Genomic DNA, 144,179 nt, shown 5'->3' with positions numbered 1-144,179 from the left:
CTCAGAGCTAGGTATACAGAAAGATTAAAACAACTCAAATGTTTTTAGAATCGTTTGTTAATATGTGGCTTAAGTGTCCCTACCAATGGGAGATCCTTCAAAATGTTACGATTTGTTTAACTAATAAAATGCAATCGTTATTCTATGTGAGAATGCAGTGGATGCAGGACCTTAATAGGTCATGTGGTGCGGTCACATGACGATACCATGTGACCGCCACCAATAGGAGACCGCAGGCGTCTATGGAGGAGGGAGCAGCTACTGAATGCAGGGGGCGGTTACTTGAGGGAGCCGCCGATTGTGTGTAGGATGACGTCACGCTCCGTCTCCTAGTAACTGGACGCTGAGGCTACGTCAGGGAAGGGAAATGTCGGGCCGGACTGACTTGGAGTGCGATGTGTTCGTACTGCACCGGCTAGATGCTAAGGGACTTGGCAGTACATTCATATTGCACTGGCTTACCGCATTGGGACCTATTAAGAGGACGTAATTTCAGACTGAGGCAATATAAATGTAAAATGTAAAATGAAAAATGTGAAATGAATAAAATTATATATCGGATGATTCAGATGATGTTAAGATATAATAAGATATAATAAAAAAAGATTTTATTATATCTTAACATCATCTGAATCATCCGATATATAATTTTATTCATTTCACATTTTTCATTTTACATTTTACATTTATATTGCCTCAGTCTGAAATTACGTCCTCTTAATAGGTCCCAATGCGGTAAGCCAGTGCAATATGAATGTACTGCCAAGTCCCTTAGCATCTAGCCGGTGCAGTACGAACACATCGCACTCCAAGTCAGTCCGGCCCGACATTTCCCTTCCCTGACGTAGCCTCAGCGTCCAGTTACTAGGAGACGGAGCGTGACGTCATCCTACACACAATCGGCGGCTCCCTCAAGTAACCGCCCCCTGCATTCAGTAGCTGCTCCCTCCTCCATAGACGCCTGCGGTCTCCTATTGGTGGCGGTCACATGGTATCGTCATGTGACCGCACCACATGACCTATTAAGGTCCTGCATCCACTGCATTCTCACATAGAATAACGATTGCATTTTATTAGTTAAACAAATCGTAACATTTTGAAGGATCTCCCATTGGTAGGGACACTTAAGCCACATATTAACAAACGATTCTAAAAACATTTGAGTTGTTTTAATCTTTCTGTATACCTAGCTCTGAGAGCCTATTCAGCACCGCCTATTGACCCGCCTTTACCCCGCCCCCTGTGTGTTTTTTGGCGGTTTTTTATTGTATTTAAATATATGCATTTTTATTTATATGTATGCAAGACATTCTGTACCTGAGGAAGGGGTTAAACCCCGAAACGCGTTGTACTACTTTGCCTGAATAAACGAGCATCGATATTACTCCAACCTTTGGGTGATTTTGCGCCGTGGGATTCTTTTATCTCTTTTATTTGAAACATGTTCCGTATGGCTGCTGTTGCTTGCCTGCATCCAGAAGAAAAAAAACTGCAGTCTGGCTTAAAGTTGTTTGGGAACAGCACCTATACAAGCAGACAAAAAAAACCTCAAGTTTGTGAGCGTTTCAAATGTGTGTTTGTATTAAGTGTTTGACTTAAGATTCTGTGACTTTAGATTCAGGGACTTTAGGAGGGGACTACACTAAGTCAGTTGCTTATCACTGCACTTTATTATTGTATCTTTTCTTTCTCTTTTCTTGTGTAATCCCCATTAGTATGTGATCCATTATTGACAACGCAGACCAGTGCACATCTTGTCAAATGTATGCAGTCCAGGAACAGTCGTTTGAGGAAACATATCTTTTTTCAAAGTGTGAACAAATTGCCGTTTGGAATTGTACATCCTCTATCTAAACAAGCAACTGTCACGGAATGTGTACAGGTAACAAGGCAAAGCAACATGTATAAACAACTCGCTGGATCCAAAAACTAAGGAACCAAGGGAGACCCCTGCAGAAGACCTGGCACTTTCCCTGGCTGCTCAGCCTATGCAAAGATCCAAATGGTGGAGGTTTGCATATCCACGAACCTTGACTATAAAGCCCTGAGCACCCTACAATAGTGAGGGGACATGACCACCGGCTCCCTACACAAGACACGGAGGGAGTCAGGGTCACCTGGGATCCAGCAAACAGATATTAACAGATAAAGGTACACTTAGCTTTGAAGCAAACAGGAGGACAGATCAGCGTGCACACACACTCCAGGAAGTAATATAAGCCGCCCAGAAAAGCATTCTGGGGAGGCATTTAAAGGGAAGCAATTAACACATGACAGCTGAGAGAGGCTGACGAGAGGAGGAGCTGAATACCACAACACAGAAATTCAAGGAGGAGGTTCTGAAAGGCCTCTGTCAGAGCTTCTCAGCTGTCTGGTTGTGACAGCAACTGAGAAGTGTTGGCAATTTGGAAAACAGTTTGCTGCTCACTGAGCAGGCACTCTATGGTGTAAATGTGGGGTGAGGGTGGTAGTATGGAGGATCAGGGAAGTGAGGTAGCTAGCTGGGTAACAGTTAGAAAGCAGTGTAGAGGTAAGTGTGCCAGGGAGGCTAGCCCTGATCGGGCACACCCCAACAAGGTTGGCAGATGAGGGGGATGTCAGTTCAAGGAGAATGATGCTGTAGCAAGACGCTTCCTCTGCCAGTCAGGGGAATATTTACTCCAGTAAGCAGGGGACCAGGATAGCATGGAAGGCCAGACAGGTACTGGTAGCGGGAGACTCAATTTTCAGGGATAAGAATAGGGGGATCTGTCACAAAGACCAGAATCATCGAACGGTGTGTTGCCTTCCTGGAGTTTGAGTTCTACATGCAGATGGGATTGATAGATTACTGGGAGGGTCTGGCAAAGTGGTCTTGGTCCACATTGGAAACAATGACAAAGTTAGCATCCTTAAAAATGATTTTAGGGATTTAGGTTACAATTTTAGGACAAGGACCTTAAAGGTAGTATTTTCCAAATAACTACCTGTACCAAGAGCCACACCAGAAAATCAGCAGAAGATTAGGGAAATTAACAAGCAGGGGTTTGGGTTCCTGGAGAACTAGTCTGGATACAGGCACTATCGTAGGGATAGACTGCACCTCGGTGGGGAAGGTGCAGCTGTTTTGGTGGACAGAAGATGGCTAGAAGGTTGGAAGAGTGTTTAAACTAAGTAGGGACTGGGTGTGCGTAATTACACTATAGGAGGGGAAGATAATGCAGATGGAGAACTGGGGCAAGGTAATGAAACTGGGGGAGGAATGGAAAGAGGGACTAGAACAGTTCATAAGGAAAGGTGTAGGGCAAAAAATATACAAAAACCTCTTAATTGTATGTATACTAATGCCAGAAACCTGACTAATAAAACTAGTGAATTGGAAGTAGTAATGTGTGAGGAAGACTACGACATAGTGGGAAATATCTAAAACATGGGGGAGATAATAGCTAATACTGGGCGGTTAACGAACAGGTTTACAGTCTGTTTAGAAAGCATCATCGAGAAGGAGAGGAGGTATGTAGAGTCCTGTCTAAAGCCCACACTCCGGGAAGATATAAGTGAGGAAAATTAACATGTGGAGTTACTGTGGGTAGAAATACATGGAGGCAAAACAATAATAAAATACTGATAGGAGTTTATTACAAGCCACCTAATATACCAGAGTCCACAGAAAATCTACTACTACTAAGGAAGACAGACGAGGCTGCAAATCATAATGAGGTCATTATTATGGGGGACTTCAACTTTCCAGATATAGACTGGGAAACAGGTTCTTAGCAATATCCAAAGACTATTACCTTTTCCAACCGGTTCAGTACCCGGCTCGAGGGATGGCCATATTCGACTTACTACTAACCAATAGACCTGACAGAACAATAGATGTGCAGGTTGGGAACACCTGGGAAATAGTGACCATAAAATAATAATCTTCCAATTGTCATTCAAAAGAGTGTTTCTTTAGGGAGGCCCAAAAATAGACTTTAAAAAAAACTAAATTTTACCAGCCAAGAGAGGCCATTGACCTCACAAAATGGGATAATGTCTATAAAAACTAAAATGCAGCCACAAAATCAGATATTTTTAAAACCATTCAAATCTCTAATTGTGAGTGGTAAATATCTTATGGGAATAAAAAGGTGAGGAGCAAGAAAAAAAACAATGTGTTGTGGCAAGGCGTACAGTGCAGGATGGTGTGTATATCTCACCCAGATACTTGAGCTGGGTGAGATAAGTAAAATCCAGAAGTGTGCAGTGTGGCAAACCTAGCCACTTTGGTATATCAAAGACTGGGTTCATGTGTCAATTTTACACTCTACAAGACTGAGTGCATTCCTATGCTACTTTCACGAACAAAGGTTGTATGCCACACATCCCCTCCCCTCAGCTGAGGGATAACCCAATTGACATTGACAATTAAAGGTTGTTGACTCCCAGACTGCATGTCGGCCAGTTCTTGGGACAAAGGGATTATACTTACGCTACCTGTATCTTGCATGCTGGATAGGATTACCAGCGGAGACACCGTGGATTATATGATTACTCCGCTACAATTGGTGGCAAGCAATGGAATTCAAACCTCACAGCAAAACGGTGGTTCGTTGAAATATCCATTTGTATATAAACCAGAGTTTGGGAATATGTTCGGCTATACGAACGGACGGTGAATGGGGACAGACTATGCGGCACTGAAATGAGCTACACTAAAAGAACTGTTGGAAGCAAGGGGTAAAATAGCCAGCAACAAGACGAAAGCTACCGTTATTGCCGAACTCATGGAGGGAGACCGAGCATATAATACGGCATCTCCACCACAGAGGGAAGAAACCGAGTTCCAAAAAGAAGTCAGAACCAGATTAGAGTCTTACCCAGAAACACCACCCACGGAGACAGGGAAAATTCTTACCTGGGATTTTACTTTCCTTGAGTCCGTAGGCAGCACAGAATGGGGTTAACTTTGTTCTCATCCGATCCCCGGACCGCCCACCTAGATAATAGGTACAGATTAAAACAATTAACTCATTAGTAGTGACCTATAAAGGCTGCTTCCTGCCGAACCTCCTTGTGTTAATACAAATAGACTCAGACCAAGAATTATGCCAAAAAATAATATAAGAAATGTATTAGGGAGGGTATACTTGTGCTGCCTACGGACTCAAGGAAAGTAAAATCCCAGGTAAGAATTTTCCCTTTCCCATTTCGTCCTACGGCAGCACAGAATGGGATTTTCATAGATCACAAGGGGGGGCATCTTCACTCAGAGCTGCAGACAGAACCCCGGTACCAAAGGCTGAGCTCCTAGCGTTAACATCCAAACGATAATGCTTGACGAAGGTCAGGGATGAAGACCAGGATGCTGCATTGCAGATTTCTTCAATCGAGACCTGTGCGACCTCTGCCCAAGAAGTAGCCGTGGCCCTGGTGGAATGTGCTCTCACCAGAGGTGGTATCTCTTCCAGAGAATAGGCTTCCATTATTGTGGCTTTGATCCATCTTGCCAAAGTATCTTTAGAAGGAGAAGAACCCTTTCTTGGCCCAGAGAAGAGGACAAAAAGGTTTTCTACTGCTCTGAATTCTCTTGTTCTTTGCAAATAGATAAGTAGAGCTCTTTTAACATCCAATGTATGTAAGAGTTTCTGGTTCTCGTCCAGAGGCTCAGGAAAAAATATTGGGAGGAACGACTCTCTATTCTTGTTTGCTGTTGAAGGGATTTTAGGCAAAAAGGCTGGCATAGTACGAAGTAGAACCCCATCTGGCAGGAAACGTAAGTATGGGAATTTTGAAGACAATGCCTGAAGCTCCCCAAGTCTTTTGGCAGACGTAATTGCTGTGAGGAATAGAGTCTTGCAGGAGAGCCATTTGTAGTCCACTTCTTGCAATGGTTCAAATGGGGGAGCTGTAAGCCTTTTTAGTACCAGAGAAAGATCCCAGATGGGTACTGGGTCTCTATGAACAGGTTTGAGCCTCTTGATCGCCTTGAAAAACCGGAATATCAAAGGATGATGAAGGAATTCATTCTCTGTTACGGAGTTTATTGCCGTCATGTGGGATCTTAGCGTATTCGGCTTGAGCCCTTTCTGGAACCCATCTTGCAGAAACTGCAAGATGGAAGAAATATTGATGGTCTCATGGCTGGACTGTGACATCCAGGATAGAAATTTTCGCCAGACCTTCGCATATCTTCTGTTGGTAGAGTCTTTCCTAGATGCCAGCAGGGTGTTGATTACTGATTGTGATAAGCCCCTTTCCTCTAGTCTACTTCTCTCAGCCTCCAGGCCGTAAGGTGTAGACGTTGTAGATTTTGATGATACAGGCTGTTCTGCAACAGGAGATCTGGCCGCAGGGGAAGTCTCCAGAAGTTCCCCCTGGACAAGTGAAGTAGAAGGGGAAACCACGACCTTCTCGGCCAAAAAGGCGCGATCAAAATGGCTTGAGGCTTCTCCTCCGCTATCTTCCGAAGGACCCTCGGGATGAGAGGTACCGGGGGAAATATATAGATGAATAGACGTTCCCAGCTCATGGAGAAGGCGTCCACCACTGTTGGATTGTCGAAGCTGTTCAGCGAACAAAACTTGCTCAATTTTCTGTTCTCTGCTGTCGCCATCAGATCCCATGCAGGAGAGCCCCACTTCTCTGTAATTTGGTGAAAAACGGACTGATTGAGCTCCCATTCGGCTTGGTTCACCGTCTTCCTGCTCAGATGATCCGCTTGCGTATTGCAGCAGCCCCTGATATGCGCTGCTTTTAGCTCCAGCAGGTATGATTCCGCCCAGCTGAAAATAGTTTTGCACAGTTCCAGAAGAAGTCTGCTCCCCGTACCTCCCTGCTTGTTCAGGTAGAATACTGTAGTCAAGTTGTCCGAACGGATCAGCACGGATTTCTCTACTATATCGGATTTGAAGTGGCGCAGAGCCAACAGAACCGCCTTCAGCTCCTTGTAGTTCGAGGATTTCATTCTGTCCTCGTGTGTCCAGAGGCCTTGCACCCACTTGTTCAGAAGAAGGGCTCCCCATCCTTGGCCGGAGGCATCCGTGGTTATGATCACCGGAGACCGGAACTGGAAGCTCTTCCCTTTGACTAAATTTTCTGTGCATAACCACCATCTGAGGGACTGAATTGTCGCTGGATTCAGCCTTATTCTTGCGTCCAGAGTCCGGAGAGTCGCCAAGCTCGCAGCATGTTCATCTGAAGATCCCTGCTGTGGATATTTGCCCAAGGGACAGCTTCCGAAACTGAAGTCATATGACCCAGAGTTTTCATAACCCTTCGTACTGAAGGGGAGTGGAGGGACATCAGAGTTCTCATCTCCTTCTTCAGTGCTTCCACCTTTGGCATAGGAAGAAAGAGCTTCATGGTGACCGTATCTACCAGGAACCCTAGGAAGATTTTGGATGTTGCTGGGACCGTGTCTGATTTTTCCCAATTTATTAGAAAACCCACAGACTGTAAGAGGTCCACCGTCTGTTCCAGGTGTTGATGCAGGAGCTTCTCCGTCCCGGCTACCAGCAACCAGTCGTCTAGGTATGGGAAGATTTGGATCCCCCTCAGGCGAAGTTCTACTGCAATAAGTACTGCTATCTTTGTGAAGATCCTCGGGGCTGAACATAACCCGAAGGGAAGAGCTCTGAACTGGTAATGCAGAATTTCTCCCCCTCTTTTGATGGCAACTCTCAGGAATCTTCTTGACTGTGGATTTATAGGAATATGCAGGTAGGCGTCTTTGAGATCTAAAGACGCCATGAACAGGTTCTTCCTGAGGACAGCAGCGATGGATCTCATCGTCTCCATCTTGAAATGGATCCTCATTAGATGACGGTTTAAGTTGCGTAGGTCTATGATCAGCCGACTCTTCCCATTCCCCTTGGGTACGCAGAAAATTCTGGAGTAGATTCCGGAGTTCTTCGAATCGTTTGGAACCGGTTCCAAAGCTCCCTTTTCTATGAACTCTCTTAACAAAAGAAAGATCTGTGGATCTCTTGGTTTGTTTACAGTAAACCTGTCTCTTGGTGTGCGATTGAACTCCAGATTGTAGCCATTTCGTATGATGTCCAGAGCCCAGCTGTCTGATGTAATTTGACGCCAGCTCCGGTAAAAAAGGGATAATCGACCTCCTACCCTTACAATTCTGGCGTCAGAATTCCTGCTTCTGAGGCCTATTCTCTTCCGTTTTCTTCTTGGATTTCTCCGATGAACCCCAAGTTCTACGGTCAGCTCTACCTCGGCTTGAGCGACCCCTATAGCCTGATCTTCTGGGATCCTGTCTGTAGGAACGAAAAAACCTGGCTTTATCCCCCAGACCAGAGCTTCAACCAGAGAGATCTTCGTACCGATGAGGACAATAAAAAAACACAAGGAGGTTCGGCAGGAAGCAGCCTTTATAGGTCACTACTAATGATTTAATTGTTTTAATCTGTACCTATTATCTAGGTGGGCGGTCCGGGGATCGGATGAGAACAAAGTTAACCCCATTCTGTGCTGCCGTAGGACGAAATGGGAAAGTCTATGGCCTCCGGTCACTGCGGGGGCGCATGGCAAAGCTGCACCAGCAGCATTTAGCCCGCGGGCCGTAGGTTGGGCATCATTGTTATAGTGCATTTGTATCGTGTGGTAGTTTGTGCGGTTCTGCTGCGATACTGCAGGTTTCCCTCTTCGTCCTCCGGCAGCACACCATGGGTTAACCTGACCTCATTAGCTCCTTGGACCGCCCACCTAGTTAGACAATCAGAGATAGTTAGTCAGTACCTATATAGGACGTCATCTAGCCGCATCCCCTTGTGTTTTTTCTTTGCCCTCAGCAGACTGGCCGGCACTCTTGCGGCCAGTTAGGACCTTGCCCGCCTGGTTGAAGCGTCTTCTGTGCGCCATGTATGTTCCCTGGCGCTTTTTCTCCTCCATTGCAGTGTCGCCCCGGCAGTAACGAAGGGACCGGAAGTCTTGTCCCTAACTTCCGGTGCGGTGGAACGCACCATGTGGAACGCAGGCGCTGGGCGTCTGACGTCACAGGAAGTTCCGGTTTGGGCGCCAAATTTGAATTATTTAAGCTAGGTAAGCCTCTAGCTCACTGCCCTTGTGCCTGGCAGCAGAGCTTTTGCGTTCTTTAAGGTAAATTGCCTGTCCTGTGTCAGGCAGCCTTCTCCCCCTGCAAATCCAAGACTGTAATTTATTTATTTTTTGCAGATGTCCAGCTCCAGCAGTAAGAGGTCTCAGAAGACCAAACACAGGCTCTGCCGTGCTTGTGAACAACCCCTTCCTGATAAATGCTTGGAGGATGTGTGCGTTGACTGCCTGGAGAGCTCCCCTTTAAGGTCCGCAAAAAAACCTAAGAAGCAGGTTCTATGTATTTCCCCTTTCCAGCCGCTCCCTGAGGATGCTGTGTCTAACATCTGCAAGTACTGCTCTCATTCTGATGAAGTATCGGATTCAGATACCAGAAAACTGATGTCCTCACTCAAGGCCTTTTTAGAAAAGTCCAGTAAGAAAAAGCAGAAAACAAAGCGTTATGTTTCTCCAGCTTCTTCTGATCAAACTTCCCGGTCTGAAGGAGAAGTATCGTCAGATTCGGATCCAGAGTTGCCAGTGTTGGAGGACAATTTCTTGTTTAATAAAAATTATGCTAACCTCCTTATTAAAGAGGTCAAGAACATCATGGAGTCCAAAAAAGAGAAACCCTCTGAACAGAATGAAGAGAACCTGTTCTACTTCCCTAAAAAGAAAGCTACGGTTTTTCCCAGCCATCCAGTGCTGAACTCTATTATGCACAAGGAATGGGAACATCCTATCGGAAAGATCAACCTGGGATCCAGATTCAGGGCCACTTATAAAACAGATCCGGCTGAATCCACAAGCTGGGAAGCCCCCGCTAGAGTAGATCCTTCCGTTACAAGGCTTGCTAAGAAATCCTTCTTTCCTAGCGATGACTCCTCCTTACTAAAGGACCCTATGGACAAGAAGGCGGATGGCCTCCTGAAGAGGCTTCATACTTATATGGCCTCCCTGAATAAGGCAGCTATGGCTGCTGTTCCGGTGGCACGTGCGCTGCGCGTCTGGCTGAGTCCAACAATTGCTGACTCTAAAACTGGATGTGGAATTCTCATGTGATTTCCCTGTTGACTCCTTGAGATTGACAGCAAAGAATATGGCCCTGGCCAACTCAGTAAGAAGAGCCACATGGCTGAAATTGTGGTCTGGTGACCCTGCGTCTAAGAGCAACTTGTGTTCCTTGCCCTTTGAGCCTGGCAAGCTTTTTGGCTCCCATCTGGACAAGCTCCTGGAGTCCAATACTGAGGATAAGGTCCTCAACTTCCCTCAAATTAAAAGGAAAGAAAAAGCTAAGTTTTTTCGTCCCTATAAGGGCCAGGATTATAGAAGATCCAGCTTCAGAGGACGCCCCCACAGGGGAAGATCAAGCAATAGGCCAGGTACAGAGGGATATAGGAAGAAGTCTGAAGATTCCAAGCAGCCCAAAACCGAATTCTGATGCCAAAAGTCAAGTAGGAGGCCGATTGTCCCATTTTTATTCAGAATGGAAACGAATAACGTCAGACATCTGGTCTCTCCAGATAGTAAAGGAGGGATATGATTTAGAATTCTGCCGGTCTCCTCGAGATAGTTTCGTCCTGAACGAGAGAAATCAATGTCTCTTCCGTCTTCTGCAGGAGTTCCTGGAAAAGGGCGCTCTAGAACCAGTACCCTTCAGTCAAAAAGGGAAAGGAGTATACTCCAGAATATTCGCTGTCCCCAAATCAGACGGGGGAAACAGACTGATTATAGACCTAAGGTACCTGAACCATCACATGAAGAAGATACACTTCAAGATGGAAACAATAAGATCCATCACAGCAGTACTCAAACGGAATCAATTCCTGGGGTCCTTGGATCTCAAGGACGCATATCTCCATATACCTATAAAGAGCTCGGCGAGAAGATTCTTGAGGGTGGCAATCCAGGTCAAGAGAAAAACCCTTCACTTTCAGTTCAAGGCACTTCCATTTGGTCTGTGTTCTGCACCGAGAGTATTTACGAAGATGGCAGTCGTCATAGCAGCAGAGTTACGCCTTCAGGGAATCCTCGTCTTTCCCTACCTGGACGATTGGCTCATTGCAGCAGATTCCAGAGACATTCTGCAAGCGCATCTCAAGACAGCAATAGAGCTTCTTCAATTCCTGGGCTTCTTAATAAACTGGAAGAAGTCGGACATCACCCCCTCTACCTCCAAGAAGTTCCTTGGTCTCCTAATAGAGACAGACTCCATGATGTTATACCTAACTCCAGTGAGGGTAGAAATCTTGAGAAAAGAAATAAAGACCCTAATGACCCTACGTTCCCCCTCTGTCCGCAGGGTTATGAAGACTTTAGGCCATATGACAGCAACATCGGATGCGGTACCATGGGCCTTGATACACGCCAGAGACCTTCAGCAGGATATGTTGAGAACCTGGCATCACACTCGGCACAATCTAGAGGCGAGAGTAAATATAAGAACCTCAACTGTACAGAGTCTAAAGTGGTGGCTTTCGTCCAAGAATCTCTCCCGGGGGAAAGTATTCCAATTCAGGTCTCTGGTGGAAATCACCACGGATGCCTCCAGCAGTGGTTGGGGAGCACACTTTCAGGACAAATGGATCCAGGGGGAATGGTCGACGCATCAGAAGAAGCGCTCTTCAAACTACAGAGAGCTGAAGGCAATATTTCTAGCCCTGCTCCACTTCCAGCCGTTTATCAAGAGAAGATATGTGATGATTCGTTCAGACAATCTTCCAGCGGTGTTCTACCTGAACAAACAAGGAGGTACAAGGAATGCTGCGCTCCTGAATCTGTGCAAGGAGATATTCCTTTGGGCAGAAGTGCATCTCTCAGAATTAAGAGCGACACATATAAAAGGTTGGTTGAATACTCGAGCGGATCTCTTGAGTCGGAAGAAGATCAGTCAGTCGGAATGGGAATTGAATCCTGTTATTTTCCAACAAATCGTAAACAGATGGGGTTGTCCGGATTGGGATCTCATGGCATCCAAGGAAAACAGGAAATTGACCAACTACTGCTCCCTAAACAGGAGGGATCGGCCCACAGTAGTGGATGCGTTCTCCATCAGTTGGAAGCACCTATTCGTCTATCTCTTCCCACCTGTTCCTCTCATCCTGAGGGTTCTGAGGAAGATCCTGCTGGAGAGACCCCAAGCCACCCTAATAGCCCCATTCTGGCCCAGAAGGTCCTGGTTCCCTCTCCTGCTTCAAATGTCGAAGAGAGAATACTGGAAGCTACCGCTAGTTCCCAACTTACTTCTTCAGAACGGCCTGTACAATCAACATCTGGACAGGCTACACCTTACGGCCTGGAGACTGAGAGAACCAGACTAGAACAGGAAGGTCTTACAGAATCAGTGATTTCTATCCTACTATGCTCACGCAAAGATTTCACTAATAAGAAATATGCAAGAATCTGGAAAAAGTTTGTGACCTGGTCAACAGAATCTAACTATCCAGAGGTTACAGTCAAGTCCATTCTACAATTCCTCCAAGAGGGTTTCCAGAAGGGATTTAAGCCCAATACTTTGAAGGCTCACATGACAGCGATCAATGTGATGACAGAGAATACATTTCTTAATCACCCTCTCATATCCAGATTCTTCAAAGCCATAAGGAAACTGAAGCCAACCTTAAGAGAACCTGTCCCCGTCTGGGATCTCTTCCTGGTCCTTAGGAAGTTGTTGACTCCGCCTTTTGAACCCCTTCAAGATACAGACCTTAAATGGTTGTCATACAAAGTATTATTTCTGGTGGCTATTACCTCAGCAAAGCGCCTAGGAGAGCTACAGGCCTTATCTTCAAGACATCCCTATCTAAGATTCCTGCCTGACGGTGTATTGTTGCGTACCATGCCCTCCTTTATACCGAAAATTTCTTCCACGGACAATGTGAATAGAGAAGCTTTCCTACCTGGGTTTATTCCTGACCCTGCTAACGAACAGGAAGAGCTCTTACATACTCTAGATGTTAAAAGAGCCATTGAAATCTATTTGGAGAGAACAGCAGATTTCAGAAATGCAGAAAACATTTTTGTGTCATTTTCAGGATCAAGGAAGGGTCTTCAGCCATCTAAAGACACCTTGGCTAGATGGATAAGGTCTACAATTATAGAAGCATACAAATTAGAAGGTCTCTCTTCTCCGTTCCCCCTAAGAGCACATTCAACAAGAGCTACCGCGGTCTTCTGGGCGGAACAAGCGCAAGTCTCTATCCAAGACATCTGTAATGCTGCTTCCTGGTCCAAGTCTCTCACCTTTGTCAAGCACTATCGGCTGGACATCAACGCTAAAAGCTCAGCCTTCGGCACTGGAGTGTTAAATGCAGCTTTGCAGATTGATTCCCCCCCCCCTTTGTGATCTATAAAAAGCCCATGGTGTGCTGCCGGAGGACGAAGAGGGAAAGGAAAAATACGTACCTGGGATTTTACTTTCCTTGAGTCCGGAGGCAGCACATATATATCCTCCCAAATAAAGATCTTTTCCTTAGCATGAATTTTTTGTCTGAATCTATTTTTTAAACACAAGGGGAAGCGGCTAAATGACGCCCTATATGACTAACTGACTAACTATCTCTGATTGTCTAACTAGGTGGGCGGTCCAAGGAGCTAATGAGGTCGGGTTAACCCATGGTGTGCTGCCTCCGGACTCAAGGAAAGTAAAATCCCAGGTACGTATTTTTCCTATATAGAGGCACAAGCGTTATTGGAACAAATAATTTCTACTGGTGTGATATAGCAAATATCCCCCCCCCCCCCCCCAGAAAAAAATGAAGCGGGGTATTATATACCAATATACTTGCTTTATAGTGCATTTGGGTACTGTATAGTGAATTTGCGCATGTACGAAAATTACTTTTGCATTGAAAAAAATTATGAATAGAGATCGCAAATCCGAATAATACATCTGGTATGTCACTGTCCATGTTGTGGGACTATTTGTGCACTTCTAGTAATTATTTAGCCTGCCATTAAAATGAATAGGACCCGCCGCGAACTTGCGGTTTGCGAACATTTGATCGTGTTTGCGCGATCGCGTTTGCGAACCGTCCCGGCAGATGTTCATCCATCACTAGCGGGGATCAGGAGCAATGAGGGGTCTAGGCATTGGGGGCATATTTTATACTTTGGATAACCCCTTTAACAGAACTGCTCAATATTTTTAATAAAGACCAATTGAAAATATATGATTCCACCCAGAAATGGACAGACCAACTGGTCAGAAATGTGCACCGCCGTTCCATTCATTTCTATGGGAGCGCCGGAGATAGCTGACAGCTTTACTTTCTAATGGCACCATTTAATCTTGCATACAATGTAATGGGAACCTGGGGGAAAAAAAAATCCAAATGGAGTGGATTCGGGGGAAGGATGGGTTGAAGAAACTGTGCCATAGTTTTATGGGTTTTGTTATTACTGCGTTCCCTATGTGGTAAAACTGACTTGTGCACTTCATTTTCTGGGTCAGTAAAATTTGGGCAATACCTTATTTGTAAAATTCCTCCCCCCCCCAATTCCACTCTATTTGGAATTTTTTTCCATGTTTCCACTACATTGTATGCAAGATTAACCGCCTCCGGACCGCCTAATGCAGGATTGCTGTCCGGAGGCGGTCGATTCATTCCTCCTTGACGCTCAGGCGCTGCCTTCTCGCGAGACGCAAGATGACGCGCATAGCCGGATCACGCATGCGCATTGCGGGCTGGCAAAAGTCACAGGAGGAGTTCGTCACCAGCCTGCCAGCCAATGATCATTGCTGGCAGGCTGGTAATTTTCAAAAAAAACTAATCACAAGCCAGTTAACACATTATATTTATAAATATAATCTGTTAAATGGCTTCTGTGCTCCTCTGCTTGTCCTTTTCGTCGGTTGGTCCCAGCAGAGGAGCACAGATCACTGTAAGTGCACAAACACCACACATTTAGCCCCAGATCAAGATCACCCCCCCCCCCCATCACCCCAATTAACCCCTTGATCACACCTGTCAATAACTAGTGAAAGGGAAAAAAGTGATCAGTGTAAACTGTCACATTTTTTTTTCCACTAGTATTGACGGTTAGGTTTTAGGTTAGTTTAAGCCCCTTTGTTAGGTAGTTAGCGTTGGTTAGCGCCCAGCCCACCGCAGTCACTGATTCGCTGATTATCGTGTATCGCTAATCAGCATCGGTACTTTTATAGTACCTGTAAGTGATCAGAACTGATCACAGTCAGATCTATAATAGTATTAGTGTCACCTTAGCTCGCCCTCCACCCAAAACGCAGTTTTTGCCCGATCAGGCCTGATCGGTCACCCACATGTGCGTTCATCCACACCCGCCCCGCCACAGTGAAAAAAAAAATATATATTTTTTTTATCACTGCACAATCACTTTACAAGCACTGCGGCGATAAAAAAAAAATCAGTTTTGATATTTTTTATAAATCGCAGCGGTTTCCGGTACTTCGCTAGCCTCCCATTTGTAAGACAGGCTTGCTTTTTTTCTTAGGTAGTCTCAGGGAATACCCCCTAAATTTAGTTGACCAAATGGCAAGTAAGGGGTATTCTTCTGAAGAGGCCTACAGGCTTCTGACCCAGTCGGATGAGGAATGGGAACCCTCATCTGACGAATCCAGCGGGTCAGAATACGAACCTGTAGAAAGCAGTGGCAGTCTGACCCAAAGTTCGGACAATGAGGTTGAGGTCCCTGATACCACCAGGCGTACACGGCCCTGTGTTGCTAGACCACAGGTTGCGCAGGATCCGCTTCAAGGGCAGCAGAGTGGGGCTGGCGCTGTCGGATTACGTGGTGAGGCATACACCAGCAGCGCAGTCCATCCTGGACCTAGTACCAGCACTGCCGTAGAACATGCCGTAGAACTTTAAAAAAAAAGAATCAGTTTTGATATTTTTTATCAACCACAGCAGCCTCCGGTACTTCGCTAGCCTCCCATTTGTAAGACAGGAATACCCCTAAATTTAGTTGCCCAAATGTCAAACGGGGGTATCCTTCTGAAGAGGCTTCTGACCCAGTCGGATGAGGAATGGGAACCCTCATCTGATGAATCTAGCGGGTCAGAATGTGAACCTGTAGAAAGCAGTGGCAGTCTGACTCAAAGTTCGGACGAGGAGGTTGAGGTCCCTTGATAGCACCAGGCATACCCGGCCCCGTGTCGCTAGACCACAGGTTGCGCAGAATCCGCTTCAAGGGCAGCAGAGTGGCGCTGGCGGATTACGTGGTGAGGCATACACCCGCAGCGCAGCCCATCCTGGACCTAGTACCAGCACTGCCGTACAACATGGTGAAGTGTCGAGCACCAGAAGGGCAGTTGAAGCTGGTACACGTGCATTAGTTCCCCCGTCGCAGCCACCGCCCAGACAGGCCCGTAGAGCCCCTAGAGTCCCTGAGGTGCTGGCAAACCCTGATTGGCAGCCCCAAACTTCAGCCACACCAGTAGTTCCCCCTTTCACCGCCCAGTCTGGAGTTCGGGGATGAGACAGCTCAGATCGGATCAGCACTGGGGTTTTTTGAGCTGTTCTTGACTGTGGAGCTCTTGGACTTAGTCGTGGCAGAAACAAATCGGTATGCCACTCAATTTATAGCTGCCAACCCGGGAAGCTTTTATGCCCAGTCTTTCCGGTGGAAACCCATCCAAGTTTCTGAATTTAAAACTTTTCTGGGCCTTCTCAACATGGGCCTGACAAAAAAGCATGAATTGCGATCATATTGGTCCACGAACCCAATTCATCACATGCCCATGTTCTCTGCTGCCATGTCCAGGACACGATTTGAGACCATCCTGCGTTTCCTGCACTTTAGTGGAAACAGCACCTCTCGTCCAGGGGCCACCCAGCTTTTGACCGGCTCCACAAAATTCGGCCCCTCATTTACCACTTTAACACCAAATTTGCAGATTTGTATACCCCTGAGCAAAACATCTGCATAGACGAGTCCCTGATACATTTTACCGGGCGCCTTGGCTTCAAACAATACATCCCAAGCAAACGCGCCCGGTATGGGGTCAAATTGTATACGCTCTGTGCAAGGGCCACAGGCTATACGCACAAATTTTGAGTCTATGAGGGTAAAGATTAGACCCTGGAGCCAGTCGGTTGCCCTGACTACCTGGGGAGCAGTGGGAAGACAGTCTGGGACTTGGTGTCACCCTTATTTGGCACTTTCTACACAAGTGTGCCCCTCTTCAGGCATTTTTTTATAGAACAGATTAGCTGCTGTGGCACCATGCGACCTAGTCGCCGGGGCTTCCCCCCAACGGCTCATTACCACCCGTCTTGCAAGGGGGGAGAGGGCTGCCTTGTGTAACGAAGAACTGCTTGCGGTGAAATGGAGAGACATTTACATGCTCTCCTCCATTCATGCCGACACGACAATACAAATTGAACGAGCAACCAGTGTCGTTGAAAAGCCCCTCTCGGTCCACGACTATAATTTGCTCATGGGAGGGGTGGACTTCAATGACTAGATGTTGGCTCCTTATTTAGTGTCCCGCCGCATCAGACACTGGTATAAGAAGGTGTCTGTATATTTAATTCAATTGGCTATGTACAATAGTTTTGTTCTCTACAGTAAGGCTGGGAGAACAGGATCCTTCCTCAAATTTCAGGAAGAGATCATCAAGAACCTCCTGTATCCATGAGGTTCCGTGGCCCCATCCACCAGTGTAGTGAGCCGTCTACACGAGCGACATTTCCCCAATGTCGTTGTTGCTGGTACCTCAACCCGAGCGCCACCCCGAAAAAGATGTTGTGTCTGTAGCAGAAGTGGAATAAGGCGTGACACCCGCTATTTCTGTCCTGACTGCCCTGCCCACCCTGCCCTATGCTTAGGGGAGTGTTTCCGGAAGTACCACACACAGGTACACTATTAGCATAGGGATTGCGTCACACAGGACAGGCACACAGGGCTCTTAGGGCCCTTTCACTCACAGCTGCTGCAAACCTCTCCTTTGACCTGGGACAAAGTGCATAATGTACTTCACCACATCTCTGGGCGATTTGCGCTTTGCACATTGTCCCATGGGGAAGGAGAGGCTTGTCCTATAAAGGTAAAAAAAAAGCAAAACAAAACAAAAAAAATCACCGGTAAGCAAAAAAGTTAATGTTCTGTTCCAAAAGTTCAATAAAGTTTATAAAAGTTAATGTTCTGTTCAAATGTTATAAAGTTAATGTTAATAAATTTATTGCGTTGCGGCCTGTTCTTTTTTTTACCTCCTAGGTGGACCAACCGATGAACCAGCTGCAGCACTGATGTGCATTCTGACAGAAGCATTGCGCTGCTGTCAGATTACACAAAAGTCGGTGTATGCGGCGCTGCAAGACGAGATTTCTCCTCTGCAGTAAAAAAGATACGTTTGGCGAGGCTTATGAGCTGAGGGACAGTGTTCATATGCTTTGGCAAACACTTTGTATATAAAAAAAAAATAATAATCCCGGAAATGATTTATTCATCCACACCCCACAAATGACCCCATTTTGGAAAGAAGACACCCCAAGGTATTCGCTGAGGGGCATATTGAGTCCATGAAAGATTGAACTTTTTGTCCCAAGTTAGCGGAAAGGGAGACTTTGTGAGAAAAACAAAAAAAATCAATTTCCGCTAACTTGTGCCAAAAAAAAAAAATCTTCTATGAACTCGCCATGCCCCTCACGGAATACTTTGGGGTGTCTTCTTTCCAAAATGGGGTCACATGTGGGGTATTTATACTGCCCTGGCATTTTAGGGGCCCTAAAGCGTGAGAAGAAGTCTGGAATCCAAATGTCTAAAAATGCCCTTCTAAAAGGAATTTGGGCCCCTTTGCGCACCTAGGCTGCAAAAAAGTGTCACACATGTGGTATCGCCGTACTCAGGAGAAGTTGGGCAATGTGTTTTCGGTGTATTTTTACATATACCCATGCTGGGTGAGAGAAATCTCTGTCTAAAATGACAACTTTGTATAAAAAAAAATGGGAAAAGTTGACTTTGAGAGAGATTTCTCTCACCCAGCATGGGTATATGTAAAAATACACCCCAAAACACATTGCCCTACTTCTTCTGAGTACGGCGATACCACATGTGTGACTTTTTTTGCAGCCTAGGTGGGCAAAGGGGCCCAAATTCTAAAGAGCACCTTTAGGATTTCACAGGGCATTTTTTACACATTTGGATTTCAAACTACTTCTCACGCATTAGGGCCCCTAAAATGGCAGGGCAGTATAAATACCCCACAAGTGACCCCATTTTGGAAAGAGGCCACCCCAAGGTATTTTGTGAGTAGTTTGAAATCCAAATGTGTAAAAAATGCCCTGTGAAATCCTAAAGGTGCTCTTTAGAATTTGGGCCCCTTTGCCCACCTAGGCTGCAAAAAAGTGTCACACATGTGGTATTGCCGTACTCAGGAGAAGTTGGGCAATGTGTTTTGGGGTGTCTTTTTACATATACCCATGCTGGGTGAGAGAAATATCTCTCTAAAATGACAACTTTGTATTTAAAAAATTGGAAAAGTTTACCAAAATTATTAACAATTTTAAAGAAATGGACCCTGAAGGTGTTCATATCCTTTGTTTTTCTGTTATACACAACTGATAACTTTTCAACAGTCTTTTTAATCTCTATGTGCTTGCACTCAGATTGCTGAAGTTTTGGACATTTTGGCCTATGAAGTAGAGTGTGGGAGATTGCCTGGGAATCCCTGGTACGGCTGAATTTTGAATAAATGAAGCCCAATGATGTGATGAGCAAAAGCACAAAAAAGCTAATTCTACACAACGGATGCTGAACGGAATCATAGTAGGTAGACAACCATTAAACTGTGGCACTTTGGAAACCTCTCTGGAGTCAGGCATCCACTAGTCACAATCTGCAGAACAGACCTGAATTAATATTTCCATTTCCATGGGACTAAACTATTAAAGTGTAAAAATGTGAATATCCTAGCATAATGTGCATACAGCATTGTAGCAACAACTGGTTACGCAAAAAATGGTTTAAGCTAATTTCACACTCGCGATTTGGGCTGATACGTCATGGATCTGCAAAAACGGATCTGTTACAATAATGCAACCACATGCATCCATCATGAACTGATCCGTTTGTATTATCTGTAACATAGCCAAGACTGATCCGTCATGAACTCCACTGAAAGTCAATGGGGGACAGATCAGTTTTCTACTGTGTCAGATAAAACGGATCCGTCTCCGTTGACTAAGGGTCCATTCACACATCCGTAGAATGGGTACGGATCTGTTTCGCAATGTTGCGGAACGAATCCAGACCCATTCATTCTCTATTTGGCCGGAAGAGATGCGGACAGCACACAGTGTGCTGTCCGCATCCGCATTTCCGGGGGAAGGCCCCGATCTTTCAGTCCGTAGCTCCCGAAAAAAATAGAACATGTTATATTATTGTCCGCAATTGAATAGGCAGTTCTATGGGGGTGTCGGCCGGGTGTATTGCGGATCCACAATTTACGGACGTGTGAAATGGACCCAATGAATTGTGTGCCAGGACGGATCCGTTTGGCTCAGTTTCGTCAAGCGGACAGCAAAACGCTGCAGACAGCATTTTCGTGTCTGCCTCCAGAGCGGAATGGAGACTGATTGGAGGCAAACTGATGCATTCTGAGCGGATCCTTTTCAATTTAGAATGCAGTACGCAATTTGGTTGCAAAGATAGATTGATGCAAAGTTAAATGGATTTATGAATTAGATACACTTCAACCAAAGGGGCTCAATGTGGAGTTCAATCTCACGGCCTGCCTTGTAGATTGAGTGGATACATCATGGAAGCACAGTTCCCTTACACCAGGGAGGACTCTGCAAATACATACTTTGCAGCTAGGTATGAACTACGTCACTTAAGGCTAAGAAGAGAGTTTGACCTCTGAAGATTGGATGTTAGAGTAAGTGGGAGAGGGTGTGTGTGTGTCGGCTGATATAGGATAGGTTAGAACAGGCTACGTGACCCTAACTGGTGTAAAAACCTAGTATATGGAGATGAATGAGATAGAACATGTGACCTGGATGGGTGCGAATAAAAGAATATATTTGTGGATGAATGAATGGAACATCTAAAGAAATTGCGGTTTATAGATAATATATTAATGTGGATAGGTGGTTTTAAGGAGAGGAAGAATTATGAAAAGGATTTTGGTTTTTAGTGTTTCAGATTGAAATGGGGGAAGGGAGTGGGTATTTAAAGACGGGTTGTGGGATTTTACGTTACACCCCTGATGAAGCTTTGGAGCGAAACCCTGGTCGGGCAGGAGCAATAGGCTGCTATTTGTTATAATCGCATGTGTCCACCTACATTTGTGAGTATTATTAAAGGTTTTATCTACTGAATAGCGGCTCTTCACTATTGGAGATTTTATGTTATATAGAACTACTAAGGAATAAGAAAGTAGCCTTAGAACACAGTAGATTGATAAAGAATGCCTACTGTGCAATGCTGGATGATGGAAAAGAACAATGGCTTCTAAGCAAGGAAAAGCCACTTACAGATTCAGAACATTTATTTCAGTCCGGTCTTTAACCCTTTCAGGACCCTGCCATTTTTCACCTTAAGGGCCAGGCAGTTTTTGACATGTGTCACTTTTGTGTAATAACTTTGGAACGCTTTTACTTATCCAATCCCTTCTGAGATTGTTTTCTCCAGGGCTGTTGAGTCGGAGTCGAGGAGTCTGAGTCGTGGAGTCGAAGGCAATTTTGGGTACCTGGAGTCAGCAAAAAATGAACCGACTCCGACTCCTACTAGATTTAAATTGGAATAAAAATTAAAAAAAGCAAGTTTAAATGTCCCAATACACAAAAATTTATAATTAATTACCGTATTTTCCACCTATAAGACGCACCTACCCATTAGACTAGGTTTTTGAGGAGGAAAATAAGAAAAAAAAAATTGTTATGGGGGCATCTGTGGGTGGCACTGTTATGGGGGCATCTGTGGGTTGCACTGTTATGGGGGCATCTGTGGGTTGCACTGTTATGGGGGATCATTGTGGGGGCATCTGTGGATGACACATATACAGCATCTTATCTTATGTGTCATCCACAGATTCTTCCCCCCTTAACAGTGTCCCTGTGTAGTGAATGGGGGCCAGCATCTGTTTCTGTAATGGCAGCAGGGCCCGGTGCATGCTTCATTCATAAAGTGGTCGGAGAAGGCGCATGACGTAGTGAGCTACGCTACGAGCGCCCACCCGGACTTCTGACTGCCAAGAAGTTAGTAGTAAGTAGTACAGCGCTAGATTTAAGATGATTGGAATACTTTAACAATACCCACAAGTTAGATATGATTACTGTATACTACAGTGAGCGGGGCCCGGTGTAGTAGAATACAGTGACTGCAGCAAACCCCGCTGCCATTATAGAAACAGATGCCGGCACCAAGCCCCTCCTCCCTCTCAGCCTATTCACTGGACGGTCGCAGCATTCGCCCCCCATAAAACGCACTGCTATTTTTTCCCCCACTTTTGCAAAGACTGTACTTCTCTACTGTAAGAATAAAGGCCAATGCATGCAGTGCGTCATGTTACCGCAAAACAAACACGTTAAGTGACCATGAAGAAGCATGCTTTTCATATGCTTTACTATATGGCACACAACGCACAGTTAAGGAGCGGCAATACTTATACTTTCCATTGTGTTGTGTTCCGCTGTTACAGAGAACGCAACACCCATGGTTAACCTTGCCTCTCACTGATAACGGATTAAGTAAATATGTTTGTTGCAGGACTGGACACTTGTATAAGTGAAGGGAATGGATAGTCAATAGTTCAAGACTGAAGCTGTAAACCATTTGAAAAACTGCTGTCATTCAGCTAAGGCTATAAAAACTTGTAAACTCAGATTGTTAGCTTAAACTTTAAACATGACTATGGGATGCTACTAGAGAAATCATGTTTTAAAATCAATGCCTCTTCCTGGATCCTCCCACTGCCCCATCTTCAGCAGAAGATCAGCACACAAAAGGAGAAGGCAGCGGCTTCCTAGCCAGTAGTTCTGTGGTATTGACATGACATAAAATACATTCGCATATTAAATACAGAGGAGTCGGAAGTACCATAAACTGAGGAGTCGGACCATTTATCTACCGACTTCACAGCCCTGGTTTTCCTGTGACATTGTACTTTATGATGGTGTAAAATTTCAAATAACATTTTATATTTAAAATAATAATAATATTACTAATTTACCAAAGAATTTGAAAAATTAGCAACTTTCCAAATTTCTATTTCTCTGCTTTAAAAACAGATAGTGATACCTCATATAATAGTTATTACTTTACATTTCCCATATGTCTACTTTGTGTTTGGATTAATTTTGTGAATGCCATTTTATTTTTTGGGGATGTTAGAAGGCTTCGAAGTTTGGAAGCAAATTTAGAAACTTCTGAAAATTTCCATAACCCACTTTTTTAAGGACCAGTTCAGTTATGAAGTCACTATGGGGCTTACATAATATAAACCACCCATAAATTACCCCATTTTAGAAACTACACCACTCAAGGTTTTCAAAACTGATTTTACAAACTTTGTTAACCCTTTAGGTGTTCCACAAGAATTAAAGGAAAATGTTTTAAGTTGCCATGTCACATTTGAAGACCCCCTGATTCACCCCTAGAGTAGAAACTCCCCAAAAAGTGACCGAATTTTGGAAACTACGAGATAAGGTGACAGTTTTGTTGGTACTATTTTAGGCTACTTTCACACTAGCCTTTTGGCTTTCCATTTGTGAGATCTGTCATGGGCTCTCACAAGCGGTCCAAAATGAATTAGTTTTGCCCTAATGCATTCTGAATGGAAAAGGATCCGCTCAGAATGCATCAGTTTGCCTCCGTTCAGTCACCATTCCACTCTGGAGGCTGACACTAAAATGCTGCCTGCAGAGTTTTGCGGTCCGCCTGACGAAGCGGAGCCAAACGGATCCACCATCCAATATAATGATTGTCAATGGGTGACTGATCAGTTTCAAAATGTTTTGCTCACTGAGCATGCTCAAGAATTGTCCCTTCCCCCAGCAGCCATTCTGATCGGCCATCCTGGAAGACAAAGTGAGGACTAATGGCATTGGGGGGTGATGGCGCAAAGGTCTGAAGAAATTTTTATAAAAAGGAAAACTTTTTATTAAATTAGTTCTTTATTAGAGTACTCGATTAATCGTTGGATTAATCGATAGATTACTTGATTACTAAAATAAATCGATAGCTGCAGCCATAATTTGTATACAAATATACATAGCTATACAACCTATTTTTCTGCCCTGCCCCACAATCAGACTTCTACTCAGACCCTAATGTGAATGACCCCAATTCAGACCTCATTTTAGAGCCCCATGTCTTCTATCTGCCACCACGCTTCTCGTTGGACCCCATGCTTCTCATCAGCCGCCATATGCATCACACCCACACTCGCTTTTTTTTTTCTACTTCAAAAACATGTTCATGGGATTTATTTTTTATTTTTTAGAATCTTCAAAAACCCATTTAAAAGATAAAAAATTAATTGGAGGGATTTTCTGTGGTGGGCAAGCACCAGCTTATCTACTCATAAGTAAGTTATTGAAATAAATATTTTATAAATGTGATATCTGTCAATGGCGCTCTAAACATGTTCATATACAGTTTTTAATCTGCATTTGGGCTTGTATTATATCTCGTACATATGTCTTCACCATCTGAGGATCTAAGCCCAACCAGAAAGAGAAGGCGAATTGCGCAGCCAGTAAGTAATGCTTGGAGTTTGAAATACAGTTGTATTCTTTGCATTAATCAATATGTACTTTATTGTAGTCTTCCTCCAAAGGGGCCTCAGCCGCATCAAGGGGATGTGAACCAAGCAGGGACCAGGGCCGGCAAGAAGTATATTTATATATATTTTCAATTAAAAAAATATATAATTATGGCATAACTTTTTATTTTTTTTGTTAGGAACCTGCAGCCAGGCAGGATCCCCCAGTCTCCTCCAGAGTTCGTGGGAGAGCCCGTGGCGGTCGGGGACGTGCAACTATCAAATACATAGTTCTAATTTGCATTTGGTTTTTGGACTTTCACTACATTTTGTTTTTCTTTTTCTTCCAGGGTTCCAGAATCTCCACCAGGGAAGATGAGGAGTTTGTTGTCCCTCACATTAATAATGAACTTCTCATCCAACTGCTGGAGGCGCATCCCGCTTTATGGGCAGCCCCCTACAGTCGGAGGTAGCCATAGCATAGAACCTGGATGCAGTATTTGAAGGCCATTTATTTCCTTTTTTTTTTTCTTTTCCTACAGAACTGACAGCAGCACTCGGGCGCCTGAGGAGGACCTGGAAACGACTGCTACACCCAGCCCTCCTGTCAGTCATGAACCTGCTCAGGACAATCCTGGTTCCTATTGTGCCGGCATACATACATAATTCCTCTGGGTAGCCATCTTATATGCTTCTGGCCTATGTAAAAAACTGTGAACTCTCATCTTTCTGAAGCCTGGGTCGCCTATGATATAGATCAGGCATCCTCAAACTGCGGCCCTCCAGCTGTTGCAAAACTACAACTCCCAGCATGCCCGAACAGCCTACAGGTATCAGCCTACAGCAGGGCATTGTGGGAGTTGTAGTTTTACAACATCTGGAGGGCCGCAGTTTGAGGATGCCTGATATAGATGGACACTTTTATTACCACTACTCTTTGAAGCCAGCTATAAAAAGGTCATAAAGGCTATACCAGGCCCAGCTCATCCTGTCCGGTAAGATAAGATCAGCTCGCTGTCAAGCCTGGCTGGAGTGTGACGTCATTAATTTCCAGGTCTGGTTTGAGGAGAGCTAATAGCCCTTAATTAGCTCTGGGCATAAAACCAGTCCACTTTCATATTTCATTTATGAATCAACTTATGCCCATTCTGACACAAGATCCAGATTCTACAGAGTATTGTGGTTAATTGGGTATCAAATATGACTAGAGGATGTGATTCCGTAGCTGACCTATGGGTGGTAGAAGAACTACAGGTCCCAGCATTACAGTGTGTGGTCTCATTCTGTAGGTAAATAAATAAGGATCGCAAATATGTATTCTGTATAAAAATATGCCGATGTATCAAGGAGATACGGGCTTAAGTATAATCCTCATTGTAGGAACTGAACTTTGATGGGGTCATAAAACACTTGGGGGCCAATCCCTAGGCTTCACAGTCACTCTGCTGCCATTGGCTGACAGGAGTAAGTCTCCTGCCCATGGGAGAGTTCATAAAAATCCATGCACAAGGACAGAGGAGAGAGACCCATGGAACATCACCAGACACTTAATTGGACATTGACAGCATATCCCTGTATCAGAAGAACTTTGAGGGTCTCCCCTGATACATACTGAAAAGGGGTTTGCAAGGATTCAAAAAGGACATATGAACGACCATCTGAAACCCTCCAGAGAAACTAAGTATTCTTTCATCTTTTTCCCTTTCATTTGAACTGTCGTGATTATTTATATTGTTATTATTCTGTAGATTTATAGTCATTTTCATTAGACTTGTATGCACTGCTTTTTACTTCTTATTAAAGATTATAAAATCTAAATAGCCAAGTCTTCCATATTCTAAGCTGCTGAACAACGTACCTTGCCTTTGAAGAGACGTTACCAGGTAGTTAGTTAAATTGCATTTAGGAATTGTAGCTGGGGGTGATTGACTGTGGTTGGTCAGTAAGTGATATCCGGTTCATCCACTGATCTGTGTGATAGTGAATGACCCGGATAGTCGGCTCGTGGACCGGGAACCCACATGGTGGCAGTTACTGAAGTGTAGTGGGGGGGGGGTGTTAGCCGAGTGGTAATACCCCGGTCACGTGAGGTCTCTGTGTGTGCACAGACCACTACGTCACAGCTGTGGGATCCGGAGCGATCGGATCCATAGTTCGTGACACCTATGTTTAACAGAGGCTCTTGAATTTCCACCAGAGATCCTGTAGGAGCTGTCACAGGATTTTGTGAACCTTGTAGAGATAATATCTGATGCTGTAGAAGGTTTTGCGGAAGAAATAAAGTTAGTGGCTGCACCTATAGGAAACAATGGTATGGTGCTCACCCCACGTCACTCACTTCTGTGTCGCAGGAAAACAACATTGCTTACCGGTAATCGTTTTTTCTCGATACCCATGACGGCACCCTGTGCGACTCAGGACCTCCCATCAGGACAGGAAACCTGAGAAGATAAAAAGGACACACCTCCACCCAACACCAGTGGAAGAAATAAATTGTTCTCCGGAGAGAAGTGACAAAGGATTAAAGACCCCTTCTCTCTTTTTTTAATATATATCTATATTACTTCATATAGACCTGGCAAAATGCCATATATATATATTTTTGAATTAGATACCCTCATCCCAGCGGGTTTGAATGCGGAAATGGAGCACTTCAGCTTCTTATAATTTCATTGGGATGGTGGCTGATCTGAGACAGGAAAATCGAGGTCCGGCTGCTTACCAGCATCTCGATCTCCTCTAACGGGTAGGCGCCTGCTCTCATTCCACCTACCATTCTAGCTCCCACTGTATTCCCCCCAGATGTTTCTTCACATTTCCCATGGATGCATCCCTCCAGAAACTAGAGGAACAAAGTACATAGAGAAAGGATATTAATAGTGGATCATCAACAAGTCTCTACATGTAGTAGTCACAAACATACAGATCACACTTATCCAAGAGATATTACAAATAGAGGGAAGAAAACCGTTCCCTAACAACACCAATTTTCTAAACAACACTCTCCCCCATACACACTTCTTTGCCCCCAAAAAATGTTGGAAAACAAAAAATATTTTTTAGCAACCTTTTTCCTTAACCCAGTCCACACCCAGCAACTCATCCCACTATCACAAGCACCTGGAAAATACCATTATTCATTCTATACCCCCACTATTAAAGATCTCACTTTCACCGGATAACCCATCAACGCTGCACCTGTAACGCACCAGTGCACCATCCCAAATTATATATATGATGAATATGACAATCTCTTCAAATACTCATTGAATGCACACTAGCTCACCCCCTGCCATATCGGCACATACCACACATGGCTAAATCAGCAAACCAACAATACACTTACAAATACAGGTCCTTCTCAAAAAATTTGCATATTGTGATAAAGTTCATTATTTTCTGTAATGTACTGATAAACATTAGACTTTCATATATTTTAGATTCATTACACACCAACTGAAGTAGTTCAAGCCTTTTATTGTTTTAATATTGATGATTTTGGCATACAGCTCATGAAAACCCAAATTTCCTATCTAAAAAAAATTAGCATATTTCATCCGACCAATAAAAAAAAGTGTTTTTAATACAAAAAAAGTCAACCTTCAAATAATTATGTTCAGTTATGCACTCAATACTTGGTCGGGAATCTTTTTGCAGAAATGACTGCTTCAATGCGGCGTGGCATGGAGGCAATCAGCCTGTGGAGCTGCTGAGGTGTTATGGAGGCCCAGGATGCTTCAATAGCGGCCTTAGGGTCTATTCACACGTCCGTTTTTTCTTTCCTGATCTGTTCCGTTTTTTGCTGAACAGATCTGGACCAGATCTGGACCCATTCATTTTCAATGGGTCCTGAAAAAAAACGGACAGCACAATGTCTGATTTTTTTTTCAGGACCCATTGAAAATGAATTGGTCCAGATCTGTTCAGCAAAAAACGGAACAGATCAGGAAAGAAAAAACGGATGTGTGAATAGACCCTTAAGCTCATCCAGAGTGTTGGGTCTTGCGTCTCAACTTTCTCTTCCCAATATCCCACAGATTCTCTATGGGGTTCAGGTCAGGAGAGTTGGCAGGCCAATTGAGCACAGTAATACCATGGTCAGTAAACCATTTACCAGTGGTTTTGGCACTGTGAGCAGGTGCCAGGTCGTGCTGAAAAATGAAATCTTCATCTCCATAAAGCTTTTCAGCAGATGGAAGCATGAAGTGCTCCAAAATCTCCTGATAGCTAGCTGCATTGACCCTGCCCTTGATAAAAAACTGTGGACCAACACCAGCAGCTGACATGGCACCCCAGACCATCACTGACTGTGGGTACTTGACACTGGACTTCAGGCATTTTGGCATTTCCCTCTCCCCAGTCTTCCTCCAGACTCTGGCACCTTGATTTCCGAATGACATGCAAAATTTGCTTTCATCCGAAAAAAGTACTTTGGACCACTGAGCAACAGTCCAGTGCTGCTTCTCTGTAGCCCAGGTCAGGCGCTTCTGCCGCTGTTTCTGGTTCAAAAGTGGCTTGACCTGGGGAATGCGGCACCTGTAGCCCATTTCCTGCACACGCCTGTACACGGTGGCTCTGGATGTTTCTACTCCAGACTCAGTCCACTGCTTCCGCAGGTCCCCCAAGGTCTGGAATCGGTCCTTCTCCACAATCTTCCTCAGGGTCCGGTCACCTCTTCTCATTGTGCAGCGTTTTCTGCCACACTTTTTACTTCCCACTGAGGTGCCTTGATACAGCACTCTGGGAACAGCCTATTCGTTCAGAAATTTCTTTCTGTGTCTTGTCAATGATGGCCTTCTGGACTTCAGTCAGGTCGGCAGTCTTACCCATGATTGCGGTTTTGAGTAATGAACCAGGCTGGGAGTTTTTAAAAGCCTCAGGAATCTTTTGCAGGTGTTTAAAGTTAATTAGTTGATTCAGATGATTAGGTTAATAGCTCGTTTAGAGAACCTTTTCACGATATGCTAATTTTTTTAGATAGGAATTTTGGGTTTTCATGAGCTGTATGCCAAAATCATCAATATTAAAACAATAAAAGGCTTGAACTACTTCAGTTGTGTGTAATGAATCTAAAATATATGAAAGTCTAATGTTTATCAGTACATTACAGAAAATCATGAACTTTATCACAATATGCTAATTTTTTTAGAAGGACCTGTAAATATATAGAAACATGGAATACCATATCCTGCAAACAGCAGCATCCACTCCATGTTTTTGCTGCCACTCTTTTCCTAATTGGTAACCCTCCCGGGGTGAAGCATCTCTTCCTTTAAAAGCCAGGACATACCACTTTGCTACAGGCCACTAAGGAAGAAGCATTGTGCTTCAAAACACGTATGGTATCCTGCAGCAACGCCACTCTTCACAGCGCAAAACAGAACTTGGATATAAAGAATACGCAAACACTTGCCGATCTTTCTAAGGAAAGCACTAACCCGAAGATTTAAATTGAGACCCGCTCTTTTTTAAAACTCCAAGCCGCCGCTCCCACCCACGTGGGACGCCACATCACAGGCAGGTAGAGCAGGGCGGGCGAATAACAGCAGCAGAACGGGTAACGTAATGACAACACGGTGCATCTGCATTAAGCACCTGTCTGCTCTTCTCTTTTTACTAGTTGTATAGTAATGTTTGCAACATATTTTATTCTCCATTTGCGAGCGGCATAGCAACACACCGGAGTAAACACCCAACCTGCATTGCCACAAAGCCGTACAAAGTTACAAATATAGGGGAAGTTCATATGATGGGATAGATCTCTGTACTGACGCCTGATATATTTATACATAGTAATTAGATCTCCCCTCAGTCGTGTTTTTTTCTAAAATGAATAACCCTAATTTTGATAATCTTTCATGGTACTGTAGTTGCCCCATTCCAGTTATTAGTTGCCCTCCTCTGGACCCTCTCCAGCTCTGCTATGTCTGCCTTGTTCACAGGAGCCCAGAACTGTACACAGTACTCCATGTGTGGTCTGACTAATGATTTGTAAAGTGGTAGAACTATGTTCTCATCACGAGCATCTATGACCCTTTTGATGCAACCCATTAGCTTATTGGTGTTTGCAGCTTAGTTTGCTGTTTATTAAAATCCCTAGATCCTTTTCCATGTCAGTGTTACTGAGTGTTTTACCATTTAGTATGTACGGGTGACTTGCATTATTCCTTCCCATGTGCATAACTTTACATTTGTCAGTGTTAAACCTCATCTGCCACTTATCTGCCCAAGCCTCCAGTCTATCCAGATCGCTCTGTAGTAGTATACTGTCCTCTTCAGTGTTAATTACTTTACACATTTTACGGTGAGCTGCAAAAATTTATATTTTACTATGCAAGCCTTCTACTAGATAATATATTGAAGAGAATAGGGCCCAATCATCCTCAGCTGTAACTATTTTTAGCTACAACAGCGCCCCCTAGTGGACCACAACAATAAATCTAAGACTGCAGCAGCATTGACTATGTGAACTTTTACTTCGTCCTATACCATATTCTCATCTCTTGCTTCATACTAAGTGGACCCAAGACATTATCATTTTTTCATTCTTTATTTTATTTATATTTTTTATTTTTCACTTATCTTTCTAAGATTTTTTGTAACTGTCCTCTCTAATAACGTTTTTATAAATATCAATACATTTTTAATAGAAACAAGTATAATGTGATCATTATATACTACTCACAGAGTACAACCCACATCTATAGCATAATCATACCACAAAACCCTCCAACGACAGTCGCCAGGTAGTGCCCCTACCCAAATTCATCAGTACGGTACAGCCACCACTTCTGCAAACTGCCCATATCTAGCCCGGATACAAAGTGCCCCCCACATCCATATCTTGCATTATTTATACAATTCTGTTTTGGCTCTATACACCACCACAATGGATTTAAAATGAAACAAACAACATGTGCTTTAACTGCAGACTGTCAGCTTTAATTTGAGGGTATTTACATCCAAATCAGGCGCACAGTGTAGGAATTACAACAGTTTGCATATGTGCCTTCCACTTGTTAAGGGACCAAAAGTAATGGGACAATTGGCTTCTCAGCTCAGCTCTATGGCCAGGTGTGTTTTATTTCCTCATTATCCCAATTACAATGAGCAGATAAAAGGTCCAGAGTTCCTTTCAAGTGTGCTATTTGCATTTGGAATCTGTTGCTGTCAACTCTCAATATCAGATCCAAATAAACCCATCAGAGAGATAGCAAAAACATTAGGCGTAGCCAAAACAACTGTTTGGAACATTCTTAAAAAGAAGGAACGCAGCAGTGAGCTCAGCAACACCAGAAGACCACGGAAAACAACTGTGGTGGATGACCGAAGAATTCTTTCCCTGGTGAAGAAAACACCCTTCACAACAGTTGGTCAAGTCAACAATCAAGAGAAGACTTCAGAGTGAAAACAGAGGGTTCACCACAAGATGTTAAACAACTGGTGAGCCTCAAAAACATCAAGGCCAGATTAGAGTTTGCCAAACGACATCTAAAAAAGCCTTCACAGTTTTGGAACAACATCCTATGGAGAGATGAGAGCAAGATTAACTTGTACCAGAGTGATGGGAAGAGAAGAGTATGGAGAAGGAAAGGAACTGCTCATGATCCCAAGCATAACACCTCATCAGTGAAGCATGGTGGTGGTAGTGTCATGGCATGGGCATGTATGGCTGCCAATAGAACTGGTTCTCTTGTATTTATTGATGATGTGACTGCTGACAAAAGCAGCAGGATGAATTCTGAAGTGTTTCAGACAATATTATCTGCTCATATTTAGCCAAATGCTTCAGAACTCATTGGACAGCGTTTCACAGTGCAGATGGACAATGACCCAAAGCATACTGCAAAAGCAACCAGAGTTTTAAGGGAAAGAAGTGGAATGTTATGCAATGGCCAAGTCAAATCACCTGACCCAAGTCCGATTGAGCACGCATTTTAACTTGCTGAAGACAAAACTGAAGGGAAAATGCCCCAAGAACAAGCAGGAACTGAAGACAGTTGCAGTAGAGACCTGGCAGAGCATCACCAGGGATGAAACCCAGCGTCTGGTGATGTCTATACGTTCCAGACTTCAGGCTGTAATTGACTGCAAAGGATTTGCAACCAAATATTAAAAAGTGAAAGTTTGATTTACGATTATTATTCTGTCCCACTACTTTTTGTTCCTTAACAAGTGGGAGGCACATATGCAAAGTGTAATTCCTACACCTTTCACCTGATTTGGATGTAAATACCCTACTTGCTTGTTTCATTTCAAATCCATTGCGGTGGTGTATTGAGCCCAAAATGTTAGAATTGTGTCGATGTCCCAATATTTATGGACCCAACTGTATATTGTGCTGCTATGTGTTCCCAACTTTGGCACTCCAGCTGCTGTGACAGTAAAACACCCACCAGCTCACTACTCTGCATTTATTATAATGCCCTTGGGAGTTTCAGAACAGCAGTAGTGCCAAAGGTGGCTAAACCCTGAACATTTCATGTTGCATGATCAATAATGGTCTTTTAGCTCCTTATTGATCATATTCCCTCTGATTGGCACTTGTTCATCGGTCAATCTTGTGCCCTTTCACATGAGCCCTTGTGGGAGTCACAGTCCATGTAAATCAGCATCATCACGAGTGCAAAATTTTTATTTCACTCTTTATTTAATGATTTCCAGATGAAGCTCCCGCATAACTAGCGTGATTAGCGCAAGGGACATGCTGCTGTTAAAGGGGTTTCCGGGTTCAGAGCTGAAGCCGTACCTACACAGAATTTCACTTGGGCAGTCGCCCTGATGTTAGCAACAGGGCATTTCAAACTCCAATGCTTTCCCTTGCCCTGCACAGGATCAGGCCAGGCCAGGGCTTACAATAACATGCGGCTAGCTGTTTTACATGCTAAAGCTGGCGCATCAGTGCAGGTTACGCCACGGGGCTCACTGATGGGCCCAAGCCTCCACCTGGTAGCACTATGGAGACTCCAGTACGTCCCTCGATTTCCTCCCGCCTCCTCTATTAACGAAAATAACCCCACTATAATCAACCCAATTAAACGTCTTGCCGTTGGCAGCATTATTGCTGGCCTTTTATTAAATCAGGTAATCATCCCATCCTCACCAATAACTATAACAATACCAACCTACCAAAAAATTTCTGCAATCGCAGAATCTATCCTGGGCTTCTTCATTGCCCTTGCCCTAGCCAACATCTCCTGAACAAAATCACCGAATCTCCATAAAAAGCCTCTGCCCTGGGCGATTCAGCTCAGCTTAGTGGGGCAGTCTGGGTGACAATATGGGTATGTCTGGGTTCAGCTCTGAACCCGGCCAACCCCTTTAACAAGCATTATTTCTCGTAACAAGTGAGATTGTGATGTTGTCAAACAAAACCACAATGGTGCCTTGCAATATTGAGGAAGGGCCAATAGCTTAAAGGGGTTGTCTCAACAAAAAAACAATGGGGGTATATTGCTAAAATATGCCACCACTGACTTCTAGCTTATAGTTGCCTACCAGCGCGCATCTATATCGCGAAGATGAAAGTGCTGGTGAGCGCACTGTGCAGGCACATTATCCCCTCCATTGCTTTTCTATGGGTCCTTCAAAAATAGAGCGCTTGCTAGGCTGTTTCCAACAGGGCCATAGAAGTGAATGGAAGCAGTGGCTGGTCATGTGCGGTGCAGTCCTATTCACTTCTATGAAGAAAGTGCTTGGTGGTGGACAGACCGGACTCCCCAAGCAAAAGTACCTTGTGTGGCTATGTCACCGATATAGGTGCAGGTCCCAGCATTGCAACCTGTAAGGAGGGAATATCCTAGAAATATGTACCCATTGTCTAACAGGAGGCACCCCCTTTAATAACCATATGCGTGGCTACTACCCATCAGGTTCATATCACAAAAGCTAATGCCACCCATGAGGATCTGGACCATGTGCATGTTCAGAAGAGTGATGCTGTATATATCACCAGTATAGCAGCAACATTTTTGGGGCTGAGAAAAAAAAAAAAAAACGACGACAAGGTGTATACCCAATTTTTTTTAATTTGGGCCTCTAGCACACAACCGTATGGTTTTGAGGCCAGTTTTAAACGGATCCGGTTTTCCGTTCGTGATCAGTTTTTTGCAAATTGCAAACTGAAGCATACAAATAATGTATAAACAGTAATTACATAATAAAATTGGGCTAGGCATAACATTTTCAAAGACTGAACGATACAGAAGACCTACAGATTCATTCAGTTATTTTTTTTTTGCAGAACCATTGACTTGAATGGAGCCACAGATTGTTCTAATAGGACAAGTTCAATCTTTCAGCGGAACGGAAATACAGAAACGGAATGCATACGGAGTACATTCCTCTTTTTTTTGCAGAAACATTGAAATGAATTATTCTGGATACGGAATCAGTGGAACTCCACGGAAACACAAAAAAAAAAATATGTTTGTGTGCAAGAGGCCATAGAATTTTAAAACATTATCCTGCCAACTCACTACGCCAGTTTCATAAACAAAATAAATCGGCGAAACTGTCCCTCATTCAGGCCACGGCAAGGGTTGCAGTAGCTGGTCAAAACTCTCGACAGTCATGCGCATATAGTTGACATTTCTTTCTAGATGAGCACGCTCCAAATACATGGTTTGAAGAAACACCTGGTCATCCGTTTGGAAGTTATCGGGTGGACCCAATACCAGCGTTGTCATCTTTTCTGGGCACGACATCTCCATCTCGCTGTGAGGCAACATGGTCACAAAACACAAAGCTTAAATACACTGTAAAAATGGGTGTACAGTTTAAGACACGCCTCCTCAAAAACGGATCATCTACACGCAAGCCAAAAAGGAAACAAAAAACATGACAAACTGATCCGCTTTACAGACAGATCAGTCTAAAAGGTTTCCGTTTGCCTCAGTTATTTAATTTGCGTGACGGATCTGTTTCAAAATTATCATTGAAACGCTAGTGTGAAAGTAGCCTTAGGGTACATATGATTTTTAGTTGCTCTATATTACACTTTTTGTTAGGCAGGGTAACAAAAAAATAGCGGTTTTGCCACAGTTTTTATTTTTTACAATGTTCACCCGACAGGTTAGATCATGTGCTATTTTTATAACTTCTGGGAGTCTGATCTCCTCTGCAATGCATTACAATACATCATGTATTGTAATGCATTGACTGCGAGCCTAAGGGGTTGGATCTCACAGGCTTCCGTAGAAGGCAAGCCATGACGCCTATGGAAGGCATTGGGCTGCCTTATGTGCTATCAGGTACCTGTCATTGCAGCGCAGGGACTATTGAGATGCGAAGGTCACCCGTACAAGGGGTTAATACACTGACATTGGTACGTGTCGCTGATTGGGCGGGGGCATTTTTTGCTGTGTGGCTGCAGAAGCACACAGAAGGGCTTCTCATCTGTGCGGTCGGTATCTGTATTTTACAGATCTGCGGTTTGCATACCACAAAACACGGTCATGTGAATGAATCCTTAGTAAACAGTTTTCAAAGTTTCTCCTTTTTGTATCATAAAATCAGTGTAAACATAAAACATGCATACTGGAACATCTTATTACTTTGTTCTAGTCGTTCTAAGTGAATATACAGGCACAAGTTGGATTCTTGTGCTCTGGATCAAGTATAGCAGACACTGAATTATCCAACATGTCTGCAATAACCATCTAATGTCAATGTATACATAAAAATCTTTCTGCAACTGCATAATTGCAAATATTTTTATTGTAACAAACACTATCTGTGTTTTCCTGTTAAATTTGGGAACAAAGAAAAAAAAACTAAAATATTTTTGCAAAGCATGTAAAAAAAAAAAAAAAAAAAAACAACCATAAAGAAAATATGTTTACAGACACTAGAGACCGATTAGGAAGGTTTAAAAACAATTAAATTAGAGCAAGAAAATAAAACAATTCATTGTGGCCGATTCTGAACCAGTTGCAATAAGTCATGTATGTCTCTCTGCAGCGGGAAGGGATTAAAAAGTACACCAGTGTCTTTAGGGGAGGAGAGAAGTCACTGGCTCTATACATTTCAGTTTGGGTACTGCCCACATTGTAAATTGTTTCAGACATGAACATTATTGGCACAATCACTACCTTTCATGAGATGAAGTGCATATTAACCATTTACACCTTCCATTTAGGGTCAAATATTTTACTTTGGCAGCTGCAATTCATATTTCCATAGACACCATAGTAGTTTAGTGAATGAGCATTCTGAATGTCTACAGAAGATTGAAAATTGAGAAAAGCTGCAATAAATTATACTGGATTTGCCATTTGAAAAATTATTTAAAAAAAGGGGTTAAACATTTTCAGGTAGTATTTCAAAACACTGGCCAGCAACACAGGTAACATGGAAATTTGAATACCTACTAAATGTATGACAGTGCCTCTAGTAAATATGCACAAAAAAAATAAAAATTATACAGGGGGAGAAAAGCAATTTAATCCTCTCCGGATACTCCTGCAATTGTAATTCCTAGGACGTCAAATAAGTGCAACTAAGAAATTGAGGACCAAGAGGAAGCTGAGCCAATAAAAAATGAATTCATGTAAACAAACAAACACCCCAGTATAACTAGACTCATTTTGTAACACAAAATGTCTTTCTTGGCAAACAATAACGCACTTAAAAGGGAGTGTCACCAGGAAAGTCACTGATAGATCAGGCACAATACCTTGTAGGGCTAACTTAGCCAAAACATTATAATAAAAAAAAAAAACTTTGTGATCCTTTGCTTCATTATTGAGAAAATGAACTTTTATTCATATGCAAATGAGCAGTTAAGTGCACCAAGGGTGGACTCAAGCCACTGTGCACCCTTGCTCCTCCTGCTTACTCTACCAGCCTCTACCTCTTTTTGAGTGACAGGGCCAGGTTCCTACATAGTCATTATACCGCCCCCTGCCAATTCAGGAGAGGGATGTGAAGGGGCAAGGGTGCACAGAGTGGCTTGGACCCACCCTTCAGTGCACTTAATATGCATTAAAAGAACCTTTTCTCCAGAATGAAGCAATGGATTGCTGAGTGAAAAGTTGTTTCAGTTGGCTGAGTTAGCCCAACAAGGCATTGTGCCTGGTTCATCAGCAAATTTCCGGGTGACAGAATCTTTCATTTGCACTAGTGAATGCTCACATGCAGCTCCAGCTTTCAGGTGTGCGGTATATTATGATCAGCATGATATACAACCAAAAGGGATTACCTGATAATTTCTAGAGCTGCTGTGATTATTTCACATTAATTATGACAAGCACAAGCCATTTTATTTTAGTCACCTACCCACATATGACTAAAGATAATAAAAATAAGGCTCTGGTGAGGGCAGAACATGAAAATATATGATGTGTGCACCTTATGTGTAGTATGCTGGGACTCTGCAAATGCATTCCCCTACGAAAGGAAGAAGACTGCCAGGACACCTTATCCTAATGGACCCCTTAGCAAGTGCATATATATAATTTGAATTCTCTCCATAGCATTTTTTGTTGCATGTTTTTCTTAAAATTTTCCAATGGTATGAGAACAGACTGTATAGAGTGAGGGGGCAGCAGAGTGAAGGATGTAATAAGGAGGATTATTGTGGGGAGGAGAAAGAAAGGTCTAGAGCAGCATTTACCCCTCCCCTAACTAGCACAAACAAAAACCTGAATAGCAGAGAGGTAGTTTGACTGAAAGCATTGTGTAAATCCCTCTCCCACCCTCAATGTTGCTTACAAAAATCTGCCCCCCCTGCCCCCGCTTTTGCATATTACTAAACAGACTGAAGAATAAAACCCCACTCCCACATATCTGCAGGATGTTCGTATATTGAGCCGGCCATTCTTTCAATCCCATAATGCTGTGTCAAAGTTCATCTCTAAATAGATACGGTATTTACAGTATTAATCTTTTGCATTTATTTTCCCACCAACATTCACATCCCTTCAATGACAATCCAATTGTTCCAAATATTTAACTATACTACTGTGCCCCTTCACTGCTCATACATGAGAGCAAAGGGGGGAAAAGTCTGCATTTCAAATGTGTTTCTAAAGGCAAGGAGAGTGGTTGATAAGGAGGCATGGAATGGTTTCTCCCCTCAGTCTGTCTCCTGGGCCCACTTTCAATATAAGTTTCATTAAAATAGAAAAAATAATAAAAATAAAAAGGGGGGAATGAAGACAGTATTCGCCCACTGAAGGTCAACATGATGTTCTATGCCTCCTAAATTGTACAGGGGACATTGCAAAAACTATGATGCATACAGGTCTTGGTAGGAAGAGGGGATATAACAGCACCCAGCTGCATCTGTTTGCAATTAAGTCCAAGTTCAGTGTAAGAAAGCAGGAGGGGGGGGGGGGGGGGGGGTCAGCAAGCTGATAAGAGTCCTTTTTCAAAGCAGCGTCTCTTATGTGATGGACGGTCCTCCTCCTCCTCTTCCTCGTCTTCTTCAGAGGAGGACGATGAAGACGAAGAGCTGTCCAGTGTCAGATCAACCACATCTGGGCCAGGCTTTCCATTCTCAGTTGATACGGTGCTGCTAGGAGGGGGGACCTTTGCAGTCATTTCCGGAGAGCCTGATAAATAGAAAAGGAGAAGCATTGCTTTTGGAAAAAAGAAAAATTCATTGAACAGAGAAAAAGCCAAGTAGATCTGTGAAACAAGTACAAGATGGGGAAAGGCAAGAGAAGTTTCAAATACCTAAATCAAGAATAGGACAGAGTGGACTGCTGCTCCTCTCTTTCTCCGCTTTTATAGGACGCCAAGACCCATCAACCAGGAATTCAATTTCATCGGCATCCTTACACTCACTAAGGATCTTTGACAAAAGTCTGAAACAATTGAGGTAGATTTATGAAACTGACAAAAAAAATGTAAAAATCACTGAAGTGCTCAAATTCCTAATATTTGTAGCAGTCTCTAAACTGCAGCATAATCTGGTATAAGACCTTTTTAATTCATTGATTCTCACACTGCCAAAACAAAGAAGAAAAAAAAAAAAAAACACCGAACTGGAGTGTTTCTTATCTAGCACTTTGTAACAGTGGCATAATGTGTTTATGCATACTCATACAAAACAAAAAAATAAACAAGCATTACAATGTATAATAGATACATTGCTTTCCTGCAATACTTCTCCAGCAGTGCTGTAAGGGAGGTTACACAGGACACCCCAGCAAGTAGTCACAAGCTGTGCAATTTTTAAATCCATCATGTACAAAAGTCAGCATGACTTAATAATGTAGATTTTATTTTTACACCAATGTGTGGAATTTACTGATATTGTATGTTGTCAATTTAGAATATGTTTGCAAAAATGTTAACCCCTTAGTGACTGCCAACATGCCATTCACACGTCCGTTGTTTCGTTCCTGATCTGTTCCGTTTTTTGCGGAACAGATCTGGACCCATTCATTTTCAACGGGTCCTGAAAAAAAATAAAAATTTAAAATAAATCAGACATTGTGCTGTCCGATTTTTTTCAGGACCCATTGAAAATGAATGGGTTCAGATCTGTTCCGCAAAAAACGGCACAGATCAGGAAACAAACAACGGACGTGTGAATGGACCCTTACAGTGATCACTAAGGGGCCTTAGGCTGGATCACTGACTGGAAGAAGCGATAATCTGGGCCAATTAACCCCTTAGATGCCATGGTTGATAGCAACTGCAGCATCTAAGTGGTTTAGAGTGAGGGAGATTCCTCAGTCTCCCAGACTGCGGATTACTGATGTCTTGGTATAGCAGCCTGGGGCCTAATGAAGGACCCAGGCCTGCCTACTGTGTATTTCCGTCAGGCTGTGCCGCTCTGGTGCAGCCTGCTGGCTACTGTCTGCATAATGCTCTGCACTGCATAATCAGTAGAGTATTATAGAAGCAAATAAAAGAGCATTCATACCCATGTGGGACAAGTAAATGGTTATGAAAAGTTTGAAAGAAAAATATTTTCAAGGGTAAAAAACAAACCCCCCAAAAAAAAAAAAAATGCAAAAAAAAATCCCACAAAAAAAAAAAAAATCATTGCTTATTCGCCACAAAAAACTGAATAAGCAGCGATCAAAAGTGTACAAAGTAACCCCAAATGATACCAAATGGATCCCATGGACAGCTCTGTAGAACAAAAAGGTATGGGACTTGGGATGAGGTAATATAAAACTGTATTTGATTTCGCTGCAATCGTACAAACTCATGTCTGCACCCCACCCCTGTTGACGGACGTTGTGATCTGCACGTCTGAGTTGCAGCGACAGCCGTGGAGGGCTCTGGAAGGAGGCAGGAGTGTTTGGGACCAGGTAAGTATTCTCTGTATGAGGGGCCTGGGCATCATTGGTGGGTTTTCCCAGGTTTTGATAACCCCTTTAATTCACTTTCCATTGATTACACACTGCTGCAGAGCAGATACAAAGTAGCTGGGATGGGAGCTGCTTTGCATGCATGCCTATGCGTGCATCCACTGTCCCCGGCCACAGCTTTTTGTACACAATGGTGACAAGTTAACAAACACATGTCCTTCTAAAAGCAACTGCTGTAATATGGAAGGTAACTTTTTTGCCAAAATTGACATCTCACCCATCAATTATTAGTTGATCATATTGAGCAGGTTTGTCACACACAGGACACGTCCATGTTGGTTTCTTTTCATTCATTTGTAAATAGAAGACTGCATCAAAGCACTGCAGGTGAGCGCAGGTCTCTGCTCGACATGGTACAGTTAATCGCATCTTTACAAGCTGGAAAATACAAAGCCATTCTATTAGATGTTCTCTGTGCTCCGTGCATCATGTATCCAGGTTTAAAAAAAATAAAAAAAAAATAATAATGGCAGCCTTTACACTCCAGTTTTAAAAGGATATTCCGACTAAGTGTTTTATTTTCTTGACTGTTGGCACATGGTATCATGTAAACACATTTTTGGACATTATTATTGCCACCATGAGGGGTCACTATAGGGACATATATACACTGGAGTCACTATGGAGACTATGATAGATACTGTGGCACTGCCAGGGAAATATAGAAATATAGATAGGAATATATATATATATAGATAGAGATATATATATATATATATATATATATATATATATATATATATATACACAGATAGATAGAGATATATATATATATATATATATATATATATATATATATATCTATATCTATATCTATATATATATATATCTCTCTCTATCTATCTGAGGGAACTCTGGGACCTATGAAATTCATCTTCTTTAAAATGGATAAACAAGCAGAAAATGGAAGCACCTACTGATGCAAAACAGCCATGAAAAACGGAACCCCCCCATGTTGTGTGACTGTAGCCTTATGAAGTCTCTGTCCTAGTCCTCTGCTTGGTCAAGTGAAGAACACAAATTCACACAGTATATGTTGTGTGGAACAAAAGTCTCCTTTATATGCTAGTCTGAGATTTTTAATTTGAGTGTCACTAACATTTAAAACCAAGCATGTGTGGGATTCAAAAAGAATGGCCAGCATGTTCAGCAGAACATGGCGAGACATTCCTCATAATATCTGTAAACTTAACAAGTCATTAATACCAGATCAACATCAGAACACCCAAGACGATCAGCTGTTTGCAGGAGCTCTGGTGTTGGAAAAGGGCACCAGAGTGAGACCGCTCTGTCCACTGTGTTGCAGTAACCTGCCCCTGGCCACTACACAGTGGATAAAGCACTGCAGGAGCTCCAGCAAACAGCTGATTGCTTGGGTGCCAGGACTCAGCCTCTTGCACATCTGATGCTGATAACCTATGCTGTGGATAGGTCCACAATATTTCAGTCCTGGAGAACTAACGGTATTTATTCTTGATGCCTACAGTAACATTAAATAGTGTCTGCCATTTTTTACAGAAAGTGAAAATCATGTCCATATCCTGTTATCTAGTGCTGCAGACCTGCCAGTGACTGCCTATCAGCCTAAAGTAGTGATTCTTCTGCTGGAAGATTGCCTTTTTCTCATTGCAACCAACCCCTTTAATATTACAGTGCCATAAGATGAAGTTACTAGAGAGAACCACAGCCTCTGAAGACAAAAAGATGAAAATAAAAACCACCCATGCCTGTTAAAGCTTCAAAACATGTTATATATTTTGTCTTACCGGACAAATAAGTGATACTCTTACACCAGTGGTCGCAATCTCACTATCTGGGTCGAGACGCAGTTTTTCCCTAACTGCACAGATTGAAGGAAAAAAGTAAAAATGTGTTACGTTTTATTAATGTAAATAAATTACAGATAAAACACCAACACTGATGTTAGATTGCAAGAGATTAAGAAAAATTGTTGGACTACTGACATTTCTTTCTGCATTTTTTTTGGGTGTGTGGGGCTGGTTACCACTTGACAGTGGAACATTTACCAAGGAATGGCACCTACAATGCGTCAAGCATGCCTTCAGTTATAGTGTTTGTGACGTCACCAACAATTTTCCGCCTCTATATTTAATCTATGAAATATGGCTATATCCTCCAGCTCCCTCTGACTGACAAAGGCAACCCACACTAATTGATTAAACCAAGATTCTCATTTAACTACTGACGCTATTGAAGACTGAATTTGGATTTATCTTGCAAATCAAACTCTTACCAAGGGTCTTGCACAATTCTGGATGTTTCACACCGATGGTTTTTAAACGTTGTAAAAGTTCAGATGAGGTTCTCTGTCTTACCAAATACAAGCCCACAGAATAACTCTGTTCAAGAAAGCAAAGTATGTACAGGTGAATAATGGAAACCAGGCCTTAGTGATCGTTGTATAAAAGTAATATATTTAAGGTAAACCAACCAACGTATCAACAAAAAATGGTTAAAGGGGTTGTCTCATTTAGACAAATGCCATTTATCATGTAGATAAAGTTTATACAAGGCCTGTACTATTGTATTATCCACATTGCCTTCTTTGCTGGGTAGATTCATTTTTCAATCAGATGCTAGGCCTACACGATATATCGCCAAAGCAATCGTATCGCGATAATCACAGATTGCTATATGGCGATTTGGCCGACCCATAAATGCTGCGATTATTTTTCGCTTTATAAGAAGAGACACACTGAGTCTCAAAGCGATGGTTGACACTGTTGTATCGCCAGCCGCTCTATGCAACATAGCGGCCAGCGATACATCAGTTACAGTGAGGGGCTGGAGAAAAGTCACGGTGGGCCCTGCGCACATGACTGTCTTTGTATGCAAAGTATTTCTTTACTGCTGAAGCAATCGCTCTCCTATTGATAAAATCACCAGCCTCTATCTATGAATGCACTGCGGAGAGACGGTCGGCGCATGACTTCAGTCAGTCGCGCTCTTGCCTCATTAATGAAGTGGGAGAAGCGTGACTGACTGAGCGACCTCAGTCATGCGCCGGCCCGCTCACTGCAGTGCATTCATAGTGAGTACAGAGGCTGGTGATTTTATCAATAGGAGAGCTATTGTTTCAGCAGTAAAGACTTTGTATGCAAAGACGGACACACGAGGGGCCCCCACAGACACACGAGGGGCCCCCACAGACACACGAGGGGCCCCCACAGACACACGAGGGGCCCCCACAGACACACGAGGGGCCCCCACAGACACACGAGGGGCCCCCACAGACACACGAGGGGCCCCCACAGACACACGAGGGGCCCCCACAGACACACGAGGGGCCCCCACAGACACACGAGGGGCCCCCACAGACACACGAGGGGCCCCCACAGACACACGAGGGGCCCCCACAGACACACGAGGGGCCCCCACAGACACACGAGGGGCCCCCACAGACACACGAGGGGCCCCCACAGACACACGAGGGGCCCCCACAGACACACGAGGGGCCCCCACAGACACACGAGGGGCCCCCACAGACACACGAGGGGCCCCCACAGACACACGAGGGGCCACAGACACGAGGGGCCCCCCACAGACACACGAGGGGCCCCCACAGACACACGAGGGGCCCCCACAGACACACGAGGGGCCCCCACAGACACACGAGGGGCCCCCACAGACACACGAGGGGCCCCCACAGACACACGAGGGGCCCCCACAGACACACGAGGGGCCCCCACAGACACACGAGGGGCCCCCACAGACACACGAGGGGCCCCCACAGACACACGAGGGGCCCCCACAGACACACGAGGGGCCCCCACAGACACACGAGGGGCCCCCACAGACACACGAGGGGCCCCCACAGACACACGAGGGGCCCCCACAGACACACGAGGGGCCCCCACAGACACACGAGGGGCCCCCACAGACACACGAGGGGCCCCCACAGACACACGAGGGGCCCCCACAGACACACGAGGGGCCCCCACAGACACACGACACGAGGGGCCCCCACAGACACACGAGGGGCCCCCACAGACACACGAGGGGCCCCACAGACACACGAGGGCCCCCACAGACCACGAGGGGCCCCCACAGACACACGAGGGGCCCCCACAGACACACGAGGGGCCCCCACAGACACACGAGGGCCCCCCAAGACACACGAGGGCCCCCACAGACACACGAGGGGGCCCCCACAGACACACGAGGGCCCCCACAGACACACGAGGGGCCCCACAGACACACGAGGGGCCCCCACAGACACACGGGGGCCCCCCACAGACACCACGAGGGGCCCACCAGACACACGAGGGCCCCACAGACCAGGAGGGGCCCCCACAGACACACGAGGGGCCCCCACAGACACACGAGGGGCCCCCACAGACACACGAGGGGCCCCCACAGACACACGAGGGGCCCCCGTCTTTGCATACAAAGTCTTTACTGCTGAAACAATAGCTCTCCTATTGATAAAATCACCAGCCTCTGTACTCACTATGAATGCACTGCAGTGAGTGGGCCGGCGCATGACTGAGGTCGCTCAGTCACGCTTCTCCCACTTCATTAATGAGGCAAGAGCGCGACTGACTGAAGTCATGCGCCGACCGGCTCGCTGCAGTGCATTCATAGGGCCCCCACTGACCACCATTAGTTCAAAATCCACCAAAAGCACACCTTCTGGTTCCAATTTTTTTTTCTAATTTTCCTCCTCAAAAACCTAGGTGCGTCTTTTAATCAGGAGCGTCTTATAAAGCAAAAAATACAGTACCTGGGTGACTGGTCACGGCAGGGGCTCCTGTGGCGGCGGCAGCGGCTTATACAGGAAAATCCAAGCAAACAGACCTCTAGCACAATTTCTAGCGCCCTAATCGCAAAAAATTCCCATATGGTGCACCCCTACATTATACACTAACAAGGGGTTATGACCACCCTGCAATCCAGCAGCGACAGCCGTGCTTTTACTCTATAGTAGGGGTAGGCAACCACCGACACTTCAGCTGTTGTGAAACTACAACTACCAGCATGCATACTTGCTCTACTTTTCTCAGAACTTTCATAGAAACGAATGGAGCCTACTGGGAATTGCAGTTTCACACCAGCTGGAGTGCCGAAGGTTGCTGACCCCTACTCTATAAGAAAAAAGCCAGTCTCCTTGGTGGTCGTGACTGTGGAAGCATGCATAGGCACACATGTGCAGCATCTCACATCCAGGCCAACTCATATCTATGCTGCAGCTATGGCCATAATCCCTGGAAATAGGCAGCGTATAATGTGATTGAGAAATAAATAGTAAGTGCCTTGTATTAACCTGTTAACGTTAAAACACTTACTTATCCAGGCCATTCTGAGACTGTTCTCTCGTCACATATTGTACTTCATGACAGTGGTAAAATGTAGTAAAAAAAATGTCATTTATAAAAATTTAAAAATGTGGGATTTTTTTTTGAAAAATTAGCAAATTTCAATTTCTCTGCTTTTATAATAGATAGTAAAAAAAAACCTCCAAAAATAGTTATTACTTTACATTCCATATAGGTCTACTTCATGTTTGGATTATTTTGTGAATGCCATTTTATTTTTGGGGGATTTTAGAAGGCTTCGAAGCAAAACATTTCCAAACTCAAATTTTTTCAGGACCAGTTCAGTTATGAAGTCCCTTTCTGGAGCTTACATATTAAAACCACCCCCATTTTAGAAACTACACCCCTCAAGATATTCAAAACTGATTTTACAAACTTAGTTAACCCTTTAGGTGCCCCACGAGAAATGGGAATGAAATGCAAATTTATTTATTTTTAGCAGACAATCTTATTTTTCTGCAACACATCAAGGGTTAACAGCCAAACAAAGCACATGGGGGTCCGAAATAGCCGATGCTACCCTTAACCGGCATGGCTGCCTGTCAGTAAGAGCAGACATCACGCTCCGGTGCCCCCACGATTTTCACCCAGAAATGCAAGGCGCTGGTCCTCACATCACGTCTGGTTGCGCCATACATGTACGGCGCGGGTCCTCTACGGGTTAAAGGGAATCTGTCACCCTGACTTTGGACCATTTTCTAGATTAATACATGAGCAGTACTGCAGATATGGAGTCCAGATTACTAGTTTTTATTTTCCTTCTGACCCCCATTTCCCCGCTGTCAGCGCTCAGAGCTTGTGCACACAAGTCCGGACTGTATTTCAGTGCAGCTTTGAGTGCTGACAGCGGTAGAACCAGGGGGAGCAAGAAAAAAATAATAGTGATCAGGAGTCTACATCTGAAGTACTAAGCATGTATTACTGTAGCCATTAGTCCAAAATTGTGATGAAACAGATTCCCTTTAACCTTCTCTACATGATAAATGCAATTTCCTATAACCCCTGTAACGCAAGGATACCAATAAAAGCAGATTTTGACATCACGGCTCACAAACTCCCACCATCCCTGCCGATCAAGCTGTTTCAGGGACCCATTGTACTCACCCGAGCTGTGGTGAGCCATGCAGTCTCCCAGCAGCTTTACCACACAAAATATAGCTCCACAATACATCAAACAGAATAGAGCGCAATCCAGTCTTACAATATACCCCCAAAACACATCTAATCTCATTTTATTTAGACATGATTAAATAACTTACAATTAAACATATACGTAGCATTTGGAACACCACATCAGCTAGAGATCATAATCCCAAGGATGGGTAAGGCTACTTTCACATCTGCGCTTTCCCTTTCTGCTATTGAGATCAGTCAGTGGATCTCAATAGGGATTGGGGGGGGGGAGAGAACGCTTCAGTTTTCTCCCCATTCATTGTTAATAGGGACAAAACTGAACTGAACGAAATTGGCTGTTTGGCTGCGATTCCATCACGAACAGAATAACACTGCAAGCTGCGTTTTTCTGTCCACAATGTGGTGTAGAGCAAGACAGATCAGTCATGACACAATGCAAGTCAATGGTTGCAGGTCCGTTTTCTCAGACAGTAAAGACAGTCCCCCATTGACTTACAATGGTTTTAGAGACTGATTGGTCTACGCTATTTTAGAGAATACAACCAAATCTGTTCAGAACAGATGCAGACTGAAGCGTTTTTCATGACGGATCCAGCAAAAACGCCAGTGTGAAAGTAGCCTAAAGTGCATAGTATAACTTTATATGGTGCCAATCTGCATCCAATGCAATAGGGACTAGCCCCAATAGTCAAAAACAATTTCGCTACCGTTTTATGGGTTGTGTTTTTACAGCATTTCAAGAACTTTTTGATCACTTTAGAGATATATATAGATATATATATATATATATATATATATATATATATATATATATATATATATATATATATATATATATATATATATATAGATATCTTTTTTTATTTTTTTACACACTTTATAGTTCAAGTATTCAGATCGCTTTTCTCATACACTTTTTGCACCTCCGGATCCTGTCACATTTAACCACGGCATCTGACAGGTTAAAAGTCTGCAATTGGCATTACTGCCTGTTGCAGTCATGATCCCTGGATGCCTGCTGCACAAAACAGCGTGAGAGCGGGCAGCATTTTTCCTTGTTATTAGTGGAATAACCCCTTTAAACCAAGCATCTAGAAAGCCATCTTCTGACACATTTAACGTGTGCTGAGCATCAGCATTTGCAGACTTAGGAAACCCTAGCTTTAGTGATCACTTTAGGACTCAGACCCTGAATAACACCAATGTTTGACCTCTATACAGCATAGAAAAATGAATCAAAGGGACTTCTACCTTGCCATAGTTTCCCCAGGTGACCGTAACTCTGTTGCTAGCTGAAGACAGATACATGAGATTAGTAAGATTTATAGGGCGGCACGGCCTCTTGGGTTCAACACCAGGTTTATTGGAGGGGTAGTAACCCTAAAAGAATAAAATAAGTTTAAAAATAATTTTAATATGAAGCTACAAAAAGGTGAAACATTAGGGGAGCATCAAAGACCATGGGATCAAGATTAAATTTACTTACCGGCACTGAACAATAGTTGTGATTGACCTTTACAGCAATGTTGGGAGGGTACTGATCCTCTTGTGGACAGCTTGTGTCAGTGTAACAAATCCTAAAAGAAAGGTTAACACACAAATGTGGAGACACCTTAAATGACAAAAAGAAAGCCAAGTACTGGAAATTACTTACCTCAAGACAACCTGAACAGATTTGGTGCCAGGATGTAAATCCCTAAGGACAAAATATATATATTTATATAATCAAGAAGTACTAAAAATTATATTTTATCCTTAAATGAATAATAAAACTTTTCAGACAACTTTACATAAATCAATAGTACAGGCTAATATGAGAAACTATGCATGACCTTATGCAGGAAAAAGGTCTCCAGTTTAAGGAACTATTCACATAACCATATTTTTCTGTCCATTCCGCAATTTTGCTGATAGGATGTGGACCCATTCGCCTCAATGAGGCCACAAAAGATGAGGACAGCACACTGTTCTGTCTGCATCCGTACTTCTGCTCCGCAGCACCACAAAAAAGAAACCATGTCCTATTCTTGTCTGTTTTTGCAGACAAGAGTGGACATTTCTAACATGGGAAAGATCTTCAGATCCGCATATACTGATGCACTTGGGCTGATCAGTTTTTTTTTTAATGGGAAAACAGTCAATTAATTTTTTGTCATTAGAGTACTCGATTAAATCGTAAAAATAAACCTTAGAATACTCGATTACTAAAATAATTGTTTACTGCAGTCAAAGTGGAGTCATAGTGGAGTCAAAGCAATCATTACACGACTCAAAATTCTCGAGAGGTGTAGTTTCTAAAATGTGGTCACTTTTTGGGAGTTTCCACAGTCGGGGTACCACATTATTACCACAGTTCTATTTGCTAAAATAGGCTCAGTCAGGAAAGTAAAGAAAGGACTCTCAGAATGGGGTTAACTACACAATTGTGTAATTTTTCAAACATTTTAGGGGATTTTTAAAAATCATTATTTCAAGTTTTACTTTTTAAGTCCCTCTTGGTAACTTGAATTTCTATGAGCGCGATCGCATATTCATAATTCTTCTACATTTCAATGCATTATGTCAGTGATATACTCTGGGAGAGTCTAAAAGGGATGTTGTGCTGGGATCAAACCCCTTTCCTCTAACTACTAAAGGGCTCATGCACCCCACTGTGTGCTGTCCGGGCACGTGATATGGACCACAAATTGTGGTGGGGCAGCCGCATGCGGATCGCGGACCCATTCACTTGAACAGGGTCTGCAATCCGCATAGCAAAAAAGTAGTGCATGCACTACTTTTGTGCGGTGCGGAGGCACTGCCATAAACACAACGGAAGCACTCCGTTGTGTTTCCAATCCGTGCTTCCGCACTGCATCTCAGGGTTTTGCAGACCCATTCAAGTGAATGGGTCCACATCCGTGATGCGGGGTGCACACAGCCGGTGCCCTGTGCATTGCAGAACGCAATACAGCCATGGTGGGAAAACGGCCGTGTGTATGAGACCCAAGTGTCACAGGTGCTACTGACTGCAGCTTCTAAGTGGTTAAACTGCTGGAATTAGAATTCTCAGATCACAGGTGTTGCACCAGGAGCCCAGCTGTGTATTACAGCCATGATACTACTGCTATTTGTGCAAGAACACTTAAAGGGGTACTGCCATCTCCAAGATGAACATGTGGCGTCACTGTGGGTAGAAATACATGGAGGAAAAACAATAAAATACTAATATGAGTTTATTATAAACCACCTAGTATACCAGAGTCCACAGAAAATCTACTACTAAACGAGATAGAAGAGGTGTCAAATCAAAATGAGGTTGTTATTATGGGGGACATCAACTACCCAGATATAGACTGGGAAACTGAAACCTGTACATATCATAAAGGAAACAGGTTCTTGGCAATAACCAAAGACCATTACCTTTCCCAACTGGTTCAGGACCCAACTAAAGGGATGGTCATACTGGACTTGGTACTAACCAATAGACCTGACAGAACAGATGTGCAGGTTGGGGGACACCTGGGAAATAGTGACCATAAAGTAATAACCTTCCAATTGTCTTTCAAAAAAAGTGTGTTTCTTCAGGGAGGAACAAAAATACCAACTAGTAACGAAGTCTATTGGCCTATTTAACTGGGACAAAGTCCTCAAAAATAAAAATACAGACAGAAAATGGGATTTTTAAAAGCATCCTAAAATCTAATTGTGAGAGTTACATACCTTATGGGAATAAAAAGGTTAAGGAACAAGGGGGGGGGGGGGGGGGGGGGGGAAAGAAAAAAGAAGAAAAAACGTGGATAAATAAAAATTTAAAGAAAGCAATAAATGACCAGAACTATAAAAAGGAGAAAAATAGAATATGTAAAAGACAAATAAAAGCAGCGAAACTAGAGACCAAGAGATTAATTGCCAAAGAGAGCAAAACTAACCCTAAAATGTTCTTCAATTATATAAATGGTAAAAAAGTATAAATCTGAAGGTGTCTGCCCTTTACAGAGTGATGTGGGGGGAGTTGCAGAGAGCGATGAGGAGAAAGCAAAGCTATTAAATATTTTTTTCTCCAATGTATTCAGTGAAAAAAATACACTGTCAGATGAAATGCAGAATGTAAAAAGTAAATTCCCCATTAAAAGTGCCCTGTCTGACATGTTGTAGTAGGGGCCTCTCTGCATGTTTGCCGTGCTGCTGCCGAAACTCCGGTGTCCAGGGGCAAGCATGCACTAGTGGCAGCACAGATCCGACAGGCTGTTCACCCGCCGGAACAGCCTGCCGGAGTTCCTTGCCGCTAGTGTGAGAGTACACTAAGCTATAGAAACCAGTGTCTGCCAAGGCCAATAAGATAATGGGTTGCATCAAAAGGGGCATAGATGCCCATGATGAGAACACAGTCCTACTACTTTACAAAACACTAGTCAGACCACATATGGAGTACTGTGTAAAGTTCTGAGCTCCTGTGACCAAGGCAGACAGAGTTGGGTTACTGTTTCATCCCAACATAAACCCAGACATGAGCCACACAAGAGCGTGTCAGCTCAACAACTTCACATGCAAATTTACATGACAGAGAAAGTTTAAAGGAGGCTGAAAAAAATTAAAAAATTATAACTTAAGAAAATGAAGAGGTTGTATATTAAAAATGTGCAAACTTTTCCTCACTGCTTTTAATATACGTACACAAGAGGCCAATCCACTGCACTGACACTTGGATAGGTTTTCTGGGAGTTCAATATTGATGGCCTGTCCTCAGTGGTGCGGGGGTGTATGTTCAGTGTCTACCACCATGGGGCATCACACTCAATGCCAACTACAGATGTATGTGAGCTCTTGGGGATAATGGACCCACTGTGCACTCTAGCTTGACCAGAACAGAGCAGGTTTTGCTGGATTCTCAAGGGCGCTCCAAGCCACAGTAGACAAAGCCATTTGCACAGGTTCACCTGGTGAGAACACTAGTTTTGCCTCTGATGCTTTCATTCAGGGAGGTCTGACAGCTTGTCTTAAGGTTGTTCCGCTCAAAGTTACTGCTTATGATTATGCACATAAATCAACAAGGATAAGAGGCAAAAGCCAGCCCACCAATGGCACCACACGGAAGGAAACCTCTGTCTTGTAGCAAGGAATAATGAGGAGTGTAATTCCTCAGTATATAACATATTATATGACACTATTGTTAGTGTTCTAGAGTGTTTTGTTATCAGCACACCAACTGCACAAAACCAGTACCTTGAATTTTTTATTAGGTCCACTTGTCTTGGAGACAGCACAAAAACACAGGGACTGTCTTGGAGTTTTTCACTGTTCTGTGCAACTGAAAGACAAAACAAACAGTCAAGTGACTGGACAAATACCTCCTAGCCTATGTATTAAATCTGTGCCATAAGAAAGTGGCCTATTGGTTAAATCACATTATTATGGTTAACAATATTTAAAGAATTTATGGTTATTTTTAAGTTTCCATGTCAAACATTTAAACAAAAGTCAAAAACCATAAAATCTTGCAGTTTTCGCACTGGCCACTAAGCCTAATAGGCACCACTACTTTATGTATGTAGATAATGGCAGTTGTGTGTTAAAGTGGTTCTCCGGGAATTAAGAAACTGAAAATACTTAAATATTACTCTATTATAAATATATTCCCAAATACCTTTCATTAGTTAAAATGGCTGGTTTCTCTGGAAAGCAATTAGGAGAAACAAAATGGCCGCAGTTTTATAAGTACACACAAAACCTCTCCTAATCACAAAGGAGGACTTACACAGGTTAATGCACAAAACACTGACGTAAAGAGCTGCCTCACCCTCCTCTCCTGCTTGTCAAGGATTATGATCCTGATTACAGAACTTCAGCTGCATCTTTGTAGGAACGGTGGAGGTATGAAGTACAGAGAGGACAGACCGTGGTTATGTGAGGTAATGGAGATTGCATACAAGTACTGCTGCTAATTATCCACATCCCCACCTCATCTCTGTACTTCATGTCTGCTCATAAACTCCATTCCTACAGAGATTAAGCTGAAGTTCTTATCTGTGTTCAGGATCATAATCCCTGACAAGCAGGGCAGAGAGGAGGATGAAGCAGGTCTTTACCTCAGTTTTGTGAAGTAACGTTTCCTGCTGTGTGAGATTAGGACAGGTTTTGTGTGTGCTAATAGGAAGGTGGACATTTCTCCTAATGATTGCTCCATAGACAAAATGAGCCATTATAATCAACAAAAGGTATTTGGGAACATATTTTATAATAAATATTACTTTAAGTATTTGCATTTTCTTAATTCCCAGAGAACCCCTTTAAGCCTGTATTACACGGGCTGATTGAGCAAGCGACTGTCAGGTAGGAGGCGTTCCCTCCTGGAAATCGCAAGCTAGCAGAGAAGCGATCGCTATGCCATGCTCATCCCCATACTGTCCAGTGGTTTACCTGCGGCAGATCACTACGAGATAGCACGATCTGCTGCCTGCAAGCCCTATACAGCCCTAATTCTAAACCTGCATGTAATAAGGCGATATCACCTGTGTATAGATAAGACAGGATCAAAGTTAATCATTTATTCTGTATCCATCTGTACAATGGCCTCTGCACAAGTAGAGCATGCCTATAAAACTCTCCCACAGAAGTCAATGAGGTCCTACCCTGTCAATTGTGTCTATAGCCCATGGGTCTTCCGTAAAGCAATTTGCTTAATGCTTTCTAAATGCTGTTAAGAGCAGCTTAGACAAGATGGCTGCCCCCATAACCATGTTAAAGAAACGGCATAAAGAAATCTCTAAATCAGTATACAAAATCAGATTAGAAAAAAAAAAAAAAAAAAGGGTGTGTTGCTATCTGGTTTTAACTGACAAAATTGTTGGCGACACGTTTCCTTTAACCCCTTCATGCAAAAGTCACGTACATGTGGGAATGTGGTACCTTACTGCATCCTCACGTGCATGTTGCATGCTGCACTCGCCCGATGCGCAGCACGGGCCCGGCCCCTGCTGCATCTGCCGACATTTCTGTATGCAGTGATCCTGGAGGATTAACCCTTTTACATGCTGCGGTCAGGCATCGGGATCTACCAGCTACAGAAGCCCAGGAGATCCAGCCTAAGACGCTGACCGTTCAATTTAGTACAATACAGAATGTATTCTACTGAATTGAAACAGGGATATAACCCTGAAGTATATAGAGCCCCCCCCCTCCCCGACTATATCTATATAAAAAAAAAAAAAAAAAAAAAAGTTTAAAATAACACTATTTATCGGGTCCGTAATGGCATGCTCTATAAAAATGTCAAACTACCACAAAAAATGTAATTCCAAGCGATTACAAAGTCATACGTACCCCAAAATTATAAGTGTCATCTCATCATAAATTAGATCCTACCTAAGACAACTTTGGTTCTCACAATATGGGAACACTAAAACAGCTTTTTTTAGTTAAAAAAATGCTGTTATTGTGTAGAACTTAAATAAATAAAGTATACTTAGTTATTGCCACGGCTGTAAGAACCTGCTCTATAAAAAATAAATAAAAAATAATGAATCACACCATAAAAAAAGTTATTTTGTCACCTTACATCACAAAAAGTTAATACCAAGCGATCAAAAAGTTACATGCACCCTAAAATAAAAAAAGAAAGGCTGGCTTTCAGAATATGGAGACACTAAAATATATTTTTTTTCTTTCAAGAATGCTTCATGTAAAACTGAAACCAACCAATTTGGGTATTGTCGCATCCGTTACAACCTACTCTATAAAAACCACATGATCTAACCTGCCAGATAAACATAAATAAAATTAAAATGGTGCCAAAACAGCCATTTTTGTTACCTTGCCTCACAAAAAGTGTAATACAGGAGCAACCAAAATCATATGTACCCTAAAATAGTACCAACAAAACTGACACCTTATCCCATAGTTTCCAAAATGGGGTCTTTTCTTGGAGTTTCTACTCTAGGGGTGAATCAGGGGGTCTTCCAATGTGACACTGACTTCAGACCTGAACTGGCCCTTAAAAAGGTGGGTTTTGGAAATTCAGAACAATTTGAAGATTTGCTTCAAAATTTCTAAGCATTCTAACGTCAAAAAAAAAAAAAAAAAAAAAGTCTTACAAAATGATCCAAACATGAAGTAGACGTATGGGAAATGTAAAGCAATAACCATTTTAGGAGGTATCACTATCTGTTTTAACAGCAGAAAAATTTACATTTAGAAAATTTAGAATTTTTCCAAATTTGGGGTAAATTTGGCATTTTCTTTATAAATAAAAATGAAATATTTTGACTCAATTTTATCATTGTCATAAAGTACAATGACTAGAAAATCTCAGAATGACCTGGATAAGAAAGTTTTAAAATTACCACACAGTGACGTGTCAGATTTGCAAAATTAGGCTGTGTCCTGAAGGGGTTAAATGACTTATCCTCCAAAAATCAGCAGCTATCAACAGGATCCGTATGGCCCCAGCAACCATAATTTTCACCACTCACTACAACAGGGGTGCAGAGCACTCTATTCTGGAGGACTATGAAAGTAGTGATAGTTACGCATGAACCCCATTATTCCATTTAATATCTATGACTGACCTATTAGAGCGAGCTTTGCTACCTCTGTCACTTCCACAGACTCCCCTGGAGCAAAGGGCTCAGGACCGCTGTTCTAGTAATCAGAGTTTGAATGGAGCAGTGGACAGTCAACATGTGCACCCTGTTGCTCCATCCAATGTATATGGGACTGATGGTGGCAGCAGAACAAAGTTCTTGGCCATCTTTAAGTCCCATAGACTCCTCCAGAATGGCGAGGAAAAAGATCGTTTTCTAGGTATTGTGAGAGTAGGGATGAGTGAATCGACTTTGGATGAAACATCCAAAGTTGATTTGCATAAAAGTTCATTAGAACACTGTAGGGAGCTATACCTGAAGTCATGGTGTGCCACAACTAGGCATAGATCTTTACAGTATGTAGTATCTATTGACCATAGCTCAATTCACTCAAAGTGCATTTAAACCACTTATAGCTAAGGATATGCCTACGAAAAAACATGATCTTTTCTGGAAGGGTCAAACATAGTAGGTAAAAATAAATATTAAAGGGGTATTCTCAACACGCCGTTTAATACTTAGCTGCTCCCGGTGCGCCGTCCACTTCCTGGTTTCGGAACTCGGCAGGGGGCGGGCTCCATCTTGATTGAGGTCTTCTCCCGGCCAGGCGCTGTACTGAACGCGCACTCCGCGCATGCGCCCTGGTGACTTCTTCCTAGCAAGTATACTATACTATACTGGCCAGGAAGAAATCACCATAGCGCATGCGTGGCCTCAGCGTGCATGTTCAGTACAGCACGCGGCCGGGAGAAGAAAAGAAGTTGCCTGCGCACACGCGGCCACCACAATTCCTGAGAAGAGCAGTGGCTGTAACCAGGGGAGACGGAAGACAACAGTCAGGTAAGTATAGGTTTATTTTTTTTCTAAGGGGTGGGGATTTAATGAAATATATTTAGAAAAATGATCACTTAAATCATTAAGTCCCATAGTATTAGGCTAGGTCTACACGACGACATTTGTTGCGCGACATTTTTTGCACCAATGTTGAGCGACAATTTTTTAAATGGCAGTCTATGGTGTCGCACTGCAACATGCTGCGACTGCGACACCATAGACGGCCATTATAAAAAAATGTCGCGTGACATTCGTGCAACAAAATGTCACGTGACAAATGTAGTCGTGTAGACCTAGCCTTACAGGTTATAGCTACTAGAGAGGGGTCGTTGAACCAGGGAGTTATGCTGATTGCCTGATTAGGGGAATAAAAAATTCCTTCCTGACTCCAAAGTGAGGAAAATTGGCTTCTACCTCACAGGGGGTTTTATTTTTTTGCCTTCCTCTGGTTAAACTTACAGGGTGACAGGCCGAACTGGATGGACAAATGTCATTTTTCGGCCTTATGTATTAACAGATTTAACAGTGATTTTTAAGATGATAATACCCCTTTAAATACTTCCCCATAGATTTTCATCTGCAATGTTAAAAAGAGGGTCGGCCCAAGATTTAAAGAGAACCTGTCACCGGGATTGTGTGTATAGAGCTTAGGACATGGGTTGCTAGATGGCCGCTAGCACATCCGCAATACCCAGTCCCCATAGCTCTGTGTGCTTTTATGGTGTCAAAAAAAAGATTTGATACATATGCAAATGAACCCGAGATGAGTCCTGTCCCTGACTCATCTCACATACAGGACTCATCTCAGGTTAATTTGCATATGTAATATTTTTATTTTGCAAATTAAAAGGCACACAGAGCTATGGGGACTGGGTATTGCGGATGTGCTAGTGGCCATCTAGCAGCCCATGTTCTCAGCTCTATACACAAAATCCTGGTGACAGGTTCCTTTTAAAAAGGAGCCCCTCCTCTGTTTTGAGAGACAGCTATAGCATCCAGAGACCATTACAGCTTTCAGAACAGAGGAGAGGGGTTTGGAGAGCAGGGAGCACTTTCAGCACCACGACCTAACAGAATAAAACTTCATATTCACACTACTGATCATAATAGTACCACAAAGTTAATGTCTCCTGCTCTTCCCAACCCCTAGATAGTATAGTTAGCAGTTTTGCATGGTCAAAACTGTTGCCAGTCCATTTAAAGAGTACTGCTGTTCAAGTTCATTTTTAATACTGTAGGGACAGTGATGTTAAATATTTTTGCAATCTTATTTTTAGGGAAAGAGGTTTGTCTGTACTAGAAAAGTCTAAACAGTCTCCTCAGCAGTGCTCAGTTTAGGACTGCAGTAAACAATTAATCGAGTACTCTAATAACAAAAAATTAAATAGACAGTTTTCCTTTATAAAAACTCAGACCCCTGCCATCAGTCCAACACCCTTCGTTCTCCCCTGTGTGATCAGCCCCTCCATGTCCCCCCCCCCCCCCCCAGTGCCATCAGACCAGCCCCTCCATGTCCCCCACTGCCAGTCAGCCCCTCCATGCAATCCTTTGCCGGCTGTCCCCCTTCAGTGCCATGTCCCCAGCGCCAGTGAAATAAAATACTTACTTTCCTGTAGGGGCGCCGCTCAACAGCTCCTTCCTCTTCTCCGCAATAGATCCTGAAGTCACACAGCGTCAGGTCATAGTGCACGTAAGCGCGCACTATGACCCGACGGTGTGTCAGGATCCAGTGCAGCGTGGTATGAAGCAGATTTGCATCGTTGATTTTTCTGTGACGAATTACTCAATTCAAATCGAGTAATCGTTTCAGCCCTAGCTCAGTTACTGCATAACTAAGGAGATGCCATCTTCTATATTATATGGAGTGCTGAAGATGCCCGTGTGTAACATACAGAGGTTTCCAGCCACATCTTGTCAGTACCCCAGTCTATGTACATGTGCCCTAACCATTGTAATGCTTCGCAATCTCGACAATACTTCTTACCAAAGAAATATAGCTCACAGAGCAGAGGTAAAATTAGCAAAAAGCATTTGCAAAAAGATTCTTCCTGGCCCTAGGAACACCCCCTGCCAAGTTACGTATCCATCAATCTGTTCGACTGGCAGGTATATTTGTCAGTTTTAATGTATATTTCTGTGTATAGTTTTTATAATAAAACAATTTAATCGTTCCAGTTTTGCCCTTGTTACCCGATTTGGTCTACGCCACAATTGTTTTCAGCAGGCACCCAGTTCCGATTACTGCCCGCCAGTGTTTGGAAATACATAGGGCGTACAGGTACCCCGTGTCCTTAAGCATTGGGAAATCAGGGCATACCTATTGGTGCATCTGGCCAGAGGAAGAAAAAGATCTTTACGAACATACTGCTGGCTACTTTAAAGTATAACTGTCATTTTTATTTTTTTGAGTATTGGATTGTGGTGATTAAACGTGGCTGGCGATTTTTAAAATGTCAAATCACAAGCCATCTAACACATCATATTAGTAAAAATTATGTGTTAAATGGCTTCCCTGCTCCTCTGCTGGTCCTTTTGGTCGGTTGGTTCCAGCAGAGGAGCAGGCATCACAGTGAGTAGCACCAAACATAGCCCCAGATCACCCCCCTGCACCCCAATTAACCCCTTGATCACCCCTTCTTGCCCCTGTCAATCACTAGTGAAAGGAAAGTGATCAGTGTAAACGGTCTCTTTTTTTTTTGACTGTTAGGTTTTAGGATAGTTTAGGCCCCTTGGTTAGGTAGTTTAGGGATCGGTTAGCGCCCAGCCCACCGCACCACAGACACTTATTCGCTGATTAGCGTATCGCTAAATCAGCATTTGTACGTTTATAGTATCTGTAAGTGATCAAAACTGATCAGTCAGATCTATAATAGTATTAGTGTCACCTTAGTTCGCCCTCCACCCAAAACGCAGTGTTTGCCTGATCGGTCACCCACACGTGCGTTCACCCACGCCTGCCGCAGTGACAATTTTTTTTATTTTTTTGATCACTGCACATTCACTTCACAAGCGCTGCGGCGATAAAAAAAAAAAAAGAATCAGTTTTGATATTTTTTTATCAACCGCAGCAGCCTCCGGTACTTCGCTAGCCTCCCATTTGTAAGATAGGCTTGCTTTTTTTCTTGGGTATTCTCAGGGAATACCCCTAAATTTAGTTGCCCAAATGTCAAACGGGGGTATCCTTCTGAAGAGGCCTACAGGCTTCTGACCCAGTCAGATGAGGAATGGGAACCCTCATCTGATGAATCTAGCGGGTCAGAATATGAACCTGTAGAAAGCAGTGGCAGTCTGACTCAAAGTTCGGACGAGGAGGTTGAGGTCCCTTGATAGCACCAGGCATACCCGGCCCCGTGACGCTAGACCACAGGTTGCGCAGAATCCGCTTCAAGGGCAGCAGAGTGGTGCTGGCGGATTACGTGGTGAGGCATACACCCACAGCGCAGCCCATCCTGGACCTAGTACCAGCACTGCCGTACAACATGGTGAAGTGGCGAGCACCAGAAGGGCAGTTGAAGCTGGGACGGTGGCACATGCAGTAGTTACCCCGTCGCAGCCACCGCACAGACAGGCCTGTAGAGCCCCTAGAATCCCTGAGGTGCTGGCAAACCCTGATTGGCAGTCCCCAACTTCAGCTGCACCTGTAGTTCCCCCTTTCACCGCCCAGTCTGGAGTTCGGGTTGAGACACCTCAGATCGGTTAGGCCCTGGGATTTTTTGCGCTGTTCTTGACTGCGGAGCTCTTGGACTTAGTCGTGGCAGAAACAAATCGGTATGCCACACAATTTATAACCGCCAACCCGGGAAGCTTTTATGCCCAGCCTTTCCGGTGGAAACCAGTCCAAGTTTCCGAAATTACATTTTTTCTGGGCCTTCTCAACATGGGTCTAACTAAAAAGCATGAATGGCGGTCATATTTGTCCACGAACCCAATTCATCACATGCCCATGTTCTCTGCTGCTATGTCCAGGACACTATTTGAGACCATGCCGCGTTTCCTACACTTTAGCGACACCACCTCCCATCCCAGAGGCCACCCAGCTTTTGACCGGCTCCACAAAATTCGGCCCCTCATAGACCACTTCAACCAGAAATTTGCAGATTTGTATAGCCCAGAGCAAAACATCTGCGTAGACGAGTCCCTAATACATTTTACCGGGCGCCTTGGCTTCAAACAATACATCCCAAGCAAGCGCACCCGGTATGGGGTCAAATTGTATAAGCTCTGTGAAAGGGCCACAGGCTATACCCACAAATTTTGTGTCTATGAGGGAAAAGATCAGACCCTGGAGCCGGTCGGTTGCCCTGACTACCTGGGGAGCAGTGGGAAGACAGTCTGGGACTTGGTGTCACCCTTATTCAGCAAGGGGTACCATCTTTATGTGGACAATTTCTACACAAGTGTGGCCCTCTTCAGGCATTTGTTTCTAGAACAGATTGGCTGCTGTGGCACCGTGCGACCTAGTCGCCAGGGCTTCCCCCAACGGCTCGTTACCACCCGTCTTGCAAGGGGGAAGAGGGCTGCCTTGTGTAACCAAGAACTGCTCGTGGTGAAATGGAGACAAGTGTGACGTTTACATGCTCTCCTTCATTCACACAGACACGACAATCCAAATTGAGCGGGCAACCCGTGTCATTGAAAAGCCGCTCTCAGTCTACGACTATAACCTTCACATGGGAGGGGTGGACTTCAATGACCAGATGTTGTCTCCGTATTTAGTTTCCCGACGCACCAGACGCTGGTATAAGAAGGTGTCTGTATATTTAATTCCATTGGCTCTGTATAATAGTTTTGTTCTCTACAGTAAGGCTGGGAGAACACGATTCTTCCTCAAATTTCAGGAAGAGATCATAGAGAACCTGCTGTATTCAGGAGGTTCCGTGGCCCCAACCACTACTGTAGTGAGCAGTCTACACTAGTGACATTTCCCCAATGTCATTGCTGGTAACTCAAACCAACCGCCACTCTGAAAAAAATGTTGCGTCTGTAACAGGAGTGGAATAAGGCGCGACACCAGCTATTTCTGTCCTGACCACCCTGCCCTATGCTTAGGGGAGTGTTTCCGGAAGTACCACACACACAGGTACACCTAGCATAGGGATCACATCTCACCAGGACAGGCACACAGGGCTATTAGGGCCCATTCACACACAGAGCTGCTGCAAACTTCTCCTTTCACCTGGGACAAAGTGCATAATGCACTTCGCCACATCTTTGGGCGATTTGCGCTTTGCACATTGTCCCATGGGGAAGGAGAGGTTTGTCCTATAAAAGGTAAAAAAAAAAAACACACCAGTAAGCAAAAAGGTTAACGTTCAGTTCAAAAAGTTAAAGTTTATATGTTCTGTTCAAAAGTTACTCTAAAGTTAATAAAATTATTGCGTTGCGGCCTGGTTTTTATTTTTATTTTTTTTTATTTTTTTACCTTCCAGGTGGACCAACCGATCGACTAGCTGCAGCACTGATGTGCATTCTGACAGAAGCATTGCGCTGCTGTCAGATTACAGACAAGTCTGTGTATGCGGCGCTGCAAGACGAGATTTCTCCTCTGCAGTAAAAGATATGTTTGCCGAGGAATATGAGCTGAGGAGGAGGCGGTGTTCATATGCTTTAGCAAACACTTTGTATATAAAAAAAAATAAAAAAAAATCCCGGCAATGATTTATTCATCCACATCGATTGATGTGAATGGAGAAATCTGGTTTGCCGGGGCATACGAGCTAAGTGGGTATGGATGTTGGGCGGAGCTCCTATGTTCTGGCAGACGCCTTTCCCTTCCTTTTTTTTGGGCAGAGATTTTTTCATCCACATTGATCGATGCGAATGAAGAAATCTCTGCCGTTCATTTTTTTTCTTTCAGCCCAGAGGCTGAACGGAAAAATAAAATAAAAATCTCATTACCTGTATGCTCAATATAAGGAGAATAGCAGAAACTCCTAATGCTGGCCATACATGTAATGATTGCGGAGACCCTCAAATGCCAGGGCAGTACAAACACCCCACAAATGACCCCATTTTGGAAAGAAGACACCCCAAGGTATTCGCTGAGGGGCATATTGAGTCCATGAAAGATTGAAATTTTTGTCCCAAGTTAGCGGAAAGTGAGACTGAGAAGAGAAAATTATTTCCGCTAACTTATGCAACAAAAAAATAAATAAAAATTTCTATGAACTCGCCAGGCCCCTCATTGAATACCTTGGGGTGTCTTCTTTCCAAAGTGGGGTCACATGTGGGGTATTTATACTGCCCTGGCTTTTTAGGGGCCCGAAAGTGTGAGAAGAAGTCTGGGATCCAAATGTCTAAAAATGCCCTCCTAAAAGGAATTTGGGCCCCTTTGCGCATCTAGGCTGCAAAAAAGTGTCACATGTGGTATCGCCTTACTCAGGAGAAGTTGGGGAATGTGTTTTGGGGTGTCATTTTACATATACCCATGCTGCGTGAGAGAAATCTTCGTCAAGTGCCAACTTTGTATTAAAAATAAATAAATAAAAATTGGAAAACTTCTCCTGAGTACGGCGATACCACATGTGTGACACTTTTTTGCCGCCTAGGTGGGCAAATGGGCTAACATTCCAAAGAGCACCTTTGGATTTCACAAGGTTTTTTTATTATTTTTTTTTACAGATTTTGATTTCAAACTACTTCTCACGCATCTGGGCCCCTAAAATGCCAGGGCAGTATAACTACCCCACAAGTGACCCCATTTTGGAAAGAAGACATCCCAAGGTATTTTGTGGTAGGCATAGTGAGTTCATGGAAGTTTTTATTTTTTGTCACAAGTTAGTGGAATATGAGACTTTGTAAGAAGGAAAAAAAAGAAAAAAAAGAAAAAAAAGAAAAAAATATCATTTTCCGCTAACTTGTGACAAAGAAAAAAGTTCTATGAACTCACTATGCCCATCAGCGAATACCTTAGGGTGTCTACTTTCCGAAATGGGGTCATTTGTGGGGTGTTTTCTACTGTCTGGGCATTGTAGAACCTCAGGAAACATGACAGGTGCTCAGAAAGTCAGAGCTGCTTCAAAAAGTGGAAATTCACATTTTTGTACCATAGTTTGTAAACGCTATAACTTTTATCCAAACCATTTTTTTTGTTCAAAGACATGTAGAACAATAAATTTAGCGAAAAATTTATATATGGATGTGGTTTTTTTGCAAAATTTTACAACTGAAAAATGTCATTTTTTTGCAAGAAAATCGTTAAATTTCGATTAACAACAAAAAAAGTAAAAATGTCAGCAGCAATGAAATACCACCAAATGAAAGCTCTATTAGTGAGAAGAAAAGGAGGTCAAATTCATTTGGGTGGTAGGTTGCATGACCGAGCAATAAACGGTGAAAGTAGTGTAGTGCAGAAGTGTAAAAAGTGGCCTGGTCATGAAGGTGTTTCAGCTTAGGGGGGTTGAAGTGGTTAATATCTCCTTGGTGGCCCTATTTAAACTTTTCACTGTGTATTCAATTACCCCTTAATTCCACAGTTTAGTTCCTTGTACTGCCTACTTTTACCTCCGCTTAAAATAGGGTTGCTAGGCAAGGTCCTCTGTTGAAGGAAGCACCAGGTGCAAGGTCACATTCCTGACAGCCAGGGACTGTAAGTAAATGATTAAAGCCAGGTCCTCCCCAGCAGCTGATAGCAGTGCCTGGACTGTGTGCACTTCTCCCTGTCCCTGCGCTTGGCAGACACTCCCTCACTCAGCAGAGCCGAAGCAGCGCAGACCAGGGAAGTGAGATCTGCCATCTGCTCAGTGTATAAACGAAAGCAACATGTGGTAAGATGACCCCTTTGTGCTGCAGGAGATTTAGGGCCGTTTCACATGAGCGGATGCCGTGCGTGGCATCCGCTCCGTGAAAGAGTGCCAAGACCCGCTGCAGACTGCAGAGGCACGGAGCAGTAACATGACTGTTAATGCTCCGTGCCTGTCTGTGATCTCTTTCCTACGAAATCACAGTGACAACTGTGATTTCGTAGGAAAGAGATCACAGACAGGCACGGAGCATTAACAGTCATGTTACTGCTCCGTGCAGGTCCATGAAGGTGGAACACTTCAGTTTTATTCTAATGCATTCAGAATGGAAAGCAATCCGCTCAGTATGCCTCCAGTCTCCAGTTCAGTCTCTCTTACGGTATTTGGCCGGAGAAAATACCGCAGCATGCTGCAGTATTTTCTCCAGCAAAAAATCCAGAACACTTGCCGGAATGTCAGAGCATTAATTTTTATAGAAATGTATTAATGCCGGATCCGGTACCAATTGTTCGGTAAAAACGGATCCATTTTTCCAGATGACACCAGAGAGAGGGATCAGAAAACAGAACTGTCTGCCGGAATCCTCTAATGCAAGTGTGAAAGTACCCTAAACAATAACAATTGGTATTGCCACAACCAAAAGTAACTAGAATATCACATTGATTATGGCTTAAAAAAACAAAGCCAGAATTGTAATTTTTTGGGTCACCTTGCCTCCCTGAATAAAAATGTACACAAAAAGGGCATAATTAAAGTGCAGCTCGCTTGGAAAAAAAAATTAGAGTTACGAGGTCAAAATATGGCAACATGGAATTTTTTTTAATGCTGTCAATTTTTTTTATCACACAGTGAACATGATAAAACCCAAAAACATTTTTTAGTACAAATTGTCCAGCAAACAATCTGGCTGTTAACTTTAATTATTATTATTTTTTTTTCTTTCATTAAGACTCTTTGAAGGCAGGGAGTAACAAAGCAAAAGGTTTGTTTGGATCTTAAGCATTTAACTCTAGAAGAGCACCACCTTTTAGGTTGAAGACATGTATGCTTAGCGACTTTCTGGTCTACACTGCCTGCATGTTACTGAAGTTCTTCTACTGCCCATTGGGAGGTGCCCTGGGGAAAGCATGGTGACCGCATATGTGGTGGTAAAGTGTGTCCTTGAAAAGTGAGGCATCAAGGTTGTATCCAGGGACAACAGGAGAAGGTACAGTATGTGGATTAGGGTACTTTCACACTTGCGTTTTCTTTTCCGGCACCAAGTTCCGTCAAAAGGGCTCAGTGCCGATGTTCTGCCAGATTTCTATAACTTGCGAAAAACACTATACCGGAAGTGACACGGCCGCACAGGAATCAGCTGAAGGAGGGTGTATGTGGCGCTGCGCAAGCGAACAGCCACCGGGTAAGCAAAAAAAAAATCATTGCAGCGCCGTGGGAGAAGGACTTAATGCACATGCGTGAAACTGTACACCGCGTGTGCGCACTTTGGGGTAGAAGATTTTCAGCGGTAAGGTTAAACTGCTCCTGATGATTTGTGCATGCGCACTCAGGAGTAGAGAGATCTGATGGAACATTTTGCTCTGGAAAATCTACCTACCCCTAAGTGCACAGATGCGGTGTACGGTTTCGAACATGCGCATGAAGTCCTTCTCCTGTGGCACCGCAATGATTTGTTGATAAACCAGTTGATGTGAGCTTGCGCAGCACCGCACACACCCTCCTCCAGCTGATTCCTGTGCGACCGCGTCACTTCCAGTATAGCGTTTTGGCAAGGTATAGAAATCTGGCAGAACACCGGAAAAGGCATATGCCCATGCATTCTGAATGGAGAGCAATCCGTTCAGGATGTCTTCGGTTCAGTCTTGGACTGATCAGGACGGATACAATACTGCAGCATGCTACAGTTTTATCTCTGGTGCCAAGAAACCTAAGACTTGCCTGAATGCCGGATCCGGCATCTTTTTCCATAGGAATTTATTAGTGCAGGATCTGGCATTTAAAATACTGTATGTGTCCTTCCGGTCTGTGCATGCACAGACCAAAAAAAAAGATGCCGGATGACATCGGAAAGACTGATCCGGCATTTCAATGCACTTTTCTGACTGATCAGTCTTACAAATGCCATCAGTTGCCATATGTTTTGCCGGATCCGGCAGGCAGTTAGGCGATGGAACTGCTTGCCGGATCACTCTGCCGCAAGTGTGAAAGTAGCCTTAGAGTGAAAGTTTCTTTTAAAAATTGGGAAATCCATATACACTGAATGTGCATTCAGTTTGTCTATTCCTCTACAACAGATTGTTACTTCAATGTCTAGCTGAGGATCTCTAGAGGAAACCAGGCCCTTGAGTCACAGCCCAGCTTCTTCTGACACAGTTAAAGTGATTGCAGGGTGACAGCACTTATTCCACTCCTATGAGACTCCCACTCAGGGTCTCAGAGGAATGAATTACATGAGATCTTTGCACACAAGATATTGTAAGATTCAGCTAGTCTGAATGGTGGTTATATGGTGCAGCAAGCAACTGGAACCCATAAATAAAGGCACCAGTAGTAAAATGGCCAGCATCACTAACATTTTGTGAGGTTTCTTTTCTAGCCTTAAGATGTTGTGCAAATTTTGTCTCATCATATACCAGTCATGTCTGGCAACCTGCTGTTTACTCTGTCCACCAGTCAATTTTCCACGACGTGTGACCATTTAGCAGTCTTGCGCCATGTCAGCCTGATTGGAATAGTGCATCCCCGAAGTATCATGACTTGAGGGACAACATGGCAGGACACATGTAATATTTTATTAGAATCAACCAGCTATGTACAAATGCTGCGATAATAAAAGCCAAACTTGCCTCGTCCAGAATTCTAGGCCCATAATGCTGAAGGATGGTGAGGATTATCAGCTACACTGACTGTATGTCAGATGCAGCAGCTACTAAGCCCAAAATAACTCTGGGGACACCTAGTGGATGCATGTGAATATACAGCAAACAGAGGCTACAGTCAAAAGCTGCAACCGCAGCTAGAACTCGTGTCATTTGCAACTGTTGTAGTCTACTTTTACACTGGCGCTTTAGCTTTCTGTTTGTGAGATCCATTCAGGGCTCTCACAAGCAGTCCAAAACAGATCAGTTTGCATTCTAAATGGAAACAGGATCCGCTCAGAATGCATCAGTTTTCCTCCGTTCAGTCTCCATTCCGCTTTGGAGGCGGACACCAAAACGCTGTTTGCAGAGTCTGATGAAACTGAGCCATAGCCAGATTGTCGTAGAAAACGGATCCGTCCTCCATTGACTTTCAATGGTGTTCAAGATGGATCCATCTTGGCTATGTTACAGATAATACAAATGGATCCGTTCTAAATGGATGCAGACGGTTGTATCATCTGAACTAATCTGCACAATGACAGATCCGCACAAAATACCAGTGCAAGTGCTCTTTCACACCTGCGTTATTGTCTTCCGGCATAGAGTTCCGTCGTCAGGGCTCTATGCTGGAAGAATCCTGATTCAGTTTTATCCTAATGCATTCTGAATGGAGAGAAATCCGTTCAGGATGCATCAGGATGTCTTCAGTTCCGGAACGGAACGTTTTTTGGCCGGAGAAAATACCGCAGCATGCTGAGCTTTTTGCTCCGGACAAAAATCCTGAAGACTTGCCGCAAGGCTGGATCCGGAATTAATGCCCATTGAAAGGCATTGATCCGGATCCGGCCTTAAGCTAAACGTCGTTTTGGCGCATTGCCGGATCCGACGTTTAGCTTTTTCTGAATGGTTACCATTGGCTGCCGGGACACTCCAGAGTGACGTCAGGGCGCCCCACGCGCATGGATGACATGATCACATGGCATCACATTCTGGAGCGCCCCGGGAGCCGCACGGACGGTAAGTATACTGCTCCCCCGCTCCCCACTACTACTATGGCAACCAGGACTTTAATAGCGTCCTGGCTGCCATAGTAACACTGAACGCATTTTGAAGACGGATCAGTCTTCAAATGCTTTCAGTTCACTTGCGTTTTTACGGATCCGGCGTGTAATTCCGGCAAGTGGAGTACACGCCGGATCCGGACAAGGCAAGTGTGAAAGAGCCCTAAATAAAGTTTAAAAAAAAAAAAAGGTTAAGATATTTCTTCAATGGTTCTCCCATAACCCCCATAAATGGAGTGCCTGTTCGCCATTATGTATTTTTATACATTTTCTTCTGACTAGGGCGAGTCATTTCGGGCAAGAGCACGTGTTTCCATTAGTATCGGTAGTGAGCCGCCTTATTCATAGTTTTCTATTTCTATTAAAGTGCCTGGCATTCGCGGTCCACCAGTGTCCGTGTTTTGCGGACCTGCAATTTGCGGAATGCAAAACACTTGGACGTGTAAATGGACCCTTAGAGTGCATGGGCTTCGATGAGCCGAAGTTAGTTATTCATGAAGTCACACGTGACTTCACTGAATAACGTCAGTAATTGATTTTTAAAGTGGAAAACCACTTTGAAATCAAACTATGCTTCGGTTCCGAGGTACTAGTCGGAACACCAAGATTTACTGCAGACACATTAAAAATCTACAATAAAAAAGTGACTTTTTTGGGAGGGTTTTTCCAATTTTAATGTGACAGGAGGTTAAAGAAAAATGAACCGGTAATTTTATATACAGACCAAAGCAAAACGTATTAAAAAAATATTAGGGGTGCAACGATTCATCAATGTAATCTATGCAAAAAAATTCTCAATGCAGTTTCCCTGCATCGAGGAACAGTTTAAAATCACATGACCACGGAGAGCGAGTGAAGATAAGCCTCACTTACCGCTCTATGGCCTCCCGTCCGTGCTGCAAGGGCCAGGGCCTTACGTGCACACAGTCAGCGTGCTGGCTGACGCTGTGTGTGACGTGAGGTCCTGCCCAGTGCATGACGGGAAGTGGGAAAAAGATGCGGCCCGTCTCCTGCATACTCCATGTCTGCGCACTACCAGGAAAGGCAAGTATAAGTTAGCAGGGGACAGACTCTGCAAGGGGCTGATGGCGCTGAGGGACATGGATGGAAATAGCATAGAAGGGCTGATGGCGCTGGGGGACATTGTGGATGGCATGGAGGCACTGGGGAGGGGGACAGATGGCAATGGAGTACTGAGCACTGGGGGAGGAGGACATTGCAATAGATGGCATGGAGGGGGCAGAGGGGGACATGGCACATAGGGGCTGATCTGATGGCAGTGGGGGACATCACATGGCAATGGATGGCATAGAGGAACTTGCGGACATGGCAATGGATGGCATGGAGAGGCTTGTGGCACTGGGGTGGGGGGAAGCTGAAGGCCCTAGGGGGACAGAGCTGATGGTACCGGGGAGAACTGATGCACTTTGGCTGATCACACAGGGGGGAACGAAGGGTGTTAGGGACTGATGGCAGGGGGCGTGATGAGTTTTTATAAAGGAAAACAGTCTTAATTCAATTTCTCTTATTATACTACGCTATTAATCGTAAAAATAATCAGTAGAATACTCGATTGCTAAAATAGTTTGCTGCAGCCCTAAAAAGGATTCCATCTCCTCTGAAAGCAGTATGAAAAGTAGGGGCCTTTTAGACTGCACCATTTTCAGGCCAATTATTGGGAACAAGCGGTCACTGGAACGCTCGTCCCTGATAACTGGTCCGTATAAATCGAGCAGCCAATCTATTTTCATCCTTACAAACTGTTTTCTATAACCAACAGAATGAGAGAACTGTGGTAGCAATTGTTCCAAGCACATTCACAGCAAACATGGCCTGCGCTACCCATCGGTACTTGTACTGCCTAGGCATCGTGCAGTGTAAACCCTTATTCACATGTCGGGCTTGGTTAGTGATTTCCATCAGGGATTGAGAGCCAAATTAAGGAATGGAGCCTCCACAGACACAAGGGTAAGATCTGCTCCTGTTCTGTGTTTAGAGCCACATCTGGCTTTGGCTCAAAAATCACTGATGGAAATTACTGACCAAACACTGACGCATGAATAAGGCCTCATGCACACGACTGTTCTGTTTTTTTGTCATTGTAGAAATGCCTATTCTTGTTCGCAAAATGGATAAGAATAGGACACGTTATATTTTTCTGCGGGTCTACGGAACAGAGCAACGGATGCAGACAGCACACGAAGTGCTGTCATCATCTTTTGCGGCCCCGTTGAAGTGAATGGGTCCGCACCCGAGCCGCAAGAACTGCGGCTCTGATGCGGACCAGAACAACGGTCGTGTGCATGAGGCCTAAGGCATACTACAGTCCTGACCATACCTTTCTGGTGCAGATCTGGCTCTCTAATCCAGAGAAAAGCTTTTTATGCAAATAAGGGTTCGGTGCACTGTAGGCCGAGCCACTCTATTGCACCTGGTTTCTCCTGCATCACTGCTGCTGTCTCAGATATTTCAGGGTCTGTTAATTGAACAAGGGAGGTAGGTATGGGCAGCATTACTGGAAGATCAATCATGCACCATACTAAGCGGCCGGACCCACGATGCACCATAAACCTTATTTGCATAAGGGACGCATTTCTCAGGCTTATAAGACTGAATTCCCATAAAATTGTATGGCTATGTTTTGAGGCACATACCCTACAATGCAGGGGCAGCAGTTTATCAGCGCTTCTGCCTTCTCCTTAATGAGCGCTCTGCAGTTTAGACCCGGCATTCACGTGATCGCCAGGTGTCTCGGGAGCAGAGGCGCTCAGAGCTGCCAGGTCCCAGGAGGAGATGCTGGTCAGCTCTGCCTTTTACAAAGCCCCCATCCTTCGAATGCCTCAGTTACAGTGGAAATAGTGCAAGAAAGCCTCGTAGTCTCAGTTAGGTCTTTCGGTGACCTCTTGGGGACAAATTATGTGGAAATAAAACAAATATGATGTGGCATATGATGTGTTCTACATTTCCGCTGTTAAGCTTTGTATTAGGTGGTGAACACAAATAATGCAAGCGAGTGATCCATAACATGAAAAACACGAGCCGTGTGCAACAGGCCCCACTTGGTATAATGGAGTCCATGGGGTTCCAGTCATGTGACCCACGTTTTGCCAGACAAGAGTTTACTGTGCTACTTCGTACTGTATTTTTTGACAGAATCATAAAAGGAGGTCCTTAAAAAGGGTCGTCACTTCAACAAATGGCATTTATCATGTAGAGAAAGTACAAGGCACTTCCAAATGTATTTTCATTATCCATATTGCTTCTTTGCTGGCTTGATACATTTTTCTCAGTATCACAATACATTAGAAAGTGGATTGTATTACCTCTCTACATAATAAATGCTATTTGCTGAATGACTCCTCTGATGCACATATGAACATAGCCCAACAGAGGAACAGACCATTGAGTTCTAAAAAACACTTAAACCTTCTTTTACCCAACAGCTACCAGTGAAGAGCGCTGAAAAGATAAACATTAGATCTACTGGTCCTACTGAAATCCCCAGGATCGGTCATCCCCTTCATGCCCCCTGCCGTATGTCAGGAGTTTGGAGTAGTCCTGTCTGACACTAGCCAGCAACTGACCTGGCCGGCGCATTGCATGTTACCGCTACATCGCAGGCTGTGCAGCATTGGGATAGCAGCCTGCAATGTACCGGACATCTGTCTTTCCACTGACTTACTCTGTCTGCAGAGCGAGTGTGGCTGAAGGAATGTGCTGCGGCTGGAGGTAGGAGAGCGCGTGTCTGAGCCGGCAGATGCACAGTAGCTGGGAGAACAGGGGCTGTTGTGCTGGAGCAGGCTTTCCTGTCACACGTGGCTGCTCTGTCCTTAGGTGTACCTGTGCCCCCTGGTCACTGTGCTGCTGTGAAAAATTCTCTGGAGTGCAGCTAAACTACTGACAAAAGGTACCTACAGTGTCCCCCTGAAGCCCATCACTGTATATACCCCTCCAACAAGTAGGTCGTCAGCAGCAGCAGTATATATACACACACACACCTTCTCATTCAAAGCGTTTTCTTTATTTTCATGACTATTAAAATTGTAGATTCACACTGAAGGCATCAAAACTATGAATTAACACATGTGGAATGATCTACTTATCAAAAAAGTATGAAACTGAAAATATGTTATATTCTAGGTTCTTTAAAGTAGCCACCTTTTGCTTTGATTACTGCTTCGCACACTCTTGGCATTCTCTTGATGAGCTTCAAGAGGGAGTCACCTGAAATGGTCTTCTAACAGTCTTGAAGGAGTTCCCAGAGATGCTTAGCACTTGTTGACCTTTTGCCTTCACTCTGCGGTCCAGCTCACCCCAAACCATCTCGATTGGGTTCAGGTCGGTGACTGTGGAGGCCAGGTCATCTGGCGCACCACCCCATCACTCTCCTTCATGGTCAAATAGCCCTTACACAGCCTGGAGATGTGTTTGGGGTCTTGTCCTGTTGAAAAATAAATGATGGTCCAACTAAACGCAAACCGGATGGAATAGCATGCCGCTGCAAGATGCTGTGGTAGCCATGAGGGTTCAGTATGTCTTTAATTTTTAAATAAATCCCCAACAGTGTCACCAGCAAAGCACCCCTACACCATCACACCCCCTCCTCCATGCTTCACGGTGGGAACCAGAGTCCATCCGTTCACCTTTTCTGCGTCGCACAAAGACACAGTGGTTGGAACCAAAGATCTCAAATTTGGACTCATCAGACCAAAGCACAGATTTCCACTGGTCTAATGTCCATTCCTTGTGTTCTTTAGCCCAAACAAGTCTCTTCTGCTTGTTGCCTGTCCTTAGCAGTGGTTTCCTAGCAGATATTCTACCATGAAGGCCTGATTCACACAGTCTCCTCTTAACAGTTGTTCTAGAGATGTGTCTGCTAGAACTGTGTGTGGCATTGACCTGGTCTCTAATCTGAGCTGCGGTTAACCTGTGGACCGGCTGGTGACTCAGATGAACTTATCCTCCGCAGCAGAGGTGACTCTTGGTCTATCTTTCCTGGGGCGGTCCACATGTGAGCCAGTTTCTTTGTAGCGCTTGATGGTTTTTGTGACTGCACTTGGGGACACTTTCAAAGTTTTCCCAATTTTTCGGACTGACTGACCTTCATTTCTTAAAGTAATGATGACCATTCTTTTTTTTTTTTGAATTTGTATTATGGCAATAAAAAAAAGCAGCTTACAGTCTATTCAGTAGGACTATCAGCTGTGTATCCACCTGACTTCTCCACAATGCAACTGATGGTCCCAACCCCATTTATAAGGCAAGAAATCCCACACCTGTGAAGTGAAAACCATTTCAGGTGATTACCTCTTGAAGCTCATCAAGAGAATGCCAAGAGTGTGCAAAGCAGTAATCAGAGCAAAAGGTGGCTACTTTGAAGAACCTAGAATATGACATTTTCAGTTGTTTCATACTTTTTTGATAAGTATATAATTCCATATGTGTTAATTCATAGTTTTGATGCCTTCAGTGTGAATCTACAATTTTCATAGTCATGAAAACAAAGAACACTCTTTGAATGAGAAGGCGTTTCAAAACTTTTGGTCTGTACTCTACATACACAGACTTTGTTTTACTATATAGTGCTTATTTCACATGAAAAACTACCTTCAAAATATATCAACATTTCAGTCTATTCTATTAAGATTTGTTACAAGTAACTGAAAACATCTTAACTCACCAAGCTCCGTTGGTTTTAAAAGTTCATCCACTACATCATAAAAGGGCAGCTTCACAAGTCGAACCTCAGGTTTGGTCATTACTTTGGGAGGTATACGGGAAAGGCCATTAACATGTTTGCCATAGAGGGCTGGGTAGTCCATGTTAGGTGGAGAAAGAGAAGTCCTTGGGCCCGATGTTCCATGGTCATAAGATGGATGGACAGCCAAAGAGTCTGGTGAACGGTGTGGTTGTGGCACTGGGGCAGCAGGAACAACATCAGTGACCTTCTTTGAATACCTAGTCTCATAAAGCTCCTTTATTTTCTTGAAGACTTCAGGGCTGCAATCAAACTGCACCAGTTGCAATGCACGAGTGACAAGCTCATGCTTCAAACCACTTTTACTGCGTCCAACATATCCCAGAAGCATCTGAAGATCTGATACTCGAAAACTCATGACCATGTTCTTAAAAAAAAAAAAAGAAAAAAAGAAAAAAAGGTTAAAGTGTCATATTAGTACTTAAAGGGGTTATCCGACAATTACAAATCCCATTATCCATTTATCCCAAAGGACAGATGAGGGGACATCCTTTGCATCTGGAGGAAAGAAGGTTTGTACACAAACAGAAGAGGATTCTTTACGGTAAGAGCAGTGAGACTATGGAACTCTCTGCCTGAGGAGGTGGTGATGGGGAGTTCACTAAAAAGAGTTCAAAAGGGGCCTGGATGTATTTCTGGGGTTTATTACTACAGGGAGTTAGGGCTCATGCGCAGGAATAGGGTTGTTTCGGGTATCAAAGTTTCAATACGATACCAGGATTTCCATTTTTTCAATACTGGGGTGCGCAGTCTAGTATCACAGAACTTGGAGCGAGTTGCTGTCAGCGTGCTCCAAGTTCACTCAGCAGCCTCTCCCTCCCCCCTGTGCCACCACTGCCAAAGAGGAGAGATGGGAGGAGAAGTGGCGGGCGCACTGCGCCAACAATGAAAATTAACGTCTAATGCAAATACAGGAGGCGGCAGAATCACATAGCCAGTGCACCCCACTCCCCAGTATTAAAAACTGGTGGCAGTGGCCACAGGGTCCCCCCTCCCCTATTGGTGGCAGTTTCTAATCAGAGCCCCAGCAGTGTAATCCTTGGGCTCCGATCAGTTACCATGGCAGCCAAGATGCTACTGAAGCCATGTGTACTATGCACAGGGCAGCAGGGAGAGTGTGAAGTCCTATTCACCCTAATAAAAGATCTATTAGAGTCGATTCACACGTCGGAAGTGTATTGTGGATCTGCAATACACCCGGCCGTCACCCCCATAGAAATGCCTATTCTTGCCCACAATTGCAGAGAATAGGACATGTTCCATTTTTTTCCAGAGCCGCTGACCGGAAGATCAGCGGCACGCTCCAGAAATGCGGACAGCATGTAGCCCAAGAGGTGGGTATTTATGCAGGGAATCATTACTAGTCTAAACAACAAAGCTCCTTGCTGTGAGTTTTGTTTATTTCTGGCACAGGCAGCATGGCTGTGCACCTTGTGCTGATGAATTTCAGGGAAAGGTCTAAGGCATCTATGACGCTTGTACAGACATTATTGCACCCTCTGGAGGCAACTATACCCCCTTTTTTTTAAATCATTCCAGGGCTTGTTAATTATCTTGGACAACCCCTTTAAGTATAAATTTATATTAATCTGCCAGTTAATCCTCTGCAGTATTTTCAAGCACACCTATGGATATATTAAAGGGGTTTCCCCAAAGAGGTGATGGTATATCCTCTGGGTTGTCCCTGCTGTGTACCCATATGCTGTGCTGGGAAAAACACAGGCTCATTCCACTGAACAGATATGTTGCAGTCAAATTCACTGCAGAAGACTGTCATTGTGCTAAGAAACACATGGATGTCCCGTTAACCCATTAGTGACCAGCGTGTGTGCACGTGTGTGGTTTGGGACGACGACGACGGGGGAGACCCATGATCGCCATGAAAAAAGCAGTTGCCCAGCCTTTTGTGCGTTTGTAAGGTGACTCGAAACACATTCACTAAGGGGTTAGGTTTATTATTTCTTAGGCAGGGTACTGGCTGTCCTTAGAGACCAGCACTGTATGGAGACTCGATGGAAGTGCTCCACAATAGGGAATTTATTGGCAATGCTTCATAGGAAAGAATACACAAAAAAGGTTTCATCTCGCTTGCGCCATCTTGTGGAATTAGCTCCCTACAAGTCAAAATCCAACTTTTCAACAAGCTTTGGGACATTCCAAACAAATTAGCTTATTTACATGGAATATCATTGGCAATAATCGTGAATGAATGTCAGTTCCTGATCTCTAGTCGCTCATTAGTTGTACAAGGTGATGTGCTGCTGACAATTATTCGTTAAGTGTAAAAATTCTGACCAGCAGCCCCCCCCCAATGTATTATGGACACCTGTGCGACTGACTTGCCACCTGCCTGCCAGGCTGCCACCACCATAATTCCTCCTTGTTCATCATGTCATGGGGGGAGGTACTGGAGGGACTCATGATGGCTCACCGCGATTAGCATAGAGGCAGCAGCAGCCAGTGTAATAGGAACCGACAGTGGAAGCTAGCCCCACCCTCCAACCAATCAGAGGAAACCAGCAGTCCAGCACTGACTCACAGCACAGGGGGAGTCGTGCAGGGACTCAGAATCGTCTGAGAGTTTATTAGTCAAAAGAATCGAATGAGTCAGAGACGTGTCACAGAGTCCCTGCCAGGCTTACTGCTCTGCGGCTCCCTGTCTCCCGACAAGTCCGTCCAGGGGGTGGGGAGTGTGTACAGGGTGCATGCAGCAGTCTAGCATGTAGCAGATCAGGAAGTCTGGCAGGGACTCTGACACGATTCTTTTAACTAAGGCCTCTTAGTTGTCCAGATCCGGCGTGTACTCCACTTGCCGGAATTACACGCCAGATCCGGAAAAACGCAAGTGAACTGAAAGCATTTGAAGACTGATCCGTCTTCAAAATGCGTTCAGTGTTACTATGGCAGCCAGGACGCTATTAAAGTACTGGTTGCCATAGTAGTAGTGGGGAGCAGTATACTTGCCGTCCGTGCGGCTCCCGGGGCGCTTCAGAATGACGTCAGAGCGCCCCATGCGCATGGATGACGTGCCATGCGATCACGTGATCCATGCGCTTGGGACGCCCTGACGTCACTCTGGAGCGCCCCGGGAGCCGCACGGATGGCAAGTATGCTGCTCCCCACTACACTTTACCATGGCTGCCGGGACACTATTCAGAAAAAGCTAAACGTCGGATCCGGCAATGCGCCGAAACGACGTTTAGCTTAAGGCCGGATCCGGATCAATAGCTTTCAATGGGCATTCATTCCGGATGCTGCCTTGCAGCAAGTCTTCAGGATTTTTGGCCGGAGCAAAAAGCGCAGCATGCTGCAGTATTTTCTCCGGCCAAAAAACGTTCCGGTCCGGAACTGAAGACATCCTGAACGGATTTCTCTCCATTCAGAATGCATTAGGATAAAACCGATCAGGATTCTTCCGGCATAGAGCCCCGACGACGGAACTCTAGGCCGGAGAAAAGAACGCAGGTGTGAAAGAGCCCTAATAAACTCTCAGACGATTATCTGAGTCCCTGCAATAACTATACATTGTAAGTCCCTCCTGACCTTCGGTTCACTTGAGACTGAGCCGACTCAGCAGTCGCTGCTGTACTGCGCTGCTTAACTCAGCCTGGGGGCGTCACCCGATTCTGACGCGAGACGTCGGTCGGTGGGCGGAGACAGTACATTCGGAGCAAGCAGGAGGAGCAGCTGCTGGAAGAAACTGGTAGATAATGATGGGGAACCCATTTTTTAAAGGCGATGACGTCACAAAATATACAGCGGTATTTAGGAAACAGCGATATCGCCATATCGCAGTTTTTTTTTATACCGCGGTATATCGTGATACCGGTATATCGCCCAACCCTACCTTAGTCACACGAAACTAGGGTGAATTACTACTGTATTCATGTCTATGCATTTTAAAATACGAATCTGAAGTTGACATTGATACTGGCTGGTACCTCGTTACAAAAGAACACTTCGGAATCCCATTTCAAATTGTTTTTAAATACACAGAAAGGAATACCATAGTAATTTACCAAAGTCTACCACGATTTCGGGAGAGACGCAATTTGCCTCTGCTGAGCCAATACAAATTTTACTTTGGATCTATAGAAGTGTGTGAGCGTGCGTGTGCGTAGGTCAAAGTTTTTTTTTCTCTGCTAAATGGGTATTTATTGCAATATATACCTTTATTTTGATACATTTCTTGACATCCTTATCGTGGGAATATTTTTGATATCACCCAAACCTAGATCACACAGGAAATCACAACATCATAAGTCATTATGTCTGACAAAGGTACAGTTTAGTCTGGAGCAAACAGAACTTGTTTCACGCATCGAACAAGCTCATGTGAAGTGGGTCTTGCCTGCCACTGTGTTGCATCTAATGGAATCTGCTCGGTTGAAAATTAGGTAAGCAAAACGCAGCAGTTCATTACAATGCCTGGAAACACCATCAGCAATATCCAGGCTAACCTGAAAACAAAAGGGTAAGTTGAGCAGCTATAGCAAAGCGAGGGCTCCAGAACCCAGCTGCACCCCACAGGGAAGGTAAAAAAAAGTGCAAGGAAAGCTCAGATTAACAAATCTGACTTTATACCTGTCAAATCCAATAAAGCTAAAAACAAACATTTCTGGGGATCTCAGTGTTGAGTCTTTGTTGCTTACACAAAAAGTCACTGTTATTCTACACCTATCATTAAAGGGGTTTTCTGTGGTTTTGCCACGATAAATCATCAGTGGGGGGTCCGACACCCAGCACCCCTGCTGATCAGCTGTTTGAGAAGACACCGGTGAGCACTGTGGCCTTCTTGCATTTTACAAATCACACTGCTGTACATTGTATTGTGGCTGTGCTTGGTAAGGGGCTGAGTGTACTACCAAGCACAGCCACTACACAATGAACGGTGCTGTGCTTAGTAAACAGAGGAGGGGGTAACAGGTGTCATACCCCCACTAATCAGATATTGATGACGGTTGAAATCTCAGAAAACCCCTTAAAAAACATTTTTTATACAGATAACATTTTCCCACCACAGCAGAGTAAACTGAAAGTGGATTCATTATCAACAGTATGTTCAATCTCTGTGCCGACTGCAACAGACATACAAGATTGTGTATAGAATTTATGGAATAGTACTAGTGAAATGAAAAACAGCAACAAAATATAAAAAATAAATAAAATAAGTCACTGATTTTGTGTATAAATCTGAGGACATGGGTTGCTAGATGGCCACTAGCACATCCGCAATACCCAGTCCCCATAGCTCTGTGTGCTTTTATTGTGTAAAAACGATTTAAAACATATGCAAATTAACCTGAGATGAGTCCTGTCCCCGACTCATCTCACAAACAGGACTCATCTCAGGTTATAAATTTGCATATTTTTCATTTTTTTTTTTACACAATAAAAGCACACACAGCTATGGGGACTGGGTATTGCGGACATGCTAGCGGCCATCTAGCAACCCATGTCCTCAGCTCTATACACAAAATCCTGATTACAGGTTCTCTTTAACCACTACAGGACCGCCGCATGCAGGACCGTGTCCTGCCAATGCGTCCTCTCGCGAGAGGCGAGATTTCGGGCAGAGCCGGCCCGCACATACGCAGTGCGGGCCGGGAATCGTTAACAGTATTTCTGGTGGTAGAAACCCTTTTATGTAGCTGACTGACATTAGCGATGCGCTAATGTCAGCACTACATAACAGTATCGAGTACCAATTCCCGAACCGTGCGCTTCTGTATTCGGCGCAGGCGCAGTGAGTGAATGCCGCTCTCCTGGTGCCGGCTTCCTCATTGTAACTTAGTTGGCGCAGGCGCAGTGAGGAAGCCGGCGCCGGGAGAATACAGAAGCGGACAGCGCAGGCGCTGGAGTTGGTACTCGATACTGAGAGGTTTCACGTCAATCAACAGGAGCGGGGCTGGCTTGAGGGACGCGATGGGCGGCTGAAATGGTTAGTGGACGGAGCCCTCTAGGTGCTAATGACGCCCACATAGCACCTAGAGGCTCATTAGCATATCTATGAAAAGTATGTTTTTAACAAAAACGGCTGCAGGAACAACTGTTAGAAACATACTGTTATGTAGTCAGTCAGCTACATAACAGTATTTCTGGTGGTAGGAACCCTTTAAAGGAGTATTTCATCACCAACCTGCCAGCCAATGATCAGCGCTGGCAAATTGGTGGGGGGGGGAACACACACACACACACACACACACACACACACACACACACACACACACTGAATCGGAAGCCATATAACACTTTATATTTATAATTATAAGGTGTTAAATGGCTTCTGTGCTCCTCTGCTGGTCCTTTTCGTCGGTTGGTCCCAGCAGAGGAGCACACATCACAGTGAGTACACCAAACACTACACTTAGCCCCCAGATCACCCCAATTAACCCCTTGATCACCCCTGTCAATCACTAGTGAAAGGGAAAAAAGTGATCAGTGTAAAAAGTCACTTTTTTTCACTAGTATTGACTGTTAGGTTTTAGGATAGTTTAGTCCCCTTTGTTTAGGTAGTTAGCGTCGGTTAGCGCCCAGCCCACCGGACCGCAGTCACTGATTTGCTGATTAGCGTATCGCTAATCAGCATCGCTACTATTATAGAATCTGCAAGTGATCAGAACTGATCAGTCAGATCTATAATAGTATTAGTGTCACCTTAGTTTGCCCTCCACCCAAAATGCAGTGTTTGCCCGATCAGGCCTGATCGGTTGCCCACACGCGTGTTCACCCACGCCCGCCACAGGGCCAATTTTTTTTTTGTTGATCACTTCACAAGCGCTGCGGCGATAAAAAAAATAAAAATCTGTTGATATTTTTTTTATCAATCGCAGCGGCTTCCGGTACTTCGTTAGCCTCCAATTTGTAAGACAGGCTTGCTTTTTTTCTTGGGTAGTCTCAGGGAATACCCCCTAAATTTAGTTGACCAAATGGCAAGTAAGGGGTATTCTTCTGAAGAGGCCTACAGGCTTCTGACCCAGTCGGATGAGGAATGGGAACCCTCATCTGACGGATCCAGCGGGTTAGAATACAAACCTGTAGAAAGCAGTGGCAGTCTGACCCAAAGTTCGGACGAGGAGGTTGAGGTCCCTGATACCACCAGGCGTACCCGGCCCCGTGTTGCTAGACCACAGGTTGCGCAGGATCCGCTTCAAGGGCAGCAGAGCAGGGCTGGCACTGTCGGATTACGTGGTGAGGCATACACCAGCAGCGCATCCCATCCTGGACCTAGTACCAGCACTGCCGTAGAACATGGTGAAGTGGTGAGCACCTGAAGGGCAGTTGAAGCTGGTACGGTGGCACGTGCATTAGTTCCCCCATCGCAGCCACCACACAGACAGGCCCGTAGAGTCCCTGAGGTGCTGGCAAACCCCGATTGGCAGCCCCCAACTTCAGCCGCACCAGTAGTTCCCCCTTTCACCGCCCAGTCTGGAGTTCGGGTTGAGACAGCTCGGATCGGCACTGTTTTTTTTTTTAGCTGTTCTTGACTGCGGAGCTCTTGGACTTAGTCATGGCAGAAACAAAAATCGGTATGCCACTCAATTTATAGCCGCCAACCCGGGAAGCTTTTATGCCCAGTCTTTCTGTCCAAGTTTCCGAAATTAAAATTTTTCTGGGGCTTCTCCTCAACATGGGCCTAACAAAAAAGCATGAATTGCGGTCATATTGGTCCACGAACCCAATTCATCACATGCCCATGTTCTCTGCTGCCATGTCCAGGAAACGATTGAGACCATCCTGCGTTTCCTGCACTTTAGTGACAACAGCGCCTCTCGTCCCAGAGGCCACCCAGCTTTTGACCGGCTCCACAAAATTCAGCCCCTCATAGTCCACTTTAACACCAAATTTGCAGATTTCTATACCCCTGAGCAAAACATCTGCATAGACGAGTCCCTAATACATTTTACCAGGCGCCTTGGCTTCAAACAATACATCCCAAGCAAGCGCACCTGGTATGGGGTCAAATTGTATAAGCTCTGCGAAAGGGCCACAGGCTATACGCACAAATTTCAAGTCTATGAGGGTAAAGATCAGACCCTGGAGCCGGTCGGTTTGCTTGACTACCTGGGGAGCAGTGGGAAGACAGTCTGGGACTTGGTGTCACCCTAAGGCTACTTTCACACTTGCGTTTGGAGCAGATCCGTCTGGTATTTGTACAGACGGATCCGCTCCTATAATGCAAACGATGGTATCCGATCAGACGGAACCGCCTGCATTATATTTTACTAAAAAAGTACAGTACAATTTGTATTTAGACGGATCCGTCCAGACTTTACATTGAAAGTCAACGGGGGGAGGATCCATTTGAAAAATGTACTATATTGCGTCATCTTCGAACGGATCCGCCTCCATTGACTTCCATTGTAACTCTGGACGGATCCGTTTGCCTCCGCACGGCCAGACGGGTAGTCCGTCTGCTGAATGGAGGACAGACAATGCCAGACTGATACATTCTGAGCGGATCCGCATCCACTCAGAATGCATTAGGGCTGGACGGATCCGTTCGGGGCCGCTTGTGAGAGCCTTCAAACGGAACTCACAAGCGGAGCCCCGAACGCTAATGTGAAAGTAGCCTTATTTGGTAAGGGGTACCATCTTTATGTGGACAATTTTTACACAAGTGTGCCCCTCTTCAGGCATTTGTTTTTAGAACAGATTGGCTGCTGTGGCACCGCGCGACCTAGTCGCCAGGGCTTCCCCCAACAGCTCGTTACCACCCATCTTGCAAGGGTGGGGAGAGGGCTGCATTGTGTAACGAAGAACTGCTTGCGGTGAAATGGAGAGACAAGCGTGACGTTTACATGCTTTCCTCCATTCACGCAGATACGACAATCCAAATTGAACTAGCAACCGGAGTCATTGAAAAGCCCCTCTTGGTCCACGACCATAATTTGCTCATGGGAGGGGTGGACTTCAATGGCCAGATGCTGGCTCCCTATTTACTTTCCAGCAGAACCAGACGGTGGTATAAGAAGGTTGGCTCTGTATAATAGTTTTGTTCTCTACAGTAAGGCTGGGAGAACAAGATCCTTCCTCAAGTTTCAGGAAGAGATCATAGAGAACCTGCTGTATTCAGGAGGTTCCGTGGCCCCAACCACTACTGTAGTGAGCCGTTATTGTTCTGTTCCAAAAGTTCAATAAAGTTTATAAAAGTTAATGTTCTGTTTAAATGTTATTATAAAGTTCATGTTAATAAATTTATTGTGTTGCGGCCTGGTTTTTTTCACATTTTTTTTTTTACCTTCTAGGTGGACCAACCGATGAACCAGCTGCAGTACTGATGTGCTTTCTGACAGAAGCATTGCGCTGCTGTCAGATTACACAAAAGTCGGTGTATGCGGCGCTGCAAGACGAGATTTCTCCTCTGCAGTAAAAAAAGATACGTTTGTCGAGGCTTATGAGCTGAGGGGCTGTGTTCATATGCTTTGGCAAACACTTTGTATATATAAAAATAAAAAATAAAATTATTTTTTCATCCACTTTGGATTAATATCAAAAAAGTAAAAAAAAAAAATAATATGTCAGCAGCAATGAAATACCACCAAATGAAAGCTCTATTAGTGAGAAGAAAAGGAGGTAAAATTAATTTGGGTGGTAAGTTGTATGACCGAGCAATAAACCGTAAAAGTAGTGTAGTGCAGAATTGTAAAAAGTGGTCTGGTCATTGGGGAGGGGGTTTAAGCTAGAGGACCTGTCACCTCGCCTGACATGCCCGTTTTAATTGCTTCATGCATTCCCCATGTACTACATTTTGGAGCATCTATTCTTACGGCTCTATGTTGTGCCATTCCTTTATTATTTCTACTAGAAGTGATAAATAAATTGCTAGCAGTCTGCAGTAAGAGTACAGAGGGGAGGTAACCAGGTTGAGGGGTGTACCTGCATAGTCTGAAAATGGCAGCACTGATTGGATAGAGAGTCAGACTGCAGGTACACACCCCCAACTGGTTACCTGCCCTCTGTACTCTTACTGCTAGCAATTCATTCATCACTTCTAGTGCAAATAATAAAGGAATGGCACAACAGAGCCATAAGAATAGATGCTCCAGATTTGTTAGTACGTGGGGAATGCATGAAGCAATTAACACTGGAAGGTCAGGAGAGGTGGCAGGTCCTTTTTTAAAGCAGATTATGTGCATTCTATGCTGTACTTTAGAGTAAGGGCTGTTTCACATGAGCGCGTGCGTTCCAGAAGTGCACAGTTCAACCAAAGAGGGTCCCAAAGCAAGCAATGATACTTTGTTTTTATATAAGCACAGGCAGCGTCTGTGCGTTGGCCCGGGACGGATCGAAACCCATTCAACTTAAGTGGGTCCGTGATCCGTCCACACTGCAAAAATAGAACATGTTCTATTTTATTGCGGTGTGGAGGCACGGACAGAAACACCACGGAAGCACTCTGTAGTTCCGATCTGTGCTTCCGTTTTGCATCTCAGTGATTGCGGACCCATTCAAGTGAATGGGCCCGCATCCGTGATGCAGAGTGCACACAGGCCGGTGCCAGTGTATTGCAGACCCACCTTATGCGGGCCGCAATACGGGGACACAACGTTCGCGTGCAAGAGGCTTTCTTATCACAATGTGGCAACTACAGTTCTGTAGATAAGCAATAAAATAATCATGTTGCCAGTTCACTTAACAGGAGCTGCGTTCAGGTGGGGAAATACTGCTCTCACACTCTCACTCACACACACACACACACACACACACACGTTTCCTGGAAGGAATATTGCAATCACGAAACTAGCTTTATAGTATACCTAATAAAGATTAAAAACTTCACCCAATAGAGCAAAAGATATTTAGCACTTAATACATTCAAGAATTAAACATTTTAATCAACTTTTTTTAAATGTCCTAAACGCGCTAAAAATATACATTTCTGGCCAATAAACTTTATTAAAAATGATTTTGCTGTGCTCACTAGTGAAATAGGCATCTGAAGTCTAGATGTCTATCTAGCATAGTGCTGACGTGTCAGCTGTACTGGAGCACAGATTCCACTGGGGCCACAGCCAACGCTGTACAGGCTGGAGCAGGCATCACTGCTCCTGCGTGTGCGCCCTCAAGCTTAGGTAAGCTCTGCCACAGCACATTAGTACCCTGCCTGAGCCTGCTCACCATAGCACATTTGGGATAACTTAAAAAAAAAGTTGAATACACGTTTAGTTACAATTTAAACTTTGTAATTTGTGGTCATTATTATTGGCACCCCTGAATGTCCACTCCTTTACCGATTGCCTATCCACAGTATAAGGCTACTTTCACACTTACGTTTTTTTTTGTCTGATCAGTCATGGATCAGCAAAAGGGCTTCAGTTACAGATAATACAACCTTCTGCATCAGTTATGAACAGATCCGGTTGTATCAGCTTTAACATAGCAATGACGGATCAGTCATGAACACCTTTTGTGTCAGAAAACGGATCCATGCCCATTGACTTGCATTGTGGATCATGCCGGATGCGTCTTGCTGTGCATCCCATGACGGAAAGAAAATAAAAATCGCAGCTTGCTGCGGTTCACTCTCCAGTATGGGAACACAGCTAAACGGAAAAGAATGCTTTTTGGAGATCTCCAGAGTACTGTATTTTCCGGCATATAAGACGACCCCCCAACTTTTCCAGTTGAAATATAGGGTTTGGGCTATACTCGCCGTATAAGACTACCACTCCAACAACATTTACTTTGGCATCAAGATCTGCAGGCAATTGTTGTGCAATTTTCGTCTTTTGCCTCAGTACCATACTATGCCTTTCCAAGAATCTAGTACACCAGGATGCAGTGGCCTTAAATCTGTTGCTGTGATCTGGGTTAGATTTGGCTCACTGAAGTGCAAACGTATTTTATTCTGTGTCACTACATAACCGTTTTGGCGATGCTCATTCACCATGTCTGCTACATGTTTTTCGAGTTCTGGCCAATGTGGGGTGCCTCTCCTTAATGCACACTTACCCCTTGGCATACTCTTTAATGCTTTTAATTTGCTTTCCAGTCGCAAACCATCTTTTCTGTTACTCCATATTGTCTTGCAGCCGCGCAGTTATTATGTTCCATGGCAAAGTTTACAACTTTAAATTTGAAACTGGCTTCATATTTCTTTCTTCTTGCTGGTAGAGCCATTATGGGGTCTTGACTGTTAGCCATTTGTATACTGTACTGTATGTACTGGCGCTATACTGTATGAACCGATGCAGATACTGGTGCTGTACTGTATGTACAGGTACAGTTACTAGTGTTGTACTGTATTCACCACCACATGTATCTGCTCCCCAGATAGACCCTGTTTTTTCACCACAGATAAGATGCACACCAAACTTCATTAGAGATCCGCCAACATTAGAATTGGCTGAAGTGCAGATGCTCCTGTAGAATCGCCAATCCAACCCAGTATACAACAACCAGCCAATCACAGCAAGCGATGTACCGGTATTTTCTGTGCACACTGCATACAAAGCCTGCTTGGATTGGGTGGGTCAGCTCTCCCTGCCTGCTCAGCCCTCCCTGTCTTCAAGACGATCTGAGCGGTAGTACGCAATGTGATACTGCCGGCATGAGAAAACCACTGAGAGCAGGAAGAGGGGGCTGCTTCAGGAGCGGCTGGCCGGGATGCAGCACACGGTGGCTCAGCTAGAGGGCGCCTGTCCCTGAAGCTGGAGAAGGACAGCTTCTCCAGTCTTGCTAGGAAGCAAGTTTCAGCACGCTGAATACCGGCATATGAGACGACACCCGGCGTATAAGACGACCCCCGACTCTTGAGAAGATTTTCATGTGTTAAAAAGTAGTCTTATACGCAGGAATATACAGTACTTGGCATCCCAGCTTCAATAGTTCAAAATGTTATCAAGAACCTTACAGGACGTGGTGGAAAAGGGAAAAGTGGCCAAAACCCTATGAAAGATGGTTCAAAATGTGGCTAAGAACCTTCAAACAAACAACATCCAAACTGCTGGCTGAGCTGGAGACTTCTGGAATTATGGTTTCAACCCATAATATATGCCACAAATTAAACGAAACAAGGTTCTATGGGTGAAGGCATAAAAAGACTGAACTTTGACAAGTTAGATGTTCTTTGGACAAATGCAACCAGAGCTCCTTTGCTGTGTATGCCAGCATTAGGTTTACATACAGTGGGGCAAAAAAGTATTTAGTCAGCCAACAATTGTGCAAGTCCTCCCACTTAAAAGGATTAGAGGCCTGTAATTTTCATCATAGGTACACTTCAATTATGAGAGACAGAATGAGGGGAAAGAATACATGAAAATGACATTGTAGGATTTCTAATGAATTGGTAAATTCCTCAGTAAAATACAGCATTTTTCGCCCAATAAGACGCACTTTTTCCTCCCAAAAAATGGGAGGAAAATGCCCCTGCTTCTTATGGGGCGAATGAGACATGTTTAACATCGCTGGCTGCGGCAGGGCGGTGCAGTCACTGTACTATAGCCCCGCCGCTCCACTGCTACACAAATATAAAATGTATTATTCAATTAAAAGTTATTAAACATGCCCCCCCTCACTCCTAATAGTACCGTATATCCTAATTGCTTCCGTACAATGCCGGCCGCGTAACACCCTGATGTCACGTGCCTGCGCCGCCTACTTTATGAATGAAGTAGGCGGCGCAGGCAAGTGACGTCAGTGAGTGACGCGCCGGCCGCCCGGCCTGCATTATACAGAAGCAGTTAGTACCGTATATCCTATTAGGAGTGAGGGGGGCACTTTTAATTGAATAATACATTTTATATTTGTATACTGGGGGGCGGGGGGGGGGGGGGGGGACGACTACAGAATCTGTGGATGGCACAGTTAAGGGGTGTTAGTCCCCCCCCCATAGTGTCCGTCATCCACAGACCACCATTAGTTCTAAATCCACCAAAAGCACACCTTTTGGTTAAAAAAAAATATATTTTTTCTTATTTTCCTCCCCAAAAATCTAGGTGCGTCTTATAGAGCGAAAAATAGGTTAAGTATTTGGTCACCTACAAACAAGCAAGATTTCTGGCTTTCACACACCTGTAACTTCTTTAAAGAGAACCTTTCACGGATCCTGATATGGTGAACTAAGTATACAGACATGTAGAGCGGCGCCCGGGGATCTCACTGCACTTACTATTATCCCTGGGCGCCGCTCCGTTCTCCTGCTATGCCCTAGGGTATCTTTGTTTACCAAGTTATAGTAGGCAGAGATTTTAGTCACTAAGTTATACAGGGAGTGCAGAATTATTAGGCAAGTTGTATTTTTGAGGATTAATTTTATTATTGAACGACCATGTTCTCAATGAACCCAAAAAACTCATTAATATCAAAGCTGAATATTTTTGGAAGTAGTTTTTAGTTTGTTTTTACTTTTAGCTATTTTAGGGGGATATCTGTGTGTGCAGGTGACTATTACTGTGCATAATTATTAGGCAACTTAAAAAACTAATATATACCCATTTCAATTATTTATTTTTACCAGTGAAACCAATATAACATCTCAACATTCACAAATAGACATTTCTGACATTCAAAAACAAATCAGTGACCAATATAGCCACCTTTCTTTGCAAGGACACTCAAAAGCCTGCCATCCATGGATTCTGTCAGTGTTTTGATCTGTTCACCATCAACATTGCGTGCAGCAGCAACCACAGCCTCCCAGACACTGTTCAGAGAGGTGTACTGTTTTCCCTCCTCGTAAATCTCACATTTGATGATGGACCACAGGTTCTCAATGGGGTTCAGATCAGGTGAACAAGGAGGCCATGTCATTAGATTTTCTTCTTTTATACCCTTTCTTGCCAGCCACGCTGTGGAGTACTTGGATGCGTGTGATGGAGCATTGTCCTGCATGAAAATCATGTTTTTCTTGAAGGATGCAGACTTCTTCCTGTACCACTGCTTGAAGAGGGTGTCTTCCAGAAACTGGCAGTAGGACTGGGAGTTGAGCTTGACTCCATCCTCAACCCGAAAAGGCCCCACAAGCTCATCTTTGATGATACCAGCCCAAACCAGTACTCCACCTCCACCTTGCTGGCGTCTGAGTCGGACTGGAGCTCTCTGCCCTTTACCAATCCAGCCACGGGCCCATCAAGACTCACTCATTTCATCAGTCCATAAAACCTTAGAAAAATCAGTCTTGAGATATTTCTTGGCCCAGTCTTGACGTTTCAGCTTGTGTGTCTTGTTCAGTGGTGGTCGTCTTTCAGCCTCTCTTACCTTGGCCATGTCTCTGAGTATTGCACACCTTGTGCTTTTGGGCACTCCAGTGATGTTGCAGCTCTGAAATATGGCCAAACTGGTGGCAAGTGGCATCTTGGCAGCTGCACGCTTGACTTTTCTCAGTTCATGGGCAGTTATTTTGCGCCTTGGTTTTTCCACACGCTTCTTGCGACCCTGTTGACTATTTTGAATAAAACGCTTGATTGTTCGATGATCACGCTTCAGAAGCTTTGCAATTTTAAGAGTGCTGCATTCCTCTGCAAGATATCTCACTATTTTTGACTTTTCTGAGTCTGTCAAGTCCTTCTTTTGACCCATTTTGCCAAAGGAAAGGAAGTTGCCTAATAATTATGCACACCTGATATAGGGTGTTGATGTCATTAGACCACACCCCTTCTCATTACAGAGATGCACATCACCGAATATGCTTAATTGGTAGTAGGCTTTCGAGCCTATACAGCTTGGAGTAAGACAACATGCATAAAGAGGATGAGGTGGTCAAAATACTCATTTGCCTAATAATTCTGCACTCCCTGTAGTAGGCGGAGTCTGCCCTTGTTCTGCTGTAGCACTGGCTGTAGAACTAGTGCCGGAAGTTTCTGTATAGAAAATTTATTTTCATTGGAGCGCTCCAATCTTTCAAAAGTATTCATCTGTAAAGAGGCCTCATTTATTTTGATAAAGGGGGAGCTATCAGCTGGTTACGCCAGACGTGTTTCGGGGACCTCTGAGGAAGGGGTAAGAGGTCCCTGAAACGCATCTGGCGTAACCAGCTGATAGCTCCCCCTTTATCAAAATAAACGAGGCCTCTTTACAGATGATATGAAAATCTGTGAATACTTTTGAAAGATTGGAGCGCTCCAATGAAAATAAATTTTCTATACAGAAACTTCCGACACTAGTTCCCGCGATACAAATCACGAGCTAGAAGAAAGTCACAGACCACGTGACTTGCTGGCGTTTGAGATACCAAAACTTTGGACATCAGTTCTCACGTTACCTCGCTACAAACCACGAGCTAAAGGGAAAGTCAGACCACGTGATCCATTGGTGTCTGAACAACGCGGGATTACGCACGTAACAGCGGAACGAAAGTCGGGTATGTCGTATCAGTTTTGCGAATTACCTGGGTCAAGGTAAGATTCAGATTTTCTACCTTTAGTGCACAGAGCACTTTATTCATCAACAGCTTCTATAAAATCGGGTCTGGACAGACTTTCTAAAGAGTTCTCGGGAGCCCATACCGTCACCAAGCTCTTTTAAATTTGTTGACACACACATACACAGTTGCAAGAAAAAAGTATGTGAACCCTTTGGAATGATAAAGATTTCTGCACAAATTGGTCATAAAATGTGATCTGATCTTCATCTAAGTCACAACAATAGACACAGTCTCAGTCTGCTTAAACTAATAACACACAAAGAATTAAATGTTACCATGCTTTTATTGAACACACCATGTAAAACATTCACAGTGCAGGTGGAAAAAGAATGTGAACCCTTGGATTTAATAACTGGTTGACCCTCCTTTGACAGCAATAACTTCAACCAAACGTTTCCTGTAGTTGCAGATCAGATGTGCACAACGGTCAGGAGTAATTCTTGACCATTCTTCTTTACAGAACTGTTTCAGTTCAGCAATATTCTTGGGGTGTCTGGTGTGAATCGCTTCCTTGAGGTCATGCCACAGCATCTCAATCGGATTGAGGTCAGGACTCTGACTGGGCCACTCCAGGAGGTGTATTTTCTTCTGTTTAAGCCATTCTGTTTATTTACTTCTATGCTTTGGGTCGTTGTCCTGTTGCAACACCCATCTTCTGTTAAGCTTCAGCTGATGGACAGATGGCCTTAAGTTCTCCTGCAAAATGTCTTGATAAACTTGGGAATTCATTTTTCCTTCGATGATAGCAATCCGTCCAGGACCTGAGACAGCAAAGCAGACCCAAACCATGATGCCCCCACCACCATACTCCACAGTTGGGATGAGGTTTTGATGTTGGTGTGCTGTGCCTCTTTTTCTCCAAACATAGTGTTGTGTGTTTCTTCCAAACAACTCAACTTTGGTTACATCTGTCCACAGAATATTTTGCCAGTACTGCTGTGGAACAGCCAGGTGCTCTTGTGCAAAATGTAAACATGCAGCAATGTTTTTTTTGGACAGCAGTGGCTTCCTCTGTGGTATCCTCCCATGAAATCCATTCTTGTTTAGTGTTTTTTTTTACGTATCTTAGATTTGCTAACAGGGATGTTAGCATATGCCAGAGACTTTTGTAAGTCTGTAGCTGACACTCTAGGATTATTCTTCACCTCATTGAGCAGTCTGCACTGTGCTCTTGCTGTCATCTTTACAGGACGGCCACTCCTAGGGAGAGTAGCAGCAGTGCTGAGCTTTCTCCATTTATAGACAATTTGTCTTACCGTGGACTGATGAACAGCAAGGCTTTTGGAGATACTTTTATAACCCTTTCCAGCTTCATGCAAGTCAACAATTCTTAATCGTAGGTCTTCTGAGAGCTCTTTTGTGCGAGGCATCATTCACATCAGGCAATGCTTCTTGTGAAAATCAAACCAAGAACTGGTGTGTTTTATATAGGGCAGGGCAGCTTTAACCAACACCTCCAATCTCATCGATTGGACTCCAGTTGGCCGACTCCTCACTCCAATTAGCTCTTGGAGATGTCATTAGTCTAGGGGTTCACATACTTTTTCCACCTGCGATGTGAATGTTTACATGGTGTGTTCAATAAAAACATGATAACATTTAATTCTCTCTTTGTGTGTTATTAGTTTAAGCAGACTGATTGTCTATTGTTGTGACTTGATGAAGATCAGATCCCATTTTATGACCAATTTGTGCAGAAAGCCATATCATTCCAAAGGGTTCACATACTTTTCCTTGCAAAAAAATTATATATATATATATATATATATATATATATATATATATATATAATCTCTTGCATAAAGGAAAGCCATATAAAGGAACTTTCATTCGATTTATTCTATAGAAGGAACCCAATATTGTATTCTCCTATGAAGTATCATATACCATTGTTGCAGTTTTATTAGTTTGTTTCAAATCACAGATCCTATTTATTTTACATTTAGGTTTTTATAATCATGTATTTTGGTGATTTTATTGTTATTTGAGTTTTGTGTATTAAATAGTGTGATCACTTTATATTGCATATTTTACCGCACAGAGTGCCAATCCAACTTATTTCCAATATTCTCTTCTGTACGGGTGATAGTTTTTTGGCCTAGAGCACCTGGTCCCTGTCACATAGGAGTGAGCTATTCCTATTACTTCTTTTTCCAAAGAAAAAGGAAGACATACAAGACCACTGATAATGTCCCTCGATCTGGAGCTCTACGCAAGATCTCACCCCGTGGGGTCAAAATGATCACAAGAACGATGAGCAAAAATCCCACAACCACACGGGGGGGGGGGGGGGACACCTAGTGAACGACCTACAGAGTGCTGGGACCAAAGTAACAAAGGCTACAATCAGTAACACACTACGCCGCAAGGGATTCAAAACCTGCAGTGCCAGACGTGTCTCCCTGCTTAAGCCGGTATATGTCCGGGCCTGCCTGAAGTTTGCTAGAGGGCAATTGGATGAACCAGAGGAGGATTGGGAATATGTCATAAGGTCAGATGAAACCAAAGTAGAACGTTTTGGTAAAAAGTCAACTTGTTTTTTGGAGGAGAAAGAATGCCGAGTTGCATCCAAAGAACACCATACCTACTGTGAAGCATGGGTGGGTGGAAACATCATGCTTTGGGGCTGTTTTTCTGCCAAAGGGACCAGGACGACTGATCGTGTAAAGGAAAGAATGAATGGTGCCATGTATCGTGAGATTTTGAATGAAAACCTCCTTCCATCAGCAAGGGCATTGAAGATTAAAACTGTCTGGGTCTTTTCAGCATGACAACGAACCCAAACACACCGCCCAGGCAACGAAGGAGTGGCTTCGTAAGAAGCATTTCAAGGCCCTGGAGTGACCTAGCCAGTCTCCAGATTTCAACTCCATAGAAAACCTTTGGAGGGAGTTAAAAGTCCATGTTTCCCAGCGACAGCCCCAAAACATCACTGCTCTAGAGAAGATCTGCATGGAGGAATGGGCCAAAATACCAGCAACAATGTGTGAAAACCTTGTGAAGACTTACAGAAAACATTTGACCTCAGTCACTGCCAAAGGGTTTATAACAAAGTATTGAGATGAACTTTTGTTATTGACCAAATACTTCATTTCCACCATAATCCGCAAATAAATTCTTTAAAAATCAGACAGTGATTTTCAGGATTTTTCTCTCATTATGTATCTTATAGTTGAGGTATACCTATGATGAAACTTACAGGCCTCATCTTTTTAAGTGGGAAAACTTGCACAATTGGTAGCTGACTAAATGATTTTTTGCCCCACTGTATGACAAAATGAAGTCTATAAAGAAATGTGTAACCTACTCACAGTGAAACATGGTGGATGATCCATAATGTGAGACTGCTTTGCTGCCTCTTGTACTGGAGGCCTAGAATACGTTGAAGTTTGAGTTTAGCTATAATGAGTGCAGATTAAGCCAGAGCAGTTCCATGACAAAGTCAGTGTAAAACAAGAAATTCTGCTTATCTGCAAAAGGGAAATCTTTAGAAAAATTAAAATTGGATTACACTCATCAGTAATAGTTTTAGGGCTGCAACGATTAATCGATGTAATCGATTATATTCGATAACTGGATTCGTTGACGACGAATCCAGTTATCGAATAATCGCCGATTCGTTGCTATTCGGGCGGGCGCTGCATCTTTATTTTACCTTTTTACAATGACGCTCCCGCTCCTGTAACAGCCAGGCAGAGCGGACGGCGGCGTAACGTCACTCACTCACGTGACACGCCTGCTCCGCCTCCTTCATTCATGAAGTGGGCGGAGCAGGCGCGTCACGTGATTGAGTGACGTTACGCCGCCGTCCGCTCTGCCTGGCTGTTACAGGAGCGTCATTGTAAAAAGGTAAAATAAAGATGCAAGCATCGGGGCCGGGGATCTGTCTATGGCACTGCTATGGGGAGGGGGGGTCTGTGCACTGTTATGAGGAAAGGGATCTGTGCACTGTTATGCCCATAACAGTGCACATATCCCCCTCTCCATAACTACGCCGTCCACAGACCCCCCTCTCCATAACTACGCCGTCCACAGACCCCCCTCTCCATAACTACGCCGTCCACAGACCCCCCTCTCCATAACTACGCCGTCCACAGACCCCCCTCTCCATAACTACGCCGTCCACAGACCCCCCTCTCCATAACTACGCCGTCCACAGACCCCCCTCTCCATAACTACGCCGTCCACAGACCCCCCTCTCCATAACTACGCCGTCCACAGACCCCCCTCTCCATAACTACGCCGTCCACAGATCCCCCTCTCCATAACTACGCCGTCCACAGACCCCCCTCTCCATAACTACGCCGTCCACAGATCCCCCATAATAGTGTCGTCCACAGATCCCCCATAATAGTGTCGTCCACAGATCCCCCATAATAGTGTCGTCCACAGATCCCCCATAATAGTGTCGTCCACAGATCCCCCATAATAGTGTCGTCCACAGATCCCCCATAATAGTGTCGTCCACAGATCCCCCATAATAGTGTCGTCCACAGATCCCCCATAATAGTGTCGTCCACAGATCCCCCATAATAGTGTCGTCCACAGATCCCCCATAATAGTGTCGTCCACAGATCCCCCATAATAGTGTCGTCCACAGATCCCCCATAATAGTGTCGTCCACAATTTGTTTTAATATGGCCTTTGAACATAATTTTTCAAGTAAGATCATATAAACCTCTCTGTTTTGTAATTTTGTCGTTTTTTCCGATTAATCGATTAATCGTAGTATTTAATCGGCAACTAATCGATTATTCAAATAATCGTTAGCTGCAGCCCTAAATAGTTTTTCTTGAAACCTATGACAGCACCCCTGGAGAGACCGCTTCCTCCTCTGGACAGGAAACAGGAACCAGAGGGGGTCCCTCCCCTCCACCGCAGGCCTTTCTCAAGAACTAACACATCTTAACTTTTTTTTTTCCCGTAAACACTCCCCCGCTTCACTTAATTCATGTCACGGTTCGCAGCATCGCTCACGAAATCCCGCGCCTGCGCCGTTCACTTCTGTATTCGGCGCAGTGAGTGAATGATGCGCTCCTGGTGCCCGATTCCTCACTGCGCTGACTACATTACAGTGAGGAAGCCGGCACCAGGAGAGTGGCCTTCACTCACTGCGCCAAATACAGAAGTGAACGGCACAGGATTTCGTGAGCGATGCTGCGAACCGTGACATCAAGAGGAGCGGGGCGGGCAGAACAGGGGACCTGGGCGAAATAAAGGGCGACTAGACGGAGCCTCTAGGTGCAGATTTCACTCCCCCATAGCACCTAGAGGCTCATTAGTATATTATAAGAGTGCTTATTTATTATTACAGCTGCAGGGAGAAATTTAAAAAACATACTGTTATGCTAATGAAAGTCAGCTACATAACAGTATTTCTGGTGGTAGAAACCCTTTAAACCCTTCTTATTAAATCTAGGATGGAAAGATCTCCTAGGGGGTTGACTAGCAGAGGGAAAACCTTTTTTCTTGTCGGAAGCCTTTTCTAAAAAGGTTGTCAAGGACTGGGCCAAACAAAAACTCACCCTGACACGGGAAAGTGCAAAGCTTAGCCTTAGAGGTAGTGTCCCCATTCTAGCCCTTTAGCCAAATAGCCCTACGGGCAGAGTTTGATAAGGTTGAAGCCCTAGCAGAGAACCTCAAGGAATCCACAGAGGCATCAGCCAAGAAATCTAGGGCATTGTTTATAATTGGAAAGGAGGTAAGCAATTGCTCCCTAGGGGTACCCCTTTAAATGTGGGCCTCTAACTCTCCCATCCACACCTTTAGGCCTCATGCACACGACTTTTTTCACGGTCCGCAAAAACGGGGTCCGTGACCGTTTTTTCGTCCGTGGGTCTTCCTTGATTTTTGGAGGATCCACGGACATGAAAAAAAGTCGTTTTGGTGTCCGCCTGGCGGTGTGGCGCCAAACGGATCCGTCCTGAATAACAATGCAAGTCAATGGAGACGGATCCGTTTGACGTTGACACAATATGGTGCCATTTCAAACAGATCCGTCCCCATTGACTTTCAATGTAAAGTCTGGAGTTCTTTTATACCATCGGATTGGAGTTTTCTCCAATCCCATGGTATATTTTAACGTGAAGCGTCCCCATCACCATGGGAACGCCTCTATGTTAGAATATAAAATCACCGAAGTACGACCACCTAAAATTTAACTTTTATTCTGGTCAGTTAAAAAATATATATTAATTCCCTAAAGGAAGAAGAATACTACAACAAAACACGACAAAGACAAAATACAATTAACACACGAAAGAGCAGGACCAGGCAAGCACATCAAAATTGGAGGGAGAAAGGGGAGGAACGCATCAGGGCAACCCGTGCCATGACCATATCTGTCCCTGCAATATCCCTTTAAATCTCCTCAGCCCGGAGATGTGTCTTGATGGTAGACACACTCCGTCCGCGTGCCTGTGCTGTCTGTCCTTATAATGCCCTTTATATACTATCCCATATGGATATTTGGGCAATAGTATAAAAATTGGATATTGGTTTTACATTTACGTGTCCCGCGGGACACGTAAATGTAAAACCAATATCCAATTTTTATACTATTGCCCAAATATCCATATGGGATAGTATATAAAGGGCATTATAAGGACAGACAGCACAGGCACGCGGACGGAGTGTGTCTACCATCAAGACACATCTCCGGGCTGAGGAGATTTAAAGGGATATTGCAGGGACAGATATGGTCATGGCACGGGTTGCCCTGATGCGTTCCTCCCCTTTCTCCCTCCAATTTTGATGTGCTTGCCTGGTCCTGCTCTTTCGTGTGTTAATTGTATTTTGTCTTTGTCGTGTTTTGTTGTAGTATTCTTCTTCCTTTAGGGAATTAATATATATTTTTTAACTGACCAGAATAAAAGTTAAATTTTAGGTGGTCGTACTTCGGTGATTTGATAAAGTAGTTCTACGACTACCCTTTGTATCTAGATTTAGAGCATTATGTTAGAATATACTGTCGGATATGAGCTACATCGTGAAACTCAGATCCAACAGTATATTCTAACAGAGGCGTTCCCATGGTGATGGGGACGCTTCAGGTTAGAATATACAAAAAAACTGTGTACATGACTGCCCCTTGCTGCAGCAGCCAGAACCCCCCCCCGGTTTTTAACTCATTGGTGGCCAGTGCCAGGCAGCAGGGGGCAGTCATGTACACAGTTCGTTGTATATTCTAACTAGAAGCGTCCCCATCACCATGGGAACGCCTCTGTTAGAATATACTGTCGGATCTGAGTTTTCACGAAGTGAAAACTCCGCTATGAAAGCTTTTATGCAGACGGATCTTCGGATCCGTCTGTATAAAAGTAACCTACGGCCACGGATCACGGACACGGATGCCAATCTTGTGTGCATCCATGTTCTTTCACAGACCCATTGACTTGAATGGGTCCGTGAACCGTTGTCCGTCAAAAAAAAATAGGACAGGTCATATTTTTTTGACGGACAGGATACACGGATCACAGTCTCTGCTGCAAAACGGTGCATTTTCCGATTTTTCCACGGACCCGGATGCACACAACGGCCGTGTGCATGAGGCCTTAGGGAGATAGTGACAAAGGTAGCAGCAATAGCAGGTTGAAAAGCTGCTGCAGAGGCCTCCCAATTTTTCTTTAGGGAACCCATATCTTCAAAGGGTAGAGAATTTTTCTGGGACATCTTAGTCACAGGAGCATCCAGCTTTGGGGCCCTATCCCTGGCGGCAGAGACCTCTTCAAGCTTATATTTCCATTTAACAGAGGAAGGAACGAAAAACTTCTTATCTGGTCTCTTCCATTCCCTAGCGATTACCGCCTGAATGTTCTTATGTACATAAAACACCTTCCTCTTTCTAGGACCTAGGCCCTCAAACAGTCTTGCACCGATTGCTGAGGTCTTTGTTCATCCAATCCCATAGTAGCTCTAAACGCCTTGCCTAGGGAGTTAGCATTCTCAGTATGCATCAGCGGTATGCATCTTCAGTATGTCCTCAGAAGAACCGTCCGATGACAAACACTCTTCTTCCTCCAACCCAGATAGCATATCGCTGTCACTAGAGCGGGAATCTTTAGATACAGCAGCAGAAGTACCTGGGCGACATTTAATCAATCCGCTAACCGACTCTGACCTCAACCCCGATCATCTGCTTAAAGGGCCCGTTTACCCTAACGTGTGCTGCCCGTTGCTGTATTGCAGACCGCATTTGTGGATGCGCAATACACAGGCACCGTTACGTGGCCATTCCACATCACGGATGATTCATTTCAATGGGTCCACAAAGCCGAAGATGTGAAACGGTGCGAAACTAAACACTACGGGGTGCTTACTGGGGTTCTGCTCTTCCACACCGCAAAAAGATAGAACTTGCTTTATCTTTTTGCGGAACGGAAGGATCGCGGACCCATTCAAGTGAATGGGTCTGCGATCCCCATGCGCCTGCCCCACAGACTGAGCATTGAGGAACGCAATTTGCGGTCTACAGCACGGGCTTCACACGTTCGTGTGAATGAGCCCTAATACTGCTCATCAAGGATGGTGCTTCCTCCTCCATTAACTTGCTGACACATCCTTTACAAAGGGGTTTAGCCCATGCAGAAGGTAGTTTCTTTTTACAAACCGCACACCCCCTCTTTAGCTCTGGGAGGTCTTCCTGGAAGACTCAGACACAAAACATAACCCCATAAACAATACCAAATTAAAATCTGCTGAGGAATGACCCCTCTTACCCCACCATGGTACTGATGTATCATTAGTGGTCTCGGCACGCTGAAACTGCTCCATTCCTTACACAACAAACTCAGCTGTAATGGGAAACTGCCAGCTCTTCAGTCCGCATGGCAGCGAGATGGCTGGGCATTTTGTCCTCGGCGCACGCTGCCGGCTCCCTCCCCTTCCGGTCCACAGCATTGGCTTCCTCCCACCACCGCATCCGGAAGTGCAGAGACACACAGGCCGGTGGCAGAACATGTGAACACATCTGCAGAAGACCCAGAAGGTACAAACCACGCCCCCCCCCCAGTTCCTGGGAACAGAAGGTGAGGGACAGACTCTGGAGCCCAGACTTAGCAGCAGCTCCCCATGGAGTCTTAAGGCGCTCGGGGTAACCTTCCTCACTTGCATAAATTGCAGGGGTCCCCGCAGCTTTAATAGTGTATCGGTTATCCGATTTCTTCCTACCTCTTAGGACAGGAAACCGAAATTGGAGGTGGAGGGGGGGACCCCTCTTAAAAAAGGCGTTCTGGTTCCTGTCCAGAGGAGGAGGCGGTCTCTCCAGGGGTGCCGTCATAGGCGAAAGAGAAAAACTGTTGAAATGCTTTAATAAAGACCAACTGAGAAAATAACTTTAGCCCAAAATTTGTAGAATGCAATGATAATAAAGCCCCCCCAAGTGTCAATAGCCATCAAAAATATATTTGATAAACCAATCCTATCAGCTTTCTTATAAATTCTGCTGTGTTGTTGTTCCTCTGTCATTCCTCACAGTCATTTATGAAGGCACTGAGCTGTGTATTTGCCTCTGAATGGAACTTACCTCATACACACAAGTTGAAGTATCGGACTGACCTCCTGATGAAGCCAGCTCTGTGGCGAAACGAACGTTGAGGTACTTTTCACCGAGTGGAGTTGACCAGCTTTTATCATGGGTAGGGACGTTCCGTATCTTTGCACTTTTGCTGGTTGTTTGGCCTGTAAATGTTCTTGTTTGGACTGTGTTATTACCTTAGCATTATAGTGGTAGCAATTCGTTGATTTGTGAATGTGCCATTCCAGCCTATACCATTATTATAGGGCTTCTGTCACCCCCCAAAACTCATTTTGCATTTTTGGACATATTAAAATCCTTATTGGACGACTATTCCCTATATAGGGACCTTGTTTTCATATTTAAAAAAAAAAAAAAAAACACACGATCTTTTAAAATATGCAAATGACTTCACTACCAGCAAGTAGGGCGTCTACTTGCTGGTAGCCGCCACATCCTCCTTTAAAAAAAAACGCCCCCTCCTCCTCCGGCTGGCCCTGTCTGCAATTCAAATCCTGTGCCTGCGTCTTACAAGTCTTTATTCGGCGCAGGCGCTCTGAGAGTAGGACGCTCGCTTCCTCAGTGCGTCTGCGCCAATGACGTCACCTCTAAACACAAAAGAGAAGACGTTATCGGCGCAGGCGCACTGAGGAAGCGAGCGTCCTTCTCTCAGAGCGCCTGCGCCGAATGAAGACTTGTAAGGCGCAAGCGCGGGATTTAAATTGCAGACCGGGCCAGCCGGAGGAGGAGAGCGCTTGCTGGGCCTGTCAATCAGCAGGAGGAGGGGGCGTTTTTTTTTTAAAGGAGGATGTGGCGGCTACCAGCAAGTAGACTCCCTACTTGCTGGTAGTGAAGTCGTTTGCATATTTGAAAAGATTGTTTTTTAATGAAACCAAGCCACAGAGCAAGGTAAGAGCCCTATATAGGGAATAGTCGTCCAATAAGGATTTTAATATGCCCAAAAGTGAAAAATTAGTTTTGGGGGTGACAGAAGCCCTTTAAGTTGCTGCTTTTATGCTATGGGGTACATTACTGTGTGTGTGTGTGTGTGTGTGTGTGTGTGTGTGTGTGTGTGTGTGTGTGTGTGTGTGTGTGTGTGTGTGTGTGTGTGTATATATACACACATACATATATACACATACATATATACACACACACACAATATTATTTTGATTCTATTAGTTACCATGCATTTATGCACTAGCATGGGCCAATATTACTACATACTAAAATATGGTCTCTACTGGTTTTAACACTCAACAGTGTTTCTATGTCATCAGCAATAATTTGGGATATTTTCCATGCTTGCTCCGTTTCTCTCACTATGCGATTTTAGTATTTATGTGATGTAGACTACAATAAAATGTATATGTTTATTATCAGTTTGATGCCTCTTTAGCCCATTTTCACACTCTTGTTTTGGCTTTCCATTTGAGAGATCCGTCACGGGCTCTCAAAAGTGGTCCAAACCGGATCAATTTGGCCCTAATGCATTCTGAATGGAAAAGGATCCACTCAGAATGCATCAGTTTGCCTCTGTTCAGTCACCATTACGCTATGGAGGAGGACACAAACGCTGCCTGCAGCGTTTCGTTGTCCACTTAGCGAAACTGAGCCAACCAGGCACAATAGAAAACGGATCAGTCTCCCATTGACTTTCAATGGTGTTCATGACAGATCCGTCTTGGCTATGTTACAGATAATACAAACGGATGCATGTGGTTGTATTAGTGTAACGGATCCGTCCAAAATGCGAGTGTTAAAGTAGCCTTACATTATTGGGCTATTGGAATTATCTATACAGGTTTGAAGGTTCTTTTGCTAGGCTCCGTATTTTTTGTATTATAATGTGAGGTTCTGATTGGCAATAGTATAGGAATGAGGGACCAGAAAAGAGGCTATGGGAGTCATTAGAAAATACTTAATCTTTGCGTATGAGGTGATCTCCGTTTGGACACACAGACACAGCTCAGTTCTTATCTCAGCTGTGACTTGTACATAGTATAGTGTTTCACAGTGCTGATAACTGACGTAAAAGATGCACAGCTAATGTAGGGGTTGTGCTCTGTATGCTGACAAAGCCCATCTTGCTGTGCGAGTAGGGCGAATTCTTTATTTAGGAATTTTAGTTGTCTCCTAAACAAAATGAGGACGTTATAAAAGGCATTTATTTACATGTTTTTCCCCCCTAGAGAACTCCTTTAGGGCAGGGAATCTCAACCTGCAGCCCTCCAGCTGTTGTAAAACTACAACTCCCATCATGCCCAGCTGTAGTCTGTCCGGGCATACTGGGAGTACTAGTTTTGCAACATCTGGAGGGCCGCAGGTTGGGCATCCCCGCTTTAGGGTATATGCACACGGCAGTAGTTTAAGCAGATTTTCATATGGTTTTCACTGCATTTCTGCACCAAAATCCACATGTGTTACTTGCAGATTTTACTGCGGAATCTGATCCACTGGGAGACATCTGCACAGAAAAACTTCCACAAACAATTGACATGCGGCAGTCAATTCCCTCACGGAAAATTTCAGCACCATGGCCATAACATATTGGAAAGGTCATCAACTAAGCCAGTACAGTATTTGCACTCTTGCACACGACTGTATGCCCTCCATGACATACAGTCCATGAGAGGCGTTGATCATGCGCACAGCATCATAGGTTACAATGATGCTGAGCACGGCGGACTGCACGTGGTATTCAAATCATGAGTACGGGACAAGAGCACCGCGGGCGGCCCAACGTGCACGGCATCATTGTAACCTATGATTCTGTGCGCACGATCAATGCTGCTCCGGGACATATGGCTCGCTCACAGACCGTATGTCTCGGAGGGCATACGGTTGTGTGCAAGAGGCCTCACATTGTACATTTTCTGCAAGAAAATCAGTGTGTACTACACACTGTGTACATATACAGTGAGGAACAGAAGTAAACACACTGCAATTTTGCAAGTTCTCCCACTTAGAAATCATGGAAGGGTCTGAAATTCAAGTTGTAGGTGCATTCCCAAACAGATAAAAAAAATAATAATATATATATAGCAGAAAAAGAGATTTGGCGGCACCAGTCTGTTGGCTCAGGTGCTATGTCCAAAGGAATGAGCTTTTCACCTTCTTATATATGTAGAGAATCGGACAGCACTCCAAGACTTGAAAAAATTTGAAACGTTTCAGCTCACAATCGAGCCTTTCTCAAGCTTGAGAAAGGCTCGATTGTGAGCTGAAACGTTGCAAATTATTTTTCACATGGGTGAATAAAGATTTCTACTTTTTTCAAGTCTTGGAGTGCTGTCCGATTCTCTCTATATATATATATATATATATATATATATATATATATATATATTTTATTATTTTTTTCATTCAGGAAATCACATTGTATGATTTTTTTAAGAATGTATAGACATTTCCGTTTGCGAGATCCGTCACGGGCTCTCAAAAGTGGCCCAAACCGGATCAATTTGGCCCTAATGCATTCTAAATGGAAAAGGATCCACTCAGAATGCATCAGTTTGCCTCTGTTCAGTCACCATTACGCTATGGAGGAGGACACTATGAATGTATAGACAAATAAGTCTTGCACTGCTGAACATAAGCATTTGAACACCTGAGAAACAACAAGAATTATTCCTCTCAAAGACCTGTTACTGTGCCTTTAAAAAGTCCACCTCTACTCCACTCAATCTAACTTAGTAGCACCTGTCTGAGCTCTTTAAAGACCCCTGTCCACCCCACAGTCAGACGCCAACTACCATGGCAAGACCAAAGAGCTGTCAAAAGACACCAGAGACAATTGTGGACCCCCACAAGGCTGGAAAGGGCTACAGAGCAATTGCAAAGCAGCTTGGTGAAAATAGGTCAACTGTTGGAGCAATTGTTAGAAAATGGAAGAGGCTAAAGACGACTGTCAGTCTCCCTCGGACTGGGGCTCCATGCAAGATCTCACCTCGTGGGGTATAACGGATGATAAGAAAGGTGAGGAATAAGCCCACAACTACAAGGGAGGAGCTGGTCAATGACATGGAGAGCTGGGACCACGGTTTCAATGGTCACTGTCGGTAGAACACTACACAGTCATGGTTTCAAATCATGCATTGCACGGAAGGTTCCCCTGCTCAAGTCATCACATGTCCAGGCCCATCTGGATGATCCAGAGGAGGCATGGGAGAAAGTCATGTGGTCAGATAAGACCAAAGTAGAACTTTTTGGTCTAAACTTCACTCGTCATGTTTGGAGGAAAAAGGATCAGTTGCATCCCAAGAACACCATCCCTACTGTGAAGCATGGGGGTGGTAATATACTTTAAGGGAGCTTTTCTGCGAAGGGGACAGGACAACTGCACTGTATTAAGGAGAGGATGACGGGGCCAATTATTGTGAGATTTTGAGCAACAACCTCCTTCCCTCAGTCAGAGCATTGAAGATGGGTCGTGGCTGGGTCTTCCAACATGACAACAACCCGAAGCACATAGCCAACCAAGGAGTGGCTCCGTAAGAAGCATAGCAAGGTTCGGGAGTGGCCTAGCCAGTCTCCAGATCTAAATCCAATAGAACATCTTTGGAGGGAGCTGAAACTCAGTGTTGCTCAGCGACAGCCCCGAAACCTGACAGATCTAGAGGAGATCTGTGTGGAGGAGTGGACCAAAATCCCTGTTGCAGTGTGCAGACCTGGTCTAGAAATACAGGAAGCATTTGACCTCTGTAATTGCAAACAAAGGCTTCTTTACCAAATATTAAACACTGATTTTCTCAGCAGTGCAAGACAAATACATTCTTTAAAAATCATGTGATTGCCTGAACTTTTCTTTTAATTCTGTCTCTCAGAGTGGGAATGCACCTACAATGTGAATTTCAGACCCCTCCATGATTTCTAAGTGGGAGAACTTGCAAAATCGCAGGGTGTTCAAATACTTCTGTTCTTCACAGTATATTTGTGTGCTTTCGATATCTGTATGACCGTTCTGCCAATAAAACATGTCCTACTCTTGGCTACAAAAGCAGACCATGGACCCATTTGAAGTCAATGGGTCTGCAAACAGATGCCATGCGGACATCTGTATTTTGTGAATACGCGTTTTGCAGAATGCAAAATACATACGGCCATGTGAATGTACCCCAACCCTTTTTTTGTTTTTTTACTCCTTGCATTCCTAAGGCCATAATGTAAAAGTTATCATTCACATTAAAGTTGTACCATGTGGTGGAAAAAGGAATAAAAAAGGGCAATTCTGCCGCTATGGGTTTAGTCTCAACAGCGTTCCCTATGCAGTAAAACCGACAGGGTGATCTGTAGTTTCTATTGATACCATTATGGAGTGTGTAACTTCTTGACCATTTGTATTATTATTATTTTTTGGGGGGGGGGGGGGGGGTTGTTATGTGAAGCAACGGAAAAAAAAACAGAAAAAAAAAAAAAAACACACTTGAACCAGGAATCTTGATTCACTCCCTGCTCCCACTGTCTCTACAACCGGCGTATTCCTGTCAGAGTTCGGAGCGGGAAGAAAAGTAAGAGCGCATCGGGGATTTGCTATGCTGGAACAGAGAAGGGTCTTCCCAGAACTCTGCCCACAAAACTAGAAGAAAACTATTGTCCAAAATGTCTTTCAGTTACAAATTTTTTTTTTGCTACATCAGAGACATATTGAACGTCTCTAGAACAAAGGGAGAGAAGTGTGTTCTCTCCTCAGTGCAAGAGACTGGCTCCATAGACGTCTATATGTCGGTCTCCATTCTGTCCTCGGCAACAAGGGGAAAGTGAAACATGTGATCAAAACTTTCATATCAGACATCTCAAAGGTTTTTGAAAATCTAGTGATGCTTTAATGCTCAAGCATTCTAATGGGCCTAGCCCAACCCTTGGAAAATCAACCCCATAGCATTATCCCTTCTACACAATACAGTCAGGTAGTCTATTAGACTGAGATAGAGAAGTGTGGTTGGTCACTCCACAAAACACTTTTCCATACACATACAAATCCAGCATTTAATGCTTGGCAATTTAAATAGACTGTCACCCGGATCAACTCTATACAACCAGGCATATAGTCCGGTAGGGTTGCTGACTGATTAACCCTTTTGTTTTTCATTTTTGAGTTTTCATATTGCGCCCCCTGCCGTCCCAGAGCCATAACCTTTTTGTTTAACCCTGGGTTCACACCTGAGCGTTCTGAAAGGAGCGCTCTGTATGCGCGATTGTACCGGCGTTTACAATCGCGCATACAGAGACAAGCGAACGCCCATTGTCGCGCGTTCCCGAAAGTCTATGTACGGGAACGCGCGACAAAACACCCCAAAGAAGCTCAAGAACTTTTTGGAGCGTAGGGCGTTTTACAGCGCGTTCAAACGCGCTGTAAAACGCTCAAGTGTGAACCAGGGCCATAGGGAAGCATTGGTTTTCATGTGCTGAGCGTTTTACAGCGCATTTGAACGCGCTGTAAAACGCTCAGGTGTGAACCCAGCGTTACCGTTTACATAGCCGTATGGGCGCTTGTTTTTTGCGGGACACGTTGTCCTTTCCAACACCACCATTAACTATTGCATATGATGTAGTGGGAAGCAGGAAAAAATAAAATTCCAGATGGGGAGGGGGAAAAATTAAATAAAAAAAATTTGCAATTCCGCCAAGATCAGTTATTTTTTCCTTGCCATATTCTGACCCCACCAGATACTGATGATCTTTCAAGGATGTGTCATCGGTAGTAAAGTCCCCTTTAATGTCTTAACCCCATCTACTCTGTCATTCAAGTGAACAGGAGAGGAAGCTGTGATTACACTGCACCATCACTACAGATTAGACGGCGTGCTGATAAAGACTGGAGGATGCTGCGCCCACACGAGGCAGACCCACTGACCCATCCTGAGGATGGGTCATCATTATGCATAGCACAGGCGACCCATTTAAACCCCTACAAAACATCAATCCTCAGCGTGTAAGATGGCATTAACTCTGCACCAGTTCTGTTCCATTCCTTCGCTGGTTCTGCCGTATGACAGAAACGAACAGTGTGCAGCCTCACGGAGCCCAACAGCTGTAAGGACAGCAGTCTCTCTGTATTCATGTAGGCCTCTAGTCCAGTTCCCAGCCCTGTAATAAGTTACTCGGCACACAAGATAACGGAACACTGGCAGTAGTGTGAGCAATGCTAGAGAATGTTCACAATCGTGCCTGTGGAATAGCACTTTAATTACAAAAGGATTACTTAACGTTTTTTTTTTTTTTTTTAAGACAAATTAGACAAAAAAAAAAAAAAAAAAAGTTCAGCGCTACTTATTTTCTGTCATTTCATGCTACGACTGACATATTATACTGCCTTCAACATAGTCCAAGTGGATGATCTTTTAGCCATACAGTTTACCAGCCCTGCTCCCCAAGAAAGGCAAGCAGCCGGATATCCTCGAGCCACCCGAAATGGGCTCATCAGCAGGTACAGATGAGCAGACTGCGAGCGAAAATTACAGAATGCGCTTTGTTATCACCTGACAGGAAATGTGAGTGACGCGGGTACTTACCCCACTGCCAGAGAAGCAGTAAGAATGGGCGCATAGCGGGGAGCGGTGTACAGAGAGCTGCGGGATAACAAATTCTTATAAACGGATTCTTAAACAATTAAGATGACGCCGCATTATAAAACAATCTCAAGAACGCATGGTAACGATACCTCCCCCATCTTTCCCGGTCTCACCTTCGCTTCCACTAGCTCCGCCGCCATCTTGGACTCCAGCGACCTCCGCGCCGGCCGACGACGCCCCACGTGACACAATTCCGTTGTGTCAGACCTATCCCCATCCGCTCCACGCCGGGCCTGGCCTAGAGCTCTACGCGCCTGCGCACGACGCTTCATGCTTGCCTTTCCGCCAATCACACGAGGGCGGGGTAGCACAGTCTTCCTACTGCCGTATTGTATGGCAAAAATGCTGCGTTGTGACGCAGGGCTTTGTAGGGAAAAACGGCGGGTTCTGACGGGTTGGTGGAGGATGGCTAATAACGGTTTTCGAGTTTAAAATCTGCTGGTCGCTCAATTAGGCCGCCTTTTTTTTTTTTTCTTTTTAATTTAAGTGCATGCCACTGCTGGATAACGTAGCGTGGGAGAAATGTTTTCTCTCTGCAGTACGCCCGTTAGAAAACAATGTTTTAACGCTGCTCCTACGTTGGGCACACGGAGAATGGGGGTGCTGCCATGGAGTCCATGTGGCCTGTGGAGAGCTGCTTGTGTTCGCAGGGTGGTAGAGTCCCTGAGGCAAGCATCATGCCTGGCTCTATGAAAAGCAATGTATGTGAAGGTTGTAAAAGAAATCCCTGGCCATTTGTGGATTTATCAGGGCATAATTGCAATAACACATTTTCCTGCTTTCAATCTTTCAAGGCCTCCTTTTATACTTTCAATACAAATTCCATTGTTTGGAAAGGTGCTGATGCAGTCAGGTAGCGCTGAGCGAAATGGAATTATGAAAGATTTCCGCCACTTTTCTGTACTGTCTACCTTTACATCCAGTTGATGAACTGCCGACCATTTGTCAGCAGATCACTGCCGTTTTATATGGGGCAATGATCAGGAACAAGTGTTCTTATGAACAATGGTTTGGATGCTCTTTCACCTTTCTAAAAAGATCTTATCTAGTGTTGAGCGAACTCATGTTTCAAGTTCGGCGTACAAGGTTCGGGTTATCTAAGGCCACTTTCACACTCGCATTTTGTGCGGATGTCATGGACAGATCCGTTCATATAATACAACCGTCAACATCTGTTCAGAACGGATCCGTTTGTATTATCTTTATCATAGCTAAGGCAGATCTGTCTTGAACACCACTGAAAGTCAATGGAGGACAGATCCGTTTTTCTATTGTGTCAGTGAAAACTGATCCGTCCCCATTGACTTACATTGTGTGCCAGGACAGATCCCTTTGGTTCAGTTTCATCAGACGGACACCAAAATGCTGCAGTCAGCGTTTTGGTGTCCATCTCCAAAGCGGAATGGAGACTGAACTGATGCCTTCTAAATGGATCGTTTTCCATTCAGAATGCATTAGAATGCAAACTGATCCGTTTTGGACCGCTTGTGAGTGCCCTGAATTGATCTCGCAAACGGAAAGCCAAAACGCCAGTGTGAAAGTAGACTAAGAATTCAGTTGTGATTATGGACCAATGGCTACGAAGAAGAGGTTATGTCGAGAGAGCAACTTGGGTGCCGGACTCTAGGAGGCTGAGCTGAGCAGTCATAGCTAAGGCCTGTTTCATACTTACGTTGTGGCTTTCTGGTTCTGAGATTCAGCACAGGATATAAAAAACTTGTCAATGTCAATGAGGAAAAACTGATGAAAATGTATTTCGTTCCGTTTTGTAGCATTTATTGACCGGACACAAAACCGCTGCAAGCTGCAGTTTTGTGTCTGGTCTGCGAAACAGAACAAACCGGATCCCTTACTTTTGTTAGCTAAAATACTGGATCTGGCGCCTATTGACTTACATAGATATTTTTTTTTCAGTTTAGATTTAATACATCCGGACCTGGCTGAAACTGATGCATTAAGCCTCATTCACATGTCAGTGTTTTGGTCAGCGATTTCCATCACTGATTGGGAGCCAAAGCCAATATTGGAGCCTCCACAGACATAATGTATAAGGGTAAGATCTGCACCTGTTCTGTGTTTAGAGCCGCACCAGGTTTTCGCTCAAAATCACTGATGGAAAACACTGATCAAATGCTGACGTGTGAATAAGGCATTAAATGCGCCAGATCTATTTAATTCCTGTTTTGTAATTCTCTGCAGCATCTCAAAACCTGACTTAACAATGTAAAGGGTTAAAGGGGTTGTCTCATTACAGACAATGGGGGTATATCCCTAGGATATACCCCCATTGGATTATAGATGCAGGTTTTTTTTTTACATAGAAGGCAATTTTTATTAGTAAAAACAAACAAATATGAAATATACATTTCCAACCAAATTTTCAAAAACAGTCATTTAACAGAAATCATACACCTCAAATTTTTTTTTTTTCCTTTTTTAATTTTTTTTATTCGTCTCAACAAGCCATATCCGGGAGAGGAAGAAAAAAAAATATAAGATATATATATATATGAAGAAAAATGGCGGCACTGGCTTAAAGAAAGAGGTACGGATGCACGTCCCAAGGGGAATGGACTTATTACCCCAATTAATGGATCCAGAAAAAAGAGCGGCACTCCGGTAGGTAAAAGCAAGTGAACCCTTTATTCACCCAGGTGGTGCAACGTTTCGGCTCCAAACATGAGCCTTCTTCAAGCAAAGAATGATTTGCTTGAAGAAGGCTCATGTTTGGAGCCGAAACGTTGCACCACCTGGGTGAATAAAGGGTTCACTTGCTTTTACCTACCGGAGTGCCGCTCTTTTTTCTGGTTCCATCTATATATATATATATATATATATATATATATATATATATACAGTACAGACCAAAAGTTTGGACACACCTTCTCATTCAAAGAGTTTTCTTTATTTTCATGACTATGAAAATTTTTGATTCACACTGAAGGCATCAAAACTATGAATTAACACGTGGAATTATATACATAACAAAAAAGTGTGAAACAACTGAAAATGTCATATTCTAGGTTCTTCAAAGTAGCCACCCTTTGCTTTGATTACTGCTTTGCACACTCTTGGCATTCTCTTGATGAGCTTCAAGAGGTAGTCGCCTGAAATGGTTTTCACTTCACTTCACAGGTGTGCCGTGTCAGGTTCAATAAGTGGGATTTCTTGCCTTATAAATGGGGTTGGGACCACCAGTTGCCTTGTGGAGAAGTCAGGTGGATACACAGCTGATAGTCCTAACGAATAGACTGTTAGAATTTGTATTATGGCAAGAAAAAAGCAGCTAAGTAAAGAAAAATGAGTGGCCATCATTACTTTAAGAAATGAAGGTTAGTCAGTCTGAAAAATTGGGAAAACTTTGAAAGTGTCCCCAAGTGCAGTCACAAAAACCATCAAGCACTGCAAAGAAACTTGTTTACATGCGGACCACCCCAGAAAAGGAAAACCAAGAGTCATCTCTGCTGCAGAGGATAAGTTCATCCGAGTCACCAGCCTCAGAAATCGCAGGTTAACAGCAGCTCAGATTAGAGACCAGGTCAATGCCACACAGAGTTCTAGCAGAAGACACATCTCTAGAACAACTGTTAAGAGGAGACTGTGTGAATCAGGCCTTCATGGTAGAATATCTGCTAGGAAACCACTGCTAAGGACAGGCAACAAGCAGAAGAGACTTGTTTGGGCTAAAGAACACAAGGAATGGAAATTAGACCAGTGGAAATCTGTGCTTTGGTCTGATGAGTCCAAATTTGAGAGCTTTGGTTCCAACCACTGTGTCTTTGTGCGACGCAGAAAAGGTGAACGGATGGACTCTACATGCCTGGTTCCCACCGTGAAGCATGGAGGAGGAGGTGTGATGGTGTGGGGGTGCTTTGCTGGTGACACTGTTGGGGATTTATTCAAAATTGAAGGCATACTGAACCAGCATGGCTACCACAGAATCTTGCAGCGGCATGCTATTCCATCCGGTTTGCGTTTAGTTGGACCATCATTTATTTTTCAACAAGACAATGACCCCAAACACACCTCCAGGCTGTGTAAGGGCTATTTGACCATGAAGGAGAGTGATGGGGTGCTGTGCCAGATGACCTGGCCTCCACAGTCACCGGACCTGAACCCAATCGAGATGGTTTGGGGTGAGCTGGACCGCAGAGTGAAGGCAAAAGGGCCAACAAGGGCTAAGCATCTCTGGGAACTTCTTCATGACTGTTGGAAGACCATTTCAGGTGACTACCTCTTGAAGCTCATCAAGAGAATGCCAAGAGTGTGCAAAGCAATAATCAAAGCAAAAGGTGGCTACTTTGAAGAACCTAGAATATGACATATTTTTAGTTGTTTCACACTTTTTTGTTATGTATATAATTCCACATGTTAATTCATAGTTTTGATGCCTTCAGTGTGAATGTACAATTTTCATAGTCATGAAAATAAAGAAAACTCTTTGAATGAGAAGGTGTGTCCAAACTTTTGGTCTGTACTGTATGTCCATCAATCAACGGTATCAACCGCAACATTAGAAGCTGCTTCCTCATATTGTGTGGGTCCCCCGAAGCTAACCCAAAGAGGCATAGACTTCTGTGGTATCTGGTAATATATAACCAGCAGTTCCCTGTAATAATTCATTTTTGTTATTTTTTTTTCAAAATGGTCAAATAAAATAAAGTTGTGATTTTTATGTTCAATTGTTTTAACCTTGCATATAAGCATCCAGTGCTTTCAGATATCCATATGGGAAGGTAAGCTATTTCCCTCTATTATTGCACTTTAGACACTGCACTATTCTCATATTTGCTATACTCTGAGTGATACCATACATACAAAATTTCTACCATCATATTTTAATAGATAAATAAATCCTCTAGAGTCCTTTTTTGTACGGTGCTCAGTGGTAATTTGAAACCATATGTAGTAAAAGAGACCACGGCACTCGTTTTTTGTATATATGAAGATTATTTTATATTTTTAATTTTCATTCCATGATATTATTTCATTATTCATAATTCTTCATAATTTCATTATTTGTAAGCATCCAGGAATGCATAGACTTGGCCAACGTTTAACGTTTCGGTCCTTGTATGGGACCTTGATCACGGCCTGGAGTAAGATACAATATAATGTGTCAGAAAACTTTATACATGATTAGAGTAAATTGAAGTATAATTCATAGTATATATAACATGTCATGTTGTCTACTGGCGATTTGCTAGTGTCGCAGAGGGTAACAGGTAAGCGTACTATCATTTCAAATATAGTTAATACAGATATTCTCAATTATGGAGTTGCATAAACATAGTAAGGTACAATTAGGTGCAACAACGTACAACATTGAGTGGCAAAAATGAGAGAGAACATAGGAAGAGGCAGAGGGAGCATGGCTGGAATCCACAATAGGTGAAGATAGTGATATCTCTCACAAAAAAGTTCATAATTGTAAAGGGCCACGGTAGGCAAAGTCCACAACATAATAAAGTAGTGATATTTCTCACAAAAGTTCATAATTATCAAGGGCAACAATAGGCAAAGTCATGCAGGGTAGCGGTGCTTCTATAGGATGGTGAGACCTGTAAGGTTTCAGAGGTTAAAACGATTGTCATAAGGCTTAATAACATGCTGAAGTGAGACTGGGCAAAATAGGCATATAGGTATACATCAAATAGAAGAGAGGCCTCTGGTATAATAATAGGTAAGGGTCAGGGTCACGTCCCTTGGGGACATCTTAGTAGAAGCTGCTGTGGAGAGAGTGAATGAGCATGTCGCTCAGTATTACCTTTGTCCGGGCTGCATAATGCCTGCGTGGGATGCGCTGGTGTGAGCGGCGCTCGTATCTGATTTAAAGAGTGCCGCCGGTGTGGGCGGGCGTCATGCGCACGCCTCCGGCCCCGTCGCACGCATGACACCACCGCGCGCAGGCGGATGACGTCGCTGTGGCGCCGGCGCGCATGCGCACTCGGCCCGCTGAGCCCTGAGCTGGCAAGGAAGTGCTGGCATGGGTGATGCGATAGTAAAGGCATAGAGGACTTAAGAATAGGGGCCCATTATGAATAGCTACATGCAGAGTAAGCTGATAATTGAGATGCATAGAGTGACCCAACCAGGGTATATATGTTTTATGGTCACTAGACTATAGACATATTAATTAGATTAGTTCAGTCATTTTTAAATTGGGTATAATACAAACATGTTGCCAAAGATTACGTCTTATGTTGTATATCTATATAGGAACTATATCTAAGTACTATAATATGACTATATTGTAGCTTAAATACTATATGACTATATTATATCATATACTACCTGATTGGGATGGACTTAAAGAGTCATTTTGTCTGTGGGAGGTAAAAGAAAATGGTATTAGTAAATATCTCATTATAATGAAAGATCATGAGCATTAAGTACAAAAAGAAAAAGAGAAAACGAAAGAGGTGAATGTGGAGATTATCAGATATATGTCCAACTTTAGTTACGTATCCTCACGTTTGATGGTATAGGTCTGGATGAGTTATCACGATGTACAAAAATCAAATTCCCGATTCATACCATTTGGAAAAAGGGTGTTGAGTTTGAATATCCAAAACGATTCGCGTTCTTTCAGACGCGCGATCCGGTTACCGCCTCTTCTTCCCGCCGGTATTTGCTCCAATATTTGCAATCTAAGTTGACTGATTTGGTGTTTAGCAAGGGAGAAGTGATGTGGGATGGGTTGTTCAGTTCTATTACACCGAATATCGGATTTGTGTTTTGAAATTCGATCGCGTATGTTTTGCGTGGTTTCCCCCACGTAGGCTAGGCCACAAGGGCATTTGATTAAATACACTACAAATGAGGAGCTGCATGTAAAGAAATTTTTTGAATAGTAAATTTTACCCGTACTGGGATGTGTTATGCGATTCCCTTTAATTACATTAGTGCACTGTGCACAATGTAGGCATGGGTATGTTCCTGTTTTTTTCGGGGCTAGGGTGGTTTGTTGTGATGTGGCTTTGAGTGGGCCGATGTCGGCATGTACAAGTTTGTCTCTCAAGTTATTCGGTCTTTTATAACACATCCGGAAGGGATGTTTGAATTCAACGACTTCAGGGTAAGACTGTTGAAGGAGAGGCCAATGTTTTTTAACAATGGACTGAATCTTCGGGACGAACGGATGATAAGTTACCACTAGAGGGACTCGTGGTGGGGATATAGTCTTAGGTGGTGCAGGTGCAGTGGATGTGGCAAGTGCAAGTTCTTTGGTGAGTAGGGAAGTGGGGTAGCCTCTATTTTGGAATTTGTTGGACATCTCAGTAAGTCGCTGTTCTTTCAAGGCGGGATTTCCTACTATCCTGGTTACTCTTTTGAACTGTGAGCGTGGTAGGGATTTTGTTGTATTTTTTGGATGGCAGCTGGAAAAATGTAATAGGGTATTCCGGTCAGTAGGTTTGGTGTATAGATCTGTCGTGAGGGTACCTGTCTCTGTTTTTAAGACTATTGTGTCCAGGAAACTGATGGATAACACATCTGTATGGGAGGTGAAAGTTAGGTCGGGATCTTGGCTATTGATATATTCAGTGAATTCAGTAAATGAGTTTACATCGCCGTGCCAAATGCAAAAAATGTCGTTGATGTATCGATGCCAAATTTTGGCATGGGTCAGGAAGAGGGGGTTGGTATAGACTAGGTCTTCTTCAAATTTGGCCATGAATGCATTGGCATATGGCGGCGCCACATTGGCCCCCATGGCTGTACCCCGCTGCTGTACATAATAGTCATCCCCAAACATAAAGTAGTTATTCACCAGTACGAATCTAAGTAGGTCTGTGCAGAACTTTTGTGTGTCTGTAGAGTAATCAGAAGTGGTTAAGAGTGTTTTGACTGCCTGAATGCCTTTGTCATGTGAGATGGAGGTATAGAGACTGTTGACATCAAGTGTTATCAGAAGGTCCTCAGTAGTAATATTGGTGAAGTTTTGAATGATAGATAGAAAATGTGATGTGTCAAGGAGGAAGGAACGTGTCATTTTTTTACTAGTGGGGTCAGTATTTTTTCTAAAAAGATGGATAGGGGCATACTCACCGTCTGGCATTGTAAATGTCACTATTTATACAATAACGGCGTCACTGGAAGTACGGGGAAGTAAAGACAACCAAAGGGAACCGTAACTAAACAACAACAGACTGGGCCCCAAACCTAGAGAATAAACAGGTCACCTCCTAGCATTCCCTGATACTCTCCCTAAGCTGCTAACAACATGTGCAAATCTCAATGGTAGAAATGCACATGCACAGGAACCTGAGTGCTGAAACACTGTACCAAACCCTCAGCTTAGGGAACAGGGAAAGAGGCAACCGTCTCTTTACAAACTGAAGGAGCTAGTGTCTCCCTGAGGCCTAGTCAGGACAGACACACCAAGAAAAGTAAAAAGGACTTAGCTTGAGATGTAACTGGAACAGGAGAACCACTACACTAGCAGAAGAACTATCAGCTGCAGGGAAACAAGTGAGAGGCGGAACATATAAAGAGCCACCTGACTGATAATGAGCAGCATCTGCGAAGGAATGGAAACCTGTCTGCAACAATGAAAAAAGGGGAGAGATCTGTCAGATAGACTCCTGAGTCTTCAGTCTATTTGAACTTCTAAGATCTCTCCCAGGGTAGTTATACAAATACAAATAAATAACGGTACAATTTGCTTTGAAGTTTGAAGACCTGAAAGACATAAGAGAACATGCGTATAATGCAACAATTATAATGTAAGGCTTCAAGTTGTATCAATTAAAGTTCAAGACACTTCCTTCTTGAAGTCATGGGTAGGATCCAGCAGCATATTCAAAAAAAGTTCATTCTTCAAAGGGCAAGAGCAGAATAATAATCTTTACAGTCCCTTGTCTTGCAACTTTCACCTCCACCTTGCGTACCTTACCGTCATCACTAGGAACGCTCTTTACAATAAGTCCCATAGGCCACTCGATTCTTTTGGCTTGCTGGTCCTTGAGCAGAACGAGATCTCCAACTTGTATGTTAGGGTTCAGGTGTTGCCATTTCCTGTGTCCTTGCAGAGTAGAAAGATACTCCATCTTCTAATGATTCCAGAAGCAGTTGGCGAGGTGTTGTACTCGCTTCCACTGGTCATAGCACAGATTTCCTGCTTTAAAGTTTCCAGGTGAAACAGGAACCGACCCAAGCTTATGGGTAAGCAGGGTAGCTGGGGTAAGAATAGTTGGGGTCTCTGGATCTGTAGACACTGGAACAAGTGGTCTTGGATTGATTATGGCAGAATTAATTTCAGATAGAACATAATGCCATTGTTCAGGTTTAGATGATTTCCTGATTCTTTCTACACGTTTGCTGACATACACATATAAACATTTAGTCTGGTTGTATATGAAGCCCAGAACAACTTTGCTGTCTGTGTAGGATTTGGTGTCATCAATCTGAATGTCTAGCTCACACAGTATGAAATCTGCAATTTCTATAGTTAGCACAGTACCACAAAGTTCACGCCTAGGAATTGTGTGCTCAGGCTTAGGTGCTAACTTAGTTTTCCCAAACAGAAACCCTATGTGGGTTTGATTAGAGGAGTCTCTCACCTTGAGGTAGGCAACAGCCACTATGGCCTCAGTAGATGCGTCTGAGAAGATGTGAAGCTCTTTTCTCTGACTCGTAGCAAGGGATGCTGAGGTGTAGCAGCGTGGAGGCGCGGCGCCCCTCGTGCTGACAAACAGCGGCTGCGTCCCTGCTTTTGCTGTGACCTTTCAGACTTGATAAAGGGGTATTGTACCAAAAAACGTGTCATCTTTGAATAAACTGAAATCTACTTTAACACTTGGTTGTGATATTGCGCCTGGTACCATCCATGAGCCTGCTTGATTTCTGTGGTCTAGCGTTTCTACAGTATCCTGTGTTCACCTGAGTGGCGTCCTTGGCTCCCGCCTAAGGTGTTTGGATAAGTCTGGCTGCGCCAACCAACAACCATCTTCACCCAGGCCTTTATTGTGGTTGCACCTAATCTGATGCAACCTAAATAGGTGAGCAAAACCACTTCTCCTGTACAGAGGCCACATTATCTAACTTATTTAACCTATGAGCTCCTTTCTCTTCTTTTTGCCACTATTTGCTTGTGTCCTTTGGAGCAGGGCTATGGCTTCTTCATCCATCGTCAACATAAAAGTCTCTCTCAACAAAGTGTCAACCACCTGCGATATACTCCTTTTCTCCATCAAGGGCAGTCCTTTGTAAACCGTATATAGCAACAGCAGTGCATATTGCAACAGCGTTGATAACCGGTGAGGGACTATTTCCAAAAACATGTACCTTCATGCAGTATTCAATAATCTCATAAGTTCCTATGGTCTTTGCATATAATGAAGCAATGAAACATTTGCTCAATGTCAGCAGTTACGGCAACTGGCTCTCTTCTAAACCTTAAAAGTACACCTATAAGGTTGTTGGTTAGATTCAGGCCAGTGAGAAGAACATCGTTTAGGGATACGCCTTGATGCTTGGCACTGGAGTCAAATACTATCCTGATTTGTTTTGGCTTGCGTGGATGATACACTCCAAAAAAAGGCAGGTACCAGAACTCATCGTGTCTTTGAAGTGGTGGCGCTGGTTCGGCGTGATCATTGTCAAAGATCCTTTTCGTAAAGTCGATGAAGTGGTCCTTCATTTCAGGCCTGTTCTTTAGTGTTCGTTGAAATGAGTTGAATCTGGATAGAGCCTGTTCACGAATGGCTGGGAGTTTGGCCTTTGCAAGAGTTTGGCCACGAAGAGGTGTTGGTGCAACCGTACCTTTTTTCAAATTTTTACCGGTCGGCACTAATAAATTGCTAAGGGGAAAAATGATGGATCCGGCATTCAGGCAAGTCTTCAGTTTTTTTTCGCCGGAGATAAAACTGTAGAATGCTACAGTTTTATCTTTTGCCTGATCAGTCAAAATGACTGAACTGAAGATATCCTGATGCATCCTGAACGTATTACTCTCTATTCAAAATGCATGGGGATATGCCTGATCAGTTCTTTTCCGGTATAGAGCCCCTGTGACGGAACTCTATGCCATAAAAGAAAAATGCTAGTGTGAAAGTACCCTAAGGCCTCATGCACACAACAGTTGTTTTTATCGGTCCGCAAAACGGGGTTTCGTTGTTCCATGATCCGTTTTTGTTTCCGTGTGTCTTCCTTTATTTTTGGAGGATCACCAGACATGAAGGAAAGTAAAAAAAAATCGAAGTCAAGTTTGCCATGCAAATGATTGGAAAAAAACAGACGCGGATGCGCGGACGCAGTTGACAATCTTGTGTGCCTCCATGTTTTTTCACGGACCCATTTACTTGAATGGGTCCGCAAACCGTTGTCTGTGAAAAAAATAGGAACAGGTCATATTTTTTTCACGGACTGGAAACACGGATCACGGACGTGGATGACAAACGGTGCATTAGCCGAGTTTTCCACGGACCCATTGAAAGTCAATGGGTCCGCAGAAAATCACGGAAAACGGAACAACGGACACAGGACACAACAACTGTCGTGTGCATGAGGCCTAATTCTGCTTCCTTTCTGGTAAAAGAGCTTCGCACTTTTTTTGATTCCGCATCAGCACGGATTTCTATTAGCTTGTCACTTAATGTTGAACTTCTGGAGCGAGAGGATCTAGAAGAAAGTGCAGTGTGCTTGGTCGAGGTGGATCTGTGAGATCTGGTCTCCTGCAATTGAGTAATGCGAAGTTCTGCCTTAGGCCCCTTGCAGACGAGCGTGTCGGATTCTGTCCAGATGCATTGCGGCATGGGTATATGTAAAATGACACCCCAAAACACATTCCCCAACTTCCCCTGAGTATGGCAATACCAGATGTGTGACACTTTTTTGCAGCCTAGATGCGCAAAGCGGCCCAAATTCCTTTTAGGAGGGCATTTTTAGACATTTGGATCCCAGACTTCTTCTCACGCTTTCGGGCCCCTAAAATGCCAGGGCAGTATAAATACCCCACATGTGACCCCATTTTGGAAAGAAGACACCCCAAGGTATTCAATGAGTGGCATGGCGAGTTCATAGAATTATTATTATTATTTTTTGGCACAAGTTAGCGGAAATTTTTTTTTTTTGTATTTTCTCACAAAGTCTCCCTTTTTGCTAACTTGGGACAAAAATGTAAATCTTTCATGGACTCAATATGCCCCTCACGGAATACCTTGGGGTGTCTTCTTTCCGAAATGGGGTCACATGTGGGGTATTTATACTGCCCTGGCATTTTAGGGGCCCTAAAGCGTGAGAAGAAGTCTGGAATATAAATGTTTAAAACATTTTACGCATTTGGATTCCGTGAGGGGTATGGTGAGTTCATGTGAGATTTTATTTTTTGACACAAGTTAGTGGAATATGAGACTTTGTAAGAAAAAAAAAACTATTTCCGCTAACATTGGCCAAAAAAATGTCTGAATGGAGCCTTACAGGGGGGTGATCACCCATATAGACTCCCTGATCACCCCCCTGTCATTGATTACTCCCCTGTCATTGATCACCCCCCTGTAAGGCTCCATTCAGACGTCCGTATGTGTTTTGCGGATCCGATCCGTGGATCCGTAAAAATCATACGGACGTCTGAATGGAGCCTTACAGGGGGGTGATCAATGACAGGGGGTGATCAGGGAGTGTATATGAGGTGATCACCCCCTATCAGGCTCCATTCAGACGTCCGTATGTGTTTTGCGGATCCGATCCATGTATCCGTAAAAATCATACGGATGTCTGAATGGAGCTTTACAGGGGGGTGATCAATGACAGGGGGTGATCACGGAGTGTATATGAGGTGATCACCCCCCTGTCATTGATCACCCCCCTGTAAGGCTCCATTCAGACGTCCGTATGTGTTTTGCGGATCCGATCCGTGGATCCGTAAAAATCATACGGATGTCTGAATGGAGCTTTACAGGGGGGTGATCAATGACAGGGGGTGATCACGGAGTGTATATGAGGTGATCACCCCCCTGTCATTGATCACCCCCCTGTAAGGCTCCATTCAGACGTCCGTATGTGTTTTGCGGATCCGATCTGTGGATCCGTAAAAATCATACGGATGTCTGAATGGAGCCTTACAGGGGGGTGATCAATGACAGGGGGGTGATCAGGGAGTCTATATGGGGTGATCAGTGGTTCATAAGGGGTTAATAAGTGACAGGGGGGGGGTGTAGTGTAGTGGTGTTTGGTGCTACTTTACTGAGCTACCTGTGTCCTCTGGTGATCTATCCAAGCAAAAGGGACCACCAGAGGACCAGGTAGCAGGTATATTAGACGCTGTTATCAAAACAGCGTCTAATATACCTGTTAGGGGTTAAAAAAATCGCATCTCCAGCCTGCCAGCGAACGATCACCACTGGCAGGCTGGAGATCCACTCGCTTACCTTCCGTTCCTGTGAACGCGCGCGCCTTCACAGGAAATGTTGGCTATCGCGGGAGGACGCGTATATGCGTCCACCCAGAAGAGCAGGGCCGCCGCCAGGACGCAATCCTGCGTACGGCGGTCCTGAGCAGGTTAATGAGAAATAGAATAGGTGTTCCTAATAATTCTTTAGGTGTCACAACCAGACATCTGAGAAGCTCTGACAGATGCCTTTCAGAATCTCCTCCTTGAGCTTTCTTTGTTTTGGTTTTCAGTTCCTCATCTCGTTAGCCTCTCTCAGCTGTCTTGTAGTTGGACTGATTGCATCCCTTTAAATTCCTCCCCATAATGCATTAGTGTGCGGTTTATACAACTTCCTGGAGTGTGTGTGCATGCTGATCCTATTTCCCAGTCTTCTACAAGATAAGTGTTGTACATTAATTTGTGATTTTATGTTTGCTGGATCCCAGGTGACCCTGACTCCCTCCGTGTCTAGTGTAGGGAGCCGGTGGTCGTGTCCCCTCACTATTATAGGGTGTTCAGGTGTTATACAGTCGAGGTACGAGGATATGCGATCATCTACCATTAGGATGTTCGCATAGGCTGAGCAGTCAGGGAGAGTGCCAGGTCTTATGCAGGGGTCTCCCTTTTTGTTCCTTAGTTTTGGATCCAGTGACTCATATGTTCATTTTGTATTGTCTTGTTACCTGTACACCTTCCGTGACATTATAAACCGCCAAAACCGTCTCAAGCATGGATCCGGTTTCACTTTTGACTGAACGCTTTCAGGGTCTTTCATTGGAGGTAGCTGATCTCCGTAAGACTCTTTCTCAGTTTATAGTGACCGGTTCAGCTTGCATTCATGGAGTTTGTTCTAACCCTAAGATCTCGCTCCCGGATACGTTCTCCGGGGGTAGTGAGAATTTTGTGCGTTTTAGAGAGGCTTGCAAACTCCATTTTTGCCTTCTTCCCCATTCCTCTGGTAATGAGGAACGGAGGGTGGGGATCATTATATCGCTGCTCAGGGGTAACGCTCAGTCGTGGGCCTTTTCGCTACCGGTGGGGGCACGGCCCCTCCGTTCAGTGGATGAATTATTTTCAGCCCTGGGTCAGATATATGATGATCCGGATCGTATTGCTTTGGCTGAGTCTAGTCTACGTCTCTTATGCCAGGGTAAACAATCCGCAGAGATATACTGCTCAGAATTTCGGAGATGGGCAGCTGATAATGGTTGGAATGATGCTGCACTCCGAAGTCAATTTTGCCATGGTCTTTCAGAGGGATTGAAAGATGCATTTGCCTTTCATGAGAGGCCTATCTCCTTGGACACTGCTATGTCTCAGGCCGTTCGTATTGACAGGCGTCATAGAGAGAGAGGAGAGATCACTCCTTCCTATCATACTCAATCCCAGGACAGTGCAGCGGTCTCATTCTGTGCGCAGGGGTCTCAGTCGCTGTCAGCCCCTTCTGAGCAGGAGCCCATGCAGCTGGGGTTGATTGCCTCTGACAATAGAAGATTTAGCCCGCATGGGAAGGTTTGTTTTTGTTGTGGAGGTATAAATCATTTGGCAAATGTTTGTCCCTCTAGGAGATTCAGGCAGTTTTTTGGGAGTAAAAAAGAAACAAAAAGGAAAAAATCTTTTAAAAATGTTCCATCTGTGACTATTGGCAGGGTTGAGGCGGAAATTGAAGGTTTTCCGTTTGCTTGTAGTTCCCGTTTTGTCCTGCCTGCCTGGGTGGCGCTAGAGAGCAAGAACATTTTTTGTGAGATTTTTGTAGATAGTGGAGCAGCTGTCAATCTCATTGATAATCAATTTGCGATAACTCATGGTTTCCAGGTGTGCACTTTGGGAAAGGATATTCCTGTCTTTGCTATCGATTCCGCTCCACTTTCTCAGAAATCATTAAAGGGCATAGTTCACAATATCCGTTTAATTGTGAGTGATGCTCATGTTGAGGATGTGTCATGTTTCGTCCTTAGCGGATTACCTACTCCTCTTGTGTTGGGGCTACCCTGGCTCACTAAACATAACCCTACCATTGATTGGCAAGCGAGGCAAATAAATGGTTGGAGTGACTTTTGCAGAGAGAATTGCCTCACGACATCTGTTTCTGAGGTTTCTACTAGAGACTGTACCACCTTTTCTCTCAGAATTTTCGGATGTCTTCTCTGAGAGTGGAGTTCAGGATTTGCCCCTGCACAGGGAGTACGATTGCCCTATTAATCTCATCCCAGGCGCCAAGCTGCCTAAATCTCGTTTAAACAATCTTTCCCAACCTGAAAGGGTCGCTATGCGTGCTTATATCTCTGAGAGTCTGAGAAAAGGACACATACGACCCTCAAAGTCACCTGTTGCTGCTGTTTTTTTCTTTGTTAAGAAAAAAGATGGTTCTTTAAGACCTTGTCTGGATTTCAGGGAGCTGAACAGTATCACTATTTGTGACCCTTATCCGCTTCCTCTGATCCCGGACCTGTTTAAACAGATTGTTGGGGCTAAAGTCTTTTCCAAATTAGATCTAAGAGGGGCATACAACCTGGTCAGGGTCAGAGAAGGAGACGAATGGAAGACGGCCTTCAATACCCCTGAGGGCCATTTTGAGAATTTGGTTATGCCTTTTGGTTTGATGAATGCCCCAGCCGTTTTTCAGCATTTCGTGAACAGCATTTTTTATCATTTAATGGGAAAATTTGTATTAGTGTATTTGGATGACATTTTGATTTTTTCTCCTGATTTCAAAACTCATAAGGAACACTTATGTCAGGTCTTGCTCATCCTGCGGGAGAATAAATTATACGCGAAACTGGAAAAATGTGTGTTTGCGGTCCCAGAAATTCAATTTCTGGGGTTTCTTCTCTCCGCTTCTGGTTTTCCCATGGACCCCGAGAAGGTCCGCGCTGTGCTTGAGTGGGAGCTTCCTGAGAATCAGAAGGCGCTGATGCGTTTTTTGGGCTTTGCCAATTATTACAGGAAGTTTATTTTGAATTATTCCTCTGTTGTTAAACCACTCACTGATATGACCAGAAAGGGGGTAGATTTTTCTTCCTGGTCGGTAGAGGCGCGTAAGGCCTTTTCTAATATCAAGGAGAGTTTTGCTTCCGCTCCCATCTTGGTACAACCTGATATTTCTCTACCCTTCATAGTTGAGGTTGATGCTTCTGAGGTGGGTGTGGGTGCGGTCTTGTCTCAGGGTTCCTCTCCTGCCAAATGGCGACCGTGTGCCTTTTTCTCGAAGAAACTCCTCCGCAGAGAGAAATTACGATGTGGGAGATAGGGAGTTGTTGGCCATCAAATTGGCTTTTGAGGAATGGCGCCATTGGCTAGAGGGAGCCAGACACCCTATTACCGTGTTTACTGACCATAAAAATCGCCAAGCGTCTGAACCCGAAACAGGCCAGATGGTCTTTGTTCTTTTCAAGGTTTAATTTTGTTTCCGCATCCCGCCCTGGGGTTAAGAATGTGAAGGCAGATGCCCTGTCACATTGTTTCCCGGGAGGTGGGAATTTTGAAGACCCGAGTCCCATTTTGGCTGAAGGTGTGGTGGTCTCTGCTCTTTTTCCTGAATTGGAGGCAGAGGTGCAGGTAGCCCAGTGAGAGGCTCCTGATCTTTGTCCTCCTGGGAGGTTGTTTGTGCCTCTCGCTTTAAGACACAAGATTTTTAAGGAACACCACGATACTGTCCTTGCTGGGCACTCGGGGGGAAATGCCACAGTGGATCTCATCGCTCGGAGATTCTGGTGGCCTGCGCTTTGTAAGTCGGTTGAGGGTTTTGTGGCTGCCTGCGAGACTTGCGCTCGTGCCAAAGTCCCTCATTCACGGCCATCAGGTCCTCTCCTTCCCTTACCCATTCCTTCCCGTCCTTGGACACATCTGTCCATGGACTTCTTAACGGACCTGCCTCGTTCCTCGGGGAAGACTGTGATTCTGGTGGTGGTGGACCGTTTTAGCAAAATGGTGCATTTCATCCATTTTCCTGGTTTGCCCAATGCTAAGACGCTGGCACAGGCATTTATTGATCACATTGTCAAATTGCATGGTATTCCTTCAGACATAGTCTCTGATAGGGGCACGCAGTTTGTTTCCAGATTCTGGAAGGCTTTCTGTTCTCGCTTGGGGGTTCGGTTGTCATTCTCTTCTGCGTTCCACCCGCAGTCGAATGGCCAGACAGAGCGCGCGAATCAGTGGCGTAACTATAGGGGTCGCAGCGGTCGCGGTTGCGACCGGGCCCCTAAGCCAGGGGGGCCCAGAGGGCCCCACTTGCAAGTCCTAATGATCGCGGTCTCCACAGCCCCGCACGCAAGTGATTTAACATTTTTTAATCTTACTTTAATAATGCCCAGTCAGTTCATGCCTGACCGGCGGCACAGCGCTGCGCTCACAGTGAATTACATCCCGGCCCCGCCTCCACCAATTCGGCGCTGCTTTCTTGCTGTAATCTCGCGGGATCCCTTGGGCCCGCGGCGCACGCCGGATGACGGGAGTGGAGAAGTCTCCTCAGAGAAGGTGTGTAAATGTGCACACACCGCTGGCTTCATAACTCACAGAGGGGCACCTGGCAGCATGGCACAGTGGTAATACACAGGGGACTGGCATGGCAGCAAATCCTTCATAGGGGCCCAGCCTGGGGGACAAAATAATGACATATATAGGGGCAAAGTGAAAATAATTGAAATATATACAGAGCGGGCAAAAAATGTAATATATACACAGGGGACAAATGTAATATATACAGAGGGGGCAAAATGGATTTATATAAAGGCAGGGGCGTAACGATCGCAGGCGCAGAGGGTATATATATATACATTTTGCCCCCTCTGTATATATTACATTTGTCTCCTGTGTATATATTACATTTTTTGACCGCTCTGTATATATTTCATGATTTTGCCCCCAAGGCCGGGCCTCTATGAAGGATTTGATGCCATGCCAGTCCCCTGTGTATGACTGGTGGGGGGGGGCCCAATTCAAAGTTTGCCCCGGGGCCCAAAGAACTCTAGCTACGCCTCTGGCGCCAATCAGAATCTAGAGACATATCTGCGCTGTTTTGTGGAGGAGAATCAGGAGGATTGGTGATCTTTTTTGTCCCTTGCTGAGTTTGCTTTAAATAACTGTCGTCAGGAGTCCTCTGATAAGTCACCATTTTTTGGTGCCTATGGGTTTCATCCGCAGTTTGGGACTTTCTCGGGAGAGGGGTCTTCTGGTTTACCTGATGAGGACAGATTCTCCTCATCTTTGTCATTGATTTGGCAAAAGATTCAGGATAATCTAAAGAGCATGAGTGAGAGATATAAGCGTGTGGCAGATAAGAGACGTGTGCCTGGTCCGGACCTGAATGTGGGTGATCTGGTGTGGTTGTCTACCAAGAATATCAAATTGAAGGTTCCCTCCTGGAAGTTGGGTCCTAAGTTTATTGGGCCTTACAAAATCCTGTCTGTCATCAATCCTGTTGCCTACCGTCTTGATCTTCCTCAGACTTTGAAGATCCATAATGTTTTTCATAAGTCCTTATTAAAACCTTATGTTCAACCCATTGTACCCTCGTCTTTGCCTCCTCCTCCGATTATGGTTGATGGTAATCTTGAATTTCAGGTCTCTAGGATTGTGGATTCTCGTGTTGTCCGCGGTTCTCTCCAGTACCTCGTTCATTGGGAGGGTTATGGTCCTGAGGAGAGGATGTGGGTCCCAGTGACGGACATTAAGGCCACTCGTCTCATCAGGGCTTTCCATAGGTCCCATCCTGAGAAGGTGGGCTCTGAGTGTCCGGAGTCCACTCGTAGAGGGAGGGGTACTGTCACAACCAGACATCTGAGAAGCTCTGACAGATGCCTTTCAGAACCTCCTCCTTGAGCTTTCTTTGTTTTGGTTTTCAGTTCCTCATCTCGTTAACCTCTCTCAGCTGTCTTGTAGTTGGACTGATTGCATCCCTTTAAATTCCCCCCCATAATGCATTAGTGTGCGATTTATACAACTTCCTGGAGTGTGTGTGCATGCTGATCCTATTTCCCAGTTTTCTACAAGATAAGTGTTGTACATTCATTTGTTATTTTCTGTTTGCTGGATCCCAGGTGACCCTGACTCCCTTCGTGTCTAGTGTAGGGAGCCGGTGGTCGTGTCCGCTCACTATTATAGGGTGTTTAGGTGTTATACAGTCGAGGTACGAGGATATGCGATCATCTACCATTGGGATGTTCGCATAGGCTGAGCAGTCAGGGAGAGTGCCAGGTCTTATGCAGGGGTCTCCCTTTTTGTTCCTTAGTTTTGGATCCAGTGACTCATATGTTCATTTTGTATTGTCTTGTTACCTGTACACCTTCCGTGACATTAGGTGATTGTATAGTATAATATATAAATAAAAAATAAATTAAATTGAATTAGATATAAATCGAATTGTTGGAAATTAAATGAACGAATATATACAGTACAGACCAAAAGTTTGGAAACGTTGCTGTATGACATGTGTTGTTAAATAGCACATTTTTTCATCTTTAAGGAGTGCCGCGGAATTTCATTACTTGTTCATCACCCTGAATCGAGGGATCACCACTGGCATCCATCTTTCAGTTGGCAAAGGAGTGCTGCCCTGCTTTTTATGTATGTGTATATATATATATATATATATATGTCTATACCAGAAATAGGACAGCACTCCAAGACTTGAAAAAACTGTGTCTTTATTCACCCATGTGAAGCAGTAGTGACGTTTCAGCTCACAACTGAGCCTTTCTCAAGCAAAGAAATACAAGCTTGTGCCTTCCTTAAATAGCACTCGAATAATCAGGTGACCAATGAACATACAGATCAAAAACATGTGACCAATTAACATGTGAAGACCATTTACCTAATTGAGTCATGTGAACAATTACATATGCAAACTATCCTAACACTTGATAGATAAGATTGCACATATTTGTGTTACATCCAAACACTTTACATTTAATAGTGTATTTACCAAAGTGCGTATGTACGCAACCACAGTGGATTTAATCGATGTGAAATTAATAAATAATATATAAATAATTAAAATCATCAACCACGTAGACTGAAAGAAAAGGGCGTTTGACTATGTCCGATAATACCGCACGTCGATGTGAATACTGGCCAAAAGTGGCATTTTTAACTAGTACTGCACATACCTCTCACGCCAAGTTGCGCATGCAGCCCGGCTCCACTACATCGCCAATAGCCCGGCTCCACTGTATTTCCTATGTGGAAGCCAGCGCATGCGCATAGTGTGACCTCGACTTAGAAGTGTCATCTTTGTTTCTGGAAGGGTACCAGTATTACCAATGTGTCAACGTAACTATCCGGGCCAATCGGAGAAGGATCCAACCTCCCGGATGGATCAACCCCTCCAAAGTTGTGGTCAGGTAAGGGGGACACCACACGTAAATGTGGTATACCCCGAACCATCTCACCATAACGGTCCATAGATAGTCTAATGGGGATCTCCCATGTATATCGCTTGCTAGCAGAGATTCATTTGACACAAAGTGGAAACAATACCGCAGGAAAAAACATCCAGTTCATTCTATACGAATGGAACACCGCGAACTGTCACATACAGTACAGACCAAAAGTTTGGACACACCTTCTCATTCAAAGAGAATAAGTGCTTTGCACACTCTTGGCATTCTCTTGATGAGCTTCAAGAGGTAGTCACCTGAAATGGTCTTCCAACAGCCTTGAAGGAGTTCCCAGAGATGCTTAGCACTTGTTGGCCAAAAGTTTGGACACACCTTCTCATTCAAAGAGTTTTCTTTATTTTCATGACTATGAAAATTGTAGATTCACACTAAAGGCATCAAAACTATGAATCAACACATGTGGAATTATATACATAACAAAAAAGTGTAAAACAACTGAAAATATGTCATATTCTAGGTTCTTCAAAGTAGCCACCTTTTGCTTCGATTACTGCTTTGCACACTCTTGATGAGCTTCAAGAGGTAGTCACCTGAAATGGTCTTCCAACAGTCTCGAAGGAGTTCCCAAAGATGCTTAGCACTGCGGTCCAGCTCACCCCAAACCATCTCGATTGGGTTCAGGTCCGGTGACTGTGGAGGCCAGGCCGTAGTCACCTGAAATGGTTTTCACGTCACAGGTGTGCCTTGTCAGGTTTAATAAGTGGGATTTCTTGCCTTATAAATGGGGTTGGGACCATCAGTTGCGTTGTGGAGAAGTCAGGTGGATACACAGCTGATAGTCCTACTGAATAGACTGTTAGAATTTGTATTATGGCAAGAAAAAAGCAGCTAAGTAAAGAGAAACGAGTGGACATCATTAATTTATGAAATTAAGGTCAGTCAGTCCGAAAAATTGGGAAAACTTTGAAAGTGTCCCCAAGTGCAGTCACAAAAACCATCAAGCGCTACAAAGAAACTGGCTCACATGTGGACCACCCCAGGAAAGGAAGACCAAGAGTCACCTCTGCTGCGGAGGATAAGTTCATCCGAGTCACCAGCCTCAGAAATCGCAGGTTAACAGCAGCTCAGATTAGAGACCAGGTCAATGCCACATAGAGTTCTAGCAGCAGACACATCTCTAGAACAACTGTTAAGAGGAGACTGTGTGAATCAGGCCTTCATGGTAGAATATCTGCTAGGAAACCACTGCTAAGGACAGGCAACAAGCAGAAGAGACTTGTTTGGGCTAAAGAACACAAGGAATGGACATTAGACCAGTGGAAATCTGTGCTTTGGTCTGATGAGTCCAAATTTGATATCTTTGGTTCCAACCACCGTGTCTTTGTGCGACGCAGAAAAGGTGAACGGATGGACTCTACATGCCTGGTTCCCACCGTGAAGCATGGAGGAGGAGGTGTGATGGTGTGGGGGTGACACTGTTGGGGATTTATTCAAAATTTAAGGCATACTGAACCAGCATGGCTACCACAGCATCTTGCAGTGGCATGCTATTCCATCCGGTTTGCGTCTAGTTGGACCATCATTTATTTTTCAACAGGACAATGACCCCAAACACATCTCCAGGCTGTGTAAGGGCCATTTGACCATGAAGGAGAGTGATGGGGTGCTGCGCCAGATGACCTGGCCTCAACAGTCACCGGACCTGAACCTAATCGAGATGGTTTGGGGTGAGCTGCACCGCAGAGTGAAGGGCCAACAAGTGCTAAGCATCTCTGGGAACTCCTTCAAGACTGTTGGAAGACCATTTCAGGTGACTACCTCTTGAAGCTCATCAAGAGAATGCCAAGAGTGTGTGAAAGGGATTTTTCATAATCTTGTATATATATAGTAGCTCACCCCTCCTGATAACATGAACAGGTGCTCACACTAAGGTGTGGTTCACCCCAACCACATTAGAGTATATAGGAGAAAGTGTGATATAGTGGGCACTCAATATCTGCAGCTACACATAGGGTACAACACATTTATTACATGACATCATATAACATTTGAATACAATTCTATAAAATCTCATAAAATTTTGCAGTTTTGAGAAAGACAAATGATAAAAATTGATAAAATGAATAAAAATGAATATCCTGTATTGGAAATTCATTAAATCAAATATCCATATACTCTCCAAAAAGTTCCTTTAAAATATCTTCACACCGGTCGATGGTATGTGAACAATAATATAATTCATCTGGTGCCAAATGTTCAATGTGCTGTGTCCATGTTATTCACAGGTACATATAGTCAGGGTGGTATTGGTGAATCAGGGGTTAGTTTAATGCATGTGTATTAATCGTACTTACTGCTAGTAGCCCGATCTTTTTCTGTTCCTGACTGTAATGGCGTCCCACTACAAGTCAGGTCACTCACCCCTCTTCTTCTGCCCGATATCGTATGCAGGTCTGCGGCTTGTCCTGGTCTCGATTACCGCATTGCTTGGTGGAGTTCTTCCGGTTTCTGTTCAGCGTCCCACGTGTTGAAGGTATCTCACGTGATCGGAGCTTGGAGGAATTCCATGTGATCTGTGCTCTGTTCAGGAGGCGGTACCAGCCTCTATACGAACAATTGCTCTCACAGATATTCCATAAAACTTTTTCGCAATACTGCCGGTAGTTGAGATACTGTACAGTGTCTTCTTAATGCCGGGATCTCATCCGCTATCGCTATACGCGTTTCGGGGTCACGTACCCCTTCATCAGTAGCTGGTGTTTGAGATCCTCCTTGCTTCCTTATATACTCATATAGGTTCCACCCTTTATTCTGATTGAAGTTCTTTATAAAATCTGGTTCGGAACTTATGAGATTTGGAGTTAGTTCACTTCATTATTCGCATCTGGATATATTCGTATGTAATTTTCGTACGATATTTTTATACGATTTTTTACACTTAGTATTCTCATCTCGCTATAAAGTTACAGGTTCAATATCTTCATCTATGATAATCACTTAATTGTACATATTCGCAAGATTATAAACACTCTCTACCATTAACACAATTAATATCCAATGCTCATAAAATTGTGGATATTTTCTACCATAATTTATAATAACATACATAAACTACTTAAGATCAATAATAAAATAATAAATTATTTTTATAATGCTAAAATTTTTATTTTATTGAGTAATATATTTGATTCGCTGTTTGTTCATTTCTCGACTGTACGTTTGCTGAGGGAGTAAGGGTGAGGGGCCCCACATCAAGAGGAGATCGGCATGTCTATAATATAGCAAAACACCAAACCTCATGTTATAGGAATCCAAATATCTCGAAGTCCGCGTTTAGACCTTCAGGTTGCAAGGTGTTAAAATCATATATACACCTTGCTTCCTGTCGCGACATATTCAAGATATGGTCCCCTCCTCTCCAGTGTACATCAATCTTTTCAAACACAAAGGAATTTCAACAAAGAAGGATCCTCATTATGATAAATTTTAAAATGTTTTGACAGTGAATGCTTCTCATATCCTGACCTAATTTTCGTCATGTGCTCTCCTATCCTGGTTTTTAAGAATCTTTTCGTACGTCCTATATATTGTTTTCTACAAGGGCATTCAATTAAATATAGGACGTTGGATGTGTTGCAGGATAAAAATTTGTCAATTTCATATGAGAATGTACTCGTAGTGGAGGAGGCCTTATTGGTCTTTTTAGGAAATTTCGTATTCTTACAATTATTGCACTTATTACATCTGTAAAATCCCTTTAAATTAAATATATTATGATTGGTATTTTTTTTCCCATTTTTTATTGTTGGTGCTACCTTTTAAAGCTAGATTTGGAGCCTACGTATATACCATTCGGGGACCCTTAGTTAAATAAGGTCCTGTCATTTTGTCTTTAACGACATGATGCCAGTGATTATTTATAATGGTTTCAATTTTCTTGTATTGTGCGCTATAGGGTAGAAGAATCCTCATTAGATCGTCTGTTTTTTCATCTGTTTCTTTGTCTGTCCCTAAACTCTCTTTTTCTTCGAAGAATACTCCTCTATCCATGTTATATACTTCTTTGAGGGATTTATCCACCTGTTTGGCGGAGTATTTTTTGATAAGGAATTGTTCTTTCATATCTGCCGCTTCTCTAATGTAATCTTCTTCCTTTGTGCAATTGCGCCTTAACCTTCTAAATTGCCCCTTGGGGATGTTCAACAACCACCTTGGTAGATGGCAGCTTGTGTATAAAATATAACTATTTCTGGCTACCTCTTTCTGATATGTGTGGCATATTAGTTTTTCATCCTCCACTTTAATAGTCAAATCTAGAAATTCTATCTGTTTTTTACTTGTACTTAATTTAAATCTTATATTATTTTCATTTGTATTTATCTCATTTAAAAACAGTGATAGTTCTTCTTCCGTTCCATGCCATATAAAAATCACATCATCTGTAAATCTTGTGTTTTGATGTAACACAAATATGTGCAATCTTATGTATCAAGTGTTAGGATATTTTGCATATGTAATTGCTCACATGACTCAGGTAAATGGTCTTCACGTGTTAATTGGTCACATGTTTTTGATCTGTATGTTCATTGGTCACCTGATTATTCGAGTGCTATTTAAGGAAGGCACAAGCTTGTATTTCTTTGCTTGAGAAAGGCTCAGTTGTGAGCTGAAACGCCGCTACTGCTTCACATGGGTGAATAAAGACAGTTTTTTCAAGTCTTGGAGTGCTGTCTTATTTCTGGTATGTATGTATGTATATATATATATATATATATATATATATATATAAAATAAAAGAATTCCGCAGCACATCCACGTAGTAAAGAAAATGAAAAAAACTTTATTCACCAAGCATGCGACGTTTCAATCCTCTCAATGGGATTTTCCTCAAGCAGTGACATAGTGGGCAGTGCTCTATGCCTATTTAAGCACAATCTCATAATTGAACAATCCATAGTTAAATTACATTCATTACTAGTAATATATATAAAAAAATCATAATACAAGCAGTGTCAATAGTATATTAATACAATCAAATCCTATCACAGATTTATGTGCAGTGATACAGTGTACATAATACCCCTAACCTGTCTAATATACAATATACAAAGACAATACTTTAATAACGATCATAATTGATTCAGGTGTCGATCATATAAATAACTAAAATGTGCAGGTGTACCTTCAGTAGAATGATGAACAACATTGTAGAGACGTACGGAGGGGTCAGTACTCGTGGATGCCGGCGTCTCAGGCATACCATTGCGCATGTCTGAAGGACCTTCCTGGGACTTCTAATCACCTGATCTCTCATCTCAGACATGCATTACACTGCGCATGTCTAAGGACCTTCAGGAATGTAGACACTCCCCCGGTCATGTGTTAGAGTATATCACATGATCGGAATAGACAACCAGGAACTCCAAGTGTTCGATAATGATACAGGCATATGTGTAACTCTGTTCATATGTTAATATAGATGTTAAAGATGTGAATATATAAACATATAAACAATGCACACATTAAGTTCCTAGGCCGCACTGTCTATATTAAAGATATATAGCCATCCCAAAAAAAGATTTTTTTGGGGGGGGATCAAGAATACAGGCATAAGAAAAAATATACCAACAATGCGACTTGGCAGAGACTAATCGCACTCCACATTGTGTCGACTCACCCGGAAAGAAACATGTATGAGCTAATGATCTCTCAGGGAGAAATACGTGACCCTATATAACTGGAAGTACCATTATTATATGCGTAGAGGCTTTATGTGATAAGCGAAAAATTTTGCCGCTTCTCCAATGCAATCTTAGATTCAGTATAGTAATTATTCAGTGGTCCCCTAGTCTAATCGAGGAGTTCAGTACATGTGACTGATGTTGTCATCATACAGTCACAAGCTGAGTTACCCCCCTGTTTGTTGGATACCATTCCTGGAATTCCAACATGGCAGATCGGGATCATCCTCTAGATTACGGGGTACACTATCTATATCCACTATCTATATCCGTAAAAATTGTCACTTCTCTCCCCGAGATCAGTCACTCAAAAGGTCAATCCATATGGGAATCTAAACTTGTGGATGTATCGATCAGATAACCCCAAGTCACATAGCTCCTTCACATATACCCATATGCATGTATATAGATCCAAAAGAACGCATAACTGGACAAAGCAGCCAAGGAAATAATCGATCAATTTGTAAGGATAACCTGTTTATATATTAGATCAAGTCATAAGTCGTGCCACGTGCAAAGCATGTTCACGTGTCTTGCTGTGCTCAGAGCACAACTCTATAAGTGTTTGTAAACAAAATTTGTACTTGAAAACAGGGAAAATAAAAAAATCTGTATACATGAGTCCCATGATAGTCCAATGAGTAGACCTTCCATCGTTCGTCTCTACTGTAAATGCGCATAATGTTCACCATAGTCCTGAGGGTAATAAAAACAATATGTAAAACATAAGATCTCCCTGTTCAATGAGCAGGGGGCACAACCACATATTATTCCATTCAAGAGCAGACAAGCAGAATCATGGGTGCAATCACCTAGGACAATAACCAGGGCCTATAGTCTACATTTAATCCCTGTGGTCTTACTGTATTGAGTTTAGCAATCCATTGCATCTCACATTTTTTGAGAAGAGCATGTCTATCCCCACCCCTCAGTGGAGTAGGAATATGATCAACTAACATGCATTTAAGGTCCCTCTCCTTGTGGCCCATATCAGTAAAATGTTTTGGGACTGGAAGATCCATCCGTTTTTTACGGATGGTGTAGCGGTGCTGGTTAATTCTACTTTTGAAGTCCCATGAGGTCTCTCCAATATATAATAATTGACATGGGCACCAAAGGATGTATATAACAAATGAGGATTCACATGTCAAAAAGTGCTTTATGTAGTATTTTTTCTGTGTCTGCGGATGTACAAAAACACCGCCTTTTTGCATGTATCTACAATTAATGCAGTTTAAACATGGAAAACTTCCCAATTTGGGCTTACGCAAAAAAGTTTGGCCCAGCTCTTTTTGTGGACCTATATCAGTGTGGATTAATCTATCCTTAAGGTTCTTGGTTCTTTTATATGACATGAGGGGAGGAAGGTGGAATTCCTCAATCCCCTCATGTCCACTCTTCAAGACCGACCAATGTTTTAAAATGATTTGTCGAATGTGTGTACTTTCTTCTGTGTATACCGTCACTAGAGGAATTCTCTTGTTTTGTTTGTTAATGTTGTTGTCCCTTTTAGTCAGGAGGTCGGCACGTGATTTGTCCTGAATAGAAATGAGATGTTGTTCCAATAGGGATACTGGATAGTCCCTGTCTATAAAGGACTGTGTCATATCTTTTAGAACCCCTGATAATTCATCATTATTGCTCACTATACGTTTTGCGCGGTAAAATTGACTCAACGGAAGGGATTTGACCATGGCTCTGGGGTGTGCACTGTTGTATCTCAATAATGTATTGCGATCGGTAGGCTTAGTATATAAGCTCGTTGATAGCACACGATCATGTAAGGAAACAACCGTGTCCAAAAAATGTATTTTTTCACACGAGTGTTCCGACGTAAATTTGATATCAGGATCAATGGTGTTGAGAAATTGAAAAAACTCCATAAGTGCATCCTCCGACCCCGTCCAGATCAAAAAAATATCATCTATGTATCGCCACCACCTCAGAACTTGTCGGAAGTGGGGCGATACATAGATGTATGTCTCCTCGAGGAAGGAGACCGCCATGTTGGCGTAAGTCGGGGCTACATTGGACCCCATGGCGGTCCCCTTCCTCTGGAGATAAAAATGGTCTCCAAACAGAAAATAGTTACAAGTTAATACCAAATGTAAAAGCTGTAGTAAAAAATCTTGACATTCAGCTGAGAAAGTGGACTGGGATAAGGCCTTAGTTACTACCTCAATCCCAAATTCATGTCGAATTGAGGTATACAGACTAGTAATATCAAGCGATGCTAAAATAATATCTGATGTTAAAGTAATCTCTTGTAATTTCTTTAAGAAATCTGAGGTGTCTTGAATGTATGACTGAGCCGACAATGCATATTGTCTCAACACTCTATCAAGAAAGATTGAAATGTTGGACAAAAGGGATCCTCGGCCAGACACAATGGGCCTTCCGGGAGGGTTATTAAGACATTTATGGATCTTGGGTAATAAGTACAAAAGAGGTGTAACAGGATGTGAAATAGAAAGGAAGGTTCTGAGCTTGTCATCAATGATGCCAGCTGTGCTGGCTTCCTGTAGCAAGCTCTGAATCCTCCGTTCAATGTCCCATTTTGGATCCGTATGCAACCTCTGGTACACCTCACAATCATTCAGCTGTCTGTTGGCCTCTGCAATGTATTGGTGAGTGTCCATGACCACAGTCGCCCCGCCCTTATCAGCAGGCTTGATGGTAAGACTGTGGTCATGGACCAACTCATTAACAGCACGCCACTCCGTCTGTGTGATGTTTGGATGCAAAAACCCTTTCCTTTCCTTCAATTTCAACATGTTAATGTCTTTCATTACCGCTTCAGCAAATAAATCAATAGCAGGAGATGACACAGGTGGAATAAAGTCACTTTTGTTAAACAATTTATAATCACTCAATTTCAATTCAGTATTACTACACATGTTACCCACAGAAGGATGTGTTGAAAACCAGGTCCTAAGCCTCAGTCTACGGAAAAACTGATGTAAATCAGCTTCTAGTTGTAACCAATCAGTGTTACTGTTGGGACAAAAGCTTAGACCCTTGGCCAAGACATCCAACTGTGTGTCTGATAAAACATGGGAGGAGATATTTACCACAGTGTTGTTATCATTTAATTGCGTTTTTTGGTCAATATTCTTTTGCTCCTTGTTTTTGTGTCGGAAGCGGTGGCGTTTCCTTCCTCCACGTCTCGTTCGCTTCTTCCTAACAAGTTCATTGTATCCTCTAAAAAAGGTTCTGTAGAGGCATTATTCTGTGAATTTTGAGTTTGAGTCAAGTCCCTTTTCAGATTTTTCTTTCCAATCTTTTGAGTGCGTTGTTGTGACTGATGGTTAATTGTCCAATTATACACATTCCCTGAGTTATAATCCAACGCATCACGTTGCCATTTGCTGCGTTTGGTATCCTGAATTTCAACTTTTAATTTATCCAGGTGTGGCTGTAACTTGGACAAATAATCCCGATATTCATCTGTGGATAATAACGAACTCAGTGTACCTTGTAAAGAATCATGTTTTTCTGTAGTGTCGGCCAAATCCTTTTGCAAAAATTCCATATTTAATAATATGAGATCCAATGCAAATTTGTTCGCAATGGATTCATACTTCAAACGAAATTCATTTTCATGCATATACATGGTTGGTTGAGAATGTGTCCTTAAACCACGAGGTATCCTGCCGGTTTTAAAATACTCACTCAATGTAGTGAGGTGCAAATCCAAACTCACCAATTTTTTGGTAATTCTTTCAAAGTCCCGTTTCGTATCCGTAATATTGGGAGTGGACAAAAACTCTGCATCTCCTTTGTGTGCACCAAGGATTCTGCTTGCCTGCTCCTGGGAATAAGAAAAGACGCCTGGTGTAGAAAAGTCCTCAGTGGGAAGATTTGTATCCGAAGTCATCTGGTAAATCTTGGTGTGCTCAGCTCCACTAGATTCAATAGCAATAAAAAAGGAATGTGGTGGTGGGGATAGACATGCTCTTCTCAAAAAATGTGAGATGCAATGGATTGCTAAACTCAATACAGTAAGACCACAGGGATTAAATGTGGACTATAGGCCCTGGTTATTGTCCTAGGTGATTGCACCCATGATTCTGCTTGTCTGCTCTTGAATGGAATAATATGTGGTTGTGCCCCCTGCTCATTGAACAGGGAGATCTTATGTTTTACATATTGTTTTTATTACCCTCAGGACTATGGTGAACATTATGCGCATTTACAGTAGAGACGAACGATGGAAGGTCTACTCATTGGACTATCATGGGACTCATGTATACAGATTTTTTTATTTTCCCTGTTTTCAAGTACAAATTTTGTTTACAAACACTTATAGAGTTGTGCTCTGAGCACAGCAAGACACGTGAACATGCTTTGCACGTGGCACGACTTATGACTTGATCTAATATATAAACAGGTTATCCTTACAAATTGATCGATTATTTCCTTGGCTGCTTTGTCCAGTTATGCGTTCTTTTGGATCTATATACATGCATATGGGTATATGTGAAGGAGCTATGTGACTTGGGGTTATCTGATCGATACATCCACAAGTTTAGATTCACATATGGATTGACCTTTTGAGTGACTGATCTCGGGGAGAGAAGTGACAATTTTTACGGATATAGATAGTGGATATAGATAGTGTACCCCGTAATCTAGAGGATGATCCCGATCTGCCATGTTGGAATTCCAGGAATGGTATCCAACAAACAGGGGGGTAACTCAGCTTGTGACTGTATGATGACAACATCAGTCACATGTACTGAACTCCTCGATTAGACTAGGGGACCACTGAATAATTACTATACTGAATCTAAGATTGCATTGGAGAAGCGGCAAAATTTTTCGCTTATCACATAAAGCCTCTACGCATATAATAATGGTACTTCCAGTTATATAGGGTCACGTATTTCTCCCTGAGAGATCATTAGCTCATACATGTTTCTTTCCGGGTGAGTCGACACAATGTGGAGTGCGATTAGTCTCTGCCAAGTCGCATTGTTGGTATATTTTTTCTTATGCCTGTATTCTTGATCCCCCCCCCCAAAAAAAATCTTTTTTGGGGATGGCTATATATCTTTAATATAGACAGTGCGGCCTAGGAACTTAATGTGTGCATTGTTTATATGTTTATATATTCACATCTTTAACATCTATATTAACATATGAACAGAGTTACACATATGCCTGTATCATTATCGAACACTTGGAGTTCCTGGTTGTCTATTCCGATCATGTGATATACTCTAACACATGACCGGGGGAGTGTCTACATTCCTGAAGGTCCTTAGACATGCGCAGTGTAATGCATGTCTGAGATGAGAGATCAGGTGATTAGAAGTCCCAGGAAGGTCCTTCAGACATGCGCAATGGTATGCCTGAGACGCCGGCATCCACGAGTACTGACCCCTCCGTACGTCTCTACAATGTTGTTCATCATTCTACTGAAGGTACACCTGCACATTTTAGTTATTTATATGATCGACACCTGAATCAATTATGATCGTTATTAAAGTATTGTCTTTGTATATTGTATATTAGACAGGTTAGGGGTATTATGTACACTGTATCACTGCACATAAATCTGTGATAGGATTTGATTGTATTAATATACTATTGACACTGCTTGTATTATGATTTTTTTATATATATTACTAGTAATGAATGTAATTTAACTATGGATTGTTCAATTATGAGATTGTGCTTAAATAGGCATAGAGCACTGCCCACTATGTCACTGCTTGAGGAAAATCCCATTGAGAGGATTGAAACGTCGCATGCTTGGTGAATAAAGTTTTTTTCATTTTCTTTACTACGTGGATGTGCTGCGGAATTCTTTTATTTTATATTGTTGGAGGTGGATCGCCTACTCAGCCGCTGGCACTCCGAGTATACTACACAGACAGTGGTGCTGCCCACATTCCTTTTTTATATATATATATATATATATATATATATATATGTATATATAAAGCAGGGCAGCACTCCTTTGCCAACTGAAAGATGGGTGCCAGTGGTGATCCCTCGATTCATGGTGATGAACAAGTAATGAGATTCCGCGGCACTCCTTAAAGATGAAAAAAATGTGCTATTTAACAACACATGTCATACAGAAACGTTTCGGTTCTCTCTCAGAACCTTTTTCAAGCCAAGTCACTTGGCTTGAAAAAGGTTCTGAGAGAGAACCGAAACGTTTCTGTATGACATGTGTGAATAAATAGCATTTTTTTTTTCATCTTTAAGGGGAACCTGTCACCTGGATTTTGTGTATAGCGATGAGGACATGGGTTGCTAGATGGCCGCTAGCACATCCGCAATACCCAGTCCCCATAGCTTTGTGTGCTTTTATTGTGTAAAAAAACTATTTGATACATATGCAAATTAACATAAGTCATATTTTCAAGCTCTGACTCATCTTAGGTTAATTTGCATATGTATCAAATCGGTTTTTATACACAATAAAAGCACACAGAGCTATGGGGACTGGTCACTGGATATTACAGATGTGCTAGCGGCAATCTAGCAACCCATGTCCTCAGCTCTATACCCAAAATCTAGGTGACAGGTTCCCTTTAAGGAGTGCCGCGGATTTTCATTACATATACATATATATATATATATATATATATATATATATATATACAAAGAAACAAGGAGTAAACCCAGGGTGTCCCTAAAAAAGGGGGAGAGGCAAGAACACAGTGTTCATCCAGTATACCCCCGATAGGGACACTCAAAAAATGAAACTCGGCAAAAAAGCTCCCGAGCTATAGGCAGAAACAAAGGAAAACGGAGCTCATGATACCAAAAAAGTAATATATAATTTATTGAAGCATGATAAAATAACATAGGTAAAAGACATAAATAAATGATGCCATAGACAAGATTAGAAGCGGAGGACAGAAAAAAGAAGAGACGCCACCCTGGGGGCAAAAACACACGGATCCAAAATACATGGTACAAAAAAATATATATATATAAGGTACATGAACATCAAATAAGGAGTCAATGCTCAAGGTCATGTACGGTGTGCAGATGATATACAGTACCTGGTGAGCCACCTGTCTAGCGCTAAAACACCTCTGTATGTATCATGGAATCTAGTCATTGGTGTGCAGGCAGCCAGTGCAATTAAGCGTTGTACTGCAGACCAATGAAACAAAAAAAAAAGGGGATAACGGTAATAGCAATGACCAGAGGGAAACAGCAGGAGACAGGAACTCACCAAAGATAGGAGCCGTGTGCCAGAGCGACCAGGGTGGCGCTACCCCAACGCGCGTTTCGTTTTTGACCCCCTGACGAAGGTACGCCGAAACGCGCGTTGGGCACTCCTTAAAGGGAACCTGTCACCTAGATTTTGGGTATAGAGCTGAGGACATGGGTTGCTAGATTGCCGCTAGCACATCTGTAATATCCAGTGACCAGTCCCCATAGCTCTGTGTGCTTTTATTGTGTATAAAAACCGATTTGATACATATGCAAATTAACCTAAGATGAGTCAGAGCTTGAAAATATGACTTATGTTAATTTGCATATGTATCAAATAGTTTTTTTACACAATAAAAGCAGGTGACTAGATTCCATGATACATACAGAGGTGTTTTAGCGCTAGACAGGTGGCTCACCAGGTACTGTATATCATCTGCACACCGTACATGACCTTGAGCATTGACTCCTTATTTGATGTTCATGTACCTTATATATATATTTTTTTGTACCATGTATTTTGGATCCGTGTGTTTTTGCCCCCAGGGTGGCGTCTCTTCTTTTTTCTGTCCTCCGCTTCTAATCTTGTCTATGGCATCATTTATTTATGTCTTTTACCTATGTTATTTTATCATGCTTCAATAAATTATATATTACTTTTTTGGTATCATGAGCTCCGTTTTCCTTTGTTTCTATATATATATACAGTACAGACCAAAAGTTTGGACACACCTTCTCATTCAAAGAGTTTTCTTTATTTTCATGACTATGAAAATTGTAGATTCACACTGAAGGCATCAAAACTATGAATTAACACAGCTGATAGTCCTACTGAATAGACTGTTAGAATTTGTATTATGGCAAGAAAAAAGCAGCTAAGTAAAGAAAAACGAGTGGCCATCATTACTTTAAGAAATTAAGGTCAGTCAGTCCGAAAAATTGGGAAAACTTTGAAAGTGTCCCCAAGTGCAGTCACAAAAACCATCAAGCGCTACAAAGAAACTGGCTCACATGCGGACCGCCCCAGGAAAGGAAGACCAAGAGTCACCTCTGCTGCGGAGGATAAGTTCATCCGAGTCACCAGCCTCAGAAATCGCAGGTTAACAACATTAGAGACCAGGTCAATGCCACACAGAGTTCTAGCAGCAGACACATCTCTAGAACAACTGTTAAGAGTAGAGTTGAGCGAACACCTGGATGTTCGGGTTCGAGAAGTTCGGCCGAACTTCCCGGAAATCTTCGGGTTCGGGATCCGAACCCGACCAGAACTTCATCCCGAACCCCATTGAAGTCAATGGGGACCCAAACTTTATGGCACTAAAAAGGCTGTAAAACAGCCCAGGAAAGGGCTAGAGGGCTGCAAAAGGCAGCAACATGTAGGTAAATCCCCTGCAAACTAATGTGGAAACTAATGTGGATAGAGAAATAAATAAAAATAAAATAAATAAAAATTAACCAATATCATTTGGAGAGAGGTCCCATAGCAGAGAATCTGGCTTCACGTCACCCACCACTGTAACAGTCCATTGTCATATATTTAGGCCCCGACACCCAGGCAGAGGAGAAAGGTCCCATAACAGAGAATCTGGCTTCATGTCAGCAGAGAATCAGTCTTCATGTCATAGCAGAGAATCATGCTTCACGTCACCCAACACTGGAACAGTCCATTGTCAGATATTTAGGCCCAGGCACCCAGGCAGAGGAGAGAGGTCCCGTAACAGAGAATCTGGCTTCATATCAGCAGAGAATCAGTCTTCATATCATAGCAGAGAATCATGCTTTACGTCACCCAACACTGGAACAGTCCATTGTCAGATATTTAGGCCCCGGCATCCAGGCAGAGGAGAGAGGTCCTGTAACAGAGAATATGGCTTCATGTCAGCAGAAAATCATGCCTCACGTCACCCAACACTGGAACAGTCCATTGTCAGATATTTAGGCCCCGGCATCCAGGCAGAGGAGAGAGGTCCCGTAACAGAGAATATGGCTTCATGTCAGCAGAGAATCAGTCTTCATGTCATAGCAGAGAATCAGGATTCACGTCACCCCATACTGGAACAGTCCATTGACATATATTTATGGCCCCGGCACCCAGGCAGAGGAGAGAGGTCCCATATCAGAGAATCTGGCTTCATGTCAGCAGAGAATCAGTCTTCATGTCATAGCAGAGAATCATATAATGTGGAGAGAGAATCTGAATCGCACCTCCTCATTCCTATACTAATGACTACTGTACGTATTTTGCAGCATTTCTATTGATAAACATGGCTATACAGCACAAGTATCAAACATTTGCTGTGCCCTAAAAGAGGCATTAGTATACAGTTTGATCAAAGAGCATAGGCCCACTTACCGCGACAAGGTTGCGTCTTGTTAAGTGGGAACCTAGTCTATCCCTAGCGCAGTGCTGTGCGGCGACCACCGCGCCTCCACACCGCACCAGCAGGCAACGGGATCCAACAGCCACAATGCAGCCCCACCGTGAGGCAGAGCCACCTAGGCCTCGGATCCCATCACTCCACCAGCACGGCGCAGAAGCAGCGGCGGCCACAGTCCAGCGCCGCATGTGAACTGGTGCAAAGGGATCACCTGTTCACGGCTTCTCAGGAACTTCAAATGAGATGGGGTAGGAATTATTTAACCCTTTGCAGACTACTGCTAAATTAAAAGCACCTGTGCCACATGGGGAGGAGTGCTGACTCAAGAGGGGGAAAAAAGAAGTAAAGCATATAAATTGTATAATGTGGAGAGAGAATCTGAATCGCACCTCCT

At 43.7% G+C, this 144,179-nt stretch overlaps 1 protein-coding gene across 4 annotated transcripts; it reads right to left on the bottom strand.

Annotated features, from left to right (window-relative positions):
- Window positions 1–38,571: 38,571 nt before the first annotated feature.
- PIAS4 (protein inhibitor of activated STAT 4) lies at window positions 38,572–133,705 on the bottom strand. 4 transcript variants are annotated; one of them, XM_044268460.1, is made up of 11 exons: window positions 133,667–133,705; window positions 74,241–74,685; window positions 52,707–52,791; window positions 49,156–49,197; window positions 48,988–49,078; window positions 48,753–48,881; window positions 43,286–43,391; window positions 42,798–42,871; window positions 41,249–41,409; window positions 39,380–39,510; window positions 38,572–39,255 (listed from the first exon to the last, which is right to left on the bottom strand). In XM_044268460.1, the coding sequence occupies exons 1-11, from the start codon at window positions 133,688–133,690 to the stop codon at window positions 39,047–39,049; spliced, it is 1,497 nt and encodes a 498-aa protein (XP_044124395.1). In that variant the 5' UTR covers window positions 133,691–133,705; the 3' UTR covers window positions 38,572–39,046. The 4 variants fall into 4 exon arrangements, with proteins under 4 accessions (XP_044124395.1, XP_044124385.1, XP_044124412.1 ...); XM_044268450.1 differs by lacking the exon at window positions 133,667–133,705 and adding an exon at window positions 107,886–107,961; XM_044268477.1 differs by lacking the exon at window positions 133,667–133,705 and adding an exon at window positions 107,862–107,891.
- Window positions 133,706–144,179: the final 10,474 nt, after the last annotated feature.

The sequence above is a fragment of the Bufo gargarizans genome, chromosome 1, assembly GCF_014858855.1.
Source record: "Bufo gargarizans isolate SCDJY-AF-19 chromosome 1, ASM1485885v1, whole genome shotgun sequence".
NCBI lineage: Eukaryota > Metazoa > Chordata > Amphibia > Anura > Bufonidae > Bufo > Bufo gargarizans.
The sequence above is the reverse complement of the archived record's forward strand: the minus strand, read 5'-3'. Positions and strand labels throughout refer to the sequence as shown.

What these genes read in the sequence shown, in the direction of transcription:
- PIAS4 (XM_044268450.1), bottom strand. Translation starts at nt 107,912, where the DNA reads ATGGCGGCGGAGCTAGTGGAAGCGAAG. An exon ending in TCTGTTCAGGTTGTCTTGAG is followed by an intron (nt 49,079 to 49,155) that starts GTAAGTAATTTC and finishes CCTTTCTTTTAG; the next exon opens with GATTTGTTACACTGACACAA. An exon ending in GATCAACTAATAATTGATGG is followed by an intron (nt 39,511 to 41,248) that starts GTGAGATGTCAA and finishes CAATTGTTTCAG; the next exon opens with ACTTTTGTCAAAGATCCTTA.